At 42.7% G+C, this 144,179-nt stretch overlaps 1 protein-coding gene across 2 annotated transcripts; it reads right to left on the bottom strand.

Moving 5' to 3' along the window:
• Positions 1-34,732: 34,732 nt before the first annotated feature.
• Positions 34,733-121,517, bottom strand: slc25a14 (solute carrier family 25 member 14). Of its 2 annotated transcripts, XM_043704270.2 has the most exons (10): positions 121,198-121,517; positions 121,032-121,118; positions 108,821-108,968; positions 87,731-87,825; positions 86,031-86,116; positions 72,375-72,470; positions 70,411-70,535; positions 40,994-41,129; positions 39,235-39,315; positions 34,733-38,555 (listed from the first exon to the last, which is right to left on the bottom strand). In XM_043704270.2, the coding sequence occupies exons 2-10, from the start codon at positions 121,093-121,095 to the stop codon at positions 38,514-38,516; spliced, it is 873 nt and encodes a 290-aa protein (XP_043560205.1). In that variant the 5' UTR covers positions 121,096-121,118; positions 121,198-121,517; the 3' UTR covers positions 34,733-38,513. The 2 variants fall into 2 exon arrangements, with proteins under 2 accessions (XP_043560205.1, XP_087848418.1); XM_087992292.1 differs by lacking the exon at positions 72,375-72,470 and having other exon boundaries at positions 121,032-121,517.
• Between the last annotated feature and the right edge of the window lie 22,662 nt (positions 121,518-144,179).

Here is a 144,179-nt window from a genome sequence, read left to right as displayed (position 1 = left end):
TGTATAATTTCAGTCTCAGCCCCTGTATAATTCTTGCAGGACTGCATTACTCTTATGCATACCATTATACATAGGCACCTGCATAGCCCACAATCTAAACCAACCCCCAAGAAGCAGTCAGAAGACAATCAACCACAGCCATCCACTTCTATTACCACAACTGCAGGTGACCATGATCACCCTCTGTCCCTGCATTAACAATATTTTTTCAAAATGTAATCTGTTAAATTTACTTTTGTTTCGTTAATAAATATGATTTAAACCTTCATTCGTAAGAACATAAGAACTAGCAGCAAGAGTGGCCATCTGGCCTTTCGAGCCTACTTTGCCATTCAATAAAATCACTTATCTGCCCTCTCACTATAACCCTGAATTCCTTTACTGTTCAAAAAATGATTTATCTTAGGTTTAAAAGCATTTACTCAGGAAGCCTCAACTACTTCACTGGGCAGGGAATTCCAGAGATTCACAACCCTCTGGGTGAAGAAGTTCCTTCTAATTCAGTCCGAAATCTGCTCCTCCTAATTTTGAGGCTGTGCCCTCTTGTCCTAGTTTCACCGGCCAGTGGAAACATTGTCTCTACTTTTAGATTACTTTTTTTTAAAAGATTACTTACAGTGTGGAAACAGGCCCTTCAGCCCAACAAGTCCACACCGACCCTCCGAAGAGCAACCCACCCAGACTCATTCCCCTACATTTACCCCTACACCTAACACCACGGGCAATCTAGCATGGCCAATTCACCTAACCTGCACATTTTTGGAGTGTGGGAGGTAACCGGAGCACCCGGAGGAAACCCACACAGACATGGGGAGAATGTGCAAACTCCACACAGACAGTCACCAGAGGCGGGAATTGAACCTGGATCTCTGGCGCTGTGAGGCAGCAGTGCTAACCAGTGTGCCACCGTGCCACCCACTTCTATCTTCTCCCTTCATAATTTTATATGTTTCTATAAGATCCCCCCATTCTTTTAAATTCCAATGAATATAATCCCAGTCTACTCAGTCTCTCCTCATAAGCCAACCCCCTCAACTCCAGAATCAAACTCGTCAACCTCCTTTGCACCCCCTCCCGTTCCAGTACATCATTTCTCAAGTAAGGAGACCACAGCTGTACAAAGTACACCAGGTGTGGCCTCACCAGCACCCTACACAGTTACAACATAACCTTCCTGCTTTTAAACTCAATCCATTTAGCAATGAAGGACAAAATTCCATTTGCCTTCTTAATTACCTGTTGCACATGCAGACCAACAGTGGCATCACATTTGCTGTTTTCCAATCTGCTGGAAATGCCCCAGAGTCCAGTGAATTATGGAAAATTACCACAAGTGCTTTTGCTATTTCTGCTGCTATCTCTTTTAGTACCTTAGGATGTATTCAATAAGGGCGAGGAGACTTATCTACCTTTAGCTCCATTAGCTTACCCAACACTACCTCTTCTGTGAAAATGATTGTTTCCAGGTCCTCACCTACCTTCGTCTCTTCGTCAATTACTGGCAGGTTATTCGTGTTTTCCATTGTGAAGACCAACATGAAATACCTGCTCAATGCCTTGGCCGTTTCCTCATATCCTATTACAAAATCCTCCTTCTCATCCTCTAAAGGACTAATGTTTACTTTAGCCACTTTTTTCATTTTATATATTTATAAAAACTTTTGCTATCTGTCTTTATATTCTGAGCTAGTTCATTCTCATGATCTATCTTACTTTGCTTTATAGCTTTTTTTGTGGTTTTCTGTTGACCTTTAAAGCTTTCCCACTGATCTTGGCCACTTTGTATGTCTTCTCTTTCAATTTGATAGCTTCCCTTATTTCCTTAGACACCCATGGCAAATTACCCTTTTTCCTGCAGTCCTTCCCTGTCACTAGTATATGCTTTTGCTGAGCGCTTTGGAAAATCCCTTTTAAAATCCTCCACAGTTCGTCAACTATCCCACCATAAAGTCTTTGCTTCCAGTCTACTTTAGCCAACTGCTCCCTCATCCTATTGTCGTCTCCTTTGTTTAAGCACAGGACCCTTGCATTGGATTTTATCTTCGCACTTTCCATATGTATTCTAAATTCAACCATACTGTGATCGCTCCTTCCAAGAGGATCCCTAACTATGAGGTCATTAATTATTCCTGTCTCATTACACAGGACCAGGTCTAGGACAGCTTGCTCCCTTGTCAGTTCCATTACATACTTTTCAAGAAAACTATCACGGGTATACTCAATGAACCCCTCCTCAAGGCTACCCTCACTGATCTGGTTTGACCAATCAAAATCCATTCAGGCTGTGCTATACTTCATGTGAGGCTTTTGGGTGATTTCTGAGTGTTTGTTTTTGCTGGTCTGTCCCAACCCCATTTTTCCCATAGGCCCCATTATGTGTATTAAACATAGAACATAGAACATAGAACAATACAGCACAGAACAGGCCCTTCGGCCCACGATGTTGTGCCGAACTTCTAACCTAGATTAAGTACCCATCCATGTACCTATCCAAATGCCGCTTAAAGGTCGCCAATGATTCCGACTCTACCACTCCCACGGGCAGCGCATTCCATGCCCCCACCACTCTCTGGGTAAAGAACCCACCCCTGACATCTCCCCTATACCTTCCACCCTTCACCTTAAATTTATGTCCCCTTGTAACACTCTGTTGTACCCGGGGAAAAAGTTTCTGACTGTCTACTCTATCTATTCCTCTGATCATCATATAAACCTCTATCAAGTCACCCCTCATCCTTCGCCGTTCCAACGAGAAAAGGCCGAGAACTCTCAACCTATCCTCGTACGACTTCCTCTCCATTCCAGGCAACATCCTGGTAAATCTTCTCTGCACCCTCTCCAAAGCTTCCACATCTTTCCTAAAGTGAGGCGACCAGAACTGCACACAGTACTCCAACTGTGGCCTAACCAAAGTCCTGTACAGCTGCAACATCACTTCACGACTCTTGAATTCAATCCCTCTGCTAATGAACGATAATACTCCATAGGCCTTCTTACAAACTCTATCCACCTGAGTGGCAACCTTCAAAGATCTATGTACATAGACCCCAAGATCCCTCTGTTCCTCCACCTGACTAAGAACCCTACCATTAACCCTGTATTCCGCATTCTTATTTGTTCTTCCAAAATGGACAACCTCACACTTGGCAGGGTTGAACTCCATCTGCCACTCCTCAGCCCAGCTCTGCATCATATCGAAGTCCCTCTGCAGCCGACAACTGCCCTCCTCACTGTCCACAACTCCACCTATCTTCGTATCATCTGCAAATTTACTGACCCACCCTTCGACTCCCTCATCTAAGTCATTAATAAAAATTACAAACAGCAGAGGACCCAGAACTGATCCCTGCGGAACTCCACTTGTAACTGGGCTCCAGGCTGAATATTTACCATCTACCACCACTCTCTGCCTTCGACCGGTTAGCCAGTTTTCTATCCAATTGGCCAAATTTCCCTCTATCCCATGCCTCCTGACTTTCCGCATAAGCCTACCATGGGGAACCTTATCAAATGCCTTACTAAAATCCATGTACACTACATCCACTGCTCTTCCCTCATCCACATGCTTGGTCACCTCCTCGAAGAATTCAATAAGACTTGTAAGGCAAGACCTACCCTTCACAAATCCGTGCTGGCTGTCCCTAATCAAGCAGTGTCTTTCCAGATACTCATAAATCCTATCCCTCAGTACCCTTTCCATTACTTTGCCTACCACAGAAGTAAGACTAACAGGCCTGTAATTCCCGGGGTTATCCCTATTCCCTTTTTTGAACAGGGGCACAACATTCGCTACTCTCCAGTCCCCTGGTACCACCCCCGTTGCCAGTGAAGACGAGAAGATCATTGCCAACGGTACTGCAATTTCCTCTCTTGCTTCCCACATAATCCTAGGATATATCCCGTCAGGCCCGGGGGACTTGTCTATCCTCAAGTTGTTCAAAATGTCCAACACATCTTCCTTCCTAACAGGTATCTCTTCTAGCTTACCAGTCCATTTCACACTCTCCTCTTCTACAATACGGTCCCTCTCGTTCGTAAATACTGAAGAGAAGTACTTGTTCAAGACCTCTCCTATCTCTTCCGACTCAATACACAGTCTCCCACTACTGTCCTTGATCGGACCTACCCTCGTTCTCGTCATTCTCAGGTTTCTCACATACGCATAAAATGCCTTGGGGTTATCCTTGATCCTATCCGCCAACGATTTTTCATGCCCTCTCTTAGCTCTCCTAATCCCTTTCTTCAGGTCCCTTCTGGCTATCCTGTATCCCTCCACTGCTCTGTCTGAATCCTGTTTCCTCAACCTTATGTAAGCCTCCTTCTTCCTCTTTACCAGACATTCAACCTCTCTCGTCAACCAAGGCTCCCTCACACGACCATTTCTTTCCTGCCTGATAGGTACATACATATCATGGACACGTCGTATCTGCTCTTTGAAAAAGTTCCACATTTCCACCACATCCTTCCCTGACAGCCTATGCTCCCAACGTATGCTCCTCAAATCCTGCCTTACAGCATCGTAATTTCCCTTCCCCCAATTATAAAATCTACCTTGTTGTGCGCACCTATCTCTCTCCATAACCAAGGTGAAAGTCACAGAATTGTGGTCACCATCACCAAAATGTTCACCCACTAACAAGCCCACCACTTGTCCCGGTTCATTACCGAGTACCAAATCCAATATGGCCTCCCCTCTGGTTGGACAATCTACATACTGCGTTAGAAAAGCTTCCTGGACACACTGCACAAACACCGCCCCATCCAATCTACTTGATCTAAAGAGCTTCCATTTCTATTAAGCGAGGTTTCATGTGGCGCCACTTAAGGGCAATTGACTCGTGAAAATATAGTTGGGAATCGTGATCAAAATTGCCACTCTACATAGTAAGAAGTGAATACCCTGCATTATTCAGATGCTCCTTGTTATAAAAATTAAGGTTGAAGTGAGGCATGGTCAATTAGCTGGCAATCTCAAATATGAGTCTGCAAGCAATACCGGACAAATACAATGATCTCTTTAAAGAAATCCTGGGGGAAATGAAAGAAATCAAAATTAAATTAAATTAAATTAAGGGAAGGAGCCATATTGGACCTGGTACTGGGGAACGAGCCAGGACAGGTGGTAGAAGTTGCGGTGGGTGATTTCTTTGGGAACAGTGACCACAATTCTGTAAGTCTTAGAGTACTCGCAGATAAAGAAGAGAGTGGTCCTAAGGGAAGAGTACTAAACTAGGCCAAGGCCAATTATATCAAAATTAGGCAGGAGCTCGGAAATGTGGATTGGACACAGCTATTTGAAGGGAAGTCTATATTTGAGATGTGGCAGGCTTTCAAAGATAGGTTAAAGATAGTGCAGGATAGGCATGTCCCGTTGAAGGCAAAGGACAGGAAGGGCAAAATTCATGAACCGTGAATGACAGGAGAAATTGTACAACTAGCCAAGAGGAAAAGGGAAACATACATAAGGTCTAGGCAGCTAAGAACTGAACGGGCCCTGGAGGAATATCGGAAGAGTAGGACAAGTCTTAAATGAGGAATGAAGAGGGCTAAAAGGGGTCATGAAATAGTTTTAGTGAGCAGAATTAAGGAGAATCCCAAAGCCTTTTATTCTTATATAAGAAGCAAGCGGGTTACTAGAGAAAGGATTGGTCCACTAAAGGATAACGAAGGAAGGCTGTGTGTCAAACCTGAGAGAATGGGTGAGATTCTGAATGATTACTTTGCATCAGTGTTCAGTGAGGAGAGGAACATGATGAATATTGAGATTAGAGATAGAAGTTTGATTAGTCTGGATCACATTGACATAAGTAGGGAAGATGTGTTGGGTAGGCTGGAGGTTATTAAGGTGGACAAATCCCCAGGACCGGATAGGATCTATCCCAGGTTGCTGAGGGAGAAGAGAGAGGAAATAGCTGAGGCCCTGACAGATATCTTTGTGGCATCCTTAAACACCGGTGAGGTGTCGGAGGACCAGAGGGTTGCTCATGTTGTCCCCCTGTAGAAGAAGGGTAGTAGGGATATTCCAGGTAACTACAGACCAGTGAGCCTGATATCAGTGGTGGGAAAGTTGTGGGAGAAGGTACTGAGGGATAGGAGCTACTTATATTAGAAAAGAATGGGCTTATCAGTGATAGGAACATGGTTTTGTGCAGGAGAGATGGTGCCTTACGAACTTAATAGAGTTCTTCGAGGAAGTGACCAAGTTGATAAATGAAGGGAGGGCTGCTGATGTCATATACATAGACTTTAGTAAAGCATTTGATAAGGTTCCCCATTGTAGACTAATGGAGAAAGTCAAGTCACATGGTGTGCAGGGTGTTCTAGCTAGATGGATAAAGAACTGGTTGAGCAACAGGAGACAGAGAGTAATAGTTAAAGGGAGTTTCTCGAAATGGAGAAAGGTGACCAATGGTGTTCCACAGGGGTCAGTGTTGGGGCCACTGTTGTTTGTAATATACATAAATGATCTGGAAGAGGGCACTGCTGGTATGATCAGCAGGTTTGCACATGGGGCATGAAGATTGGTGGAGTAGCAGAAAGCAGAATATAGATAGACTGGAGAGTTGGGCGGAAAAGTGGCAGATGGTTTTCAATCTAGACAAATGTGAGGTGATGCATTTAGGCAAGACTAATTCTAGAGTGAATTATACAATGAACGGAAGAGGCTTGGGAAAAGTTGATGGGTAGAGAGATCTGGGAATGCGGGTCCATTGTACCCTGAAAGTTGCTGCACAGGTGGATAGAGTGGTCAAGAAGGCATATAGTGTGCTTGCCTTCATTGAAAGGGGTATTGAGTATAAGAGCTGGCAGGTTCTGTTAAAATTGTCCAAGACATTGGTTCAGCCGCATTTAGAATACTGTGTACAGTTCTGGTCGCCACATTACCAAAAGGATGTGGACGCTTTGGAGATGTTGCGTTGAAGATTTACGAGCATGTTGCCTGGTATGGAAGGTGCTAGCTATGAAGAAAGGTTGTGTAGGTTAGGTTTATTTTCATTAGAAAAAAGGAGATTGAGGGAGGACCTGATTGAGGTTTACAAAATCATGAAGGGTATAGACAAGGTGGATCAAGACAAGCTTTTTCCCAGGGTGAAGGATTCAATATCGAGAGGTCATTCTTTCAAGGTGAGAGGTGGAAGGTTTAAGGGGGTACAGGCTGCAAGTACTTCACACAGAGGGTGGTGGGCGTTTGGAATGCATTGCCAGCAGAGGTGATAGAGGCAGGCACGGTAGATTCATTTAAGATGCGTTTGGACAAATTCATGAGTAGGTGGGGAACAGAAGGATATAGAGGCTTAGGAATTGACTGACAGGTTTAGACAGTACATTTGGATTGGCCAGGCTTGGAGGGCTGAAAGGCCTGTTTCTGGGCTGTAAATTTTCTTTCTTTCTTTCTAAATAGCAGTAGACGCTCGAGGCTCTTCCTAGGAATTTGATGGACAGTAAGGTTTGTCCAGAGAAAAAGTGACACAACATTAAATGGAAATGGAATTGACTTAGAATAGAGGAGAATGGCTTTTATTGGAAGAGGGATTGAGTTTTGGAGCCACCAGGTCATGCTGCAGCTGTAACAAAACTCTGGTGCGGCCATGCTTGGAGTATTGCATTCAGTTCTGGTGTCCGCATTATAAGAAGAATGTGGAAACTTTGGAAAGGATTCAGAGGACATTTACTAGGATGTTGCCTGATATGGAGGGAAGGTCTTATGAGGAAAGGCTGAGGGACTTGAAGCTGTTTTAGTTAGAAGGTTGAGAGGTGACTTAATTAAGACATGAAAGATAATCAGAGGGATAGGGAGAGCCTTTTTCCTCGGATGATGATGGCTAGCATGAGGGGACATAGTGTTAAATTGAGGGGAGATAGACAAAGGACAGATGTCAGAGGTAGTTTTTTTACTCAGAGAGTAGTAGGGGCATGGAACGCACTGCCTGCAACAGTAGTAGACTCTCCAACTTTAAGGGTATTAAATGGTCATTGGTTAGACATTTGGATGACAATAGAATAGTGTAGATTAGATAAGCTTCAGATTGGTTTCACAGGTTTGCGCAACATCGAGGGCCTAAGAGGCTGTACTGTGCTATAATGTTCTATACTTATATAGAATCCCTACAGTGTGGAAACAGGCCATTTGGCCCAACACGTACATGCCGACCCTGTGGGAGGAAACCGGAGCACCCGGAGGAAACCCACGCAGATACAGGAAAAATATGTAAACTCCACACAGACAGTCGCTCGAAGCTGGAATTGAACCCGGGTCCCTGGTGCTGTGAGTGGGCCGAGAAATGGCTAATGGAGTTTAATATAAATAAGTATGAGGTCTTGTCTGTTGGAAAGTCAAATCAAGGTGAGAATTTCGTGGTGAATGGTAGAGCCTTAAGGAATGCAGTGGAACTGAGGAACCTTGGAGTTCAGGTGCACGGTTCTTTGAAAGTAGAGTCACAGGTAGACAGGACAATGAAGAAGGCATTTGGCACACTGGCCTTCACCAGTCAGGACATTGAGTAGAGAAGTTGGGAAGTTATGTTGCAGTTGTACAGGACATTGGTGAGGATACTTGCAGTATTGTGTTCAGTTTTGGTCACCTTGTTATATGAAGGATGTCATTAAACTGGAAAGTGCACAGAAGAAATTTAAGGACTCAACGGTGTAAGTTATAGGGAGAGGTTGGACAAGCTGTGACAGGCTGTGACAGTTGGACAGGCGACTGACTGTGTGGAGTTTGCACGTTCTCCCCGTGTCTGCGTGGGTTTCCTCCGGGTGCTCCGGTTTCCTCCCACAGTCCAAAGATGTGCAGGTCAGGTGAATTGGCCATGCTAAATTGCCCGTAGTGTTAGGTAAGGAGTAAATGTAGGGGTATGGGTGGGTTGCGCTTCGGCGGGACGGTGTGGACTTGTGGGGCCGAAGGGCCTGTTTCCACACTGTAAGTAATCTAATCTAATCTAATTTTTCTTTAGAATGTAGGAGACTGAGGCGGGGGGGGATCTTACAGAAGTGTATAAGATCATGAGAAGGTAGCCCTCCAAAGCATCTCATCCACATCCCGCACCTCCGCCCTCAAACCCCACCCCTCCAACCGTAACGAGGACCCTGGTCCTCACTTTCCACCCTACCAACCTTCGCATTAATCGCATCATCCACCGACATTTCCGCCACCTCCAAACGGACCCCACCACCGTTGCCCTCCCCACCCATTTCCACTTTCTGCAAGACCGTTCCCTCCGTGACTACCTGGTCAGGTCCACGCCCCCAAACAACCTACCCTCCTGTCCTGGCACCCTCCCCTGCCACCGCAGGAATTGTAAAACCTGCGCCCACACCTCCTCCTTCTCCTCCATCCAAGTCCCCAAAGGAGCCTTCCACATCCATCAAAATTTTATCTGCACATCCACCAACATCATTTATTGTATCCGTTGCTCCCGATGCGGTCTCCTCTACATTGGGGAGACTGGGTGCCTCCTAGCAGAGCACTTTAGGGAACATCTCCGGGACACCCGCACCAATCAACCCCACCTCCCCGGGGCCCAACATTTCAATTCCCCCTCCCACTCTGCCAAGGACATGGAGGTCCTGAGCCTCCTTCACCGCCGCTCCCTCACCACCCGACGCCTGGAGGAAGAATACCTCATCGTTTGCCTTGGAACACTTCAACCCCAGGGCATCAATGTGGACTTTACCAGTTTCCTCATTTCCCCTCCCCCCACCTTACCTCAGTTTCAACCTTCCAGCTCAGCACTGTCGTCATGATTTGTCCAACTTGCCAATCTTCCTTCCCACTTATCCAGTCCACCCTCCCCTCTGACCTTCATCCCCACCCCCATTCACCTATTGTACTCTTTGCTACCTTCTCCCAAGGCGCCCCCCCCCCATTTATCTCTCCACTCTGGAGGCTTCCTGCCTCTATTCCTGATGAAGGGCTTTTGCTCGAAACATTGATTTTCCTGCTCCTCGGATGCTGCCTGACCTGCTGTGCTTTTCCAGCACCACTCTGATCTAAACTCTGGTTTCCAGCATCTGCAGTCCTCACTTTTGCCTAGCAGAAGTGGTTGAGGCGGGCACATTAACAACATTTAAAAGGCATTTGGACAAATACATGGATAGGAAAGGTTTACAAGGATATGGGCCAAGTGCAGGGAAATGAGGTTGGAGTGGATGGACGCTTTGGTTGGCATGGAACAGTTTGGGCCAAAGGGCCTGTTTCTGTGCTATAGGACTCAATGACTCCATGACGCTAAGACTCATTTTGGATGTAGTTAAATGGAATATATCCAATAAAATTAAAGTGTAAATTAGAATTAGATACTTAACTGTTCTTTTCTTGGAGCTATGTGTGCCCTTGTTAAATTTTTTAAAGGAAACTGAATTGGGTGATTTCGTCACCATCCAGAACATCAGAACTAGGAGAAGGTGATATACAGGCACCCTACACTCACTTTTGTCCTTTCTAAACATTAGCTGAAAGTCAAGATTGTGTGCCTGATCTTTGGTTACCAATGTAAGCATGCAAAGTGATTGTTACATCTGAAGTAACAAACATGAGAGAATATATGCTGAAAATGCACTGAAGAACGAGTCGCAGACATATACTTACTGGACAAAATGGTTATTGTGGCCTGGAAGAGCACAAAAACAAACATAGTTTAAATTATAAGGCACTGACACACAATGCATACAGAAGCTTACTTTAAAACAATGAAAGTGGTATTAGTGAAAATGAGGTAAAACGAAATTAAAAGGGCAATTGACTTTTATGCCAAACTGTTACAGAGATGAAGGGACGTGATCTCTGGGGGCAGTTACAGTAGGCTGATTGGAAAGAACCCATCAGATGACATACAGTTACCCTATCTTCAGCAGTTGTATGGTACATGTACCCTAGTGTTCAAACCAATAGAGTCATAGAGATGTACAGCACAGAAACAGACACTTTGGTCCAACTACTCCATGCTGACTAGATATCCGAACCTAATCTAGTCCCATTTGCCTGCACTTGGCCCATATCCCTCTAAACCATGGGGCGGCATGGTGGCTCAGTGCTTAGCACTGCTGCCTCACAGTGCCAGAGTCCCAGGTTCAATTCCAGTCTTGGGCAACTGTCTGTGTAGAGTCTGCACATTCTCCCCGTGTCTGCGTGGGTTTCCTCTGGGTGCTCTGGTTTCCTCCCACATTCCAAAGATGTGCAGGTCAGGTGAATTGGCTATGCTAAATTGTCCATAGTGTTAGGTGCATTAGTCAGAGGGAAATGGTCTGGGTGGGTTACTCTTCGGAGGGTCGGTGTGGACTTGTTGGGCCGAAGGACCTGTTTCTACACTGTAGGGAATCTAATCTAATCTAAACCCTTCCTAATCATAAATCCATCCAGATGCCTTTTAAATGCTGCAATTGTACCAGCCTCCACAACTTCCTGTGGCAACTCATTCCATACATGCACAACCCTTTGCGTGAAAACGTTGCCCCTTAGGCCCCTTTTATATATTTCCCCTCTCACCCTAAACCTATGCCCTCTAGTTCTGACTACTGATGTAAAGTACTGACTTAGGACCTCGGCCACACCCTCTGCTTCCCAGTGCAAGTTCCCTGCTGTATCCTTGTTATCCTTTTTATTTTTAATGCATGTATAGTATGCATTGGGATTCCCTTTAACCCGACTTGCCCAGGTCATTTCATGGCCCCTTTTTGCTCTCCAATTTCCCTGCTTGAGTTCTTTCCTGCTCTCTTTATATTCCTCACAGGTCCTGTACAATTTTAGCTTCCTAAACCTTACATGTGCTTCCCTTTGACTAAATTTACAATATCCCTCGTTATCTGAGGGTCCCTTACCTTGCCATCCTTGTCCTTCCTCCTTACTGGAACATGCAGTCCTGAACTTTGATCAGCATGTCTTTAAACAGCTTCCACATTTCAAATGTGGACTTGCCCAGTAACAGTTCCTCTCAATTAACACTCCCTAGCTCCTGATTCAATTTGGCCTCCCCAATTTAGTGCCTTCCCACAAAGTCCTAGAGTCCTAGAAATGTACAGCACGGAAACAGATACTTCCATCCAATTCGTCCATGCCAATCAGATATCCTCAACTAATTTCATCCCATTTGCCAGCCCATATTCCTCTCAACTTTTCCTATTCATATACCCATCCAGATGCCTTTTAAATGTTGTAAGTGTACCAGTCTCCACCACTTCCTCTGGCAGTTCATTCCATACACACACAACACTCTGTGTGAAAACGTTGCCCCTTAGGTCTCTTTGATGTCTTTCCCCTCTTACCCTAAACCTATGCCCTTTAGTTCTGGACTCCCCCATCCCAGGGAAAAAGCCTTGTCTATTTACCTTATCCATGCCCCTCATGATTTTATAAACCTCTATATGGTCACCCCTCAACCTCTGATACTGCAGGGAAAACAGCCCCAGTCTATTCAGCCTCTCCCTATAGCTCAAGCTCTCCAACCCTGGCAATATCATTGTAAATCTTCTCGGAACCTTTTTAAGTTTCACAACATCCATCTGATAGCAGGGAGACCAAAATTGCATGCAATATTCCAAAAGTGGCCTAACCAATATACTGCACAGGCAAAACATGACCTCCCAACTCCTATACTCGACGCTCTGACCAATAAAGGAAAGCATACCAAACGCCTTCTTCACGATCCTATCAAGGAGCTATGAACCTACATTTCAAGGTCCCTTTGTTCAGCAATACACCCCATTACCTTTCCATTCAGTGCATAAGTCCTGCCCTGATTTGGTTTCCAAAATGCAACACCTCACATTAAACTCCATCTGCCACTCCTCGGCCCATTGGCCCATCTGGTCAAGATCCCGTTGTACTCTGAGGTAACCTTCTTTGTTGTCCACTACACTTCCAATTTTGGTGTCATCTACAAACTTTCTAAGTATACCTCCTATGTTCACATCCAAATTATTTATGTAAATGAGGAAAAGCAGTTGACCTAGCAATGATCTTTGGGTACACTCTTGGTCAGAAGGCCTCCAGTCCTAAGGGTTACCCACAACTGCGATCCTCTGTCTTCTAACTTTGAGCCAGTTCTGTATTCAACTAGCTAGTTCTCCCTGTATTCCATGTGATCTCACCTTGCTAACCAGTCTACCGTGAGGAACTTTGCCGAATGCCTTACTGAAGCCAATATAGATCACTCTGCCCTCATCAATCCTCTTTGTTATTTCTACAAAAAACAATTAACTTAGTGAGAAGTGATTTCCCACATATAAAGCCATGTTGACTATCCCTAATCAGTCTCTGCCTTTCCAAATAGATGCAAATCCTGTTCCTTCGGATTCTCCAACAATTTCTCCATCACCAATGTCTGGCTCATTCGTCTATGGTTCTCTGGCTTTTCCTTACCACCTTACTTAAATAGTGGAACCACATTAGCCAACCTCTTGTCTTTATGCACCTTACCTGTGACTATCAATGATCAGCAAGGGGCCCAGCAAACACTTCCCTAGCTTCCCACTGAGTACTAGGGCACATCTGATCAGGTCCGAGGGATTTATCCACCTTTCTGCGTTTTTAGACATTCATCACCTCCTACTCTGTAACACGGACATTTTCAAGATGTCACCATCTGTTTTCCCACTTTATATATCTTCCACGTCCTCCTCCACAGTAAACACTGATGCAAAATACTCAGGTAGTATCTCTCCCATCTCCTGTGGTTCCACACATAGGCTGCCTTGTTGATCTGTGAGGAGACCTATTCTCTCCCTCGTTACTCTTTTATCCTTCATGTATTTACAAAATCCCTTTGGGTTTGCCTGAACCCTATTTGCAAAGCTATCTCATGTCCCTTCTTAACTTATCTTTTCTCATAGCTATCTGAAAACTTCAGGAATTGTTATCACTGCCTGGCCAGCCTTATTAGCTAATACAGGGTCCAGTATGGCCCCTCCTCTAGTTGGTCTATACACATACTATATCAAGAAACTCTCTTGGATGCACTTAACAAATCTGCCCCATCTAAATCTTTTGCTCTAAGAGAGTCCAAGTCAATATTAGGGAAGTTAAAATCACCCACAATGACAACCCCGTTTTTATTGCATTCACTCGCTTTCTCGTTCTTGGGCACAATTTCTCATTCACTCACCCTCTCATTCTCGCACACAAACTCTCATTAATGCAATCTCTTGTTCACTAACTTGCACTCTCATTCTCTGTTAATCTCTCATTCATTCACTCACACTCTCATTCTCTGTTAATCCCTCATTCACTCACTCATGCTCTCATTCTCTGTTAATCTCTCATTCACTCACTCATGCTTGCATTCATTCACCACCCTCTGTTTCACCTACCTGCCCTCTCATTCACTCACTCGTTCTCTCTTTCACTTACCACCCTCTCATTCTGTCACTTGTGCTCTCATTCTTGTACATAATCTCTTATTCACTAACTCACCCTCTCTTTTACTCACTCATGCTCTCATTCTCATAAACAATCTCTCATTCAATTGCCCTCTCATTCACTCACTTGTTCTTTCAATCACTTACTCAACCACTCATTTACTCACTTGCTCTCACATTTTGACACGCAATATTTCATTCACTCACTCCCTTGCCCTCTCATTCTGATCCAGAATTTCTTATTCAATCACTCGCTCACTCATTCAGCCACTCTTTCATTCGCATACTCAATCTCTCATTCATTCACACTCTCATTCAATGACTCACCCTCGCATTTCACTCATTTGCTCTCTTATTCATTCACTTGCTCTCTCTTTCACTTAGTCATCCATCATTCACTCACTCACCCTTTCTTTCACATACCCACCCTTCTCAGTCACTTACTCTTTCTATCCTTTCATTCACTCACTCTTAGATTTCCACACATATCTCATTCACTCACTCCCTCAAGCTCTCATTCTGACACAGAATTTCTCATTCACTTACTCAGTCACACTCTCTCATTCTCATACACAATTTCTCATTCACTCACTCACTCATGCTCTTATTCAGTCACTCGCCCTCACATTCACTCACTCACCCTCTCATTCACACACACAACCCCTCATTCATTCACTGACCCTCATGTTCTCACACACAACCTTTCATTTACTCACTCATTGTAAACACACACAGTTTTTCAGTCACTCACTCATTCATTCGGCCTCTTATTCACTGCTCTCATTTATTCCATCACCATTTCATTCACACAAATTCTAAAAAGATCTATGTATATTTATAACATACGTAGGCACCTTACATAATACGTATACAGTAAAACAGTTTTCATTATACCTGCTTCTTTTGTCAACAGGTGTTACTTGTCACCCTTTCCAATTCTCTGATACCTCTCCCAGGTCCAAAGAGGATTGAAAAATCTGATAATTTGCCATTTCATCTCTCATCAACTCCATCAGGACTTCATAAATGTTTGACTTCAATATGATACAAAAACGCTTGGCTTATCAGGAGTTAACAGAGTCTGTTTGTTCAGTAAAGTATAATTAATATCAGTCAGCATCAACCTGAGGCATGTCATCTCTCTGCTCTTAATAAGTAGCTCATTTCACAATGTTAGCCAATAATCTCTGGGAAGTGTATTACATCCAACACAGATGCAAAAAACAGCCTTCAGGAGGAAGAGAGAAGTCAGCAAAATCTGAGAAAAAGCATTTTGGGTGTTAAGACAATGGGATGGAATCAGAGAGCAACAAATTGGAATTTCACCAGAACAGGAAGGAGTTTCTTCTGGGAGTTTGACTATCTTTCTGCATATTATGACAGATTATCCTTAACAGATCGGATAAAGTTGGCACTTTTGATTATTCAAAAGATTTACTATCCACTCCTTGCTTCTGTTGGTGTCCCTGGTAAGTCTTTACATAAACTGCCGAGAATTATCTGATCAACCTTACAATTTATTTCCAACTGTTCTTCTGGTCAGCCTCTGCTCCAAGGATGAATTCCACAATCCTTTGCCAACTGTATTACTGTTCTTTTATTTGTCATTTCATGTTCCAAACTATATTCCACAAAGGTATTCTTGTTTTTTTAATCTGTGGAAAATCACATTGACTAGCACTCACCCCTAACACTGATTCCGTTTACAATCCATCTCCTCCCCATCCCTCCCCCAAATGTCTGACCTTTCTTGACCAAAACTCTCCACAGTTGGAAACACCACCATCAAATTTCCTCTTCTCCTTTGGGAAAAACAACACCAATTTTCCAGTCTGCCCACATAACCTTGCCCATTAGATAGCTCGTACTCCTTCCAACGCCTTCACACTCTTCTTCAAGTTTGGAGTCCTGTATTGGACACAATACTCCAGGTGAGAATGGACTGGCATTGTGCAAAGGTGGAGGAGAGTTCTCATTTTGTGTAGCCAAGAACATATACTTCATGAACTGTTTAGTTAAACTGGCCCCATCATCTTCAAAGTTCAATGTACAAACAGTCTCTGTTTTTTTTAAGATTCCCTACAGTGTAGAAACAGGCCCTTCAGCCCAATAAGTCCACACCGACCCTCCGAAGAGCAGACCCATTCCCCTACATTTACCCCTGACTAATGTACCTAACATTACGGGCAATTTAGCACAGCCAAATCCTGGAACTCCTTCTGCAACAGCATTGCAGCTATGACTACACCCCAAAATCTGCAGTGATTCAAGAAGGCAGCTCACCATCACTTTCCCATGCTGAAAATGTGTTGCTGGAAAAGCGCAGCAGGTCAGGCAGCATCCAAGGAGCAGGAGAATCTACGTTTGATGCTGCCTGACCTGCTGCACTTTTCCAGCAACACATTTTCAGCTCTGATCTCCAGCGTCTGCAGTCCTCACTTTCTCAGTCGATCACTTTCCCATGGGCAATTAGAGATGGGCAATAAATGCTGGCTCAAATGATGGCATTCTCAGCTTATAATCTGTCTTAAAAAGTTGAAGGAAGGAAAGGAAAATTTGATAAAAGACAGATCAAAGTTGGAAGTCTTTGACACCATGATGCTTTCTTGGTTCAACTCACAGTTAAATTGTTTATTTTAAGTGAAACTAAGAAACCAATTATATGTTCTAACCAAAACCATCAGGCCAACGTTCTCGTTGATGAGACAGTTCATTTTCTGAAATGAGGACAAATACTTTTTTCAGAATTTGATGAGGACCACTGAGGTTCCAGAAACATCCTGAGCAACACGAAGAGAATGACGTAAATCCCACTAACCTTCTGACAGTAATAGATCTATTTTAAAGGAAGTCAGGCAGCATCCGAGGAGCAGGAATGTGGGAGGACTGTGGACTGTGGGAGGAAACCGGAGCACCCGAAGGAAACCCACGCAGACATGGGGAGAATGTGCATACTCCACACAGACAGTTGCCCAAGGTGGGAATTGAACTCAGGTCCCTGGTACTGTGAGGCAGCAGTGCTAACCACTGAGCCACCATGCCATTTTGCACTCTCAGTTTACTATCAAAAAATACCACTTTCTTTCCAAGTTCCATTCAATAGTTGATCTTGCCCTTAGCTTCATCAATCATTTTATTGCCCTTACTTACAGCAAACTCAATGATGACTCTGAGATCATTTTTTCCATTGATGCTTCCACTGATCTGTTTGAGTTCTTTGGTGCCTATCTCAGGAAAGAGAATCCCTCAATCAGTCCAACACTAAGTTACCTAGCATGACTTTCTCTGTTTGACAGCACGTGTGTCTTTTGATAATGATGTGAATTGTGAATTTCAGGTTAAAGTGTGATTTACAATATTCTCCATTAAGGATAGGAGAAAGTGAGGGCTGCAGATGCTGGAGATCAGAGTCAAGAGTATGGTGCTGGAAAAGCACAGCAGGTCAGGCAGCATCCGAGGAGCAGGAGAATCGATGTTTGGAGCGTTCCTGATGAAGGGCTTATGCCCAAAAGGTCAACATTCCTGCTCCTCGGATGCTGCCTGACTTCCTTTAAAATAGATCTATTACTGTCAGAAGGTTAGTGGGATTTACGTCATTCTCTTCGTGTTGCTCAGGATGTTTCTGGAACCTCAGTGGTCCTCATCAAATTCTGAAAAAAGTATTTGTCCTCATTTCAGAAAATGAACTGTCTCATCAACGAGAACGTTGGCCTGATGGTTTTGGTTAGAACATATAATTGGTTTCTTAGTTTCACTTAAAATAAACAATTTAACTGTGAGTTGAACCAAGAAAGCATCATGGTGTCAAAGACTTCCAACTTTGATCTGTCTTTTATCAAATTTTCCTTTCCTTCCTTCAACTTTTTAAGACAGATTATAAGCTGAGAATGCCATCATTTGAGCCAGCATTTATTGCCCATCTCTAATTGCCCATGGGAAAGTGATCGACTGAGAAAGTGAGGACTGCAGACGCTGGAGATCAGAGCTGAAAATGTGTTGCTGGAAAAGTGCAGCAGGTCAGGCAGCATCAAACGTAGATTCTCCTGCTCCTTGGATGCTGCCTGACCTGCTGCGCTTTTCCAGCAACACATTTTCAGCATGGGAAAGTGATGGTGAGCTGCCTTCTTGAATCACTGCAGATTTTGGGGTGTAGTCATAGCTGCAATGCTGTTGCAGAAGGAGTTCCAGGATTTTGCCCCAGTGACAGTAAAGTAACCATGATATATTTCCAAGCCAGGAAAGTGAGTGTCCGTGAGGGGAATGTGCTCTCATGCGTTTGCTGCCCTTGTCCTTCGAAAGTCATAGTTTTCTAAGGTGCTATCAAAGGAGCCCAGGTGAGTTGCAGCAGTGCATCTTGTAGATGGTAAACACTGCTGCTACTGAACACCAGTAGTGGAGGGAGAGGTTGTTGAAGGTAATTGAAGGTTTGCTAATCAAGCACACTTTTGAGAGTGTCAAGCTTCCTGATTGAAGTTGGAGCTGCACTCATCTTGGTAAGTGGGCAATATTCCTGATTTTAGATGGTGGGCAGGCTTTGAGGAAGTCAGGAGATGAGTTACTCACTTGTTGACTGCAATGCCCCTGCCAGCAATGGGTTTCTTCCTGGGAATATGAAAGGGTTTGATTCCATCTACACTTCCTTTACACCACTTAATTTTCTAAACCAGTTCCTGTTTTTTTTCTTAAGCATAGCTAGTGGTAGTATCAGGTAACATTAGCTACTTTTAAACCATATATGTTCAAACAATGGAGTCATATTTCTTCAGGTATATCAATTATAACATAATCGCCTGTATATAAGGTAAAACAGAGTAATAACTGACAACTTAAACCTACATTGCAATGAAATATTGAGCAGTGATCAGACATTATAGTTTATCAAATCCTTTTTTCAGTGTCACTGAGAATGGTCAGTAGCATGAATTTGGGCTGACCACTCCACACAAACTCAGTATTCTGGAACACAGTTTTACATTCTACAACTAAAAACTGTCCCAAGGTCTTTATTATTTGGCTCTCTTTACTACATTGAGAAATCTGATTACTTATAAATTGCTTCTTATCAGTGGATATTTCATCCTCAGTATGAATTCCTATATGAAAGTTTACTTCACTGAATTCTGTCTCCAGCAGCTAACTCTACCACAGGTACTGTAATTGGATATATCAAACATCAAATTTGAGTCGAACTAATAACTTTGCTCCTAGCACAATTTCTCATATTATTGTGTGTTTTCTTCCCTAACAGTTAACTTATTGACAATTGGAATTCTGTATCAGGGAAAGTGCGGTCTCTCCAAAAGTATTACCTACTACCTGGTGGCTATGGCTTTGGCAGATCTACTGGTCGTTATCCTTGACTTGATATTGAGGCACATTCCAATTATCTATTGGTATCAGTTTACATTCATGTATTCCATCTCGGTGTGCAATATTCATGCAGCCCTGCTTTATGCAGCCACTGACTGTTCTGTTTGGCTCACTGTTACTTTCACCTTTGATCGATTTATAGCAATTTGTTGCCAGAAGCTGAAGTCTAAATATTGCAGTGAAAAAACAGCAGCTGTGGTTCTAGGAACAGTGACAGTATTGAGTTGTTTGAAGAACATCACCTGGTATTTTACATATGCGGGTGAATATAGGCTTCTGAATTTCCCCTGGTTTTGTTATGTAGCAATCACTATTGGGCAATCACTGGGATGGGCAATAATTGAGTTGGTTCATTATCTAATAACACCAGGGATCTCATTTGTCCTGATTCTGTTGCTCAATGCTTTAACTGTCAGACACATTTTGTTGGCCAGTCGAGTCCGCAGCAGACTCAGGGTTCACAGCAGGGGAGATAAAACCAGAGATTCAGAAATTGAGAGTCGAAGGAAATCCATTATTTTACTGTTTGTTATCTCAGGAAATTTCATATCACTGTGGTCATTGTTTATGGTGAATTCTATTTGGTCACGAATGTGGGATTTGGGGTATGTATTTGTACGTCTCCCTGATTTTGTACAAGAAATTGGATTCATGTTGCAGCTCCTGAGTTGCTGTACAAACACTGTGATTTATGCTGTGACACAAACTAAGTTTCGACACCAGCTGAAGAATTTTGGACAATATCCCTTTACTGTTTTTGTAAAACTCATTAAACGATGACATCTGAACAACCAAGCACCAGAACCAAATCTAATCTCACATTCAATCCAATTTGCACTCTACCACAGGGTCAGTAACATGGCTTCATAGTAATAATTTCACTGTCACACTATGGCTCAGTGGCGATCATTTTCAGCATGGAAACAGACCTTTCAGGCCTCCTCATCCATGCCAACCAAATATCCTAAATGAATAGAGTCCTATTTGCCAATATCCCTCAAATCCCTTCCTATTCATACACCCACCTAGATGCCTTTTAAATGTTGTATTTGTACCAGTCTCCATCACTTCCTCTAGCAGTTCATTCCATACATGTACCACCCTCTGCATGAAAAAGTTGCCCTTTTGCTCACTTTTAAGTATTTCCCCTCTCAACTTAAATCTATGCCCTTAATTTTGGACCCTCTCACCCCAGGGAAACGACCTTGCCTATTTACCCTAACCATGTGCCTTGTGATTTTATAAACCTCTATCTAGGTTATCCTTCAGCTTCTGATGCTTCAAGGAAAATAGTCCCAGTGCATTTAGCCTCTCCCTATAGGTCAAATCCTCCAACCCTGCAATATCCTTGTAAATCTTTTCTGAACCCCTTCAAGTTTCACAACATTTTTCTCAGAGCAGGGAGATCAGAATTGCACACAGTATTCCAAAAGTGACCTAACCAATATCCTATACAGCTACAACATGACCTCCCAACTCCTATTCTCAATGCACTAAGAAAGGAAAGCATAAAAGCATACCAAACATCTCCTTGGCTACCCTATTTACTTATGTCTCCACTTTCAAGGAACTATGAACCTGCACTCCAAGGTCTCTTTTTTTCAGCAGAAAGTGAGGTCTGCAGATACTGGAGATCAGAGCTGAAAATGTGTTGCTGGAAAAGTGCAGCAGGTCAGGCAGCATCCAGGGAACAGGAGAATCAACGTTTCGAGCATAAGATTCCTGAAGAAGGGCTTATGCCCGAAACGTCGATTCTCCTGTTCCCTGGATGCTGCCTGACCTGCTGCGCTTTTCCAGCAACACATTTTCAGCTCTTTTTGTCAGCAACACTCCCCAGGACCCTACCATTCAGTGTCTAAGTCCGACCCTGATTTGCCTTTCCAAAATGCAGGAATTCACATTTATTTAAATTAAATTCCATCTGCCACTCCTCAGCCCATTGGTCCATCTGATCAGGATCCCATTGTACTGTGAGGTAACCTTCTTGGCTGTTCACTGCACCTCCAATTTTGGTGTCATCTGCAAACTAATTAACTATACCTCCTATGTTCACATCCAAATCATTTATGAAATTGACAAAAAGCAGTGGACTCAGCATTGATCCTTGTGTCACACCACTGGTCACAAGCCTCCAGCCTGAAAAGCAAGCCTACATTATCACCTTACGTCTTCTACCTCAGAGCTGGTTCTGTTTCCAAATGGCTGATTCTCCCTGTATTCCATGTGATCCAACTTTGCTAACGTCTACCATGAGGAATGCCTTACTGAAGTCCATATAGATCACGTCCACCACATTGCCTTCATTCATCTTCTTCATCATTTCTTCAAATTACTCTAGCGAGTGAGACACAGTTTCCCACATACAAAGCCATGTTGACTATCCCTAACAAACCTTGCCTTTCCAATACATGTAAATCCTATCCCTCAGTTCCCTGGCTTTTCCTTACCACTTTCTTAATTATTGGCATGTCATCCAACCTCCAGTGTTCCAGCACCTGACCTGTGGTCATTATGATACAAATATCTCAGCAAGGGCCCAGCTTCTCATAGCATTCCCTAGCTTCTTATAGCATTTGAGGCTACACCTGATCAGATCCTGGGGATTTATCCACCTTTATGCATTTTAAGCCATTCAGTACCTTCTCCTCTGAAATATGGACAGTTTTCAAGATGTAACTATTTATTTCTCCACGTTCTACATCTTCCGTATCCTTCTCCACGGTAAACATTGATGCAAAATACTCATTTAGCATCTCCCTCATTTCCTGCGGTTCCATACATAGGTGGCCTATTCCTCCCCTAATTACCTGTTGTCCATAATGTATTGATAAAATCCCTTTGGATTCTCCTGAACCCTATTTGCCAAAGCAATCTCATGTCCCCTTTTTGCCCTCCTGATTTCCCTCTTAAGTATACTTCTACTGTCTTTATACTCTTCTAAGGATTCATTTGATCTCTGCTGTCTTTACCTGACTTGCTTTGTTCTTTCTCTGGACCAAAACATCAATTGCTCGACTCATCCAGCATTCCCTACCAGCCTTGCCTTTCACTCAAATAGAAACATATTGTCTCTGGACTCTTGTTATCTCATGTTTGAAGGCTTCCCATTTTCCAGCCGTTCCTTTGCCTGCAAACATCTGACCCCAATCAACTTCTGACAGATCTTGCCTAATACCGTCAAAAATGGCCTTTCTCTAATTTAGAATTTTAACTTTTAGATCCGGTCTATCCTTTTCCATCACTATTTTAAAACTAATAGAATTATGGCTGCTGGCCCCAAAGTGCTCCCCCAATGGCACCTTACTCACCTGCCCTGCCTTATTTCTGAAGAGTAGGTCAAGTTTTGCACCTTCTCTAGTAGGTACATCCACATACTGAATCAGAAAATTTTCTTGTACACTTTTAACAAATTCCTCTCCATCTAAACCCTTAACAGTATGGCAGTCCCAGTCTATGTTTGGAATTATTCTTACAGGTTACTGAGATCTCCTTACAACTTTGCTTCTCAATTTCCCACTGACTATTGAGGGGTCCACAGTACAAACCCAATAAAATTAGATTAGATTAGATTACTTACAGTGTGGAAACAGGCCCTTCGGCCCAACAAGTCCACACCGACCCGCCGAAGCGCAACCCACCCAGACCCAATCCCCTACATTTACCCCTGCACCTAACACCTAGCAATTTAGCATGGCCAATTCACCTGACCTGCACATTTTTGGACTGTGGGAGGAAACCGGAGCACCCGGAGGAAACCCACACAGACACAGGGAGAATGTGCAAACTCCACACAGTCAGTCGCCCGAGGCTGGAATTGAACCCGGGTCTCTGGCGCTGTGAGGCAACAGTGTTAACCACTGTGCCACCGTGCCGCCCACAAAACGCAGGTTCGTCTGGGATCATCCCTTTCTTATTTCTGAATTCCACCCAAATAACTTCCCTGGATGCATTTCCAGGAATATCCTCCCTAAGTACAGTGTGGTATGAAGACAGTATTGCCCTGTCAGAAGTGTTTTCTTTCACATGAGATCTTGAAGAAAGCCACATCTTCCTTCCAAGTTGGATGTTGAAACTGTTTTGGTCAAAGTTAGGGTTAGGGTTAAGTTAGGTTACTATTTTGAGGAAGAGCTGGGGGATTTTCTCTAGTGTCATGGCCAAGATTTATCCCTGAGAAATGTGGGTGATTACATTGCTTTTTGTGGTCATAGAACATAGAACATAGAACAGTACAGCATAGTACAGGCCCTTTGGCACATGATTTTGTGCTGAGCATTTATCTTAATCTAAGATCAACCTAACCAACACACCCCTCAATTTACTGCCATCCATGTGCTTGTTTAGCAGTCTCTTAAATGTCCCTAATGTCTCTGACTCTATTACCACCATTGGCTGTTCATTCCATGCACCCACCACTTTCTGTGTAAAGCACCTCTCCCCTAAACCTTCTTCCAATCACCTTAAAACTATGACCCCTCATGACTGCCATTTCTGCCCTGGGGAAATGTCTCTGGCTATCTACTCTCTCTGTGCCTATCATTACCTTGTACACCTCTGTCAAGTCACCTCTCTTCCTTCGTCTCTCCAGTGTGAAAAGCTCGAGCTCACTCAACCTCTCTTCATAAGACAAGCCCTCCAATCCAGGCAACATCCTGATAAATCTCCTCTGCATCCTCTCTAAAGCATCTACATCCTTCCTATAATGAGGTGACCAGAATCACACACAATACTCCAAGTATGGTCTAAGCAGGGTTTTATAGAGTTGCAGCAAAACCTCGTGGCTCTTTAACTCAATCCCCTGATAATGAAAGCCGAAACACCATATGTCTTCTTAATAACCCTCTCAACTTGGGTGGCAACTTTGAGGGATTTAGGGATATGGACCCCAAGATCCTGCTGTTCCTCCACACTGCCAAGAATCCTATCTTTAATCCCGTATTCAGCATTCACCTTCCAAAATGAATCACTTCATAGTTATCCAGGTTGAACTTCATCTGCCACTTCTCTGCCCAGTTCTGCATCTTGTTAATGTCTTATTGTAGCCTGCAACAGCCCTCGACACTATCTACAACACCACTGACCTTTGTGTCATCAGCAAACATACTAACCCACCCTTCCACTTCTTCATGCAAGTCATTTAGAAAAAACTACAAAGAGCACAGGTCCCAGAACAGATCCCTGTGGGACACCACTGGTCACGACCTCCAAGCGGAATACTTTCCATCCACTACCACTCGCTGTCTTCTTTCGGCCAGCCAAATTTCCCTGTATCCCATACCTCCTAACTTTCTGAATGAGCCTACCATAGGGAACCTTATCAAATGCGTTATGAAATCCATATACACCACGTCCACTGCTCAACTTGTCTCATCACATCCTCAAAGAACTCAAGAAGGTTTGTGAAGCATGACCTGCCCCTCACAAAGCCATGCTGACTATCTTTAATCAAACTATGTTTTTCTAAATTGTCATAAATCCTATCTCTCAGAATCCTTTCCAGTACCTTGCTTACCACAGACGTAAGACTGGCTGGCTTGTAATTCCCAGGGATTTCCCTATTCCCCTTTTTGATCAGAGGAACAACACTCACCTCCGTGAAGATGCAAAGATCATTACCAGAGGTGAAGCAATCTCATTCCTCACTTCCCCTAGTAACCTTTGATATATCTGAGTACTTACCTATCTTCATTCTTCCCAGAATTTCCAGCCCATTCACCTTCTTAATATCAATCTGTTCAAGCCTATTAGCCTGGTCCACAGTGTTCTCACTATCAACAATGTCCCTCTCTCTGGTGAATACTGAAGCAACAAAACTCGTTTAGGACCTCCCCTACCTCTTCTGACTCCAGGCACGAGTTCCCTCCACTATCCCTGATTGGTCCGACTTTCTCTCAGATCATTCTCTTCTTCCTCACGTATGTGTAGAACACCTTTGGGTTTTAGATTAGATTCCTTACAGTGTGGAATCAAGTCCTTTGGCCCCACAAGTCCACACCAACCCTCTAAAGAGTAACCCACCCAGACCCATTTCCCTCGACTAATGCACCTAACATTATGGGCAATTTAGCATGGCCAATTTACCTAACCTGTACATCTTTGGATTGTGGGAGGAAACCAAAGCACCTGGAGGGAACCCACAAAGAAACGGGGGGAAGGCGCAAACTCTGCACGGACAGCCGCCCGAGGCTGGAATCAAACCCGGTCCCTGCCGCTGTGAGGCAGTAGTGCTAACCACTGAGCCACCATGCCACCCCAAATCCCTATCCTTCCCATCAATGCTTTATAGTGCCCCCTCCTCGCTCTCCTCAGTCCATTTTTGAGTTCTTTCCTAGCTACCCTGTAATCGTCTAAAGCTTTGCCAGATCCTTGTTTCCTCAACCTTCTTCCTTTCAATGAGAAGCTCCTCTCCTCTTGTCATCCAAGGCTCCTTCACATTACCATTCCTTGCCTCTCTCAGTGGGACAAAGCTATCTAACATTTGCACAAGTGCTCCTTAAACGGCCTCCACGTTTCTGTTGTGCATTTCCCGTAGAACAACTGTTCCCAATTTATACTCCACAGCTCCTGTCTAATAGCGGTATTATTTCCCCTCCCCCAATTAAATACCTTCCCATGCCATCTGCACCTATCCTTCTCCATGGCTATGGGAAAGCTGAGGCAGTTGTGGTCTCTGTCACCAAAATGCTCTCCCACTGAGAAATCTGACACCTGACCTGGTCATTGTGCATGTTTCCTGCATTACAATTACAAATGCACATCAAAAGCACTGCACTGGGACACCAAGAGGTGGGCAAGTTCATAAGACCATAGCATGATTATAACACAGATGGAGGTCATGGTGTTTGTCACATGTTTGACTCTAAAACAGCAAATCAGTCAATTCTATTCATTGCCTGTTCCCCACTTTGTAATGCTTCTCCTTTCAGATGTTTATTCAATTCCCCCTCAATTGAACCTGCTTCCATCACACTCTCAGGTAATGCATTCCATACTCTAACTACTTTAAAGTGGTGTTATCCAGCGCTGAAACCCTCTGCCAATGTGAACTATTCACTCTTTAGAGACCCTTCATAGTTTTGAACACTTTAATTAAAACTCTTCTCAATCTTCTCCTCCAATTAAAATACTCGTAAATTCTCCAATCTAATGCATATGGCTATTAGCGTATCATCTCTCCCACTGGTCAGATCCAGTCTTGTTCTACTAAAGTTGGCTCTCCCCCAGTTAATTTTTCTCACTCTGGATTGTCCATTATCCATTTTCACCATGATTCCAAACCTTACAGTACAATGATCACTTGATGTATTTGGCCTAACTCATTCCCATCAATCAAGTCTAGCAGTGACTTATTTCCCATTGGATTGAAAACATGCTGTAGAAATTTCTCCTGAACACACTTATTATCAATGGGCATCAATGTGGATTTCAACAGTTTCCTCATTTCCCCTTCCCCCACCTCATCCTAGCTTCTAACCTCCAGCAACTCGATCCCCTGACCTGTCCGGACTTGTCCGACCTGCCCAGCTCCTTTTCCACCTATCCACTCCACCCTCTCCTCCCTGACCTATCACCTTCATCTCCTTCCCCACTGACCTATTGTACTCTATGCCACTCTCTCCCCACCCCCACCCTCCTCTAGCTTATCTCTCCACGCTTCAGGCTCTCTGCCTTTATTCCTGATTAAGGGCTTTTGCCCGAAACGTCGATTTTGCCTGTCCTCGGATGCTGCCTGAATTGCTGTGCTCTTCCAGCACCACTGATCCAGAATCTGGTTTCCAGCATCTGCAGTCATTGTTTTTACCACACTTATTATTGCCCACCGTCGGAGAAATTAGCCCAATAAAGCAGAGATCACAAAACGCAGATCAAAGTGAAATTAACAATCGGTTTATTAACACAGCGATAGCGTGGAAGAGAAATTGACCAAGTTGAAACAGCACAGTCTGCCCAAGTAGCTGAAACTCTCTTCCCCAAGACGAGTATCAAGACAGTTTTTATAGGAATACAGTACAACGATGCTAATTAAAAATAGTGAAAATACAATGGTCTTGATAATCAAGTAATTACGTTGCGATGGTGATAATTGCAAAATAGTTATCAGAAGAATGTCCTGAACGTAGATACAATGCAGTGTCTGGCAGCATTAATCAGTGTTGATTAGGAGGGATCAGGAGACTCCAGCTCTCTTTGAGGGTAGGTGAGAGTATCCCTTTTCTTGGCAGCAGTAAGGTGTTTCCATTGTTGCTCTCCTGTGAGCAAGGTATTCTGATGCCTCTCTGTCTGACCTGTCCTTTGTGTGGCTTTGGTATCACTGGGGTACGAGATTGCCCTTAGGGCTTTGGGACAGCTATGTTTTTCGGGTCCAGGAAGCTTATTTTCAGGGGTTGCCTTGGGAAGTGTATTCCCTGGTCTGCAAGTGACGGTGATCATGTCTAGTTTCCCTTGTCAGCCTGTTTGGTCAATGCTGAGGCATTCTGGGTGTTTCTTGTATGGTTTGGACAGGCTTGATTTTCTGTGTTCTGTATTATGCTATGGGTAGGCAGGGTGGCAGATCTTTTCCCAGATCCACCTCTGTCCTTTACATCATTACTACCCATGTCTACATTTGGCTCTGCTCTAGGTCATTGTGGATGGGAGTGGTACCTGTCTATGTATGAGACATCTTGTATAACTAGCCCCATCTCAACTCATACACCTAATAGAACCATAGACTGACACAGCATAAAAGGTCACCATTGTGCCTGGGCCAGCCCTTTGTAAGAATTATCCCATGAGTCCCACTTCCTTGCACTTTTCCCTTTGCTAAGTCAAATGTTTCTGTGACAGCTACCCATTGAATCTGCGTATACCACCCTCTCCAGCAAATCAAAACACCTCATTGTGATTTTTGAGAAGGTCTGCAGCTCAGGTTGAGGTTCAAGCTGTAGGCTTGTGCGGTAGGTGTGTTCTCATACGTTTCATCACCATGATAGGTAACATCATCGCTGAGCCTCCAGTGAAGCACTGGAGTTCTGTCCTGCTTTCTATTTGTGTCTTGGTCTGTTACCTCAATGTGTGAAGAGTGCTCTTGTACTGTCACCAAGCACAGTGGTGCATGCATTGATCTTGGGGAGCTGTTAATCAAAGGTTGTGGGTTCATGTTCCGCCAGTGTCAAGTGTGGGGGTATGGTGGTTGTGGTTAGCACTACTACCTCACAGCATCAGGTTCGATTCAACTCTTGGACATCCGTATGTGTAGAGTTTGCATATTCTCTCTGTGTCTGTGTGGGTTTCCTCTGGGTGCTCTGGTTTCCTCCCATAGTCCAAAGATGTGCAGGTTAGGTGGATTGGCCATGAGAAATGCTGGATTACAAGGATAGGGTGGACTTAATGGCCCAAATGGCCCCCATTCCTGATGAAGGGCTTTTGCCCAAAACATCGATGTTCTTGCTCCTCGGATGCTGCCTGACCTGCTGTGTTTTTCCAGCTCCACTCAAATTTGATTCTAATCTCCAGCATCTGCAGTCCTCACATCTGCCTTAATGGCTTGAATGGCCTGCTTTCACACCATAAGGATTCTATGATTTGTTTTTTTTTTCTAATAGTTATGACTGTCTTGACCAACCTGCCACAAAATATTAGAATTAGAATCATTTAGTGTGGAAATAGGCCCTTTGGCTCAACAAGTTCACACTGATCCTGTGAAGAGTAACCCACCGAGACCCATTCCCCTACACTATATTTGTCCCTGACTAATGCACCTAACCAACACATCCCTGAACACTATGGACAATTTAGCATGGCCAATTCACCTAACCTGCACATCTTTGAATTGTGGGAGGAAACCAGAGCCCCCAGACGAAACCCACACAGACAGAGAAAGAATGCGTAAAGTCGTCACCCGAGGCTGCAATCGAACCTAGGTCCCTGGCACTGTGGGGCAGCAGTGCTAACTACTGAGCAACCATGCCACCCGATATAATTTATTTACCTCACCATAACTACTGCATTTTTGCATGGATCTCAGAAAGATAGTATAATTTGAAGACAGGTAGGTGATGACATGTAATGTCCCTGTATAGAGATCCTCATTGCATCTTCAACATTTTATCTGCCTCTTTCTGCCTCCCAGCACAATGGATGCAGTGTAGCTTGCAGTCAGCCAGGCAGAGTACTGCTGTCACTTAAGGTAGCTGTCAGAAACACAGAACTCAGACTATGTAGATATCTGAGATCTTCTAACAGTGTAAATAGTTAGTGTTAATAAACCTTAAGACATCTGTCTCACCAAGAACCCAGTCTCATTAGTATACAAAGGTTAACATTATAGGAACAGAACTCAGATCAAACCAGACTGGCAATAGCATAATCCAAACAAAAAAATCCTTTTGCTATTCTGAATATCTTAATAAAAGTTCTGCTCAATTTTCTCTACTCCAATAAGAACAATCCCAGGTACTCCTTCCATCGAATAGAAATCCCTCCTCTTCCATTATGCAATGTTGGTAAATTTTGTCTGTACCCACTCGAGAGGGTTCTGATATCTTTCCCAAACAGAGGTGCCTGGAATTCTCCAGTCAACCCTGAACTCATACTTCAGGTGAGTTCATTATGAACTTCCTTGCTTTTGGTCTCTGCTTCTATTTTTAAAACTTACATGCCCCACATGCCAGTGTAACAGTTCACTAGTTTATCACATTACATGTCACAATTTCTGTACCTGAATTCTGGTTTCTTTGATCCTGTACCACTTCTAAAATTCAACTGATCAGAGATAGACATGATGTAAATCTTTCTTCCCAAACTCCTCCATCCGGCCAAGTCCCTTTCGAAGCTCATCCAGGTTGAATATATTCCTGGTGCCCTCGAATTGCTCCTCTCTCATTCTGAACAACTTGAAGTGATGGCCGAGTGGCATTATCACTAGACTGTTAATCCAGAGACCCAGATGATGTTCTGGGGACCAGGGCTCAAAGCCCGCCATGGCAGATGGTGGAATTTGAATTCAATTTTAAAAAGCCTGGAATTTAAGAGTCTAATGATGACCATGACTCCATTGTTGATTGTTGGAAAATACCCAACTGGTTCACTAATGTCCTTTGGGGAAGGAAACTGCCATCCTTACCTGGTCTGGCCTACATGTGACTCCAGACCCACAGCAATGTGGTTGACTCTTAACTACTTTCTGGGCAATTAGGGATGGGCAATAAATGCTGCCGAGCCAGTGATGCCCTCACCCTGTGAATGAGTAATTTAAAAAAAAATTGTCTCGAGCAAAGGCGTCAGATTCATATTGTTATGCCACCACCTCGAAGTTTAGGATCACGCTGAGCTTATGCTCTTCTGTCACCTTTGTTGCCTCACTCTTATCTTCAGCCAAGAACCTTCCTCTCTTCTCTCACAGAGCAAATAAATTTCCAATTCCTAGTATTCTGCCTCCACCCGAGCCCCCTACTCTAGTCTCTTGTCCTCATGGAGTCATTGGCTATTAGTGTGGAAACCCATTGTGTCCATGATAGTCAGAATAACTATTAGTCTAACTAGTCTAATTAGACTAACTAGTCCAACACCATTTCTCAACTTTCCATTGTTCTTTTCATTGAAAGCTGCCTCAGAACGTTGGCTGCCCCAAAGACTACATCCTTTATATTCACTCACACACTCTGACTTCCTCCGCATGTTACAGACTCAGAATGATTACAGCATAGACGAAGGCAATTCAGCCCACTGAGTTTGCACGTACCATCCATAGTAGTTTTCATTGTGGTTGTCAAGGGCATCAATTGCCCATCCCTCATTGGCCTTCAACTAATCGACACTCCAGATTATTTCAGAGAGAACCACATTGCTGTGGCTACGGAATCACATATAGACCAGATTTCCCTAAAAGGGAATTAGGATTTTACGACAATCGACAATGGTTTCATCGTCATCATTAGACACTTCAGATTTTTTTTTAAAAAAGTTCAAATTCCACCATCTGCCATGGAAGCATTCAAACTCAAGACCACAGCACATTACACGGCTCTCTGAATTAACAGTCCAACAATATCGCTATGCCATTGCCTCTCGCCATTTGAGAAGATTGCAACTGATAAAAGAAGCAGTGACACATTGCAGTTCTAAGCAGCAGATTACAAAGTAAGTACAGGAAGTATGTTCCCAATAACCAGGGAGGCTAGAACCAGGGTCATATAAGGTGGGCCATGTTGGACTGAGTTAAGGAAAATGTTCTTCCCTTAGAAAGTGGTGAGCCTGTGGATTTTACCACATGATCTAGTTTTTAGGGGCTGAAAGTATTAAGGAGTATGGGGAGAAAGAAGGGACAGGGTACTGCAGTGGGAGACCAGCCACAATCATATTGTGGTCACTGAAAACTGAGGAAAAGTCTGAGTGAAATTTAAGAAATAAAATGTGAAACAAGGTGAGGGAATGTACAAAGATAAACTTAACAAAATGGTGAGAAATTTGGAAGATGAAAAAATATTGAGTGAAAAATGCAAGAAACACAAAGTGTTGGGTGAGGAAAAAAGTAAATGTCATACTGATGAGATAAAAGCTAAGTGAAAATATGGAAAACAAGAAATGCTGAGAAATGTGAAACAAAGGAGTGAAGAGTGAAAGATGTGAGAAACTACAGTGCATTCAGGAAAGTTAAGTAGTAGAGGGTCCCTCACCGAAAGGGACAAACTCAACCTACTCTTGGGAAATTGGGCAAGTCAGACGATGGAGGTCTTTGTGGGGGAGCACTTTGGGACCAGTGACCATAGTCCTATTAATTTCAAAATAATTATGGATAGTGACAACACTGGTCAACAGGTTCGAGTTCTAAATTGGGGCAAAGTGATTTTTGATGGAATTACTAAGGAGCCTGCAGGGGTTTATTGGAGTAGTATGTTTGCAGGCAAAGGTGATTCTGGCAATTGGGAGGTCTTTAAAAGTGAGATAGCTTGAATTCAAAGGTCTATATATTCCTGTGAGGGCGACAGCAAAAGTTGACAGGATTAGGGAACCCTGGATGACAAGACGTATTGAGGCTTTAACCACAAAAAAAAAGGTGTGGCTCAGGAACAGGGAGCTGGGATCAAGGGAATCCCTGGAGGTATACAGGGAATACAGGAATTTACTAAAGGAGGAAACCAGGAGGGCAAAAGAGGATACGAGATAGCCTTGGCTGAAAAGATTAGGGTGAATTCAAAGAGGTTAAGTACACTAAAGGAAAAAAAACTAGGGACAGAATAGGGCCCCCCAAGGACCAAGGTGGACATGTATGTGGAGAACGACAGGACAGAGGCGAGATTCTCAATGAATATTTCTCCGCTGTGGAGAAAGACATGAATACTAGGGAACTTGGGGAAGTTTGTGGTGATAGCTTGGTGGCAGTCCATATCATAGTAGATGAGGTGTTGGATATATTAGAATACATGAAGGTGGATAAATCTCCTGATCCTTACCAGATATAGCCAAGAACATTGCAAGAGGCCAATATTTTTTCAACATCGTTAGCCATTAGTGAGGTCCCTGAAGACAAGGTGGTAGCGAATATTGTGCCATTATTCAAGAAGAGTTGCAAAGAAAAGCCTGGGAATTACAGACCAGGAAGCTTAAAATCTGTGGTGTTTTAAGTTACTTGAGAAGATTCTGAGATAAGATATACATCCATTTGGAAAGACAGGGTTTGACTTGGAGTAGTCAGCATGGCTTTGAGAGTGGGAGGTCATGCCTCACAAATTTGTTAAGAGTTCTTTGATGAATTGACCAGGAAGGTTGACGAGGGCAGGGCAGATGTGTCTATACAGATTTCAGTAAGGCCTTTGATAAGGTTCCACATGATAGGCTGCTCTGAAAGGTTAGATCACATGGAATTCAGGGGTACCTCACAAAGTGGATACCCAATTGGCTTGATGGTAGGAATCAGAGGGTAATAGTGGTTGAGGCAGGTATATTAACAACAGTTAGAATAAAACATTTGGATAAATACATGGATAGGAAAGGTTTAGAAGGATATGGACCAAGTGCAGGGAAATGTGGTTAGCATGGATGGGACAATTTTGGTTGGCACGGACCAGTTTGGGCCAAAGGGCCTCTCTCCATGCTGCAGGACTCTTTGACTACAATAATTCAGCTAATGATATTTGAAAAATCAGCAGGAATTTTTAATCAACCCCTTCAGAGACGTTATGACAGACTTCTGGAACACATAGGTCTTGAACCCAAGCCTTCCGTGAGGGGGTAGGGACATTACCACTATGCCACAAGAATTCTAAACCTATTACACCTGGTATTACCGGCGGTCTCCCATCCAAGTACTATCCAGGTCTGAATCTGCTTAGCTTAGGAGTTTGGGTATTTCAAAGTAGTACAGCCATATAAAAATGATGAGAGAGAGAGTCAGCGTCTTCAGTGAGAACAGAAAGAGACAGAACCTTCACGGAAGAGACAGGCAGCACCTTCAGGAGAGACAGAGTGAGTCAGCACCCTCAGGGGGCAGTCCGTATTGTTAGTAAATCCTGTTAGATTAGCTGTCTCACAAGAAAGACTGGAAGAAATCTCATGACTCATCTCTTAATGAGTGGGGAAAGTGATAAGGTATCTGTCCCTCAACAAAGGAATGACATCGCAGGTGTGGAGCCGATTATAGGACACGTCCGATCTGATTATCTCTTCCCTGTCATTGGACAACTGAATGAATATAATTAAGGACATGATTGACATGACTATCTATCAGCCCCTTAAATGGACACTTAAAACAGGAGGGTTTGAAGGCAGAGGACAGCTCTCAAGTCAATCCATGCTCAGAGGGTGGAAGACATCATTGCTGAAGGCTAACAAAGATCAGACTTCTCTGCCATGTCATCTAAGCCAGGCCCTGTAAACTGCTCTCATCTGTTACATGTTGTGCATCCATGATGTCTTTCCTGGCTGACTTACAACTATCACTTCTCAACAACCACTTGTGAATTCTTAACCATTGTTAGCAATCTATAACCCTTGATCAAATATTACAGTAAATAAGAGAGGAAGCTAAGAAAAATCATTGCACAGCGTATATTTTATTTTCCATTTGAATGGTTTTGTGCAATAATCCAGAGGGGAACTGTGCAATGAACAGCTGAAAACATCTGAGAGTCCAGTGATATCCAATACGCATTGCTGATGAAATATTGAGATAAAGCAATAAGACTCAGCGCCAAAGTGATTGATGAACAATATCCCAGACCAATGTGCTGCTAATGTCTTAATCATAATTACTCGTGAAGAAACAAGAAATATTCTTTTCTGGTGTGTTCATGGCTCCCAGTCCCTTCAATTGTGTTCCCTCCCAGTTGGGGAACACTTCAGCGGTGCGGCACATTTGACCTCAGACCTTCGGGTGACAGTCCTCCAAGGCAGACTTCAGGACAGGCAACAACACAAAGTGGCCGAGCAGAGGCTGATAGCCAAGTTCGATACCCATAGGGAGGGCCTCAACCAGAACCTTGGGTTCATGTCATATTACAGGTGAGACCATTGCACTATACACACATACAGACATGGACTCTCCTACACACACACACACACCCGTACAGACCCATACACTCACACAGACCCTCTCTCATACACTCCCACACTCACTCTCTCACACAGACTTATACACCTTTACACTGATACGCACACATACACACTTTCTCACAGACACTCATAACCCCCGTCCCTACCCCCCCCCCCCCACATGCACAAGTTTGAGGTGTGAATTTGTACTTGCAGAATTACATTTGACTTTGCTTAAACATTGCATTAATCCATTTTTACATTAGAATCAGTCTGCACATTGTGGCACAGACAGCCTCACACAGGGCACCTCACACCTTCAATGCATTATCTGGGCCGACATGACACCAATTGTTGAAGTTCGCTTGAGAATGTAACTTTTAAAGAAGTTTTGCGATTTAGGTATGAAAGAACTGAAACCAACATGGTCGTTCTAAAAGATGAGAGACTTAACAAACAATCCAGGTCTTTTTCAACACAATTTCAGTTACATCACACTGTAAACTTTTGCTATAAATTCTGTGTCTTATGATCTTATACTCCAGAACCACCTGTGGAAGGAGCAGTGTGCCAAAAGCTAGAGCTTCCAAATAAACCTGTTGTACTATAACCTGGTGTTGTGTGATTTTTAACTTAGCCATATTTGAAGATCACTTAACCATTTTTTTCCACGCAAAGACTTTGGAAGAACTACAAATATATCATAAAGCATAGCTCTCAAATTAAAACTGAGATGTAAGAAAATAATTAAGATGTTGATGTAACAATCAGTTGCTCTGTCAGTGTTGGTTGTGAAGGAACATTATGTACCAGCTGCATGAGAAAGCCCTGGATTCATTATTTAATAACAAGAGGCAGAGACATAAGCAGGACAGCAAGGCGCTGATGTGTGAGAAGTCAGACTTTGAGAACAGGGCAATAGCATCCAACAATTCTGTATTGATATGATATTTAGGATGTTCAAAATTAAATGAAGTTGATCCACCAATGTACATAATTATAACATTCATTATTGTTATATTATTACATAAATACAAATCACACAGGGAGAGGTTTGCAAATCCCATTCTGTGTTCAAGCCCAAGCCCCAAAAAGCCTTGACAAACTCCAAGTATATACATACCAAAACTGATTAATTAAACAGGCATCCACACGGGACAACTCTCTCATCAGAGATTGTTCAACATTCTGTGTTACTTTGAAAAATTTGACAAGAGCTCAACCTGTTCAGCACCCAATGACTGGTCAGCACTAGCTTTCAGGCTCACATAAGGTAGAGAAACATTCGTGCTTTGTATTTCAAAATTAAATCTGACAATTCAATATATACTAGGTTATCTCACGAGGATTTCCCTACCCCTATGTTGAGTGTAATCTGAATAGGATCAAGGGACCACATTACACACATCTGCACCGCAGTAATACCTGATCTCGAAGTCACTAGCTCCCTCGAGACTTTAGTACTATCACCAACCTAAATGGGGAACATGGTCAAGACAGGCCACAGTGCCCATAGACAGGTATGAACAATGTCACTAACATGCAGTGTTAATAAAATCCATCCCTAAGGACAGCTTTGCTGCTTCCAATGGCATGTCATATTGGCCCAAAAATAAACCAGTAACCACAAATGTTTGCAGATTGTCTCAGATTTAGTTATTAACAGCTTAAAAATACTTTAACTTGAGTATCTCTTTTTTAAAATGATTTTTCCAAATTAAATTTAATACTGAAAGGATGCTGACATCTGATATGGAGGCAGTCATCAAATGATAAGTATTTGTTTTTCTCCAACAGGCAGTCCTAAAGGTTGACTATCAGAAGCTGTACATAATTCCTCTCTATGATCACATTGCAAGACAAAGGGAGACTATGTAATTTAAGCTCCTGTGATTTAGAGACAGCCCCTCAAAGCACTGGTGCATAACCAGCAAAACACCTCAAGCATGTAGAGAGGGTAAAAATAAAGATCTTTGTGGAGGAAAGCATTTGCAGACCATGCTGCAGGCTCATTTCCTAGTCCCAGGCTGCTCTGCATGAGAGTGAGAAGTGCCTGCCAACTGGAGTGACACTGTCAAAATCATCAGCATTTTGAACGGAGTGAGAAAGCAAGGTGGTTAAATTAATACATCACACTTTCAGCTAAAAAGCAGAATTAACTAGCTCAGCAAGCAAATTTATACCTTCAGGAATATGCAAAAGAAAATCAGACTGAAAATCTATTGCAAATTTGATTGACTCTTCTTCAGGAATCATTGTTTTTGAAAGTTGAGAACTTTCTGATGAGTGTTGTATGGTGACTGTATCTAACTGAAACTCAGTCCTGACATAACAATATCCAATGTACTTCAAATGCTCTTCCTCCAAACCAGTCAACTTTGTAAAATTTCTAGTTACAACTGGCATAAATACAGTTTCTGAGTTACTAATTGATTTGGCATTTCAACATTGTGTGAAATGTGGCCAAGGGTCCCAACATTCTGAAAACTACCCTCGACATTGTGCGCATTTGCTGAAGAACCTGAGCCACAGAATCTCACTTTTTATGTTGTGCGTAATGCATTCAAAGGTCTGCGCCCAAGATATCCCTACTTCTGCATTGTGCAAGACGAGGGGCCCAAGATCCAATAAATCATCTTTGAGTCTGCATCACTCTGCTCAGTTGACAACCAATGTGTTCTGAGCTGCCGGAATCACTGTTTTTGTATCACTGGTAGATAAATCCCGATTTAGGATCTTAATGAGCACACTCATTAATGAGAACATAAGCTGATATGTGGATCAGGGGCCACAGGCAAACATTTGAAGTCCAGAACATTCAAGTACAGGCAGCTTAAAGACAAGTTTGGCTTCAAGTGCAAAAGACCTCTTTATGAGTAACCCCCATATTCATGCACACTTTTCCACTGACAGATTCCCAGTTATGTGTTGAGCATGCATGTCCTCACAAATTCACATGCATTGTATGTGCAGCCTGACATTGGCAGTTGGGTTCCCCCCCCCCCACCCAACCCTGTTTCTATGAAGAGGTTTCCTATTTGACAGTATCACCATCATCAACTGGGACTGTAACTCATTGAATCTTCTCAATTGTTACCAGAAAATTAAAGTCATTGGTCTCTGTACGCGAGGCATCTGAATTCAAGTGCAGTAACATTCATGCAGCACCCTACAAGGGTGGAAGAAAAGGCAACGGGGTGAATGAAGGCTTCCCTCCTGTCAACAAACAAATGCCAGGCAGCAGTGCAAGCATGAAGAACAGTCCTGCAGAGACTAACAAGACATCATACAGGGATCTTTCTGAGCTGTTCATATGTAATGAAGAACTGAAAGGTACAGTTAAGGATACACAATATATTTGAGTTAATTATTGGTCAGCAAGCACAGTACAGAAATATGAAAATCTCTTATACACTTCTCAGTTGAATAACATTCATAATTTGTATCACTTTAACACTCAGCTCAGCCTCAACCAGCACTACCCCATCCAAGTTGTATTAGGAAGATTCTTTTATCGGATAGCTTCACTGGCAAATGCCCAACGTTGTATTGAGCTGCACAAGTCTGAAGGGCCCAGTTTGTGACCTGGATTCATATTACATTGGCTTACTGAGGATGGAACGAGCATGATTGGGGTACAGTGCAGTGTCCTTCCCACCTTGCTAATACTAAGGGAGGATGACTACTCTGCGAAGTTACTTCATTAATTGTTCCACATGTAAAGTCAAACCTTCCTTTCGCATACTGCAGATATTATCCTGACTTTCACACATTGCTTCTTCAAAAGTATTGACAAAATAATGCAGTATACGATGAGGATACTGACTGCATGACAATCATGACTTATCCTGATGTGGAAAGAAGTGGTGATGAAGATAACGAAGGGGCTTGTGCCTGGAGATACAATCTGCGATGACCTTGGCAGGATCCTGTGTTACATAAGAAAAATCCCAGCACACTGTTTAAAACAAAGTGAATGACAATCAAGTGAAGCAGAAAGGATACAATGATATTCCAAGGCCCCAGACGTAACCAATTGGGCCAGAATCCTTTGTACAGAGCCAAGAAACCTTCAGTCCTCCATGTCTGACAACACAAAGAGAAAATGTTACAACAGACATCCACACACCTCATTCTAACACTGCTCCAGTCTCTCACCTGTAGGAATTGCAGCAAGGTTCTGGGACATGTGAATGAGTTAGGCACTTCTCAAACCTATACTCATCTCCAGCAGTGTGAGGAGAAAAACTTCAAATTGGAGCAGCAATTGTGCATCAATGTCTGGTAGATTTTTAAATTGTTCTAAATGGGAATCTGTTAATGTTGGAATGCAAAATATTTTCAGTGAATGCAGCAATCTGGTCCAAACAAGCAGGGTGCATACTGCTGATCACATCCAGTCATCCTGCACAATACTGCATATGAAAGGACGATGAAAAGAAGTTCAGAGAATTTTCATACCGTTCCAATAGAATAGTCTGTCAACATTAAACAGAGATTCATACAGCTAAGAAAACACCCTGCGGCACAGTGAGTCTGCACTGACATAACTACCACTAAAGGTCCGCTCATCCCAATTCCCCACACCTGTCCCATATCCTTGAATGTTATGATATTTCAAGCACTCATCCAAATATTTTTTTCAAGATCGTAAGGCAGTGTATTCCAGATTCCCACCACTGAGTGAAAATGTTTTTTTCTCAAAACTCCTCTAATCACCTGCCCCTTACCCTGAAACTATGCCCTCTCGTGACTGACCTGTCAACCAAAGGAAATAGCTGCTCTTTATTCACCCTGTTCATACCAGTCGTATTCTGATACAACTCAATTACGTCCTCCTTCAGCCTTCTCTGCTCTAAAGATAACAATTCAAACCTATCCAGTCTCTCGTTATTGTTCAATTGTTCCATCCCAGGCAATATCCGGATGAACCTCCCCTAGTGCTATTCCATCCTGTCTGTAGTGAGGTGATCAGAACTGTACACCCTTTGTGGCCTGTTTATAAGCCAGTTTCTGATTCGTCTCACCCAGTTTCCTTGAATTCCATGTGCTTTTACTTTCTCAATCATTCTCTCACGTGGTACCTTGTCAAGAGCTTTACTAAAATCCATATAAACTACATAAACTGAACTGTCATCATGGGCAAAAAAAACGCATAAAACACACCAAATATGTACATGTGTGCATGTGCTAGCATCAGTACAAGAGCAAGTCTGTGTGCATGCATATGGGTCTGTTTGTGAGAGAGTGAGAGAGAGAGACACACACACACACACACACACACACACACACACACACACACACACACACACACACACAAAACAGCAAGAAAAGAGAGATAAGAGAGAACAAAGAGGAGATATAGTAAAGGAAAGAGAGTAAAAGGAGGGAGAGTAGAGAGAGGACAAGACAGTCGAGTGGTGAGAGGAAGAAAATATTGAGTGTAACTAGATATTAAACATTCAGGAACATGCTGTTTGTCAGTACACGGGTTACAAAGTCTCCCAGCAACTTCTTCCAAAGTGAGACAGGAATTACTAGAAAGATAACTAATCTATCCAATCATATGCTTGACTCTACTCAAGTCTCAGTCCACGAGTTGATATTCTTGGCTGTCATATAGCTCTGATGGACACGAATGAATCTTCCACTTCCATTTCCTGCCTACACTAATCTGTAAATCTATGAACAGTTCCTTACAATTGTTCAGCAGTTAATGAATCAATGTGCTCCCATTAGTGATACAACCCTAGTTTAGACTTACTTGTAGAAGACCATCCAGGGTCCCCTTGTAAATGACGTGAGTCCCTGAAAGCACTTTCTGGTTCATCATGCGAGTCCGCACTACATCAACGGGATTGGAGGCCAAGGCACCAGCTAAGCCGCAGGTAAAGCTTGATCTGCGTCAACAACAAATTTCAACATGACAAACTATTCCAGCAACCAAAGATAGCCAAGACATTTATTGAACACCTGAGAATCAGATTAATGTTGCAAGAGACAGACATAAAAATACAGTTGGGCAATTTAAAGAAACCTTTTTGCACAGGCCTCAGTAACAGAGACATCTGTGCCTCTGACTAAAGAGAGTCTCCATCAATCACTTGGAACCTGATACACACCTCAATACAGTAGAGCCAGTCACGGTAGCAGTAACTTGGTTGTCAGTGCTACATTCTCCTGACAGTCCACTGCCACCTACATTTTCCAAAACAGCATACTTGTTTGATATGGGGATAGCCACAGGAGACTTCTGCACTACCTGCCTATCTCTCCTAACCTTTCTAGAGGTGGCTCATTTACCTGACTGTATCTGGGGTTTTCCTACCTTCTTGAAACTGCCATCCTTCACACCTCAATAACTTTTCCTTTAACTCCTCCAAATCAAGGGGGTGGCCATGGACACCCACATGGGTGCCAGCTATAAGACCATAAGACATAGGAGCTGAAGTAAGGCCATTCGGCCCATCGAGTCCACTCCGCCATTCAATCATGGCTGATGGGCATTTCAACTCCACTTACCCGCATTCTCCCCGTAGCCCTTAATTCCTTGTGACAGCAAGAATTGATCAATTTCTGCCTTGAAGACATTTAGCGTCCCAGCCTCCACTGCACTCTGTGGCAATGAATTCCACAGGCCCACCACTCTCTGGCTGAAGAAATGTCTCCGCATTTCTGTTCTGAATTTACCCCCTCTAATTCTAAGGCTGTGTCCACGGGTCCTAGTCTCCTCGCCTAACGGAAACAATTTCCTAGCATCCACCCTCTCCAAGCCACGTATTATCTTGTAAGTTTCTATTAGATCTCCCCTTAATCTTCTAAACTCCAATGAATACAATCCCAGGATCCTCAGCCGTTCCTCATATGTTAGACCTACCATTCCAGGGATCATCCGTGTGAATCTCCGCTGGAAACGCTCCAGTGCCAGTATGTCCTTCCTGAGGTGCGGGGACCAAATCAGGACACAGTACTCCAAATGGGGCCTAACCAGAGCTTTATAAAGTCTCAGTAGCACAACAGTGCTTTTATATTCCAACCCTCAGATAATTGACAACATTGCATTCGCTTTCTTAATCATGGACTCAACCTGCATGTTTACCTTTAGAGAATCCTCAACTAGCACTCCCAGATCCCTCTGTACTTTGGCTTTACGAATTTTCTCACCGTTTAGAAAGTAGTCCATGCTTGTATTCTTTTTTCCAAAGTGCAAGACCTCGCATTTGCTCACATTGAATTCCATCAGCCATTTCCTGGACCACTCTTCCAAACTGCCTAGATCCTTCTGCAGCCTCCCCACTTCCTCAGTACTACCTGCCTGTCTACCTAACTTTGTATCATCGGCAAACTTCGCTAGGATGCCCCCAGTCCCTTCATCCAGATCATTAATATATAATGTGAACAGCTGTGGCCCAACACTGAACCCTGCGGGACACCGCTTGTCACCAGCTGCCATTCCGAAAAAGAACCTTTTATCTCAACTCTCTGCCTTCTGTCAGACAGCCAATCCTCAATCCATACCAGTAGCTCACCTCGAACACCATGGGCCCTCACCTCACTTTGCTCAGCAGCCTCCCGTGTGGCATCTTATCAAAGGCCTTTTGGAAGTCTAGATAGATAACATCCAATGGGTTTCCCTGGTCTAACCTACTTGTCACCTCTTCAAAGAACTCCAACAGGTTTGTCAGGCACAACCTCCCCTTACTAAATCCATGTTGACTTGTTCTAATCCGACCCTGCTCTTCCAAGAACTTAGAAACCTCATCCTTAATGATGGATTCTAGAATTTAGTGGGCGGCATGGTGGCACAGTGGTTAGCACTGCTGCCTCACAGCGCCAGAGACCCGGGTTCAATTCCCGACTCAGGCAACTGACTGTGTGGAGTTTGCACGTTCTCCCCGTGTCTGCGTGGGTTTCCTCCGGGTGCTCCGGTTTCCTCCCACAGTCCAAAGATGTGCAGGTTAGATGAATTGGCCATGCTAAATTGCCCTTAGTGTTAGGTAATAAGGGGTAAATGTAGGGGTATGGGTGGGTTGCCCTTTGGCGGGTCGGTGTGGACTTGTTGGGCCGAAGGGCCTGTTTCCACACTGTAAGTAATCTAATCTAATCAAATTTTACCAACAACCGAGGTTAGGCTAATTGGCCTATAATTTTCCATCTTTTGCCTTGATCCTTTCTTGAACAAGGGGTTACAACAGCGATCTTCCAAACATTCAGGACTTTCCCTGACTCGTGACTTTTGAAAGATCTCAACCAACGCCTCCGCTATTTCCTCAGCCACCTCCCTCAGAACTCTAAGATGTAGCCCATCGGGGCCAGGAGATTTATCAATTTTAAGACCTTTTAGCTTTTCTAGCACTTTCTCTTTTGTAATGGCAACCATACTCAACTCAGCCCCCTGACTCCCTTTAATTGTTGGGATATTACTCATGTCTTCCACTGTGAAGACTGATGCAAAGTAATTATTAAGTTCTCCTGCTATTTCCTTATCTCCCATCACTAGGCTTCCAGCATCAGTTTGAAGTGACCCAATGTCTACTCTTGCCTGTCGTTTGTTTCTTATGTATTGAAAGAAACTTTTACTATCATTTCTAATATTACTGGCTAGCCTACCTTCATATTTGATCCTCTTCTTCCTTATTTCTCTCTTTGTTATCCTCTGTTTGTTTTTGTAGCCTTCCCAATCTTCTGATTTCCCAGTGCTCTTGGCCACTTTATAGGATCTCTCTTTTTCTTTGATACATTTCCTGACTTCCTTTGTCAGCCATGGCTGTCTCATCTCTCCCCGGATAATCTTTCTCTTCTTGGGGACGAACCTCTGTACTGTGTCCTCAATTTTACCCACAAACTCCTGCCATTTTTGCTCAACTGTCTTCCCTGCTAGGCTCTGCTTCCAGTCTATTTTCGTCAGTTCCTCTCTCATGCCCTCATAATTACCTTTATTTAACTGTAACACCATTACATCCGATTTTGCCTTCTCTCTTTCAAACTGCAGACTGAACTCTACCATATTATGATCGCTGCTTCCTAAGTGTTCCCTTACTTTAAGATCTTTTATAAAGTCTGGTTCATTACATAGCACTAGGTCCAGAATAGCCTGCTCCCTTGTGGGCTCCATGACAAGCTGTTCCAAAAAGCCATCCTGTAAGCATTCCATGAATTCCCTTTCTTTGGATCCACTGGCAACATTATTTACCCAGTCCACCTGCATATTGAAGTCTCCCATGATCACCGTGATCTTGCCTTTCTGACGTGCCTTCTCTATTTCCCGGTACATGTTGCGCCTCTGGTCCTGACCACTGTTAGGAGGTCTGTACATAACTCCCACTATGGTTTTTTGCCTTTGTGGTTCCTCAATCCCACCCACACAGACTCCACATCATCCGACGCGATGTCATTCAGTGCCATAGATTTAATTTACTTCTTAACTAACAAGGCAACCCCGCCCCCTCTGCCCACCTCCCTGTCTTTTCAATAAGTTGTAAACCCTTGGATGTTTAACTGCCAGTCCTGACCCCCCTGTAACCATGTCTCTGTGATGCCTACCACATCATAATCATTCATGATGATCTGTGCCATTAGTTCGTCTGCTTTGTTACGAATGCTACGAGTATTCAGGTAAAGTGCCTTAATGTTAACTTTCTTATCATTAGAGATATTGGAAGTCATAAGATGTACTTTTTGCTGTATTCCCAGTCTGTCTCAAGTTTAAATCTGCCTGCACATATGCTATCCTGCCGCTTATCTTTCCATTTAACTCCATACTCCCTGTCGCTTTCACTTTCCCTTCCCCCCAACTACACCTGCCTCTTTGTTGACTATATCAAACAGTCCCCCCTTAGTGCCTACACAGGCACTGTGCCCCAACTCTTTAGCCGTTACATCGATGACTGCATCAGTGCAGTGTCCTGCACCCATGCTGAACTGGAGCAGTTCATTGACTTTGCCCACAACTTCCACCCCACCCTCAAATTCACTTGGCCCATCTTGGACACTTACCTCCCCTTTCTTGATCTCAATTTCCATCTCCAGTGACAGTCTCCAGATGGATGTCTACAACAAACTTGCAGACTCCCATAACTACCTGGACTATATTTCCTCCCATGCAGTTTCCTGCAAGAACTCTAATGCATCCTCCCAATTCCTCTGCCTCCACCGCATCTGCTGGGAGGGGGAGACATTCCATTCACAAGCATTCCAGATGTCCACCTATTTTGAACAACATGCTTTTCCTCCCTCTGTCATCCAGACAGCCCTCTGCCACACCATCTCTATTCCCCGTTCCACTGGTCTGAACACCCCCTGCCAATGCAATAAAGACAGATCTCCCAGCCTCACCTACCACCCCACCAGTCTCCGCATCCAATGCATCATCCTTAAACACTTCTGCCAACTCTGAGGCCCCACCGCCAGGACTCAATATTGAGTTCTCCAATTTCAAATAACTTCCCTGTCCTTCCCAGACTCCCTTCCCATCCTTTCGATTGCTTCCTACCACTGACCGGATACATTCCTTCCAAAGTTTGGGAGAAGATTTGTAGTTCGGATGCTCGTTGTTGTGGTTCTGTTCGCCAAGCTGGGAATTTGTGTTGCAGATGTTTCGTCCCCTGTCTAGGTGACATCTTCAGTGCTTGGGAGCCTCCTGTGAAGCACTTCTGTGATGTTTCCTCCGGCATTTATAGTGATTTCTATCTGCCGCTTCCGGTTGTCAGTTCCAGCTGTCCGCTGCAGTGGCCGGTATATTGGGTCCAGGTCGATGTGCTTGTTGATTGAATCAGTGGATGAGTGCCATGCCTCTAGGAATTCCCTGGCTGTTCTCTATTTGGCTTGCCCTATAATAGTAGTGTTTTCCCAGTCAAACTCATGTTGCTTGTCATCCGCGTGTGTGGCTACTAAGGATAGCTGGTCGTGTCGTTTCGTGGCTAGTTGCTGTTCATGGATGCGGATTGTTAGCTGTCTTCCTGTTTATCCTATGTAGCGGTTTGTGCAGTCCTTGCATGGGATTTTGTACACTACATTGGTTTTGCTCATGTTGGGTATCGGGTCCTTCGTCCTCGTGAGTTGTTGTCTGAGAGTGGCTGTTGGTTTGTGTGCCATTATGAATCCTAGTGGTCGCAGTAGTCTGGCTGTCAGTTCAGAAATGTTTTTGATGTATGGTAGTGTGGCTAGTCCTTTGGGTTGTGGCATGTCCTCATTCCGTTGTCTTTCCCTTAGGCATCTGTTGATGAAATTGCGCGGGTATCCGTTTTTGGCGAATACATTGGAGAAGTGTTCTTCTTCCTCTTTTTGCAGTTCTGGTGTGCTGCAATGTGTTGTGGCCCTTTTGAACAGTGTCTTGATGCAACTTCTTTTGTGTGTGTTGGGGTGGTTGCTTTCGTAGTTTAGAACTTGGTCTGTGTGTGTGGCTTTCCTGTATACCTTTGTGGTGAATTCTCCGTTCGGTGTTTTCTGTACCATCACGTCTAGGAATGGGAGTTAGTTGTCCTTTTCTTCCTCTCTAGTGAATCGGATTCCTGTGAGCATGGCGTTGATGATCCTGTATGTGTTTTCTATTTCTGTGTTTTTAATGATTTCAAAGGTATCATCTACATATCTGACCCAGAGTTTGGGTTGAATTTGCGGTAAGACTGTTTGTTCTAATCTTTGCATTAACGCTTCTGCTAGGAGTCCAGAGATGGGTGAGCCCATGGGTGTGCCGTTGATTTGTTCACATATTTGGTTGTTGAATGTGAAGTGTGTTGTGAGGCACAGGTCCAGTAGTTTGACTATGCAGTCTTCGTTGATAGGTTCCCCGTCTTGTTGTCTGTTCTGTATGTCCAGCAGGTTGGCTATTGTTTCTCTGGCTAGGGTTTTCTCGGGTTCAATTCCTACCTCAGGCGACTGACTGTGTGGAGTTTGCACGTTCTCCCAGTGTCTGCGTAGGTTTCCTCCGGGTGTTCCGGTTTCCTCCCACAGTCACAAAGATGTGCAGGTCAGGTGAATTGGCCATGCTAAATTGCCCATAGTGTTAGGTAAGGAGTAAAGGTAGGGGTATGGGTGGGTTGTGCTTCGGCGGGTCGGTGTGGACTTGTTGGGCCGAAGGGCCTGTTTCCTCACTGTAATCTAATCTAATCTAATCTAAACACCTCTCCAATGTATTCGCCAAAAACGGATACCCCCGCAATTTCATCAACAGATGCCTAAGGGAAAGACAACGGAATGAGGACATGCCACAACCCAAAGGACTAGCCACACTACCATACATCAAAAACATTTCTGAACTGACAGCCAGACTACTGCGACCACTAGGACTCATAACAGCACACAAACCAACAGCCACTCTCAGGCAACAACTCACGAGGACGAAGGACCCAATACCCAACATGAGCAAAACCAATGTAGTGTACAAAATCCCGTGCAAGGACTGCACAAAACACTACATAGGACAAACATGAAGACAGCTAACGATCCGCATCCATGAACACCAACTAGCCACGAAACGACATGACCAGCTATCCTTAGTAGCCACACACTCAGATGACAAGCAACATGAGTTTGACTGGGAAAACACTACTATTATAGGAGAAGCCAAACAGAGAACAGCCAGGGAATTCCTAGAGGTATGGCACTCATCCACTAATTCAATCAACAAGCACATCGACCTGGACCCAATATACCGGCCACTGCAGCGGACAGCTGGAACTGACAACCGGAAGCGGCAAATACAAATCACTATAAATGCCGGAGGAAACATCACAGAAGTGCTTCACAGGATGTCACCTAGATAGGGGACGAAACGGCTGCAACACAAATTCCCAGCTCAGCGAACAGAACCACAGCATACATTACTCCCATTGACCAACCAGGTCATACCCTTTACCCGTCTTCACCGATCCCCACTTCATGACCTTGCCCCAGGCACCCCCTTTATGTGCAGCTCCCAGTCCTGAAGAAGGTTTTCACCCGAAACATCGACTTCTCTACCTCCTGATGCTGCCTGGCTTGCTGTGTTTTTTCAGCCTCCTGCCTGTCTATTATCTTTCACACCCCTGGCTCCTGTAAAATTCCTCCTTCCCTTGAACTGTGGCTTCAATCGATCCATGTGATCCAATAGGATTTGCAATGAAACACACTTCCTGCCAACATGTGGCCAGACAGGCCACCCAAAATAACAGATAAAATGATCATAAATTAAAGCATGCTGGGAAATGCAAACCAGCCAACTAAAGTGTGCCAATCACATGCTACAGAATCCAGATATGATGTCGTCCACAGTTTTGCAAAAAAATTTCATAGCTGCAGACGCTGCAATACACACTTGAAATTGGATTTGAATGGGACAATGCAAATTGTCCCTTTGGGACAATCGAATCATTCCATAGACACGGAGGCACCTAGCACCCTTATTTGGAGGAGGCTATGTGCACCCAGCATGTACTATAATGGATACTTAAGGGCCACCCTACCATCAACATGCCAACCGAGGTAGAGTCTGATCAATTAGGATAATCGAACCCGATCAATCCATTGGCAGATCCAAAGACCCTCCCAAAAGGGCACAAAGACTTTGAAGGATAAGAATTGCTGCAAAACCCTGCTCAGAGCGGTAACTCAAGAATAAGCACCGAAAGAGAAGACACCCAAGACCCTCAGGAGAAGACCAGATGACATCACGACATGGTGCCCGGCCAAGTTCTAGTGTGGAGGTGCCTGCTTATATAGCGTTAAGTTAAAGCCTAAAGTTGTTTGAAGTGTTTAGTTTATAGTACATTTAATTGTTCTCACATTAATTATGTCAAATAAACGAGTATTATTATGTATCCTTATTAAGAGCCGACTCTCAATTCTTTTGCTGAATATAAGAATTTAAACATGCTGTGTGGCTGGCTCAACAGACATAATTGTCAGAAATAATGAAATTCTCCCAAATCGACTGCAACCAAAACAAAGGGCATGTCACCATGATAATGGCCACCTCTGCACCCTAATCGACAGACTTAGAAAATAGCACCAGTCTTACTGCTCTAAAAACACTGCTCTAGAATAACTTAATATCTGTGTTTTATATTAAAAAAAAGTCAAGACAGATCTCAGCAAATCATTAAAAAAAAAACTACCCTCACCCTACTCACTATTACAGATTTACAAAAATAATTATGATTTATGAGTTTCCTAAGCCTTCAAAACAAACACGTAGCTGCTGACACTCCTATTTGTGAGTCATTCTGATAATTAGGTCTCTCAAAGATCAGCTGTGAACGTTACTGGTTTGTCTTCTTAGACGGAACTCTGATTTCCAAAGACGCTTGCACTTTCACAGTCAGTCAGCTGCGAAGTTTCACTTCTTGGTTTTTTGATGAACTCTGGAGCCATTCTCTAACTCCCATGTGGTTTCTCCCGAACCTCTGGCTCTCTCTCTGTCTCTTTCCTCTCATTTGAAGTATTGTTGTTTTTGATTTTTCTTAAAATGTCCCAAAAACAAAGCAAAAACTTAGAAAACCAGTAATTACTGCTCCAAGAAACTAAGGAAATCAGCTGCAGCATTGAAAAACCCTCAAAAACAAAGCTCTTACAGCACAATTCTCTCCCGATGTAGCAGTCACATAGGCCAGGCAGCTAAATGCTTGAGCGGCTGAATTCTATTAGATTAGATTACCTACAGTGTGGAAACAGGCCCTTCGACCCAACAAGTCCACACCGACCCACCAAAGACCAACCTACCCAGACCCATTCCCCTACATTTACCCCTGACTAATGCACCTAACACTATTGGCAATTCACCTAGCCTGCACATCCTTGGACTGTGGGAGGAAACCGGAGCACCCAGAGGAAACCCACGCAGACACGGGGAGAATGTGCAAACTCCATACAGACAGTTGCCCGAGGCGGGAATTGAACTTGTGTCCCTGGCGCTGTGGGGCAGCAGTGCTAACCACTGTGCCAGAGTCTTCAGTAGTTAGAATACCTAGTAACCTCAGTACCACTCAGAGTTGAGGAGACATAGCTGGCCTCACAGGCTACAAGATTAATCAAAATAACACCAAGCAGGCTCCAGAGAAGAGTTTAAGACAGTGTCTGGGAGATAGGGATGGTAGATTAAATCAGAGATACCAGATATCCTGCCTCTAAGAAATCTGTATTTTGATTAATGTAAACAGACCATAATGGAATTCAAGTAACATACTATTTAAGCGCTTTTCAATGTATGAATACCTGATGATTTCTTGGTTGGGCAGAGTCCTGATTCAGAATCTGAGGTAGAGCTCTCCCAATCCATTGGAAAAGAATAAATTATTATAACGTGCACCTGAGTTACTCCATAGACTAATTTAATGTAACATAGCAAAAAACATAAGAATTGACTGTAAAAATTTCTACAAATTACATAATGTGAAATCTTTGTGGATCCATTAAAAGTAGAATCAGGAATATTTATGTCATGGAATAGAGAAATGGTAGATATGCTATATGTGTCTGTTTTCCCTGAGGATCTCCCAGAATTAGAGAGTGAGGAAATGAAGAAAATCAGTATTAACAAGGAAGTTCTACATTAGAAATTAATGGGGGAGAAAGTTGGTAAGTCCCTACAAGTTGATAGTTTAAAACCCAGAGTACTGAAGAGGGCAGCAATAGAGATACTTGATGCATTGGTAATTGTTCCTACAGATTGGAAACTTGCAAATGCCATCCTACTGCTTAAGAAAGGAGCAAGGGAGATATGGACTCATCAACGTTATATCTGTTGTGGGGAAAATGTTTGAATTTATCATAAAGAGCATAAGACAGAGGAGCAGAACTAAGCCATTCAGCCAACTGAGTCTGCTCTGCTATTTGGTATGGCTGATATGTTTCCCAATCAGCATCAACTCGTGAATGGAAAGTCAGGTTTGTCAAACTTGTTGGAATTCTTTTGAAGATGTTGCTAACAAAATTGATAAACAGGAGTCAATTAATATAGCACAAGTTTTTGAAAAGGACCCTGCAGGAACAAATGTAATATCTCTAAATTTGTAGGTGATATAAAGGCAAGCAGGAGTGTCTGCTATGAGGAAAATGTAAAACATTTTCTGGAGGATTTTGACAGGTTTGGCGATGGGACAAGAATATGGCACATGGAATTAAAAGGTAGAAAATTCACTCTGGTAGGAAGAACCGATGTACAGATTATTTCTTAAATAGTGAGAAGTTGGAAAATATAGAAAATAAAGGAGCTTGGATGTCCATGTCAATAAGTTACTGAAGATGAATATGCAGGTGCAGTAAACTATTAAAGGTGAATGGAACGTTAATCTTTGTCACAAGAGGATTGGAGTACAGGAATAGTGAAACATTGGATGCATTTGTCCAGAAGGCATTCAAAAAAGTGCTGCACCAAAGACTGTTGCGTAAGATAACGATACACAGCATTAAGGATAATGTATTAGCATTGGTTTACTACCAGAAAGCAGACTGGGGGTAAATGGGTGTTTTTCTGGCTTGCGATCAGTGGCCAATGGTGTGCCTCATGGATTAGTGTTAGGACTGTTTACAATTTACACAGATGATTTGGACTTGGAACCATTGGAATATTGTCCTTCATTGCTGAAGGGATGGAGATTAAAAAGTAGGAGGTTATTCTGCAGCTATGGGGTGCTAGTGATGCATTTGAATACTGCATACTGTTTTGATCTCCTTACTTGAGAAAGGATGTACTGTGCTGGAGGGGGTGCAGCAGCACAGAACTGTACAGCGTTGGAACAGGCCCTTCGGCCTACGATGTTCTGCTGAACATGATGCCAAATGAAACAAATCCCTTCTGACTGCCCTTGGTCCATATCCCTCTAAGATTCACTAAGTTAATTCTGGAGTAGAGAGGGTTGGCTTATGAGAAGAGATCGATTAGACTGGGATTATACTCATTGGAATTTAGAAGAATGAGACAGGAATCTTATAAAAACATACAATTATGAAGGGAATAAATAAAATAGCAGGGAAGGCTGTTTCCACTGTCGAGTGAAATGTAAAGCTTCAAAATAAGGGAGAGCAGATTTATGACTGAATTGAGGAGGAATGTCTTCACTCAAACGGTCACAAATCTGCGGAATTCTCGGCACAGTGAAGCAGTTGAGGCTACATTATTGAATGTTTTTAAGACAAAGATAGATTTTTGAACAATAAAAAATATTCAGATTTATGGCAAACACCCGAATTAGAGGAGCCGAGTCCACAAGAAGGTTCTTATTGAATGGCAGAGCAGACTCAAGGGGCTAAATGGCCTACCTCTCTTTCTTATGTTCTTATCATTGGTAAGTTTGTGAATGTCATAACATTTGGTGGTATAGTAGACATGAAGAAGGCTATCAAAGTGTGAAAAGGGGTCTTATTCAACTGGGCCGGGGAGTGGCAAATGGGAGTTTAATATAGAAAAACGTGAAGTGTTGCATTTTGGTAAGATGATCAAGGGCAGGACGTACACGATGTTTGGTAGGGCCTTGGGTAGTATTGTCAGAGAGACCTAGGATTTCGGGTACATAGTTCCCTGAAATTTGTGTCACTGGTAGACAGGATGTTGAAGGCATGCTTGTGGTAGGATGTTGGTGAGGCCACTTTGGACTATGTACAATCCTGGTTGCCCTGCAAAAGGAAGGATATTATTAAATTGGAAAGTGTGTAAAAAAGATTTACAAGGATGTTAACAGAACTGGAAGGTTTGAATTATAAGGCAAGCTGGATAGACCTTTTTCACTTGAGTATATTATTATAAAATCATGAGTGGCATACATAAGGTGTACAGCACAGTACAGGCCCTTCGGCCCTCGATGTTGTGCCAACCTTTTATCCTACTCTAAAATCAGACTAACCTACGTACCCTTCATTTACTATCTTCCATGTGCCTACCCAAGAGTCACTTAAACCCGTCTCTAAACGTATCCAGCTCTGCTATCACTGCCGACAGTGCATTCCACACACCCACCACTCTCTGTGTAAAGAACCAACATCTGACATCCCCCCTAAACCTTCCTCCAATCACCTGAAAATTAGGCCCACTCATGACAGTCATTTCCACCCAGGGGAAAAGTCTCCGTCTATCCTCTCTATCTGTGCCTCACAACATCTTGTACATCTCTATCAGGTCACCTCTCATTCTTTTTCACTCCAATGAGAAGGGCCCTAGCTCCCTCAACCTTTCTTCATAAGACATGCCCTCCAGTCCAGGCAGAATCCTGGTAAATCTCCTCCGCACCCTCTCGAAAGCTTCAACATCCTTCCTATATTGAGGTGATTAGAACTAAACACAATATTCCAAGTGTGGTCTAACCAGGGCTCGACAGAGCTGCAGAATAACTTCAGGGCTCTCAAACTCAATCTCCCTACCACACTACCACGAAGCCTGCCTTTAACCCTGTATTCTGCATTCAAATTCGACCTTCCAAAGTGAATCACTTCACACTTTTCCAGGTTGAACTCCCATCTGCCACTTATCAGCCCATTTCTGCATTCTGTCAATGTCCCATTCTAACCTAAATAGCCTCCATACTATCCACAGCTCCACCATCCTTCATGTCGTGGGCAAACTTACTAACCCACCCTCCACTTCCTCATAAAGTCATTTATAAAAAACACAAAGAGCAGAGGTCTCAGAACCAATTCCTGCGGAATACCACTGGTCACAGAGGTCCAGGCTGAATACTTTCCATCTATCACCACATGATCTTCTATGGTCCAGCCAATTTAGTATCCTGACAGCCAGGTTTCCCTGTATCCCAGGCCTCCTTACTTTCTGAATGAGCCTACCATAGGGAACCTTATTGCTAAAATCCATGTACATCACATCCATGCTCTATCTTTATCAACATGGTTTGTCACATCCTCAAAGAATTCAATAAAGGTTTGAGACATGACCTGCCCCTCATAAAGGTCTCAAAGAAAAGGTCTCTTTCCTAGAGTAGGGGAGTTCAAAAACTAGAAGGCATAATTTTAAGTGAGAGGAGAAGAATTTAAAAGGGATTTGAGGGGCAACTTTTTCACACAAAAGTGAATAGTGTGAATATGTGGAATGAACTACCAGAGGAGGTGGTGGATGTAGGTACAGTTAGAACATTTAAAAAGATATTTGGATAGGCAAGATTTAGAGGGACACGGTCCAAACACAGGCAAATTGGACTAGTTTAGTTTGGGAAATCCGGTTGGCATGGACAAATTCGACCAAAGGGTCTTTTCCCCGTGCTGAATGACTGTCCCAACTGCATAGGAGCTTGGTTAGACGGCACCTAGAATTCTGCATACAGTCTTGGTCTCCTTATTTCAGAAAAGATATTCCCATTAAAAGAGTGCAGCAAAAGTTCACCAGACTTGCTCCCACAATAGATGGACTGTCCTCTGATGTAAGGTTCGCCAAAGATTGGGGAAGTGATGGTCTTGTGATGGTATCACGAGACTGTTAATCCAGAGACCCAGATTAACGTTCTGAGAATCTGGGTTCAAATCTCACCATAACAGATGGTGTAATTTGAATTCAATTTCAAAAAGGAAAAAAAAAAAAATCAGGAATTGGAAATCTACTGATGACCATGAAACCACTGCCAATTGCTGGAAAAATAACATCTGGTTCACTAAGGTCCTTCAGGAAAGGAAACCTTGCCCTTAATTGCTCTGACCTACATGTGACTCCAGACCCACAGAAATGCAATCACATCTTAACTGCCTTCTAGTTCATTAGCCAATGACATTCACAGCCCATGAATGAATGCACCTCAAGAAAACTTGGCCTGTGTCAGAGTTATCCAGTCACAGAGGTCTTCAGTACAGCCTACACTGAACAAAAACCACCACCTAACTAAGCTCATGTGATTTTTGAAGAGTGCCTGAGTAGCACAAGTGCTCATCAAAATACTTGTTAAATTTTATGAGCATTTCTGCTTCCTGTGCACGGTGGTACAGTGGTTAGCACTGCTGTCTCACAGCATCAGGGACCCGGGTTCAATTCTAGCCTTGGGCAACTATCTTTGTGGAGTTTACACATTCTTACAGTGTCTGCATGTGTTACCTCTAGGTGCTCCAGTTTCCCCCCACCAGTCCAAAGATGTGCAGGTTAGGTGAATTGGCCATGCTAAATTGCCCATAGTGTTCAGGGATGTGTAGGTTAGGTGCATTAGTCACGGGGTAAATATAAAGTAATGAACAATGGGTTTGGGTGGGAGACTCCTCGAAGGGTCAGTGTGAACTTGTTTGGCTGAAGGACCTGTTTTCACACTAAATTCTAAAACACCCTTACAGGGACTGAGTTCCATATTCCCACTACCCTCTTGTGGGATATAGGTGAATTAATGTTATTTCTGCAATTATAAGTTCTGATACAGAGTAAATGAATTCACATTAGTTTGGGATTGTTTCGGCCGAGAGCTGAATTAGCAAGAATGAGGAAATATATAATCCGTTAAAAATGATATGTCAGCATGAAACGTGATTACAAAACAATGGTAGAAATACAGGCACTAGATAAAATGCTGTGAAGAGAGGCCTGTATAAACAGTAGGTTTCCCACTTGTACAGAGACACAGGAACAAACCCCAATTAAAAGGGCTTAGTGATAAGATGCTGTGAAGGGCAGCGCGGATGGAGGGAGTAGATAATGGTAAGCAAAGGATGGGATGATGTCAAACAACCTTATGGGGGCCAGAGATAGGCATTTGTCACGGACAAGGCTGGATAAACAGAAGTTGTGGGATCAGTTTTAAGGAAATGAGTGACGTAAGCGGAGGAGGGGGCAAACAATGAAATAAGAAAAAAATATGGGGATTCAAATTGTATAAATTTCGAGAGTTTGTTGGATTTGATGTGTATTTGTCATTGCCTTACCTGGCATTAGACATTGCACCCACTTGCAAGTGTACAAATAAACGACACTACTGTTTCAGATTTTTGTCTCGGACTGAAATTATTGAAGTGAGTGAGCTTTGATTCTCACACTCTGGATAAAAAAATGTCCTCACTTCCCTCTAAACCCCATGACCCTTTTCTTAAATCTATATTCCCTGGTTGTTGATCCCTCTACCAAGGAGAAGAGTTCCTTCCTGTTTATCGTTATTATTAAACTCAATTACAGCCTCCCCTTGAAGGAAAACAACCCGTCTATCCAATCTCTCTTCGGAACTACAACTCTCAATCCGGGAAACATCAGAGTAATGTCTAGTGCAATTACATCCCTTCTATAATGTGCATTTTAGAACTGTACACAATACCTTAACTGCAGCCTAACCAACACTCCCAGCATAACCTCCCTGATATTAGACTGCATGTCTTGGCTCATAAAAGCATGCATTCCACATGCCTTTGTAAATAACTTTACCCAAGTTACCTGATAACTTAAGAAATCAGTGCACATGCACACCAAGATCCCTCTGATCCTCGTTACTTCCCAGGATCCTACAATTCAGTATGTATTCTGTTGCCTTGTTTGTCCCACCCAAGCACATCATTTGTCTGAATAGAATTCCATTTGCTACTGATTAGCTCACCGTGGGTGGCACGGTGGTTAGCATTGCTGCCTCACAGCGCCTGAGACCCAGCTTCAATTCACGACTCAGGTGACTAACTGTTTGCACATTCTCCCTGTGTCTGCGTGGGTTTCCTCCGGGTGCTCTGGTTTCCTCCCACAATCCAAAGATGTGCAGGTCAGGTGAATTGGCCATGCTAAATTGCCCGTAGTGTTAGGTAATGGGTAAATGTAGGGGTATGGGTGGGTTGCGCTTCGGCGGGTCGGTGTGGACTTGTTGGGCCGAAGGGCCTGTTTCCACACTGTAATGTAATCTAATTTAATCTAATCTAATCATGTAATCTAATCTAATCTAATCTAATCTAATCTGTATCCTATTATAATTTAAGGCTATCCTACTCACTATTTTCCACCCCTACTGACCCTCTTACATTTAAATGCACATCATTATGCATCCTGCAAACAGCAAGGGTTCTATCATTGATCCTTGCAGAACCTCACTAGACACAGGCTTCCAGTCACAAAACACCTATTGAGCGTCACACTCTACTTCTTGCCACTCAGCCAATTTTGGATCCAATTTGCTAAATTTCCTGGATCCCTGGGCTCTTACCTTTGCCAACAGTCTCCCACGCAAGACCTTATGAAAAGCCTTGCTGAAGTCCAAGTAAACTACATCAAATGCATTACATACCTGATCACCGCTTCAAAAAAGTTGGTTATGCATGATTTCCCTTTAACAAAACTATACTTGTTAATTCCTGACTCTTCAAGTGGAGATTCATCTATCCACCAGAATTGTTTCCAATAGTTTCCTCACCACTGATATTGGACTAGCTTGTCTGTCGTTTCCTGGTTTTAACCTTGCTCCCTTCTTGAATAACAGTACCACACTAGTTGTCCTCCAATCGTCTGGCACCTGTTCTGTGGCTGAAGAGGTATTGAAAATATTTGCAAGCATCTCTGCTTTTTCTCACCTTGCCTCACTCAACAAACTGAGAGCATTCAGCAGTGGTTTTTAATGAGAAGTGGCTGCACTGGATTTGAGAAGTCAGCTCAGTAACCACATCTATGAAGGGGGTCAAGGAGGGCTTGGTGCTCAAGCAAGAGCAAGAACATGAACATCCAACAGTGGGTACTAGTGAGAAGTGACTGCACTGCATTCTGGGAGAAATCAGCTCACTCACCATATCTGTGAAAGGGATTGAGGAAGGCTTAGAGAACAGCCAGCTGTCATGGTGCATATAGGAACTGATGATAATACATTTAAAAAAAGGATGAGGTCCTACAAGCTGAATTGTTACCAATACCACGTTTTAGTCTGAGTAAGAATGACAGAATAGCTACAGTTTAATAACAACTTGTGGAATCAGCAGCTTCCATTTTTGCAGCAGGAGCAGGAGAGGTAAGAGCAAGGACCAGGGGCTGCAGTTAGTCATTTTAACAACTCATCTCGTGAATAGGCAGAGCACATGCTGAGCAGGAGCAGACACGAGACCGTAAGTGAGGTAGTATACTTGGGCGGTTGCTTCACCTGAAACACTACTTATGTAGTGTCTCCCACCCATCCTCCTTCTCTAACCAAAAAAAGGTTCAGTGTGCTGATTTGGTAAGGTTACTTTGGGAATTCAGAACAGTATGTTAGGGCAGTTGCATGCTCCTCCTGTAGGATGTGGGAGGTAAGCGTCACCACTAGTGTCCCCACTGACTTCATGTGGGGAAAGTGCACCCAACTCCAGCTCCTCGGAAACAGAGTTAGGGAGCTGGATGAACTTTGGATCATTTGAGAGGTGGAGGGGGTAATAAAGAGGAGTTACAGAGAGGTAGTCTCACCTCAGATACAGGAAAAAGGTAGATGGGTTACAGAAGATGGAAAGGGAACAGGCAGAGAGTGCAGGGATTCCCCTGTGGCCATTCCCTTCAATAATAAGTATATCATTTTGGACACTGCTGAGGGGGATGGTTGGGGGGGGGTGGGAGGAGCAACGTACCAGGGGAAAGCCATAGTGGCCAAGTCTCTGGCACTGAGCCTGGCTCTGTGGCTCACAATAGAAAAGCACTGGTGGTAGGAGACTCAATAGTTAGAGGAATGGACTGGAGTTCTGTGGTCACTAACAGGACTCCAAGATATGCTGCCTCCCAGGTACCAGAGTTTGGGATATTTCTGAGCGAGTCTGCAAGATTCTGAAAGGGGACGGTGAGCAGCCAGAAGTCACGGTGCACATCGGCACCAATGACATAGCCAGGAAAAGTGATGAGGATCTAAAAAGTGATTTCAGTTAGTTAGGTTGGAAGCTAAAAAGCAGGACAAGCAGAGTAGTAATCTCAGGATTACTACCAGTGCTACGTGCTAGTGAGGCGAGGAATAGGGAGTGAGTGCAACTAAACATGTAGTGACAGGGCTGGAGCAGGAGGGAGGGCTTCAGTATGTAGATCTTTGGGGTACCTTCTGGGGAAGGTGGGACCTGTACATGAAGGACGCATTGCACTTCAACTGGAGGGGCACCAAAGTCCTGGGTGGGAGATTTGCTTGAGCATTTCAAGAGGGTTTAAACTCGTTTGGCAGGGGGATGGGAACCAGAGCTACAGATCAGAGGAGAGGGCAGTTGTTGAGCGGGCAGAAATAGAACGCAGAGAGTCTGTCAGGAAACATACACAGCTGATGGGGCAAAGGGATGAGTTAAAGCGTGTCTGTTTCAATGCAAGGGGTGTCAGGAATAAGACTGATGAAGTTAAGAGCATGGATCAGTACTTGGAACTATGAGGTGACCATAATGGAGACATGGATTTCACAAGGACAGGAATGGTTGCTGGATGTCCCAGAGTTTAGATCTTTTAAAAAAAATAGGGATTGAGTAAAAGAGCAGGGGGAGTAGCACTGTTAATTAGAGAGGTAAAAATGAGGACTGCAGATGCTGGAAACCAGAGTCAGGATTAGAGTGGTGCTGGAAAAGCAAAGCAGGTCAGGCAGCATCCAAGGAGCAGGAAACTCGATGTTTCGGGCAAAAGCCCTTCATCAGGAATTATCTAATTGTTAATTAGAGAGTGCATCACAGCTGCAGAAAAGGAGGTCGCTGAGGAGGGTTTGTCTACTGAGTGAGTATGGGTGGAAAGGAGCAATCACTTTATTGGGTGTTTTCTATCGACTCCCAATAGCAGCAGAGAGACGGAAGAACAGATTGGACAGCAGAGCTTGGAAAGGTGCAAATGTAACAGAGTTATTATTATGGGTGACTTCAACTTCCCAATATTGATTGGAAACTCCTTAGTGCAGATAGTCTGGATGGAGCTAATTATGTCTGGTGTGTCCAGGAAGGGTTCTTGACTCAATATGTAGATAGGCCGATTGGGGGGAGGCCATATTGTATTTGGTGCTAGGCAATGAGCGAGGCCAGGTGTCAGATCTTTCAGTGGGAGAACATTTCAGTGAAGTGACCACAACTGCCTTACCTTTACCATAGTCATTGAGAGGGATAGGAGAAGACAGTATGGGAAGGTATTTAATCGGGGGAGGGGAAATTATACTGTTATTAAACAGGAGCTGAGGAATATAAATTGGGAACAATTGTTCGACAGGAAATGCATAACAGAAATGTGAAGGCTGTTTAATGGGGACTTATTGCGAGTGTTGGATAATTTTGTCCCACTGAGACAGGCAAGGAGTGGTAAGGTGAAGGAGCCTTAAGAGGAGGTCCTCGTCAAGATGAAGAAGGAACCCAAGGTCTGGCACAGGTTTGACGATTACAGGGTAGCTAAGAAACTCAAAAACGGACTGAGGGGGGCTAGGAGAGAGCACAAAAAAGCCTTGGCAGGAAGGATCAGGGAAACCCCAAAGGCATTCTACACATACGTGAGGAATAAGAGAATGATCCGAGAGAGGGTAGGGTCGATCAGGGATAGTAGAGGAAATTTCTGTCTGGAGTCTGAAGAAACAAGCCTGAAAGCTCTGACTCAACACAAGGAGCCTTGCAATAAGGTGGACTGTGTGACTACACAGACAATTATTACTGCACACGATGCAAATGGGATCATATCCACAGAGTGACGAAGGATGGGACCAGTGTTAAGTGAAAAGGAGTTTGTAAGCGAAAGGGAGTTTGGGTAGCTTTGCTGGTTAAGGAGGAAATTAACACAATAATAACAAAGGACATTAGCCTTGACAATGTGGAATCTGTATGGGTGGAAGTGCGGAACACCAAAGAGTAAATTATCACAGTGGGATTTGTGTACAGACTACCAAACAGTAGCTCTGATTTGGGATGGCATCAAACAGGAAATCAGAGATGCATGCAGTAAGGATACAGCAGTTATTGTGAGTGACGTCACCCAGGGTTCTGAACTTAAAGAAAGCTAACATTGATGGAATGAGATATGCATCGGAAAGAATAACCTGGCAAAGACACTTAACGGGTTGACATTGGACAGCCAGCGGCAGACATTCAAAGAACACATGGATGAACTTTGACAATTGTGAGTCCCTGTCTGGCATAAGAGGAAAACCGAGAAGGTGGCTAACAAGGGAAATCAGGGATAGTGTTAAAGCCAAAGAAGAGGCAGATAAATTAGCCAGAAAAAGCAGCAAACCGGAGGACTGGGAAAAATTTACAATTTAGAAGATGACAAAGGGTTTAATTAGGAAGGGGAAAATAGAATACAGAGAGTAAAAGCTGTGGAAAACATAAAAGCTGACTGCAAAAGCTTCTAAAGATGTATGAAGAGAATAAAACTGAAGATGACATGAGAAAGCTTGTAGCCTTACATGTGACACATCTGCTACACACACCAGAACTATACAGGACATGCAGGAAAGTGCTTGACCACCGGGGGTGGGGACTTAAGGTTATCTGTTCTTCGTGTCAGTGGATTGGTGTAAATAAGGTGATAACATATGTTCACTTGAGGAATGTATGGCAACACTTCCTTTTGACCCTGGGGACTGGAAGCTGCGCATATTTTATAGCTGGATGTTGGATAACTGAATTTCTGATTTATATTGAAGACTTAACAACACACATACATACACACACATCTGTTCTTCATGTCAGGTCGAGTCAAATAGGGATTCCTTTAGCCATCTCAAATAGGTACTTTAACGGACAAATGTACATCCCTTAAAAGGTAGAATCAGGTGAAAGAGATGACAGACCAGCTGAACAAATACTTTGGATCTGTGTTCACTAAAGAGGACACAAATACCTTCTGGAAATGCCAGAGGACAGGAGGGTCAAGCTCAAAGGAGGGATTGAAGGAAATCCTTATTAATCAAGAAATGGTATTTGGGGAAATTGATGGGATTTAAACCCAATAAGTCCCCATGGCCTGATGCTGTGCATCCCAGAGTACTTAGTGAAATAGCTCTTGAAATAGTGGTGATCATTTTCCAACATTCTATAGACTTTGGAAAAGCTCCAAAGGGCTGGAGGGTAGCTAACATAACACCACTTGTTAAAAACGTAGAGAGCAACGGGTAATTATAGGCCATTTATCCTGACATCAGTGGTGGGGAAAATACTGGAGTGAGTTATTAAAGATATGATAACTGAGCATTTAGAAAGCAGTGAAAGGATTGATCCAAGTCAGCATGTATTCACTCAAGGGAAAGCTTGACAAATCTTCTGGGAATCTTTTTTGAGGACATGACCAGTAGAGTGGGCAAAGGTGAATCAATGGATATTGTGTACCTGGACTTTCAAAGGTTTTTGACAAGATCCCATAAAAGAGATTAGTTAGGAGAATTAAAGGTTATGGTTTCAGAGGTATTACATTGACGTGGATGGAGAACTCGCTGGCAGACAGGAAGCAAAGAGTTGTAATAAACAGGTCCTTTTCAGAGTGGTAGGCAGTGATGAGTGGGGTACTGCAGGATTCAGTACAGGGATGCCAGCTGTTCACAATATATATTAATGATTTGGACAAAGGAATTGGATGTAATATCTCCAAGTGTGCAGATGACACCAGGCTGGGTGGCGGTGTGTGTTGTGAGAAGGATGCTAAGAGGGTGTAGGGTTATTTGGATAGATTGGTGGAGTGAGCAAACACTTCTCAAATGCATTATTAATGTGGATAAATGTGAAGTTATCCACTTGCGGCAAAACAGGAAGGCAGATTATCTGAATGGTGGCAGTTTAGGAAAAAGTGAGGTGCAGCAAGACTGGAGTGTCATTGGTGCAACAGAAGCTGATGGTTGGCATGCAGGTGCAGCAGGCGATGAGGAAAGCTAATGGCACATTGGCCTTCATGAGAGTGTCCAAGTACAGGAGTAGGAAGGTCTTGCTGCAGTTATACAGGGCCTTGGTGAGGCCACACCCTGAGTATTGTGTTCAGTTTTGGTCTCCTAGTTTGAGGAAGAATATTCTTGCTATTGAGGGAATCCAACAAATGTTCACTAGACTGATACTCAGGATGGCAGGACGGATATATGAAGGAACATTGGATCGAAGGATTCAGGTACATAATTCTTTGAAGTTTGCGTCACATATTGACTGGGTGGTTAAAAAGGCGTTTAACATGCTTGCCTTCATTGCTCAGTCCTTAGAATTGAAATGTCATGTTGAGGTTGTAAATGACATTGGTGAGGGCTATTCTGGAGCACTGTGTCCAGTTCTGGTTGCCTAGTGATAGGAAGGATATTGTTAACTTGGAGAGGGTTCAGAAGAGATCTACCAGGATATAGCTGGATATTGAAGATTTGAGCCATAAAGAAAAGCTGGACAGGTGAGGATTTCTTTCCACTGGAGGTTGAGCGGTGACCTTGTAGAAGTTTATAAGATTATGAGGGGTATATATAAGGTTCATAGTACACAGAACAGCACATGAACTGGCCCTTTGGCCCATGATGTTGCATCGAACATGACACTAAATTAACCTAATCCCTTCTGCCTGCCCTTGGTCCACAGTCCTCCATCCCCTGCATATTCATGTGCTTATCTAAAAATCTCTTAAACGCTTCAACATGTTTTCAACTCCTAACACACACTGTTTAAAAATATTTGCCGCTCACATTTCCTTTGAACTTAGCCCTCTCCCCCTAGTACTAGACATTTTAACTCTAGGAAAAATATTCTGATCGTCAACCCTATCTATGCATCTCATAATTTTGTAGATTTCTATCAAATCTCCCCTCAGTCTCCGCCGTTCCAGGGAAAACAGCCCCAATTATTCTAGCGTATCCTTCTATCTCATACTCTCTAATCCAGGCAGCATCTGGGACTCCTCTTCTGCAACCTTTCCAAAGTTGGCCCATTCCTTCCTGTAATGCAGACAGCAGAATTGAAAGCCTGAGTTTTATAAAGATGCAACATAATATCCTGACTCTTGTACTCAGTTCCCCAACCAATAAAGCGAAGCATGCCATATGCCTTCTTTACTACCTTTTTGCTAGGGAGCTATGGATTTGAAATCCAAGATCATGCAGTATATCAATACTATTCAGGGTCCTGCCATTATCTGTACACTTTTCCTTAACATCGAACAGGTGTTAAACTGGAGCAGGGCCAATTTTGGGGCCATTTGGCAAGATGTAAGAGAAGTCAGTTGGGTGTGTCTGTTTGAAGGAAAAGGAACGACTGGCAAATGGGAGGCTTTGAAAAGTGTGATATCAAGAGTCCATGGACAGTATGTCCCTGTTAGGGAGAAAGGAAAAGCTGACAGATTCAGGGATCCCTGGCTGACGAGAGATATTAAGGCTCCGGTCAGGAAAAAGAAGGTATACATTGGGTTTAAGCTATCGAGCTCAAGTGAATCCCTAAAATACTATAAAAAGTGTAGGAGTACACTTAAAAGGGAAATCAGAAGAGCAAAAAGACGGTATGACATGGATCTGGCAGGAAAGGTTAAAAGATAATCCCAAGATGATATATAGCTATAATAAAAGGGTGGCTAGGAGAGAATAGGTCTCCTTAAAGACCAGCGTAGCCATCTGTGTGGAGCCACACATAATGGGGTAGATGATTAATGAATATTTCGCCTCAGTGCTTAATGAGGAAACAATCATGGATGCTAAGGAATTAAGGGAAACAGGTGGGGATGTTTTGGACCACATACATATTACCAGAGAGGAGGTGTTTGCAGCCTTAAGGCACATTAAAATGGATAAATCTCTTGGGCCTGATTGTGTGCACCCTTGGACACTGTGGAAGGCTAGGGAAGAAATTGCAGAGGCCCTTGCAGAGATTTTTGCTCTATCTTTAGCCACTGCTGAAGTTCCGAAAGACTGGAGGGTGGCTAATGTTGTTCCATTGTTTAAGTCGAAGGGTGTGGTGCTGTAAAAGCACAGCCAATCAGGTAGCATCCGAGGAGAGGAGTGCACGTTTCGGGCATATGCCCTTCTTCAGGAATGAGGATTGTGGGCCAAGGAGCTTGGAGATAAATGGGAGTCGGGCAGGGCTAGTGGAAGGTAGCTGGGAATGCGATGGGTAGATGGAGGTGGGAGTGAAAGTGATAGGTCCAAAAGGAGGGCGGAGTAGATAGGTGGGAAGGAAGATGGACAGGTAGGACTGTTCAAGATGGCGGTGCCAAGTTGAAAGGTTGAGGCTGGGATAAGGTGGGGAGAGGAGAAATGGGGAACTTGGTGAAATCCACATTGATCCTGTGTGGTTGGAGGGTCCTGGGCATAATTTAAACTAATTGGCTAAAGTCAAATTGTTGTCAAAACAACAATCAAAACTCAGGTATCCATTTAACAGTTAACTGTTACATGTACCTGTTTTGGAACAGCCCATCTCCCAGCCCTTCTATTTGGGCAGCTGAGCCTGCACTTTAAATTTACTTCAATATTCAGAAAACACTTTCCATTTTAAAGTGAACGTACTTTTGACTTTGTAACACACTCATGTAGGGCCTTCTTTGTACAGGCTGAAATAGAAATACATTCTGTATATTCTCTATACGTATACTCAAAGTTTCAAAGAATGAGAAGTGATTTCATTGAATAATGCAGAATACTTAAAGGGAAAGACAGGGGAGATGGAGGTAGGATGTTTCCCCAGTTGGGGAGTCTTGAATCAGGGGCACAATTTGAAAAAAGGGATGCCATTTAAGACAGAGATGAGAAGCAATGTTTTTACTTTGAGGATTATGAATCTTCAGAATTCATAAACTTAGGGGGCTGTGGAAACTCAGACTTGGGAGTATTTTTATGAGCTGGATTAATTTTTGATTATCAACGGTGTAAACCGTCATGGGAATAGTTAGGGTAAAAGGCATTGAAGTGTTTTATCAGCCTCCTTCTGTTCCTATGCAACAACAGACCGATATCTTTTGAAAGTTTTATGTTATCTGTATTTACTCTCTATCTTCATAATTGCATTTTCTCTAATAACTATATCATGTATAACTGTGTAACATCCAGGAATAATATACTGACTTTTGACCTTGTCTAAAAGAAGAGCTTTGATGTTGACTATTTTTCAAACTGGAACACTGAAAAGTCAAAGAAATCTGCTACATAATTTCACAGTTCATGGGTCACACTAAAAACACATCCAGTGTGGTTGTGATAGATTCCATTTTGAAGAATAATGATAAATGTGTTTCCACTACCCTACTGGGAACACAATTTTAAATTCAGGATATTTACAAAAAAAAAAATTTCCCCCCCATAGGTCACCTCTTGTAATTTTGCTGTATTTCTTGCCCAATTAAGTATGGGGAAACGTGTAAAGTGTAACGTTCTTTTTCTTATTAAGTTAACTAAACTTATATCATGAATAAAATCTAGATAAAACAAGCCAGAAAAATATACCATGCAGACTTTAGATAATATGGAGCCAAGAATGCATTCACTCACATGCTCATCAGTCTCTAACAGAACACAATTGTACAGCACAGGAACAGGCCCTTTGGCCCACGATGTTGTGCCAAACATGACACCAAATTAAACTAGTCCCTTCTGCCTGCCCTTGGTCCATATCGTGCCATTCTTTATGTATCCGTGTGTTTATCGAAAAGTCTCTTAAATGCCCTTTTTGGACCAGCCTCCACCACGACCCCAGCAGTGCGTTTCAGACTCCTACCACTCTGTGTAAAAGAGCTTGCCCCTCAAATGCCCAGGTTGAAAATATCAAATATGAGAGAGTATAAGCTTAAGGTGAGAGGGGAGAAATTACAAGGAAATGTGCAAGTTATTTTTAAACAGAGGATGGTAGATTCTGCAGCCAGGGGAGGTGGTTGAAGCAGATAAGTTAACAGAGTTTAAGAAATATTTAGGCAGGGATTAGCGGGATTCAAACCACATGCAGGCAGATGAAATCACAGATGACATAGATATGGTGGGCTGAAGGGTCTGCTCCTATGCTATATGTTCTATATTTACTGAAATTAGTAACTTTGCTTCTTTGGTTCAGGAGAGGGTACAAATTGTAGAAGTTGAGACAACAACAGGAAGTAGCTAACTTCTTGCTCAGCAAAAGCTGAGATAAATAGAATAGTCGAATGGCTCAGCACAGAAGTGGCCTATCGTGTCTGTGCTAGCTTTGCTGGAGAAGCGCGATAAGTCTCAGTTTCCCACGGTTTCCCCACAGCCCTGCAAATAGTTTTTCTTTAAATAATTCAACATGGCTTTGAAAGCTGTGATTATATTTGCCTCAACCACACCTAGGCAATGTATTCCAGGTCCTAACCATTCTATGTGAAAAGCCATCCCAATTGTTAAATTAAGGGCTATTTGTGGGGAAATATGAGGTCATGGACTTTGGCAGAAAGGATAAGAAGCTGAATATTATTTAAATGGAGAAAGACTGCTGAACATTGCAGTAGAGGAGGATTTGTGACCTCTTATACATAATAAGAACAGCTAGCATACAAGCTCAGCGGGTAATCAGGAAGGCACATGGAATGTTGGCCTGCATTTTAATTGGAACAAAATATAAAAATAGCAAGGTCTAGCTAAAATTAGAAACTAGTGAAACCGCTGAGGATTTTGAACATCTCAATCAAATCTCCTCTCAACCTTCTCTTCTCCAAGGGACATCATCTCCATTCAATTCTCATAAATGAAGTTCTTCATCCCTCTTTTTGCATCCTTCAGTGGTCTTCATGAACTGCATAGAGTATGGTGCTCGACACTGGTCACAACACTCCAATCAAAGCCCAAAATAGTTTTCTTTTTAAATCAAAGACCCAATATAACTTCCTTGCTCTTATACTCTTTCACTGTATTTAGGATCTTATTTCCTTTATGAACCCACTTTCTCAAACTGTCTGACAACTATCCATGATTTGTGAACCTGTACCCCAGTTCCCCATATCCCACCAACCCCTTTAGAATTCTACCCTTTATTTTATATTGCCTTTCCTCACACTTCCTCCCAAAATGCATCATTCAATACTTCTCTGCAATTAACGTTTATCTGTTATGTTTTCCTATTCCACTGCCTGTCTGTGTCTAAAGTTTCTCATTGTCCTCACCAGATCAGGAACTGTAGATCAAAAAAAACAATGATTCAAGTACAGGTCCCCTTAAAAAAAAGAACACTCACCAATATGCAATGTTTCCTAAGACTTATCCAACTAAATATGTTGGAAAACTCACTGAAGGTAACTTAGGCAACCCATAAGTGCAAGACAGCGGCAGTGTTCACATTAATTTATATGAACACATGACAGTAGATGGACTGGTCTAAGTGAATAAGTCCTTTCAGAAATACTGTCTTATTCTTAATTGGAGGAGTTCACAATTGTCAGCATGCCTCTACTCCTTCCTCTGTCAATCCTGAGGAAGAGTGCATAAGTCCATTTCAGCTCACAGGGGTTACTATTTTGCACAAGAGGATACTGGGCAACTTATTTTAAAACAATCATAGCTACTTAAAGGAGTGACAGACATCTTCCAATCAGAAAACAGAATTTCTAACAGCCCTTAATCTGGACCTTACTCATCATCACGATGACAGGTTTTTGTCGAGGTTTGTCACGAGCAGCTCCGTAAACCAGGACTGTGTTCCATGGGCTGTTCCCCGGGATGCACACTGAGACAAACACTGACTGTGTCTGAAAGATACTCTGGTCTGCCCAAACATTGATTACATTACATTACATTACAGTGTGGAAACAGGCCCTTCGGCCCAACAAGTCCACACCGACCTGCCGAAGCGCAACCCACCCATACCCCTACATTTACCCCCTACCTAACACTACGGGCAATTTAGCATGGCCAATTCACCTGACCTGCACATCTTTGTGACTGTGGGAGGAAACCGGAGCACCCGGAGGTAACCCACGCAGACACGGGGAGAACGTGCAAACTCCACACAGTCAGTCGCCTGAGGCGGGAATTGAAACCGGGTCTCTGGTGCTGTGAGGCAGCAGTGCTAACCACTGTGCCACCGTGCTGCCCACTGGTCTTCCAGAGCAAGGAGTTGGCCTTGACAGATTGTGGCATATAGGCACTGGAATATGTCAATTTAAACACTTTTCATAAGTGACAACAATTACTATTCCATTCTATTCTATTCCAAGGTCCAAGACTATGTGCTGATGGACGCACTAAAGCTTTGGGTAGTTGCTGCCAAGGGACAGTGAGGACAGATCACCATGTAAGGTCTTTCTGCTGAAGCCTTTTTTTAAATGAGGAAAGTATATCTTTGAAAAAAAACAATAGATTCAAAGCTCATATCTTCACTTAATTTTGTGGTTTCAGTCAACTCAACGTTTCGATGTGAAGTTCTTCACCCTCAATCTCACCTCATCTCTCCATTCTTTAGTGGTATATATTCACTTGAGGTCCACAGCTGCTGGTAGTTGGTCATTTCTGATTGGTGTAATAGCTTGTGTAATAGCACAACAGCCAATCAAGAAGAGCAGGCACCCAGTTCAGTTATCTTTATCTGAAGGTTACAGATGAATAATACATCAGGAGGCTTTGGATACCCTCCCCTAAGGTTTGACTTTTCTACCCTGCCAAAGCAATACCAACAACAGTGACAACTCTACTTAGTGTTTGCCCCACTGGAGTGTTTTTTTGAATAAAGCTAGAAGTCTACTTGCATACAACTTGTAAGAAGATCAACTACACTAAAGGTGTCTTTGCATGAAAGAGAAGAACTTCTGGAGTTTATTATTTACCTGGACATATTGCCTGGATTTCTCACCTGCCTCTTAGACATCAAATCCAAGATGTAGAAACAGGATTCATTACAAATTCATTGCTGAATTTAACGGCCTTAATGAACACAAGGTTTTCTGGCCTGTTTGAATTTGGCAGAAACTAAATTACTGACAGGATGTTTTTTGAGACAGCAATTCAAGTAACCAAGTCAATTGAATTCCCATAATTATTGAAGGTACAAATTTCCAATGGGAGACATTTTTAGGCAATTTCAATTATTTATAAAGGAACTTTTAATCAGATATAAATGGCATTTGTTTAAACTTTACTACTCAAAAAATTACTGATTAACTGAAATAATCAGCTTGCTTTCTATTCTGAAATGCAAACATAAAGAGTTGTTCTGAAAGAACTGCCCTGAAGAGTCAGAATGGGCTCAAAAGGTTAACTGTTTCTCTCTCCTCAGTTGCTGACTGACCTGCAAAGTCTTTCCAGCACTTTGTTTTTATCTCAGCCATCCGGTATTTATAATACTTTACTTTTGTTTTGCTTTCTACTGTTACCCAAATGCTTCTTTTTTAACTTGGGGTCAATTTTCCAGCACACACACAAAAGTGCTCTGGCATATTTATTCCATGTGAAGGATACAATATCAATGTAATCGATTGGTGATGTAGAAGCTTACAGAAAGTGTGTGTAGACTGTGTCTCCCATGAGGCCAGACAGGATGATGTGCTTTTTGGTGATATCGTAGACTGGCAACTCCACGCCAACCACAATGGCTGCTCGCTGAGCAGTGAGGCTCACTCCCTGTCAATCACAAAGAGAACGATATCTGAATAGGATATCCAGCACAGCTCGAAGCAAACAAACATATCACATTCATTTCAGCACCACTAAAGAAAATCATGGGTCTCTTATAAAGTTGTTATCCATCACAGACATCATCATTAAAAATTTTTAACTCATCTTTTCTGTAATGCTCTGGTGTTACAATGTACAGATGAGAAGTGTTAATCTGCAGGAGAATCTTTGGTTCTTCAGGAATAATAAATGTATGAGCACAAGTTAACATTTTAACTCCTCAAAAATTTAATTAAAATCCTGGTTAATGACCTATCTCAACACCATTTTCACACAGCATTCCAGGGAATAAAGCTCCAGGCTACACAATCTCTCTTCAAAACACATCTAGATCTCATTTTTGAAAATGTTTCTCAGCGATTCATTTCAGAAATGGGGCACTTGTGCTTCTATTTCCATAATGGCAAAGTCATTTCTTCAAATTCATAGAAATATTCTTACCTGCGATCAGAATATTATGTTACATTTATAAAAATCACTATTCATTCTCACTTTTGGCTTTCCCTGATTCAACATTCCAGGTTTATGTTTAAAAGAGATTAGTCTGGGCTGATTAGTGCTTTTATGTACCATCCGGTCTGGATTGCATAGCCAAATTTCAAGGATTAAACCCTCAGTGTTGCTGAAAAAGACACATTGTGGAAACAAAAACAGAATTTGCTGGAAAAGCTCAGCAAGTCTGGCAGTTTCTGAGGAGGGAAATTAGAGTTAACATTTCAGATTGAGTGATCCTTCCTTAGAACTCTTCAATATTTTGTCAAAGTTTTGTTTTACCTTGTATGCAACAGGATAATTTAAAAGAATACTTATATAAAGGGGAACAACATTCTATACTGTATGAGAGGGAACTACCGATTAATTGGAAGAGGCATTGCCACGGAAAATGCATCACTTAACTGCCAAGCTTTGTTCAAAATTAAACTAGGTGAACTGAATCATTTTGGTTAAGCCCTTGTCCTGAAGAATGAATCAGAGATTCACGTTTACCTATTTTGTTGAGCTAACCAAGCGCAGTGCCTGTACATTTTTTTTGTCTGAAAGAACAGGATATTGTACATCAATAAATATAGTTACAGTGCACCACTATTAGCTTGACTGATCACCTTAAATCGGCCATCAACATACTTTGTTGTATACTCAGAATTATTTTATAAAGATTATCCAATCATGGAATTGGACATAATACTGGACATTATGTTTTGAGTTTTGCAAGCATCAATTAGTTGGGTACAGTCAGTTCCCTGCTTCTTGCAAACAGCTGAAGTTGCAAATTTTTGATATGGTTCACCAATCTTGCAGCTACGTAAATCAATAAAAAAGAACTGAAATTAAATAACGTCTGTAAATAATTGCTGCCTATGTCACAGTAGCCCAATAGAAGTCACACCTAGAATCCCTACAGTGTGGAAACAGGCCCTTCGGCCCAACAAGTCCACACCGACCCGCCAAAGAATAACCTACCCATACCCATTCCCCTACACTATTACTCTACATTTACCCCCACTAATGCACATAACCTACATATCCCTAACATATCACCTAACCGGCACATCTTTGGATTGAGGGAGGAAACCCACACAGACATGGGGAGAATATGCAAACTCCACACAGATAGTTGCCTGAGGCTGGAATTGAACCCAGGTCGCTGGTGCTGTGAGGCAGCTGTGCTAACCACTGAACTACCATGCTGTTCTCAAGCATTTGGAGAGGATGACAGAAAAACTGGACTGAAAACAGTTTACCCTGATTTCAATACTGTTACCACACGAGATATTCAATACATACCCTCCATAATCCTCTGGTGCCCTCTTGCTGATAGATATTAATAAAATTCCCGATCATACTCCCCTGACACAGACCACTTTGAGCCTGCATCCGAATCTGAAAAGACAACAAAGTGAAGAATGAAGAATTCCACACTGTACCGACTGTTGGCCAAGAGAAGGAATGGAATTGAGGATTGTTCTTTTGTTCTTTCATGATTTCTTTTAGTGAGAATGCATAATTCATCCATAACAATAGAATAATCCCTCCTTGTGTGAAGTTCAACAGATTTGCAATGACATAGTGATTTATTGGAGCTGTTACTGTGCCTATACGTCAACTCTGTGTTCTTCCAGGGTTTTGGAGCTCAGCTCTAGGAGCTGCTCTTATGATCTGAGTTGTTGCTGTGGCTGAAGTTTACCTCTTGAAGATGTTACTGCACCTGTAGCTCAGGACTCCATTTTTGAGCAAATTAGCCTGCAGTTCAGCACTCAAAGCTCGGTGATAATGCACTGTATTTATTTTATTATAGTTTTCAAAGTTGAAAACAAACAGTTCAGCATTAAGCTGAGTGAATTTCTGGTATGAACAGCTTCCATTGTAATATCCATGAAAAACTTCAAAACACCTTAAGGACCAAAAAAAAAACTAGAATCTGTCAGAAGAAAATTCAAGTTTTACAGTATCTTTCATGTCCTCAGCATCTCCCAAAGCATTTTCGCTTGAAGTGTAGTTACAGTGATAACATAGTTAATCTGACAGCAATTTTGAGCACAAATACCAGTGAGAGAATTCACCCAATAAAACCAGTGTGATGAATGGTTGCCATGTGAAGTATTGGCTAGGATAGGGAGAATTCTCCTGCTCTTCAGCAGAAACTGGAGATTGTTACATTCACCCAAGAAAGCAGACTGACTCTCAGATTAACTGCTGAGTTAACCAACATCATGCTTGGCTGTGCTTCAATACTACAATCTGGATTATAGGTGAAGTCTGAGTGGGGTTCAAACCCACAACTTTCAACTCAAATGCAGCACTGAGCTCTGACAGGCAATTAAATCATCTGGGTCCAGTAATATATAAAATGTGGCGAGATGAGGAAGGAGGGGCAGGCAGTGCAGTGGATTACAGCATGAACAGAACATGAAGGAAGAAATGGGAACTTGTCAGAAAGGTACAACATTAATCATGGGGACCTTCCAAAATGAATCTCTTCACACTTTTCCAGGATGAACTCCACCTACCACTTCTCAGCCCAGCTCTGCATCCTGTCAATGTCCAGATGCAATCTACAACAGCCCTCCACACTGGGGCGGCACAGTGGCTAGAACTACTGCCTCACAGCGTCAGGACCTGGGTTCAATTCCTGCCTCGGGTGATTGTGTGGAGTTTGCACGTTCTCCCAGTGTCTGCGTGAGTTTCCTCCAGGTGTTCCGGTTTCCTTCCAAAGATGTGTTGGTTAGGTGAAATGGCCAAGCTAAATTGCCCATTCAGGGATGTGTAGGTTAGGTGCATTAGTCAGAGTAAATGTAGAGTAATAGGGTAGGGGAATGGGTCTGGGTGGGTTACTCTTCAGAGGGTCAGTGTGGACTGGTTGGGCAAAGGGCCTGCATCCACACTGTAGGGATTCTCTGATTCTATCCACAACTCCACCAACCTTGACATCAGCAAACTTACTAACCTACCCTTTCACTTCCTTATCCAAGTCATTTATAAAAATCACAAAGAGCAGAGGTTCCAGAATCCTCTCTAATAATTTGCCCACCATCAATGCAAGACTGACTGGTAGGTAATTCCCAGGATTATCTCTATTCCCTTTCTTGAACCTGGAAATAAGATTTGCCACCCTCCAGTCACCTGGTACAATTCCAGTGGACAGTGTGGACGTAAAGATCATAGCCCAAGGGGTAGCAATCCCTTCCCTCGGTTCCCATAGTAACTTTGGGTATATCCCATTTGGCCCAAGGGACGTAGCAATCCTTGTTTTAAATAATTTCCAGCACATCATCCTTCTTAACATCAACCAGCTCAAGTGTATCATTCTGATTCACACTGTAATCACAAATGACAAGTCCCTCTCAGTAGTGAATACTAAAGCAAAGTATTCATTAAGGACCTCCCCTAATACCTCCGATTCCAGGCGCATGTTCCCTCGACTTTCCCTGATCAGCCCTATCCTCACTCTGGCCATCCTCTTGTTCCTCACATAAGCATAGTATGCCTTTGGGTCTTCCTTAATTCTACTTGCTAAAGTTTTCTCATGCCCCCTTCTAGCTCTTCTTAGTCCATCCTTTAGTTCCTTCCCGGCTACCTTGTAACCCTCTAGAGTCCTGTCTGATCTTTGCTTCCTCAACCTTACCTGGCAAAGACGAGTTAACTTGCCTTCACCCAATTTGTCTTTTTCAGAGTGTGACGAGTAAACTCGTCCAAATCATATAATTTCAAAAACAGCCACAGACGAGTTTATACGTCAATTTTCGGCATTTCTGGGCCCTTCTCAGCTAGAAACGAGTATACTCGGTGACTCATACGTCTGGTAGCTGTGTCTCTTCCGCCTCAGGCATTGCAAGAAGCGTCAACGCACCACTTTTGGGCACACACTGTCATTCGGTTTTTTGTTTTTTTTAACAAATTACGCCCAGATGTCGAGCTCAGAAGATGACAATGAGTATGAAGGCTTCTATTAGAAGCTTGGATACATCAGATGAGAGTGCAAGCATTAAAAATACTCCTTAATAAAAAAAGCAATTAAAAAATTCATCTGAAAATGAAACGTTTTCTCCAAATAAAAAGTCACCAGGGAAGGGGTTAAGTAAGCTTCCTTCTTCCTCTTGACTAGATGTTCACATCTCGTGTCATCCAAGGTTCCTTCACCCTACCATCCCTTTCTTGTCTTAGTGGGACAAACCTATTCAGCACTTGCAACAAACTCTGCACTTCCGAGAATATCTGTTCCCAATTTATGCTCCACAGTTCCTGCTTAATTGCATTATAATTCCCCCTCCCCAATTAAATACTGCCCTATGCCGTCTGCTCCTATCCCTCTCCATGACTACAGTCGAGGTAAGGGAATTGTGATCACTATCACCGAAATGCTTTCCTATCTGACACTTGATCTGGTTCGCACCAAATCCAAAATGGCCTCCTCTCTAGTCGATCTATCTACATATTGAGTCAGGAATCCTTTCTGGACACACGTGACAAAGTCTGCTCCATCCAAATTATTTGCACTAAGGATATTCTAATCAATATTAGGGAAGTTGAACTCACCCATGACAACAACCCTGTTACTTCTGCACCTTTCCAAAATCTGCCTTCCAATCTGCTCCTCCTCTGTTGCTACTGGGGGTCTCCAGAAAACTCTCAATAAAGTGACTGCTCCTTTCTGGTTTCTGACTTCCACCCAAAAGGACTCAGTAGACAAACCCTCAACGACCTCCCTTTCTGCAGTTTTTATGCCATCTCTGATTAGCAATGCCACTCTCCCACCTCTTTTACCTCCGTTCCTATTCCTTTTGAAACATCTAAACCCTGGAACATTACGTTAGAATAGATTCTCTACAGTGCGGAAACAGGCCCTTCGGCCCAACAAGTCCACACCACCCCTCCAAAGAGAAATCCACCCAAACCCATTCCCCTACCCTATATTTACCCCTGACTAACACACCTAACACTGTGGGTAATTTAGCATGGCCAGTTCACCTGATCTGCACATCTTTTGGATTGTGAGAGAAAACTGGAGCAACCGGAGGAAACCCACGCAGACACGGAGAATGTGCAAACTCCACACAGACAGGCAGGAATCGAATCCAGGACTCTGGTGCTGTGAGGCAGCAGTGCTAACCACTGAGCCACCGCGCCATCCAACAACCATTCCTGCCCCTTCGTTGTTCAAGTCTCCATAATAGCCATAACATCAGGGTGGCACGCTGGCAAAGTGATTAGCACTGCCACCTCTCAGCGCCAAGGCCCTAGGTTTGATTCCAGTCTCGGGTTACTGTCTGTGTGTCAGTTCATCAGGAAGTTAACAGCTTGCTTCTCTGTCATTAGTAACTACCTGTACCATTTCTGTCTCACTCCTTTCCTATGGAAAACATTCTGCTTGCTCCCCATGATGTCCTTTATCCTGATACCATGCAGAACTCATGAAACGGTCACAAATTTCTCCTTATCCATGAATTTCCTGTAATATCTATATTACTATGCATTGTCATTCTCTCCTAAATTGCCTGTTAACCTTTGGTGCTGTGGTCTGGACTGTAATTGCCAAGGCCTGTAGATTTAACATATAAACACATAGGCCATTCAGCCCTTCACGTCCACTCTGCCATTCAACTAGATCATGGCTGAATATCTAACGTAATGTAATTTCCTGTGCTATCGTCATATCCCTCACTGTTATCAGTAACTGGAAATCTACGGATTTTAGTCTCGAACATATTTGATGCTTGAGCATCCACAGCTGGCTGAGGTTGAGAATTCCAGAGTGAACAGAATCCTTCCCATTGTTATAAAATGGTTTATCATTTATTCTGAGACAGTGTCCCTTGGTTTGAAATCTCTGATCCAGTAAAAGCATCAACATGTGTTGAGAGTGGCACACACCCAAAAGGATCCTGCCCAGTCACCAATGAACAGTCACCTCTTACTGCCTGGGATGGGAGTAGAACAGAAATCATCTCCAGGAGTTTACAATCCAGGAAATTCTCAACTTCACGGATGCTAGGTGACTTCAACAGCCCCTCAACTGCAGAAGTCCTGAGATTGAGCTCAAGCATCAGGAAACACATTGTTTCTTAGACTCATTGTTCAATCCCTCTCACGCCCTCGTTCTACTTCCTCTCAGATTCTCTTCAGTTCTCTCTCGACTTTCACTCAGCTTCCTCTAGACACTCACTTATCCTCTCACTATTTTTGCAAAGCAGGACGAACAGAGTAGTGTTCTCTAGTTTACTACCGGCGCCACGAGATAGCGAGGCGTGGAACAGGGAGAGGGCACAGATTAATACGTGGCTGTGCAGCTGGTGTAGGAGGGAGGGCTTCAGATATGTAGATAATTGGGATGCCTTCTGGGGAAGGTGGGATCTGTACAAGAAGGACGGGTTGCATCTGAATTGGAAGGGGACCAATGTCCTGGGTGGAAGGTTTGCACGAGTAGTTCGAGAGGGTTTAAACTAGTATGGCAGGGGGGTGGGAACCTGAGCTGTATACCGGAGATAAGAATTGATGCAGATGAGGCAGTAGCAAGAGGTAGACCTGCTAGTGGGAAGGATTTTCCTGGCAAGGAACCAAGGTATCAGTTAAAGTGTGTTTGCTTTAACGCAAGGAGTATCAGGAATAAAAGTGACAAACTTAGAGCATGGATCAGTACCTGGTGCTATGATGTTGTAGCCATAACAGAGACATGGGTTTCTCAGGGGCAGGAATGGTTGCTGGATGTTCCAGGGTTTAGAGCATTTAAAAAGAATAGGGAGGGGGGAAAAAAGAGGAGGGGGTGCAGCACTACTAATCAGAGAGGGTATCACAGCTACAGAAGCTTCCATTGTCGAGGAAGATCTGCCTACCGAGTCAGTATGGGTGGAAATTAGGAACAGCAAGGGAGCAGTCACCTCTTTAGGGGTTTACTACAGGCCCCCCAATAGCAGCAGGGAGATGGAAGAAAGCATAGCTCGGCAGATTTTGGAAAAGTGTGGACGTAGTAGGGTTGTTGTAATGGGTGACTTTAACTTTCCCAATATTGATTGGAACCTCCTTCGAGCAGAAGATTTGAATGGAGCTGTTTTTGTAAGGTGTGTTCAGGAGGGTTTCCTAACTCAGTACGTTGACAGGCCAACGAGGGGAGAGCTGAAAACGTGTTGCTGGAAAAGCGCAGCAGGTCAGGCAGCATCCAGGGAACAGGAGAATCGACGTTTCGGGCATAAGCCCTTCTTCCTGAACCGATCCAGCAACACATTTTCAGCTCTGATCTCCAGCATCTGCAGACCTCAATTTCTCCTCAATGAGGGGAGAGGCCATTCTAGACTTGTGCTCGGCAATGAGCCGGGGCAGGTATCAGATCTTGTGGTGGGAGAGCATTTTGGTGATAGTGACCACAACTGCCTCACATTCTACATAGCTATGGAGAAGGAGAGGATTAGGCAAAATGGGAGGATATTTAATTGGGGAAGAGGAAACTATGCTGCGATTAGACATGAGTTAGGAAGCATGGATTGGGAGCAATTGTTCCATGGAAAAGGCACTATAGACATGTAAGAAACAGTTGTTGCAAGTGATGAATAAATCTGTCCCTCTGAGACAGGCAAGAAGTGGTAAGATAAAGGAACCTTGGATGACGAGAGCGGTAGAGCTTCTTGTCAAAAGGAAAAAGGTAGCTTACGTAAGGTGGAGGAAACTAGGGTCAAGCTCAGCTCTACAGGATTACAGGCAGGCAAGGAAGGAGCTTAAAAATGGTCTGAGGAGAGCCAGGAGGGGGCACGAGAAAGGCTTGGCAGAATGGATTAGGGAGAACACAAAGGCACTTTACACTTATGTGAGGAATAAGAGAATGGTCAAAGAAAGAGTAGGCCCGATCAGGGATAGCATAGGGAATTTGCGTGTGGAGTCTGAGGAGGTAGGGGAAGCCCTAAATGAGTTTTTTTGCTTCTGTCTTTACGAAAGAAACGAACTTTGTAGTGAATGAAACCTTTGAAGAGCAGGTGTGCATGCTGAAATGGATAGAGATACAGGAAGCTGATGTGCTGAAAATTTTGTCAAACATTAAGATTGACAAGTCGCCAGGCCCGAACCAGATTTGTCCTCGGCTGCTTTGAGAAACGAGAAATGCAATTGCTTCGCCACTTGCGAAGATCTTTTCATCCTCGCTCTCCACTGGAGTCGTACCTGAGGCAAATGTAATTCCTCTCTTCAAGAAAGAAAATAAGGAAATCCCCGGCAATTACAGACCAGTAAGTCTCACGTCTGTCGTCTGCAAGGTGTTAGAAAGGATTCCGAGGGATAGGATTTATGACCATCTGGAAGAGCATGGCTTGATTAAATGCAGTCAACACGGCTTTGTGAGGGGCAGGTCATGCCTCACAAACCTTATCGAGTTCTTTGAGGATGTGACTAGAAAGGTTGATGAGGGTCGAGCTGTGGATGTGGTGTATATGGACTTTTGCAAGGCATTTGATAAGGTTCCCCATGGTAGGCACATTCAGAAGGTCAGGAGGAATGGGATTCAGGGGAACATAGCTGTCTGGATACAGAATTGTCTGGCCAACAGAAGATAGCGAGTGGTAGTAGAAGGAAAATATTCTGCCTGGAAGTCTGTGGTGAGTGGTGTTCCACAGGGCTCTGTCCTTGGGCCTCTATTGTTTGTAATTTTTATTAATGACTTGGATGAGGGGATTGAAGGATGGGTCATCAAGTTTGCAGATGACACAAAGGTTGGAGGTGTCGTTGACAGGAGAGAGGGCTGTTGTAGGCTGCAGCAGGACATTGACAGGATGCAGAGATGGGCTGAGAGGTGGCAGATGGAGTTCAACCTGGATAAATGCGAGGTGATGCATTTTGGAAGGTCGAATTTGAAAGCTGAGTACAGGATTAAGGATAGGATTCTTGGTAGTGTGGAGGAACAGAGGGATCTTGGGGTGCAGGTACATAGATCCCTTAAAATGGCCACCCAAGTGGATAGGGTTGTTAATAAAGCATATGGTGTTTTGGCTTTCATTAACAGGGGTATTGAGTTTAAGAGTCGTGAGATCTTGTTGCAGCTCTATAAAACTTTGGTTAGACCGCACTTGGAATACTGCGTCCAGTTCTGGTCGCCCTATTATAAGAAAGATGTGGATGCTTTGGAGCGGGTTCAGAGGAGGTTTACCAGGATGCTGCCTGGACTGGAGGGCTTATCTTATGAAGAGAGGTTGACTGAGCTCGGACTTTTTTCATTGGAGAAAAGGAGGAGAAGAGGGGACCTAATTGAGGTATACAAGGTAATGAGATTAAAAATCACACAACACCAGGTTATAGTCCAACAGGTTTAATTGGAAGCACACTAGCTTTCGGAGCGACGCTCCTTCATCAGGTGATTGTGTCGCTCCGAAAGCTAGTGTGCTTCCAATTAAACCTGTTGGACTATAACCTGGTGTTGTGAGGTTTTTAACTTTGTACACCCCAGTCCAACACCGGCATCTCCGAATCAAGGTAATGAGAGGCATAGATAGAGTCGACAGCCAGAGACTATTTCCCAGGGCAGAAATGACTAACACGAGGGGTCATAGTTTTAAGCTGGTTGGAGGAAAGTATAGAAGGGATGTCAGAGGCGGGTTCTTTACACAGAGAGTTGTGAGAGCATGAAGTGCGTTGCCAGCAGCAGTTGTGGAGGCAGGGTCATTGGCGACATTTAAGAGACTCCTCAACATACATATGGTCACAGAAATTTGAGGGTGCATACAGGAAGATCAGTGATCGGCACAACATCGTGGGCTGAAGGGCCTGTTCTGTGCTGTACTGTTCTATGTTCTATTCCCAATCCTCAGCTTTATTACTTTTTGTTTTGAGAACTGTATAAGCTTTACTTGTTGATCCAGTACAGTATTAGCCTTGATTGGATTACCTTTTCTAGTGGGTTCAAGCCTCAAAACATTTGCTGCAAACAGAGTGTTAAGAAAACATTAGGCATTACTTAGCATCAGACCTTCTAATGTAGCTTCCCAAACCACCACAGCCAAATTACCCATTATGGTATTCTTTGTTTCGTTTTGACTCCAATTCCAGATTGCGCTACATCAGTTTCAAACCTAGTAGAAACCTTTCATTCATTGTCAAAGTCTTTTTCATGGGGTGCAAATATCAAATACTAAGGTGCATAGGTTTAAGATAAGAAGAGGATTTCTTTTTAAAAAAAGATATGTGACAGAAGTTTCTTTTTTACACAGTCTCAGAATAAAAGATAAACCATTTATGGCAGTAGGCAGGATTTTTTTCACTCTGGGATTCTCAACCGCAGCACTGCCAGGTGAGGTGTTCAAAGTAGATATATTAGCAAGATATTAGTAGATATACTTAAGCAGCATTTAGACATATACAGGGTATAGGCAGGGAATAGAGGGATATGGACCATATACAAGCAGATGAGATTAGTTTGGAATGGCATCATAATCGGCACAGGAATGAAGTGTCAAAGGGCTTGTTCCTGTGCTGTACTGTTCTATATTCTAACATAAAATTCTAACATTATGGTTATTCTTCCCTAAAGGCTCTCTGCAACAAGGGTATTTATGATCCTTTCTTCATTGCACTGAACTGGATCGAAAATAGCTTGTTCTCAGTTGGTTCAACATACTTATCCAGAAAATCAGTTTGTATACATTCTAGAGATTTTCACAATATAGTACTGATTAGGTTTTCCCAGTCTATGTGCAGATTGAAGTCCCTCATGATTAACTTTGTTATTATTGTTACATGCACCTCTTGTATGTACTGCACCCTATGTAACATATACTGCTTGGTGGTTGACAAATAATGCTCATAAATGTTTGCTGCTCCTTACAGTTTATTAGCTCCATCCAAACAGAGTCTACATCTTGATCCTCCCATCTAAAATTCCCTTTCACTAATGTATTGATCATGTCCTTTGTCAACAGCGCTACGTCATTACATGTTCTTGCCCATTCCTCCCAAGTTGCAAGTATCCTTAACTATCCCTGGTCATTCTGGAGCCATGTCTCTGCAATAGCAACTGGATGATGCCTATTTACTTCTATCTATACCATCAATTTACCAACCTTGCATTGAAAGCAATGGGCTTTCTGTTCGTGCTTTTGATTTTGCCTTTTTAATATTTTTCTGTTTTTCAAACCATGGGCTCAGTGGTTGGCACTACTGCCTCAGAGCACCAGGGACCTAGGTTTGATCCCAGCCTCAGCAACTGTCTGTGTGGAGTTTGCACATTCTCCTAGTGTCTGTGTGGGTTTCCTCCAGGTGCTCCTGTTTCCTTCCACAATCCAAAGATATGCAGTTTAGGTGAATTGGCCATGCTAAATTGCCCATAGTGTTCTAGGATATGTGGATTAGATGCATTAGTCAGGAGTAAATGTAGAGTAATACAGTCAGGGAATGGGTCAGGATGGTTTACTCTTTGGAGGATCTGTGTGGACATGTTGGGCCAAATGGCCTGTTTCCACGCTATACGGGTTCTATGATATGCAATGCCATCTCACTACGAAAGTAATTTAAATGCTCCCCAACAGCATTAACAAATCTCAGATATTGATCCTGATCCTGTTAAGATGTAACCTGTCTCCATTATACTGGTTCCACCTGAATGGCTCCGACCTTCTGCACCATCTCTCTAGCCATGCATTCAATTTGCCCTCTCTCTATTCTTATGCTCGCTAACATGAGCTACTAGGTAATCCTATCCTGAGATTACAGTTCAAGTCCCTTTACCAAACCTAAACAGTACTATCAGTACGTCAACTCTCTTTCCACCCACATACTTGAGAATAACAGACTACAACCTCTGGCTGATCATCCTTCCCCATAAAAAAAATAAGGAGACAGTCAGAGTCATAGAGAATGATGTTGCAGGGACAGTAGTGGGAACAAGGAAATGGCTGAGGAACTGAATAATTACTTCATTTCAGTCTTTACAGTGGAAGACACAAGTAATACCCCAAAAATTCAAGACAGTGAGGAGGCAGAGCTAAGTATGGTGACTATCAGCAAAGAGGAAGTGCGAGAAAGACTGAGTGGCCCAAAGGTGGATAAATTAGCTGGACAAGATGGACTACACCCAAGAGTTCAAAGGGAGATAGATAGATGAAGAGATAGTGGAGATGTTAGTAGTGATCTTTCAGGAATCTCTAGAATCAGGGAGGACTGCACAGGACTGGAAAATTGCTAATGTGACACCGTTTAAAAAAGGAGCAAGGCGAAAGATGGAAAATTTCAGACTGATTAGCCTAACCTCGATCGTGGATAAGATCCTGGAATCCATTGTGAAGGATGAGATTTCTGAATACTTGGAAGTGTATGGTAAAAGAAGGCAAAGTCATCATGGTTTCATCAAGGGGGCATCATCCCTGACAAATCTGCTAGATTTCTTTGAGGGAGTAACGAGCAGATTAGACTAAGGACAGCCAATGGATGTTATTCGCCTGGACTTTCAAGAAGACTTTTGACAAGGTGCCACACAGGAGGCTACCGAGTAAAAAAAAGAGCCCATGGTGCTAGAGGCAAGATGCTAACATGGAGAGAAGCTTGGCTGTCTGGCAGAAAGCAGAGAGCGGGGATTAAAGGTTCTTTCTCAGGATGGCAGCCTGTGGTGTTTGGCAAGGCTCAGTGTTGGGACCAAAATGTTTCACTTTATAAATTAATGATCTAGATGAAGGAGCTGAGGGCATTCTGGCTAAGTTTGCAGCATTGAGGAGGCAGGGAGGCTGCAAAGGATTTGAACAGGTTAGGAGAGTTGGCAAACAAGTAGCAAATGGAGTCAATGTGGGAAAAGGTGAAGTCACGCAGTTTGGTAGGAAGAATAGAAGCATGGACGTTTTTTGTAAATGGGGAGAAAATTCTGAAGTCTGAAGTGCAAAGAGACTTGAGAGTTCTCATCAAGGATTCTCTCAAGGTAAACTTGCATACTGAGTCAGTAGTTAAGAAGGCAAATGCAATGATGGCATTTATTTTGAGGGGAATTGAATATAAAACCAGCTCTAAAAGGCTCTGGTCAGACCACATTTGGAGTATTGTGTGCAGTTTTGGGTCCCACATCTCATGAAGGATGTACTAACCTTGGAGTGTAATCAGAGGAGGTTCACGAGAATGCTCCCAGGAATGAAAAGCTTAACATATGAGAAACATTTGAGGACCCTAGGTTTACACTTCATGTGAGTTTAGAAGCACGTGGCCAAGGGGGGGGGGGGGGTGTAGTTGGATCTAACTGAAGCATACAGAATACTCAATGGCCTGGACAGTGTAGATGTTGGGAAGATGTTTCCATTAGGACCTGAAGGCATAGACTTCGAATGAAGGGAAGACCTTTTAGAATGGAGATAAGGACAAACCTCTTCAGCCAGAGAGTGGTGAATCTATGGAATTCAATGCCACAGAAGGCTGTGGAGGCCAGGTCATTGAGTATATTTAAGACTGAGATGGATAGGTTCTTAAGTATCAAAAGGATCAACGGTCATGGGGAGAAAGCAGGAGAATGTGGTTGAAAAACTGATCAGCCATGATTGAACGGCAGAGCAGACCTGATGGGCTGAATGGCCTAACTTCTGCTCCTCAGTCTTACGGTCTTATTCTTTCCAAAGTCTGGAACTCTCATTTGTACATCAGGGCTACATTTCATGTACATGTGGTCGTCCAGCCCAAGGGAAACATTCTTGACATCCCACATGTCACAGGTGTGTTTTCTATGCAGCAGAACTGTCCTGCCATGGCTTAACTTTATTTAACGTTTGATTTATTATAAACTGGAGACTGGAAAATCGAATTTGCCTGGTTCCCTTATTTTTCTATCCAGAGAATTAATTGCTGTGGCTTCTGTTTCCACTCCCACACTGTTCCTTCTGATAGCTCCTTGGCAACCACATCAGCAACATTATTCAGAAACCCATCAGGTTGTCCTCTGATGACTTCCAGCTCCAGGTAACCACCACCACCTCTCAAACCCTCCACTGCCTCTGATATGCCATGCTGATGGATAAGCATAAATCACCTCCAAATAAGTAATGAAAAACTAAAGCTAACAACCTTAGCTGCTGCCACCAATTGTACCCTTCTCCCTGGGTATTGCCTGAAACAGAGATTTTTTAAAATAAACTTATTGTCCTTTTTTCACACTTATCTCCAACCTCCAATCCCCATATCATCCCAATCTCCAAAATGCATAGTTCCACATCTGCACCATCATCCACCTTCACCCACCTCAGATGAAGTACCACCACTGCTGAAATCCCATTCCGGCAACTCTGATATCTCAAAACACAACTATTTCCATTTTCTTCTGGTTACCCTCCCATCTAACCTCCACCCCACTAAGTGTGAATTCACCAAAAACGCAGCTTCCTGAAAGTTAGATATGACCAAGTTACAAAGTCACCTCTCTTTGCAGAGCTATGTCGGACCCCCACCTTGGGTGAAATTAGTCATTTTTAAAATTCTCAGTTGTCTATTTTAATCCATTCCTATATGACCCCATCACTTTCTCTGAAATACCCTCTAGTTTTACAAGCCTCAGACTGTGGTCTCTTGCACATTCCCTTTTTTAAAATCACCCTAACATTAGCAGTCTGTCTAATTTCTAAACTTGGGAATTGCCTCCCCAACCTTTCCATCTCTCCAAACTTACTCTCTTTTTGAGATACAGCTTTTGAAACTCTCTCTCTCTCCAGCCAAGCTTTCAGTCACTTGTTTGAATTTGAACCTTGCTTAATTTTATTTTCAAACCATATCTAAGAAACAATCCTGTGAAATGTCTTGGGATATTTAATCACATAAAAAGCATCAAAAAAATGCAGGTTGTTATTTTTGGGAGCATGTATGGGCCTGATGCAGAAACTGATACTGTGTCATGTGATGGATGGGCTTTTGCTCCCACCAACACACACCTCATCAAGCCATGGAATGGACTTGGCTTCCTACAGGTATGTATTAAAAGGAGCATACCATAATTCTGGAAATTATTCCACATACCTTTAATACATCTGTAGGGTTGGCAATAGACGACGAAACCACACCAGCAAGAATCCCACACAGAACATTTACAAGGAGCGTTTCATCTGTAAATTGAAAATAATGCACATTGGTGCAAAGCCAAATTAAGAATATATCACACATATCAAAAGGCACGAGAGATTTTACATTCCCAGGACCACCACACTGAAAAATCTTTTGCTTTTATTTACTCTCAGGATGTGGACATCACTGGCTAGGCCAGTTCTAATTGCCCAGAGGGCAGTTAAAAGTCAACCACATTGCTGTGGCTCTGGAGTCACATGTAGGCCAGACCCGAAAAGGATGAAAGATTTCTTTCCCTGAAGGATATTAATGAAACAGATGGGTTTTTCCAATAATCAATAATGGTCTCATTATCATCATTAGACACTCAATTCCAGGTTCTTTATTGAATTCAAATTCCACCACCTGCCATAGTGGGATCTGAAATGAGTCACCAGAACATTAGCTGCCTTTCTGGATTAATAGTCTGGAGATATACCACTAAGCCATTGCCTCCCCCTTTCCAACCAGCCTCTTTCTGAAGTATACTTGAAGTACTTTCAATTGGCACTTCCAACAGGCCTTATAGTAAATAACAAAACAGTTTCTTTAATCTTCATCCTCACCCTTCCTCATGAAATTCTCCCACACTGGAGATCAATCAGTAATGAAAATAAAAACAATGCCTTCCCATTCACAATCATGGGCAAGTATATCAGGCAGTATGATTCTAAAACTAATGGGCATAGTCTCAGAATTTGGGCCAGAACATTCAGGAGTGATGTTAGGGAGAACTTCTACACACAGGGAGTGGTACATGTTTGGAACTCTCTTCCACAAATGCTAATGGATGCAAGATCAGTCATTAATTTTAAATCCAAGATAGATAAATTAGTGTTAAGCAAAGGTATTGATAGAGAGTTATGAAACAAAAGCAGGTAAATGGAGTTAGGCCACAGATCAGCCATGATCTCACTCAACAATGGAACAGGTTTGAGGGGCTGAATGGCCTATTCATGTACCTATGTTCCTCTGTAACACAACAAAACACATGGCACCCAATCCCTTCATCATTTTAAAAGGCAGTGCCAAGACCAGAGTCACATTCCTGGTTTAAGTTTAAATAAGCTCAGCAGTTAACTGCCAGCCATCATCCAACTGGTACATTCTCCATGGCAACTCCACTATCAATCAGGGCTCTTCCTTATAGTTTAAAATGCTGCTGCCCTTTACAGTGGCATTCTTATGAATTTTCCTGATGAGTGTAAGATGAAAAAAATTGACAAATATGTATTTTTCAGCAATTCTCAAGGTCGATGCAACTGAACAATTATTAATATTGTTCTCTGATAAGGCACCAGCAATTCTCTTCTTTGATAAATAATTGATATCTTTAATGCGAACAATAATTTCTTGATCTGAATCAAACTAAAACTGATCATTTCAAACTGTTGCTTGTATCATCCTCAGATCACTGGACTGTACAGAATCAACAAGAGATTCACCCAAGCTAAGCAAGCAGCAGCAGAAAGTGCCATCTGGCTTGTTCACGTGGTAGAGTGCTCTTGGATTGTGATAAGCACAGTGCAATTAAATTGGAGAATCACACCAAATGTTTTAGTGTAAATTAGGTTTGGAAAAATAATCACCAAATATTTATTTGAAATGAAACAAACCTTGTGGACAGCTTACAAAAAGGCGCTTCAAACTTTGATAAGTTCCAATCTTGATGGTGCCATAGGATGCCTGACGCAGCAGAGCTGGACTGATGCTGTATCAGGAAATAAAGACATTACAATTGATCAGACCATATAACAAAACATCACTCCCCAGTGCAATGTTTAACATTCCAAGAATCATGTCATTTTCACCTTCATATGTAAGAATAACATGTTTCAGATTTATAGGATACTGGCAAGACCACAATTCGAATATGGTCTACAAAACTAATCAACTCACTTAAGGAAGAATACAAATACATTGGAGGCTGGTCAGGGGAGAATTATTGAATTGTTATCGAGAACTAGAGTTGCCTTGAGTATAGGTTAGACAGACCTATACTTGGTTCCAATGGAGTTTAAAAGAGTGAGGGGTGCCCCTTGAAAGAAATAACATCCTGAATGGTCTTGACAAGGCGGGCATGGAATGGATACTTCCTCTTTAGGGCGAGTTCAGAATTAGAGGACACTGTTTTCAAATGTAACGTTTTCCTTTCAAGAGAGGGATGAGGGGACTTTTCTTCTCCCCCCCCCCCCCCTCTCTCCAAGGATTTTGCAATTTTGAAACTGTCTGTCCAAAAAGGCAGTTGGGGCATGTGTGTGAACACTGTTAAGTAGACAGTCTTGTCAGCCAAGGGAATCAAATCTTATCAGGGTAGATGAGAATATGAAATTCTGAAGACGACTGATTAGCATGGTCTTAATCAACAGCAAGACAGGCTCAAATGGCTGACTGGAGCCATTCTGCTCCAATATTTTATGTCTGTGTGAGAAGCTCTTGTTTACAATCAATATTTAGCCCAATTCTTCTGCACTGTCAGGTCAGAGTCACTAAAACACATTAGAAAGTCACTCTGTCCATCAGCTCTAGATTGGATTGCCCTACACAATCAATCCATACAATAAAATTATACTTAAGAAGGAATCCAACCTGATGCAAGAACTTTTCCAATTCTTTTCAACTTTCCCATTTCCCAATCACTCACCTGCACATGTTCCATTGGACCTTGACATTTTTTCTGCTGCTCAATCTGCTTTTGGAGACTTGTAATCTCCAGTAAAGACTTAAATCCAACCAAATCAACCACTTACATTCAGCTATCATAGCTAGAAGACTAGAATCCCCAGAGTGTGGAAACAGTCCATTTGGCCCAATAAATCCACACCAATGTCTAAAGAGCATCCCACTCAGACTCACTCCTCTATCCTATCCCTGCAACTCTGCAGCTCCCATGGATAACCTACACATCCCTGGACACCATGGGCCATTTAGCATGGCCAATCTACCTTGGCAGGAAATCTTAGCACCAAGAGGAAACCCTCGCAGAAACAGGGAGCATGTGCAAAGTCCACACAGACAGCTGTCCAAGGCTGGAATCGAACGCAGGTCCCTGGCGCTGTGAGGCAGCAGTGCTGAGAAAACTGTCCATTGAGATAATGATCACAAATAGAGCTGAAGAAAGAAATGGGATGACTTAAACTTGGTCAAAGGGTAAAGAAAGATTTTAGATGGCACAGCAATTTACAAAGAGAAAGCCTTGGTGGATTTTCTTTTCAAAAAACAGTTGGTGGAGGCACTAATTTTGTAAAATGGAGGGACTAATGGGCCGAAGAGAACGATTTAGTACAGGAGCCATATGGCAGCCAGAACAGAAGGTTGGATAGTCAACAATTTAGTGGGAAAGGGTTAAGGGGTCAAGAGGAGGGCCTCACAGACACAATGAAATTGCAGAGGTTATAACAACACAGGGTGGAGAAAGTTCAACTTAGAGTGCAGGTGGGCAAATTTTCTATTACCAGATATAGAGCACCTTTTACAACCACCAGCCAACTCCAAAAATATTGTTGCTATTTGTGGTAGCTCATAGACAGTAGCTCCCACCAACTGCAATGTGGTAATCACCAAATAGTTGGTTTTCTTTTGGGATGCTGATTGAGGGACAAGTACTGGCTGAGACTCTGGGGAGAACTTGACTGCTTTGCATTAACTTTTACCATAGGATCTCGAATGCTCACTGGAGAGGACAGAAAGAACTTTGAGAAATAATACTGTTGGATAGTACTGGCATGCAGTTTCAGTCTGGATTTTTGTGAAGTTCTAGAATCAGACTGGAACCTTGTAACCCTGAACTCAAACATGAATGTTGAGTCACTATGGACAACATAATAATGGTTTCAGCCCTTGTGATGAGAGGAACTCATTGGCCTCTTCATTTGTTGGCTTTGAGAGCATCGGAATTGGAAAGACAGATTTCAGAAGGGAAACAGGAGGTTGTTTCTGGTATCCCTGAAAAGTTCTATCTGAATATACCAGGGCTCAATAATGTTTGATGTGTTGCAGTCAGATCCAGAACTGGATGATTTAAACAGTTATTTGCCAGATACATTCAAGATAGCGTTGGTTGGACTTCATGTCTCAAGATATTGGGATACCACCAGATGAAGAGTCAGGTAAAAGAACAATGGCTGCAACAAGGGGCAATGTCATCAAAGGTGAAAGTGACGAGAATGTAATAAAAAGCAGTAATGTTATATTGAGTGGAGACTTTTACAGGTGCAGTTGTGACTTGAGAACAATTTCACCAGTAATGAGGTGGCATAGGGAACAGGAAGGATAAAGTGATCGGGGAAGATTCAAGAATTCGTCAGAAATGGATAAAATTTTATCCATTTTAAGACCATGAGAGGAGAATGGCAGTATAAGGAGGAGAGATCAAGAATGTTTACACCTGTATGGCTTTGCCTGAATTTTAAAGTCCCTTGCTCTGAACTCCCACCAGTAGAAATAACTTTTCCAAATCGATCCTATTGCATCCATTAATCATTGCAAACAATTTAATCACCTCCAAACTCAAAGAGATAAAAAAAATCTTATGCAAATTCTAACTGCTAAATCCTATAAACCGCAACATCACTGACAATTCCATGTCACACCCTGTCCAAAGCAGAAATCACCAGGACACTGAACAGATTGAGCTGGAAGAACCATTCCCATTGAGGAGAACGGAGGATATCAGTTTAAGGTGTTTTGTCAAGCAAGCAGCAACAACAGGACGAAAAACGCTGACACACAGCGAGTGGTTAGGCCTATGGTACAAGCAAATCAAGGTTTTTAAAGAGACTTTGATCATTATGAAAAGAGAAAAATAGATTGGCCATTGGCAAATGTATGTGGGACTAGAATGTACTTGAAAAGACAAGATGGGCTGAACGGCTTCCTCCTGAGCTATAACCATCCCATTGTACATCATCTTTGTAGAGGTACAGTATCCAGAGCTGAACACAGCATTCCAGGAGGAAAATTTGAGATTTTGGTGAGAATTTGGTGCAGAAGGTGAAGAAAATAGATTTTTTTTAAACCTCCAATACATCTTGTGGAAGCTTCCAAAGTTTAACCATTTAAAATGTATGTTTGTTACTTTGTACAAGTTATATTAAAAAAAGGAGACAATTTGCAACAAATTAAAACCTATATAATTAATTCAGATTAAGATTTGATAGTTTATTTGATTAGTCAACAGTATGTTGCTGCGTGTAGACTACAAGAGCTTCCAAGTGAACAATATCCACGGGAGGTGTCCCCATCTTCAATTGCTCCTGCTCAAAATCATCTAGCTGAAGACAGTGGATAGGGTGCAATATCAGAACAGTTTCTTTCAGACTTCATGCACACCTTGCAGATAAGTGCCTGATTTAAGGAAGGATTTAATGCATTGGAAGCCGTCAGAGGAAGTTTACTATATTGCTACCTGGAATGAGGAGTCTGACTTATGAGGAGAGACTGGACATGCTGTGCTTGTATCCACCAGGGTTTAGAAGAATGAAGAGTGATTGAAGTGAATAAGATAGTTAGGTGGATATATTGTTAAGAACGTAGCACACTTACATGAGGGACCACATCTTTTTCACTGACAGGATTGCAACTTTTATTACAATACCTGGGAGAACGGGAAATTAAGAGGATACATCAGATTAAACAAAAAAAGCAGCAATTTAAGTGATTTGGGGATGAAGGCAACTCAATGCTGAAATTAAAAACTTACACGAACATACATCTGGAGGTTCTACAAGTACATTAAGGGCAAAAGAGTAACTAGGCAGAGAATAGGACCCCTTCAAGCTCAATGCGTTTGTCTATGCGTGGTACCGCAGGAGATAGGGAGATCCTAAATGAATATTTCTAATCAAGATTTACCATGGAAACAGACATGGAAGCCAGGAAACTCGGGCAGATAAGATGTGGTGTCTTGAAGAAGAGTTGACTTAAACAGGATGTGCCTTGTGGAGTAATGACTCTTTGGGTCACTAAGAGTTTTGTGGGGATGAAAGAAGTGACTTTGGGAGTTTTACAATAAGTGAGCAAGACAAAGCGTTCATAATCGGCAAACAAGCTGGAATTGGGGTTGCTTATGTTTACAGGAAAGGGGAGATTGTTGTGGCATTTGCACTGCATTGTAAACTTGCTGGAAATGCCATCAGAATCTTTGTAAAAGGCTGAAATTCAAATGCAAACTAAGCAGTTTGAATTAGAGGCAAAAGAAAAGAATAAACCTGGCAAAACAAAAAGAAAAATGAAGCAGTTTGCGTTATGACTAAAAGCCGGGGGGAAAAGAAGAGAGGAAGGCCCCAGCAGAAGAAAGACTGAAAAAGAGAAGAAAAGCAAAAAAAAGAGAGAATTTGAACTTCAGAAGTTGGCAATTAGAGAGGGAAGTCAACTTAAAAGGGCAGAGGTGAAGGTGGCCTCAGTGAGGAGGATTGTGGTAATGATCAAACCAATCGGAGCAAAGGCCTGATTTTCAGACATGGTCAGATCACCCCACAGATGTGAAAGCAAAGATTATTGGGGAGTTTCCCATACCATTGATGCAGAGGGCAGTACTATGAATGGGTTGTATTGGAAGTTCATACCGAATTTTAGCAGTGTGGTTGTTCCACTGACTAACTTACTCAAGAGGTGCAGAAAATTTCAGTGACATCAGACTGTCAGAAGGTATCTGACAGCCTAAAAACTGTGTTGACCACTGCTCAAGTGTTAGCCACACGTAATTATGCAAAGCCATTCAAGTTAGCTATCAACGTGAGTGATGTGGGTATTGGTACTATACTCTTATAAGACGACAAGAAAATATAAAGCCCTATTTGGTATTTTTCCAGAAAACCGTGTGATCATGAACCAAAATATCCCACAACTGAGAAGGAAACCTTGAGCCTGGCAATACAACATTTCACTGGCTCAAAACCAATTACATTTCTATTTTCCCTCAGTCCAGAAGGAGAGATATGGACTTAAAATGTCAATTATATTTCTCTTTTCTTTTGAGCTGCCTGACCTGCTGAGCGTTTCTAACACTTTTTATTTCAGGTCTCCGGCATCTACATTACCTTGTTTCAAGGTCTACAGGGAAGTATAGGAAAATTATGGAAGGGGAGGAATGTGCCTAAATGATTAAGGATGAAATCACCAGTGATAACTCAGGGAATAATGAGAACAGGGCAGTGGAAGTTTATGGGAACAAGTGAAAAAATATTTAAGATTGTAATAGTTGTCCATCAGGTTTCCTCACAAATGATGCAGTGGTGATCACAAAAAGCAGAAACAAAGTACTTGACAAACCAGTGGAGCAAAAAGCTGATAGATCTCCAGACCTGATGGGATGTATCCGAGAAGTAGCTCCAGAGATAGCAATTGCACTGGTAGTAATCTTCCAAGGATTCCTAAGATAATGTCCCAGAGGATTGGAAACTGCCGCTGACATATCACCGTGATTCAAAAGGGGAGAGAAAAGCAGGTTACTGCAGGCCAGTTAGCTTGACATTATTGGAAAAATGTTAAACAGTGCATTATAAAGGATTTAATAGCAGAGTTTAGAAAAAATATGGTATTTGGCTTCATGAAAGGGAAACCATACCTGACAAATGCTATCAGAGATCTTTAAAAGATAACAAGCAGGATAATAAAGGGGAACCAGCAGATTTAATATCTTTGGATTTCATTTGATAAGGTACTGCACCTCAAAAGCATTTGAAAAGATACATGTCTATGATAATGGTGGTAATATATGATCGTGAATAGAGGATTGGCTAACCAGCAGTAGGCAAAGAGTTAAGATAAGGAGGCATTTTCTGAATGACAACCTGTAACTAATGAATTGTTATCGGGATTAGTGCTTGGCTGCAATTATTTATTATACACCGTGACAATACTATGGCTTTATGAGGTGTATTTTGTCCTTTTCTTTCCAAGTTAAGGCTGAGACAGAGGTAGAAAGTGGTCTGCTAAAAGCCAATAAAGTAAACAGCTTGTGTGGCCTTGGGTTTTCTTTCACCCCAATTTGTTATGGACCAGACCAAACCCCCTCAAAAAATATGAAGAAGATAGCCTACATCCTAACTTTTTCTTATTTTAAAGATTACTGCAAGACATCCAGGTGAAATTCGCTTGGTCAAACTACTTGAGTTTAAGCAAAACACACTTCAATTTTAACACTGCAGTTAAAATACAACTAACTAACTGTTCCAATATAGTAACGTCTCAAATGGCAAATTCAATAAAACAGGTTGTCTTACATGCAATTCTAGTAGCAGCAGGAGAACCCCAACTTTTAGCTGTAACAGAGAGAGGAAGAAGAGGTACCACATCCAGCTTCAAGACCCCAGCAACTGCAGGTTTTGTGGGAGCTGGACACTGCCCATTTATTGTTCCAACTTCTATTGTTCCAACATTAGTTAAAATACAAGGCCTCACAAGCTATTTTCTTTATTGGCTTTGAGCAGACCACTTACCACCTCTGTCTCAACCTTTCTTCATTTAAAAAAACACCAAAATACACCTCGTAATGCCACTGCATCATCACAATATTTAAAAGGCAAGTTAGTGAAGTTGACAGATTCTCCAAAAGGATAGACAGGTTAATTGAGTAAGCAAAAGAGTAGAATAAGTAACAACAATGACTGCAGATGCTGGAAACCAGATTTTGGATTGGTGGTGCTGGAAGACCACAGCAGTTCAGGCAGCATCTGAGGAGCAGCAAAATCGACGTTTCGGGCAAAAGCCCTTCATCAGGAATAAAGGCAGAGAGCCTGAAGCGTGGAGAGATAAGCTAGAGGAGAGTGGGGGTGAGGAGAAAGTAGCATGGAGTACAATAGGTGAGTGGGGGAGGGGATGAAGGTGATAGGTCAGGGAGGAGGGTGGAGTGGATAGGTGGAAAAGAAGATAGGCAGGTAGAACAAGTCATGGGGACAGTGCTGAGCTGGAAGTTTGGAACTAGGTGAGGTGGGGGAAGGGGAAATGAGGAAACTGTTGAAGTCCACATTGATGCCCTGGGGTTGAAGTGTTTCGAGGCAGAAGACGGAGCGTTCTTCCTCCAGGCATCTGGTGGTGAGGGAGCGACGGTGAAGGAGGCCCAGGACCTCCATATCCTCGGCAGAGTGGGAGGGGGAGTTGAAATGTTGGGCCACAGGGCGGTGTGGTTGATTGTTGCGGGTGTCCCGGAGATGTTCCCTAAAGCGCTCTGCTAGGAGGCGTCCAGTCTCCCCAACGTAGAGGAGACTGCATCGGGAGCAACAGATGCAATAAATGATATTAGTGGATGTGCAGGTAAAACTTTGATGGATGTGGAAGGCTCCTTTTAGGGCCTTGGATGGCGGTGAGGGAGGAGGTGTGGGCGCAGGAATAGAATAGAATACTTACAGTGTGGGAACAGACCACTTAGCCCAACAAGTCCACACCGACTCTCCAAAGAGCATCCCACCCAAACTCAGCCCTTTATTCTAGCCCTATAACACTGCATTTCCCATGGATAATCCACCTATCCTGCACATCCCTGAAGACTATGGCAATTTAGTATGACCAATCCACGTAACCTGCACATATTTGGTCTGAGAGTGGTAACTGGAGTGCCCAGAGGTAACCCATGCAGACACAGGAAGAACGTGCAAACTCCACACAGACAGGCCAGAGGCTGGAATTGAACCCGGGTCCCTGGAGCAGTGAGTCAGCAGGGCTAACCACTGAACAACCAATACTATCCAAAAGCTGGCAAATGAAAAATGAGGTTATGTATGCAAACATTTTATTAACTGCCACTTGTGGGACCAGGAGTTTACCAGTTGATCAAAAAGTCCAGTTGATCAAGAGGTGCACATAAGCAATGTAAAAACACACAGTGTGTAATCAGTGTTATACTTTATTTACAGAATAACTCACTTAAATAATAATGGAACTTTGCCTGGAGTAAAACTTAGCGGCATAGAGTTTTCTCACTTCTCAACCAACCACTCCAACATCGCAGAAATTGCGATAATACAGTATTTCAGTATATAATTTGTTAGTTTATTGAGAATGCCAGTTAAAACAAAGTTTGTGTACTTTGACTGGATGAAAACAGGAGCTGAATATTATTTAAATGAGAAAAGATCATATAAACCTGTAACACAGAGGAATTCTTTGTCAATCATTCATTAAATGTACGCTTTGTGAGATGGACCAGCATTTATCGCCTATCCCTAATCATCCAAGGGCAATTAAAAATCAACCAAATTGCTATGGAGTCACACATAGACCAAATCAGATAAGGACAGCTTTCCCAGAAGGACATTAGTGAATTAGATGGTGTTTTTTTTTTACAAAAATCAGCATTGGCTACATGGTCGCCAATACGCTCATCTTTTAATTCCAGACTTTCTGTGAATTCAAATTTCATCATTTGCCATGGGTGATTCAAACCTATGTCCCCAAAACATTAACATATGGTATACAATTACTAGACCAGTAACATTCTAGGTAAACCACTGCAGAGGAATTGGGGGTCCTTGAAAATTAATCAAAAAAGTTCGCAAACAAACTGAGTGAGTAATCGGGAAGGCAAATGAACTGTTGACCTTTTTGCAAAGGAATGGAATTATTTATTTTGTTTGTTCATGAAACAGAGGAGTCACTGGCTGGCTAGCATTTATTGCCTATCCCTAATTGCCCATGAAAAGGTGGTGGTGAGCTGCCTTCTTGTACAGTTGCAGTCCACATGCTGTGGTTTGATCAACAATTCCTTTATAAGGAGGGAATTCCAGGATGTCGACCCTATATATAAACAACATAATTTGACACAATATAAAAATGTTTAAAACTATTGCTATGAAGTTGAATGAATGTTGCCATCTGAAACACTCTCTATCAAAGGTATGAAACATATTTGCAGTAAAAGAGGGACAGTGACCCAGGGAGATTTTCAGCCGGAAGGAGTAGGACATCTGCTGTATGGTTTTGAAATTAAGTTGATGTAATTTTAATATGGTTTTTATTGGAACAGTATATTAGATTAGATTAGATTACTTACAGTGTGGAAACAGGCCCTTCGGGCCAACAAGGTCCACACCGACCCGCCGAAGCGCAACCCACCCATTCCCCTACATTTACCCCTTTACCTAACACTACGGGCATTTAGCATGGCCAATTTAGCATGGCCAATTCATCTGACCTGCACATCTTTGGACTGTGGGAGGAAACCGGAGCACCCGGAGGAAACCCACGCAGACACAGGGAGAATGTGCAAACTCCACACAGTCAGTCGCCTGAGTCGGGAATTGAACCCGGGTCTCTGGCGCTGTGAGGCAGCAGTGCTAACCACTGTGCCACCGTGCCGCCCACAAATATTATTATATGGTTGGAGGCAGATAATAAGCAGTTAAGAGAAAGGGGGCATAGAGTTGGGAATAATTGTTGTTTAATGTTCACATTGAGAGTTAAAGAATAAATTGAAACTACTTTCTTTAAATAGTGGAATTTGGGAGTTCTCTGTCATTCATATTTTAACAGATTACGAGGCGAGGTGAGCTGTTCTGGGTGCTTGATTTAATTAACAGAGGGGTCCACAGCCATGGCGCAATAGTTTGGGGCTTCAGGTCTGTGATTTGGACAGGTATAGACAGATCCAGTCTGCGATTTGGACAGATTTGGGGCACAAAAGATCCCAACAAATTTAAACACTTGCCAATCTTTAAATAAAACATAGGTGAGACAATTTGTTTAATTTCTTGTGGTTACTTGATTTAAAAGTGAGAGAATTGGTTCTTAAGACTGCCAAAACAGTTCTGGGTTTGAAGATGATTGCCAAATTTCCCAAGATAGTTTAGAAAGACAGAGAAAGGGCATACTTGTGGAATTAACAAATAGATTAGAATTGGGTCTAACCAGGGAAAAAGGAAAGCGAGTTAGTCAAGCACTTAGGTGTGTCAGAGGAACAGACAAGTGTAGTAGCGTTAGAAAAACTTAAAAAACAATTGAGGCCAATGGAGTTAGAAGGTAAAGAAAGGGAAGGAAGAGCCATGAGAGTTCAGACTAAGCTGGGAGGTAGAGCTAGTGAGGTATTTGCTGTGCTGTCAGATGAAGGCTCAAGAGATTATGCAGACATCAAACAGACAACCTGAGTGCTTAAGAATTGGTACCAGAAGCATATAAACAGTGGTTCAGAAACATAAAGCAGGAAGCAAGTTAGACTTCTGTTGAGTTCGAAAGATTTGAACAAAGTAATTTTGAGAGATAGTGCGAGCCTTAAAAATAGATAAGACCTATGAGGCTCTAAGAGAGATTATTCTGCTGGAGGACTTTAAAAACTCTCTTCCAGAGATGATAAGGATTCATGAGAATAAACAGAAAGTTCAAGAAGTGAGAAGAGCAGCAGAGACGGAAGATGAAAATGCATTAGTGCATAAGGCAAAATTTAGCTTCCGGCAAGAATTTCATCCCACAAGGGATAAAAATTGGGAGAAGGGGAGATCCTGCCCTACAAAACAAAGATTTAGAGTACACTGGTAATAGTTTACCACAGGTGGAAAAAGAAGCCCAAGAGGGTGGAAAGGAGGCGAAAGGTGTTTTCATTGCAATGGAGTGGGACACAGAAAATTACAATGCTGGTGGTTTAAGATAGACAGTGGGAAAAGGTGTTTTCACTGCCAGAAGGTGGGACATGTTAAGTCATTGTGCTGGTCATTGAGGAAAGACACTGTGGAAAATATGTGGTTAAAGAGGCTAAGCCAATGGTATTAGTGAAAGTAGTAAAGGAAATCCCAAGAAAAGTCAAAGAGCTGCAGGACAGTACACAGTGTAGGCAGGAGCTGGGTATGGAATTAGTGCCTGATCTCTATAAAGACTTCAGCTCTGTGGGTAAAGTTTATTCAGAAAGAACAAGGGGAGAAGGGAAAGAAATTTTACTTTTAAAGAGATACAGGATCTAATCAGTAAGACATGAACGTATTTACACTCTTTCTGACCTGTTACCTGAGAGTGTGGTAATTTGTGGCATTGATGGACAGAAATCTAGCTTGATCCTATGTAAGATCAGGTTAGAGTGCCAACTCAAGACTGGGGAAGTAACAGTGGGAGTGATTGACAGAACATCAGTTCCAGAAATACAGTTTGATCTTGGGAACGATTTAGCAGGATCCAAGGTAGTAGTGACAGCCCATGTTGTGGAGAAACCAAAGGAAAACCAGGGAACTGAGGAGTTAAAAAGAAAAATACCCTGGAATTTTTCCAGACTGTGCAGCAACAAGATCCCACTGTCATAATTCATAGCACGAAGCAAAAACAAAAGAGAAAGACGAAGGAGTTGAGGTTCAATTAGCGGACACCCTGTTTGATGTAACGGTGCAGGAAAAACCTGAACAGGCAGAGGGTCAGACAGAAGTGTTTAGTCCTGAAAGGCTAATGGACTTATAACAGTAAGACGAGACAATAAAAGATATATATTTTGATGCATACTCAGTAAAGGAGTCAGAATATATTCCTGAGGGTTATTATCTTAAAAATAGAATCCTAAGACGAAAATGGAGGCAGTTTAGTGCAGAGCAGAAATGGGCAGAAATGCACCAGATTGTATTGCCGGTAGTATACAGACAGAAATTGTTACAGGTAGCACATGAACTACCAGTAGGTGGTCACCGAGGTGTATGGAAGACTCAGGCTAAGGTACAAATGCATTTCTATTGGCCTGGACTACAAAAGGATATGGTTAAATTTTGCCGTACGTGTCACACATGCCAAATGGTAGGAAAGCCACAGGCAGTAATAAAACCAGCACCTTTGTTGTTAATTCCAGCATTCAAAGTACGTTTCACATGGACTATGATCAATTGTGTAGGTCCCCTTCCTAAAACTAAAAGTGGGAACCGGTACTTGCTCACCATAATGGATCTATCTACCAGATTTCCAGAGGCAATTCCATTTGGGAGTATTAAGGCAAAAAAAAAAGGGTGTTGGAGGAGTTAGTAGCTTTCTTCACGCGATGTGGGCAACCCAGAGAGATTCAGTGAGACCAAGGGCCTAATTTTGCTGCTAGGTTGCTTAAGAAAGTCATGGATAACTTAGTTAAAAATCACAACACCAGGTTATAGTCCAACAGGTTTAACTGGAAGCACACTAGTTTTCAAAGCACCGCTCCTTCATCAGGTGACCTGATGAAGGAGTGACGCTCTGAAAGCTAGTGTGCTTATAATTAAACCTGTTGGACTATAACCTGGTGTTGTGCGATTTTTAACTTTATACACCCCAGTCCAACACCGGCATCTCTAAATCATGGATAACTTAGGCATACAGCACTTCAATTCAAGTGCGTACCATTCTGAATCCCAGGGAGTTTTGGAAAGGTGGCATCAGACCCTGAAGACCATGTTAACAGCACACTGTTAGACTACCTGAATGATTCGGATAAAGGTATCCCTATGTATCGATAGACATTAGAGACGTCCCAAACAAATCAGTTTATTCCCTTTGAGTTAATATTCGGACAGGAAGTGAGAGGACCTTTGAAATTAAAGAGAAATTGACAGGAGCGAAGTCGAAGTTAGAGATCTCACACTTGGATTATGTATCTGAGGTGAGGGAGAGATTAAATTGGGTGGGTGAGTTAGCTAAACAGCATCTGAAGAGGGTACAGCATAGAATGAAGCAGGTGGCAGATAAAAATTCTGAAATTCGGACGTTTACCCATGGGGATAACGCATTAGTATTGTTACCAATGGTTGAAGGTCCCTTCAAAGCTAGGTTTAATGGACTCTATCAAATTGAAAAAAAATTAAGCAAGGTTAGCAAGGTAAAGATGCCAGATAGGAAAAAACTGTATCAGTTATGTCATTGAATATGACAGCGAGGACCAGAGGCCTGAGGGAAAGGTAAATTTAAAATATAAAAACTTACCTCATGTATAGGTGATGCGCACGCTGGCAGGAGCGGACACGGGACTACAGGGTAAGTGGGTGGTTGCTTGACACGAAACACTACACGGGCAGTGTGTTGAGGGAGAAGAACCCCGAAGTTGTGGTTCACATCGGCACCAATGACATAGGTAGGATGAGAGATGGGGATTTAAGGAAGAAATTCAGGGAGCTAGGGTGGAAGCTTAAAGCAAGAACAAACAGTTGTTATCGCAGGTTTGTTGCCCAGCCCATGCCACGTGCTAGCAAGGTGAGGAAAATGGAGAGAGAGGAGTTGAACACATGGCTACAGGAATGGTGCAGGAGGGAGGGTTTTGGATTCCTGGTTAATTGGGAATCTTTCTGGGGTAGGTGAGACCTCTACAAACAGGATGGTCTTTACCTGAAACACAAAAGGTACAAAGATCCTGGGGGAGAAATTTGCTAATGCTCTTCAGGAGGGTTTAAAACTAATTCAGCAGGGGGATGGGAACCTAAGTTGTAGTTCCAGTATACAGGAGGTTGAGAGTAGTGAGGTCAGAAATAAGGTTTCAAGGTCGCAAGAGTTCACTGGCAAGCAAGACGTTAGTTTGAAGCGTGCCTACCCCAACACCAGGAGCATTCGGAATAAGGTGGGTGAACTTGCAGCATGGGTTGGTACCTGCTTTTTCAATGTTGTGGTCATTTCGGAGACATGGGTAGAGCAGGGACAAATATAGTTATTGCGGATTCCAGGATTTAGATGTTTCTATAAGTACACAGAAGATAGTGGTTGGGTGGGGTGGGGGGAGGTGGGAGAGCAGAGGAGAAGAGTATTGTGGCGTTGTTAATCAAGGACAGTTTTACAGTGGCAGCATTGAGAAGTCATTTACTGATGGAGTATAGGCTGAGGTTAGAAACAGGAAGAGAGAGGTCACCCTGCTGGGAGTTTTCTATAGGCCTCCAAATAGTTCCAGAGAGGTAGAGGAAAGGATAGGAAAGATGATTCTCGATAGGACTGAGTGTGACAGGGTAGCTGTTATGGGGGACTTTAACTTGACTGGGAATACCATAGTTTAAGTACTTTAGATGAGTCAGTTTCTGTCCAATGTATGCAGGAGAGTTTTCTGACAGTATGTAGACAGGCCAACAAGGCGAGATGCCATATTGGATTTGATACTGGGTAATGAACCTGGCCATGTGTTAGAATTGGAGGTAGGTGAGCACTTTGGCAATAGTGATCACAATTTGATGATGTTTACTTTAGCGATAGAAAGGGATAGGTGTACACTGCAGGGTTACTTGGCAGGGGAAAGGCAATTATGATACAATTAGGCAAGATTCAGGATGGGGAAGGAAACTGCAGGGTCTGGGCACAATTGAAATGTGGAGCTTATTCAAGGAACAGCTACTGCGTGTCCTTGCTAAGTATATACATGTCAGGCAGAGAGGAAGTTGTTCAGTGAGGGAGGCATGATTTACTAAAGAAGTTGAAGCTCTTTTCAAGAGGAAGAAAGCAGCTGACTTTAGAATGAAAGATGAAAGCTCAGTTAGGGCACTCAAGAGTTATAAGTTAGCCAGGAAAGACCTAAAGGAAGAGCTATGAAGAGACAGGCAGAAGTCGTTGACGGATAGGATTAAGGAAAACCAGTGAGCCTTCTAATGTTATATCAGAATGACTAGAGTAAGATTAGGGCTAATCAAGGATTGTAGTGGGAAGTTGTGTGTGGAGTCAGAGGAGATAGTGGTAGAGCTAAATGAATATTTTTCGTCAATATCCACACTGGAAAAAGATAATGTTCTCGGAGAGAATACTGAGATACAGGCTACTGGACTAGATGGGATTGAGGTTCACAAGGAGGAGGTATTAGCAATTCTGCAAAGTGTGAAAATAGATAAGTCCTCTGAGCCGGATGGGATTTATCCTAGGATTCTCTGGGCAGCCAGGGAGGAGATTGCAGAGCCTTTGGCTTTGATCTTTATGTCATCATTGTCCACAGGAATAGTTCCAGAAGATTAGATTAGATTAGATTAGATTAGATTAGATTATTTACAGTGTGGAAACAGGCCCTTCGGCCCAACAAGTCCACACCGCCCCACCGAAGCGCAACCCACCCATTCCCCTACATTTACCCCTTACCTAACACTACGGGCAATTTAGCATGGCCAATTCACCTTACCTGCACATCTTTGGACTGTGGGAGGAAACCGGAGCACCCGGAGGAAACTCACACAGACACGGGGAGAACGTGCAAACTCCACACAGTCAGTCGCCTGAGGCGGGAATTGAACCCGGGTCTCTGGCGCTGTGAGGCAGCAGTGCTAACCACTGTGCCACCCAGAAGACTGGAGGATAGCAAAGTTATCCCCTTGTTCAAGAAGGGGAGTAGAGACATCCCTGGTAATTATAGACCAGTGAGCCTTACTTCGATTGTGGGTAAAGTGTTGGAAAAGGTTATAAGAGATAGGATTTATAATCATCTAGAAAGGAATAAGTTGATTAGGGATAGTCAACATGGTCTTGTGAAGGGTAGGTCATGTCTCACAAATCTTACTGAGTTACTTGAGAAGGTGACCAAACAGGTGGATGAGGGTAAAGCTGTTGATGTGGTGTATATGGATTTCAGTAAGGCATTTGATAAGGTTCCCCACAGTAGGCACTGCACAAAGTACGGAGGCATGGGATTGACTTTGAAGGTGATTTAGTAGTTTGGCTAGCTGAAAGAAGACAAAGGGTGGTGGTTGATGGGAACTGTTCATCGTGGAGTTCAGTTGCTCATGGTGTACAGCAAGGATCTGTTTTGGGGCCACTGCTGCAGGTCAGTTTTATAAATGACCAGGATGAGGGCGTGGAAGGATGGGATAGTAAATTTGCGGATGACACGAAGGTCGGTGGAGTGCCGAAGGATGTTGTAGGTTAGAGGGACACAGATAAGCTACAGAACTGTCTGAGAGGTGGCAAACGGAGTTTAATACAGAAAAGTGTGAAGTGTTTCACTTTGGAAGGAGCACCACAAATAAAGAGTATTGGACTAATGGTAAGATTCTTGGTAGTGTCAATGAACAGCGAGATCTTGAGTCCATGTACATAGATCCCTGAAAGTTGCCACCCAGGTTGATCGGGTTGCTCAGAAGGCTTACAATGTGTTACCTTTTATTGGTAGGTGACGACATTTCGAAGCCATGAGGTCATGCTGCAGCTGTGCAAAACTCTGGTGCGGTCGCGCTTGGAGAACTATGTACAGTTCTGGTCACTGCATTTATATGAAAGATGTGAAAGCTTTGGAAAGTGTTCAAAGGAGATTTATCAGATGTTGCCTGGTATAGATAGAAGGTCTAACGAGGAAAGGCTGAGGGTCTTAACTCTGTTTTCGTTAGAGAGAAGGTTGAGAGGTGGCTTAATTGAGACATTTAAGATAATCAGAGGGTTAGATAGGGTGGACATTGAGAGCCTTTTTCCGTGGATGGTGATGGCTAGCACGAGGGGACATAGCTTTAAATTGAGGGGTGATAGATACAGGACAGATATCAAAGGTAGTTCCTTTACTCAGAGTAGAAGGGGTGTGGAACACACTGCCTGCAACAGTAGTAGACTCACCAACTTTAAGGGAATTTAAATGGTCAATGGATAGACATATAGATGAAAAGGGAATACTTTAGGTTAGATGGGCTTCAGATTGTTGCACTGTCCTGTCAAACCATCGAGGGCCGAAGGTGAAAGTGAGCACTGCAGATGCTGGAAATCAGAGTCAAGATTAGAATTGTGCCAGAAAAGCACAGCAGGTCAGGCAGCATCCAAGGAACAGGAAAATCCATGTTTTGGGCAAAAGCCCGAAATGTCGATTTTCCTCCTCCTTGGCTGCTGTTTGACTCGCTGTTCTTTTCCAGCACCACTCTAATCAAGGGCCGAAGGGCCTGTATTGCACTGTAATTTTCTACATTCTACGTTGCAACCTTATTATAATAGACAGGGAACTGGAGAAACAGGTGTTAGTTACTGCCCCCGCAGAATGAGCAATCAAATCCAGATGCTGTGGAGTTTCATATGCCTCAAAATACGTTAAACAATGAGGTCCTTGAGGAGTGGGATAGGTTACTGAACTGTCTATGTCAGGAGCAAATAACTCAGTTGAATGGTTTGTTGAAGCAGTATAAGGACCTATGGAGGGATAAGATGGGGAGGACTAATACTATTGTGCATGAGGTGGGGATAGGGAATGCTGTTCTGATAAAATGATACACCTACAGGCTTGATCCTTCCAAAGCCACACAAGTCCAGAAGGAAGTGGATGCAATGCTCAACGAAGATATCATTGAATTCAGTCAGAGTGAGTGGAGTTCGCCGATCGTGTTAGTTCCCAAACCTGACGGTACTCAACGATTTTATGTGGACAATCAGAAGGTCAACACCGCAACAAAACTCATACCTAATACCAAGATTGGAGGACTGTATAGAGAAAGTTGGACATGCCAGTTAAATCACAAAGTTGGATTACTGCGTAAATATTGGCAGGTACCCTTATCAAAGAAAGCAAAAGAAGTTTCTGCGTTTGTAATCCCAAAATGGGCTATATCAATTCAAAGTGATGCCCTTTGGAATAAAAAACGTACTACCTATATTGCAAAGACTTATAAACAGAGTTGTGGCAGGGTTAACAAAGTGTGCAGTTTATTTGGATGATGTAGTGCTCTTTAGCAAGTTATGGAAAAATCACATGGTACAGTTGGCAGAGCTCTTTGAACAATTGCAAGAAGCAAAACTGGTAATAAACTTAAGGAAACAGAATTCACCAAGGTCGAGGTGACATTCCTGGGACACAACATTGATCACGGAAGGTTGACCCCAAGGAACACCAAGGCGATGGCCATTGAGGAATTTCCATGGCCAAACTCAAAGAAAGAGGTAATTCGATTTTTTGGGACTTCTACCAGAAGTGTGGTGTTGGAAAAGCATAGCAGGTCAGGCAGCAGCATCCAAGGAGCAGGAAAATCATGTTTCAGGCCAAAGCCCTTCATCTGGAATTCTACCGGAAGTTTATTCCAAACTTCAGCAGCGTGGTGGTAACGCTAACAGATTTATTGAAGAAAAACAAAATTTTGGTGGACAGAACAATGCCAGGAGGCATTTGAGAATTTAAAAGCAGTATTAACCACAGCACCCATTTTTTTTTTTTTAATTTGGAGGTGCTGGTGTTGGACTGGGGTGGACAAAGTTAAAAACCACACAACACCAGGTTAGAGTCCAACAGCCACTTGAAGATGCAGCGCTTTGAAAGTTCGTGCTTCCAAATAAACCTGTTGGACTGTAACCTGGTGTTGTGTGATTTTTAGTTTTGAAGGGTTTAAAAAAATTTCGTCAAAGTTGTGATCAATACTAGTGATATAGGAGTTGGAGCTGTACTGCTACAGGAAGATGCTGATGGAATTAAACGGCCAATTGGCTACTTTTCAAAGAAACTCAACACCAACCAGAGAAAATATTCTACCATCGAAAAGGAATTATTGAGTTTGGTGCTGACCTTACAACATTTTCATGTTTGTGTGATGAGCGATATGTCAGAGACTGTTGTGTGCACGGATCCTCTTACATTCTTGGAACAATTTAAGAACAAAAATATGAGCCTATTTCGTTGCAGTCTTATAATTTACAAAATGTACATGTTGTGGGTCGTAAAAATGTGATAGCAGATGCGCTATCACGGATTTAAAGGATAAAGTATACATAAGATTGAACAGACTCCAATGGTTTTATATATAATATAAATATGAACACATACACACATGCGTGCAGAAATTAATATGAATTTTAGATTAATGGCCTATATATTTCATTGTAATGAGATTAAGAATTAGAAATAAAAATGAAGCCACCTTTTCATTATGATGGTTCTTTTTTTTCTTAAGGGGGGAGATGTTATGACGTTGAAGGTGCGTACTGTATCTTTAAGAGAGAGTGAATGCTGTTTTACGGTGAGAGCTTACAAGCACCTGTCATATGACTAACCAGCAGTCTCAGAGTGTACTTGAAAATTGGCAATATGTCACATTTGGTTGTGAAATAGATACCAGAGTTGGTTGCTGTTTTGACAATTTGAATTTAACCAGTTTAAATTATGACCCAGGATACTAAAACCCAATCAAGTTTGAATTTATTACTTTTGCCAACATCAAACCAATGAGACGATGGTATAAAAAAGGCAGGCAGTTTGAAAGTCAGAGCAACTGCCATTTGAAACACTCTCTATCAAAGGTACCTTTTCATATGAAACATATTCGCTGTTAAAGATCTTTAGCTGGGAGAAGAAAGACACCACAGACAACACCTACTGTATGGTTTTGAAATTAAGTTGATGTAATTTTATTAAGTATTTAATTGGTACAGTATATTATTATACAGTTGGAGGCTGGTAATAAGCAGTTAAGAAAAAGGGGGCTTAGATTTGTGAATAGTTGTTGTTTAATATTCACTTCTTAAAAATAAATTGACATTATTTTCTTTAAATAGTGGAATTTGGAAGTTCTCTGTAGCTCATGTTTTAACAGATTACTAAGCGAGGTGAGCTTTTCTGGGTGTTTAATTAACAGAGGAGTTCATCGACGTGTTGTAACACTATACAAGATAGCAGTCAGACCACTGTAAATACTTTTGGTTCCCATATCTAAGGACATATATACTTTCACTGGAGTCCAGAAAAAGGTTCAACAGGTTGATTCCAGCCAAGGATGGATATTCTTATGAAGAAAGGTTGAGCAGGTTAGGCTGATACTCATGGGAAGTTAAAAAAATGTGAGGCAACCTTATTGGAACATACTTGATTCTGAGGGGGCTGAGAGGTTCTTTTCCCCTTGTGGGAGAGTCTAGATCGAGAGTATATGATGTCAGAATAGAGGTCCATTTAGAATAGAGATGAGGAAGAATTTCTTCACTTAGATAGTAGTCAATTATCGATGCCTCTAGAGTCTTCGTCATTCAGTATATTCAAAGCTCGGATGGAAATTTTATGGGCAGCAAGAGGATCAAGGATTAAGGGATATGGTAGGAAAGTGGAGTTGAGGTTTGTCAGATCAGCCATAATCTCATCGACTGGCAGAACAGAAGCTGCTCTGTGTACTGAATGCTCCTACATGTTATGGTAATGTTCATGTAGACCAAGATTATTTTAAACATAGCACAACTGGTGAATTTTGAGTGTAAACAAAGGATAATTTTCTACAAGGTATGCTTGATTCAACTAGGGGAGACCACGTTTGGTTTAATAATTACGGTAAGGCCAACAATGTAGGACTTCAAAAGGACTAAGATGGGTTGGTGGAATGGAGAGACAAGTGGCAGGGAAATTTAATGCAGCAAAGTGAGTGATTCATCTTTGATAAAACGCAGACGACAAAATAAACGGTAAAATTCTGAAGTGATACAAAGGCAGGGGAATAAGGGTGTACGTGTGTATAAATCATTGAAGGCGACATGATATCTTGTTTTACCAGACACAAGTTTCAGCAGCAGATATGTCAAGATGGGGCATGGTCAAGCAATGTGATAAGGTGAAAATAGATGGCTTGGCGATGGGACAGGTTTATGCATCAATATGTGAATGGAAAACCACCTCCAAGTCAGATTGTGAACATTCTGATTCAGCCTCATAGTTAGTATAGAGAATTAAGGCAACTAATTTTTAAATGAATACTGTGTTTTCCTGGATGGTGGAAGAGAGAACATTTCCATTCTTAACTCACATCCATGTTCACGGTTCTCCACATACTACAGTATAAACACATCCCTAGCTGGATCAGTCTCTCCAGGCATGACAGATCAAATGGTTACAGCATAGAAAATCTGTCCACATCTGATGAATCCCATTAATACAACAAGTGCAATTCACCTACCCGGAATAAAGAGCCCTCAATCCTTCCTCCTTACATATCTTGAGTAAGGCATGCAACATTCCTCTGTACTTAATCTCCTTGTAACGAGAGTCAATAAGCTGACCCTGAACCTGCAGCCGAGTTTTTGTCAGGTCAATTGGAAATGTCCCTAAGGGAAAGAGAAAGCAGCTTTTTACAACTCAAAAAAAGCACTACTTCTGCCGAGAAACAGCTCAAAATCCATAACATTTACCTGTGCTACTGTGGAAAGACATAGTAATGTTGTCTCTGCACTAGCAATCCAGAGACTCAGGTAGTTACCTGGAAGATGGGCTTAAATCCCACCATAACAGGTGGTGAAATTTGAATTCAATAAAAACCTGGAATTAAAAACGCAATGAAGACTGTCAATTCCTGTTTAAAAATAAACCTATCTACTTTAGAAATGTCCTTTAGGAAAGGAAAACGGTCTTACCTAAATAAAAACTCAAAAGTACTGCAGATGCTGTAAATGAGAAACAAACACAGAAGGTGCTGGACAAGTTCTGAACAGTTCTGAGGGAGGGTTGCCAGATCCGAAACGTTAACTCTGATTTCTCTTCACAGATGCTGCCAGACCTACTGAGTTGTTCCAACAACTTCTATTTTTGTTTTCTGCATTCTTACCTGTTCTGGTCTACATACAACCAACATTCACCCTAATGTGTCATTCCACGGAGTCGTCTTCTGAAATCAATGCATCGTATGCTGATTACCATGCATAATAATTCCGAGTGAGTGCACAGACATCCAATTTAAAGGAACACTGCGTATGATCCTGGACCTTAAACAATGTAACTTACTTTTAACTGTCTTCTGAAATGGTCTAGCAAGTCAAGCAGTGGCAGGCCACTAGGGATAAGCAACAAGTGCTGGCCCAGCTAGTGATACACATATTGCATGAATGAATAAACTATAAATTCATATCGAAGCACTCCATCTTACCAGTTACAAACTGAAGTATATTGGGCGAGGCATCCTGCAATTTCACACACAGGAGAATGAACACTAACCCAGAACAAAAACACTGCCTTGAATGCAAGCACTTCCAGAACCAATTCTTGTGGAAATCAACATCTTTTAGTGTCATTGATTTCTTTTTAATTGATATGAAGGAGTACACAACCTGAAGCTGAACTGATGATTTAATGTGATAGGTTCTCCCACAATCAAAATCTTTGACATGACTACACCTTTCAGTTTAGAGCAATGGTGGGTTATGCGTATGTTTCAGCATTTGCTGGAGGTAGCGACATCTTTACTGGAGCATTGGTTACATCCAATGAGCACAGATGACCCCACTGATCAAATAACACAATTATCATAGCAACAAAGGAACATGTCAGTTGTGAGTATCTTGTTAAAAGCATCCAGTCATTAACACCGAAGTTGAAAGAGGGACAGTGATTCTTTGTAGACTCTCTTTCAGCTTCTGGATAAAAATAGTTCATCCACAATATTATTGGAACAGAGCAGAGGTGACCTCTTGCCACATAAACATCAGCCATTTCAAGCATATTTCTTTTTAATGAATAGTATCAGTCACACAAGTTGCATATTTTTAATATGAGGAATGAACTTCAAAACATAGAACACACATTACAGCGCAGTACAGGCCCTTCAGCCCTCAATGTTGCGCCAACCTGTGAAACCTCTCCCAATTCCTTGGTCTCCATGCACAATTTCCCATTACTGTCCTTGACTGGCCCTGATCTTACTCGAGTAATTCTTTTATTCCTGACATATCTAGAGAAAAACTTTAGGGTTTACCTTGATCCTATCTGCAAACAACTTGTCATGTCCTCTCCTTGCTCTTCTTAGCTCTCTCTTTCGGCCCTTCCTGGTTAACTTGTAACTCTCAAGTACCATAACTGAGCCTTCACATCTCATCTATATACAAGCCTCTTTCTTCCTCTTTAGGAAGCCATGGTTCCCTCGCTCAACCCTGTCTTATCAAGGACACACAGTAGCAGTTCCTTCAACAAGCTCCACATTTCAGTTGTGCCCATCCCCTGTAGTTTCATTCCCCATCCTGCGCATCCTAAATCTTGCCTAATCGTATCATAATTGCCTTTCTCCCAGCTATACCTCTTGTCCTGTGGTATACACCTTTCCATCGCTGAAATAAACATAGCCGAATTGTGGTCACTATCACCAAAGTGCTAACTTACGTTCAAATCTAACATCTGGCCTGGTTCATTACCCAATACCAAATCCAATGTGGCCTTGCCTCATGTTAGCCTATCTACGTCTTGCACTCACTGGACAAAAACTGACTCATCTAAAGTACTCAAAATTTCCCATCAATATTTGTAAAGTTAAACTCCCCCATAACAACTAACCTGTTACTTTCGCTCCTATCCAGCATCATCTTTGCAACCCTTTCCACTACATCTCTGGAACAATTCGGAGGCCTATAGAAAACTCCCAACAGGGAGACCTCTCCTTTCCGGTTTCTAACCTCAGCCCATACTATCTCAGTAGACAAATCGACATCAATCGTCCTTTGTGCCACCATAACATTGTCTTTGACTAAGAATGTCACACCTCCCCTCTTTTATCACCTTCTCTGTTCTTAGTGAAACAAGCTAAACCCTGGAACCTGCAACAACCATTCCTGTCCCTGCTCCATCCATGTCTCCGAAACGGCCACAACTTCAAAGTCCCAGATACCAACCCATGGTGATAGGTCACCCACCTTTTTCTGGATGCTCCTGGCATTTAAGTAGACACACTTCAAACCATCTTCCTGCCTGCCGGTACACTCTTGCGACCATGAAACCTTATTTCTGACCTGACTACACTCAACCTCCTGTACACTGGAGCTACAATTCAGGTTCCCATCCCCCTACTGAGTTAAAAATATATCTTGGCTTTATATTGGAAGATAATTCATTCTATGCATTCAGGAAAATAATTCTGTGTTGATTCACAATTAGAATAGTCTTATAAGAATCATTTCAGTCTATCATTTGATATTTAAGTTGGATGCAGGCAGTAAAAGGTGGAATTGTTCATGGAGAAAATTCAAAATAATGTGAAGTATGAGGAACTTCAGTCACGTGGATGGACTGGAGAGGTTGGGACATTCACCTTCGTGAAGGGAGAGTGGAGAGGAGATTGACCAAGATGTTCAAAATCATGTGGGGTCTGGACAGAGCAGATAGACAGAAATTGTTCCCAGATCAGAAGCAGAGGAGACAGATTTAAGGTGATTGGCAAAAGTAACAATGGAGACATGAGGAGAACATTTTCATGTATTGAGTGGTTAAGATCTGATATGAAGTACCTAAGAATCATAGAATTTTACAGGAGGCCATTTGGCTCATTGTCTCTTTACTGGCTTCTGAAAGATCAACCCAGCTAGTCCCCATTCTCTAGACCTATCTCCATAGCCCTCCAAATTCATCACTTTCAAATATATACCCATGAGAGACTCAGCAAACAACCAAGGTATTTTTCAATGTATAATTTCAGTTACATCACACTAAAATTTTGCTATAAATTCTGTGTCTTACAATTGTGTACTCCACAACCACCTGATGAAGGAGCGGCGCTCCGAAAGCTTGTGCTTCCAATTAAACCCGTTGGACTATAACCTGCTGTTGTGTGATTCTTAACTTAAATATATACCCAGCTCTCATTTGCAACCTCTGACAGAATTCACTTCCACTCATGACCCCTAATGACTGACAATACCAACTAGTGGAAGCACAATGTCTTTCTTCACCCTGTTAAACTTATTTGTAAGAATGATGTGGAGGCTAATTCAATCAAATGTTTTAAAAGACAGCTGGGTAATTCTCTGAACAGGAATAATGCATAGGGTTATGGGAAGCATGTGCAATAATTGAACAAGGTGAATTGCACCCTCAGGCAGCCAGTCCAGATATGACGGGGTAATTGGCATCATTCCCTGTTGTAACATTACTGCGATTCTGGGATATTATAATTGTGGTCCCAAGTGTAAAACAATGTATTTTGCAGCTTCTGTTCATTGAGCATGACGATTTTCGAGTCCCTCTCAGGGACGCTGCCTGTCTTTTAACACTACCTGATCAATGCCTGGATCATAATTGACCCATACCGGGGCTTTCTGCTGTCAGGCGTAGCGGCTATCATCAGAGAATCACCGCTCAAGAATCCAGACCTCCACCATTGCAGGTTCAAGTGGCTGGAGGAGGAGAGAGCTGTGGCTGCGGGGGTGACCAGAGACAGGGACGTGCTGGGTGGCATAGGCCTGAGCTGAATGTTGCTGCAGGGATTCACAAACAGGTAAACATCCAGCTCGCAGTCAATGCCATCTGTCACCTGTGGTGTTCAGACCTGACGGCATGCACCAGTTGGAAGATGCTCAGGTATGTGGTGGATTCCTGTCTGCATGTACCCTTGCTCCAACAGAATTTCACATTGGCCCCAGGACACAGCAATTCCTTAAAATTGCAAATTGCGAAGATTCACAGACTCAAAGCCCAACTATTTACTGTACAGTGCTGTGGAGTCCATGGAATATATATATTGGTTGCGGGCAATTGTATCCCTTTTCAATCATTTGCAAAATGTTTGTTGTGCTTATGGTTGCACTTCAGAACTATGTTCCCATTCTTTGGGCTTCTGGTGCAGACAGATTGGGCAAGTCTGAGAACATCTTCATGGGTCCTCTCCTGGGTTTGAGCTTTAGGGAGAGGCTGAATAGGCTGGGGTTTTCTTCCCTGCAGCGGAGGCTGAGGGGTGACCTTACAGAGATCTATAAAGTCATCATGGGTATGGATAGGGTTACTAACGAAGGCCTTTTTCCCAGGAAAGGGGAGTCCAAAACTAGAGGGCATAGGTTTAAGGTAAGAGGGGCAAGATTTCACACAGTGTGTGGTATCTGTATGGAACGAACTGTCAGAGGAGGCGTAGGAGGCAGGTACAATAACAACATTTAAAAGGCATCTGAATGGGTACTTGAATAGGAAGGGTTGAGAGGGATATGGGCCAAATGCTGGCAAATGGGATTTGATCAGTTTAGGATATCTGGTCTGCACGGATGAGTTGGACTGAAGGTTCTGTTTCTGTGCTGTACGACTCTATGAGAGTTTAGCTGGACGGACTAACATTAATTGTTCATTCCTTATTGTTCTTGAAAGAGTAGGGAGCTGCCTGCTTCAACTACTACAGCCCATGGGTTTAGGTTAGGGAAAGAATTTGACTCAGCAACACTGAAGAAATGTCGGATGATGGTGATAATGTTACTGCATTAGTAATCCAGAAATTCTGGTTAATATTTTGGGCATGAGGGTTCAAATCAGATGTTGTAATTTGCATAAGCAAATCTGGAATGAAATGCTAACCTAATGGCAACCATGTCACCATCATACATTGTTGGAAAAACACTCCTGGTTCACTAATATCCATCAGGGGAGGAAATCTGCCATCATTATCTGGTCTGACCTTAGTGACTCTTGACCCACAGCAATGTGGTTGAAAAGTGTATTTTTGTATTTGAAAGAAGTGACGAAGACAGAACCACCAGAAATAAGTGAAAGTCAGGGCCAAAATAATAACATAATATACAAAGTCAAAATAGGATCAGGGAAAAAGTAAAAAGTAAAACAAACATAAGGAAAGTAAGTTTAAGACCAGAACTGGCAGGGGACCTCAGTCCACTCAAAACCTTCAGTACAAAGTTAAAAATTACACAACACCAGATTATAGTCCAACCGGTTTATTTGGAAGCAGTGGCTTTCGGAGTATTCCTTCATCGATGCTCCTGAGAAGGAGCAGCGCTACAAATGCCAGTGCTTCTAATTAAACCTGTTGGACTATAACCTGGTGTTGTGATTTTTAAATTTGTAATGTGATCACCATACACCTAAGGAATTGCAGTCAGAAGAAAGGTGATAGTCAGCAAGGTCTCAGAGCCCAAGACACTAAAGAACCGATTTCTGTGATGGAAAATATTGAGAAGGGTAATTCTTCTGGGAACATAGCCAGAGCCTAGCTGTAGAAGGTGGGAGGAGAAAGACAGGAGAACTATAGTGGCAGGAGACTCAAGACTCAATAGTGAGGGTTACAGGCTGGTGTTTCTGTAGCTGCAGACATGACTCCAGGATAATATGTTGCTTCCCTAGGACCAGGGTCTAAAATATCAATTAACAGCTACAGGGCATTCTGAAGGGAGAGGGCAAATGCACAGATACTGCAGTTCACATTGGGAACAATGACACACAGAAAGAGAAATGATGTCCTGTGAAAATAATATAGGAAGACTAATAGAAGATTGAAAAGCAAGACCTCAAAGGTTGCACTCCCAGTGCTAATGAGTACAAGAGAAGATGGATTGAACAAAGAGCAGAGAACATTACAGCCCAGTACACGCCCTTCAGCCCTCGATGTTGCGCCAACCTGTGGAACCAATCTGAAGTCCATCTAACATATACTATACTATTTTCATCCAATAACCATTTAAATGCCCCGAAAGTTGGCGAGTCTACAACTGTTGCAGGCAGTGTTTTCCATGCCCTACGACTCTCCAAGTAAAGGAAATACTACTGACATCTATCCTATATCTACGACCGCTCAATTTAAAGCTACAACCCCTCGCGCTAGCTGTCACCATCCAAAGGGAACTGTACACCCCATCTAACCCTCTGATTATTTTACATGTCTCAATTAAGTCACCTCTCAATCTTCTTCTCTCTAACAAAAACAGCCTCAAGTCCCTCAACCTTTCCTCATAAGACCTGCCCTCCATAACAGGCAACATCGTAGTAAGTCTCCTCAGAACCCTTTCCACATCCTTCCGATAATGCAATGAACCAGAACTGTACGCAATACTCCAAGTGCGGCTGCACCAGAGTTCTGTACAGTTGCAGCATGACCGCACGGCTCCAAAACTCAATCCCTCTACCAATAAAAGCTAACACACTGTATGCCTTTGTAACAAACCTATCAACCTGGGTGGCAACTTCCAGGGATCTATATACATGAACACAGAAATCTCTCTGCTCATCTACACTACCAAGAATCTTACTATTAGCCCAGCACTCTTCATTCCTGTTGCTCCTTCCAAAGTGAATCACCTCACACTTTTCTGCATTAAACTCCACTTGCCACCTCTCAGCCCAGCTCTGCAGCTTATCTATGTCGCTCTCTAACCTGCAATATCATTCAGCACTATCCACAAGTCCATTGACCTTAGTGTCATCTGCAAATTTACTAACCCATCCTTCTACACCCTCAGCTAGGTCATTTGTAAAAATGACAAACAGCTTTCCCCAAAACAGATCCTTGCAGTACGCCACGAGTAACTGAACTCCAGGATGAACATTTCCCATCAACCACCATCCTCAGTCTTCTTTCAGTGAGCAAACTTCTGATCTAAACCACTAAATCATCCTCAATCCCATGCCTCCATATTTTGTGCAATAGCCTACAGTGGGGAACCTTATCAAACGCCTTACTGAAACCCATATACACATCAACCTCTTTACCCTCATCAACCTGTTTGGTCACTTTCTCAAAAAACTCAAGGTTTGAGAGGCACAACCTACCCTTCACAAAACGGTGTTCAATATCCCTAATCAACTTATTCCTCTCTAGATGATTATAAGTCCTATCTCTTATAACCTTTTCTAACATTTTACCCATGACTGAAGTAAGGCTAATTGGGCTATAATTACCAGGGTTGTCTCTACTCCCCTTCTTGAAGAAGGAGACAACATTTTCTATCCTCCAGACTTCTGGTACAACATGAATATCAAAGCCAAAGACTCTGCAATCTCCTCCCTGGCTTCCCAGAGAATGCTAGGATAAATCCCATCCAGCCCAGGGGACTTATGGTAAAAGAGTTTGAGCAGGAGGAAGGGCTATGGATTCTTGGATCACTGTGTTTATTTCTGGGGATGGTGGGAGCTTTACAAGTCTGATTGACAATATCTGTGATGGAACAAAATCAATATCTTTCCTGCGGCAGAGGGGTTTTGCAAATGCAATTGGTGGGAGTTTAAGTTAATTTGGCAGGGGACTGGCATACAGAATGGAAATAGGCACAAAGTATAGAACAGCAATATCAGTTTAGGAAGTAATGCAAATATAATCAAGTTAAAGGCACAAAGAAGAGGATGGCATTTATTTTAATGCAAGGAGTCTGGAGAATAGGGCAAATAAGTTGAGAGTATTGACATGGAGACATGATTGAGGGAGGAGCATGACTAGCAGCTCAATATTCCATGGTACAGAATCTTTTAAACAGATGGGGGCAAGGTGTAAAAGAGGACGTGACAGTGCAATGTTGATCAGAGTCAATTAGTAAGGATGGACGTTATCTTAGAAGGTTGATCAAATGAGGCCAAAGGGTAGAACTTAAAAAGGGGATGAGTGCTTTGCTGGGGGTGTACTACAGGCCTTCAAGAAGTCAACAAGAAATAAAAAGATATGTGTAGGTCATTCTTAAAGATGTGTAAAAATATTAGGGGATTTCAACTTCCCTAGTAGTAACCGGGATAGACAAAATGTGAAAGACTTCGAAGGGGCGGATTTCTTAAAATGCATCCAGGAGAACTTTTTAAGCCAGCACATAGAAAGTCCAATAAGAAAGGGGGTTGTCCTGCACTTAATTTTAGATAACAAAGCGTGGTAACTGGTAGAAGTGTCATGAGGGAGTAGTTTGGTAACAGCGACCACATTTCTGTGATATTTAAGGTAATTATGGATAAGGAGTAAGATGGACTGGAAATAAAGCCTCGGACTTGGGTCAAGGCCAATTTTAACATAAGACAGGATCTGGCCAAAAGTAGACAGGCAGCAGGATTTTCAGGAAAGTCCACATCAGAAAAGTCATTATTCAGAAAGATAATAGTGAGAAAGCAGGCCAACATGTTCCCATAGAGGTGAAGTATGTGACCAACAAGTCCAGGGAATGGTGGGTGTTGAAAGACGTGCAGGATTGGACAAGGGAAAAAGGTTATGGCAGATACCAAGGGCTCAAAACAACAAGTGCCCTAGGGTAGCATAGAAAGTATGGTAATTACTTAGAGAAATCAGGAGATCAAAGATAGGACACGAAAAAACACTGGGGAATAATAGTAATAAAAAACTAGAAGTATTTTATAAGTACATTAAGTACAAGAAGTTAACCAGGGAAATGGCAGTACCCACTGGGGATCAAAAGGGACAATCTATGTGTGGAGCCAGAAGACAAAATTTACAAAGGAGAGCTGACAGACATAGTACTCAGATTTTGAGAAAGTCCCCGTACAGGAAGCTGGTTAGAAAATTGTCAGACATAAGATAGAAGGTAAAGTACTGGCATGAATTACTGATTGGTTAACAAAGTGAACAGAGAAAAGAAATAAATGGGTCTTTCTTGTGGTGGTAGGTTATGATTGTACCTGATTATATCACAATATATGCCAATGATTTGGAGTTAGTAACCAAATGTAATATGTGTATTTACAAATTTGCAGATGATACAAAGCTAAGTGCGATTAGGATGATGTAAAATGTATTCAGGTGAAATGGATGGGCTGTGAATGGGCAAGAATATAGCAGATGGTATTTAAAGCGATAGAATTTAGGAAGGCAATGGCCTAGTGGGACTGTCATTGGACTGTGAATCCAGAGACCCAGGTAAGGATTTGGGGACCCGGATTCGAATCCTGCCATAGCAGATTGGTGGAATTTGAGTTCAATGAAAACATAATCTGGGATTAATAGCCTAATGATAACCACAAATCCATTATCAATTGTTGGAAAAAAACACTTGGTTCACTAATTTCCATTAAGAAGGAAATTTGTCATCCTTACCTGAGCCAGCCTATATGATAACTCCAGACACACAGCAGTTTTAGATTAGATTAGATTAGATTACTTACAGTATGGAAACAAGCCCACACCAACCCTCCGAAGAGCAACCCACCCAGACCCATTCCCCTACGTTTATCCTTTCACTTAACACTACAGGCAATTTAGCATGGCCAATTCACCTAACCTGCACATTTTTGGACTGTGGGAGGAAACCGGAGCACCCGGAGGAAACCCACGCAGACACAGGGAGAATGTGCAAACCCCACACAGACAGTTGCCTGAGGCAGGAATTGAACCCGGGTCTCTGGCGCTGTGAGGCAGCAGTGTTAACCACTGTGCCACCATGCCGCCCATATAGTTAAGTCCAATGCCAGCCTAGTCTGCGCTGCCCTCGTACGTGAATGAATAAAAAAGGAAAACGCAGGTAAGATGTTTCCCTTGGTTGAGGATTCTAGAATCAGGGCAAATTTAAAAATAAGAGAGTGAAGTCCCCATCACTTAGATCCAAGATGAAGGGAAATGTTTTTACTCAGAAGCCTTTGGAATCCTTGACCACTGCTAATTGTAAATCTATACCTTAAGCATACTCAAACAGTGGGTCTCGACAGTGGTTCCTCCCACTATAGACTCAGTATGTTTAAGGTGTAGATTTTTGATCACTAGTGGCCTACAGAGCTAAGGGCTTGGATGGATAAAAGGTATTGAAGTATTCAATTAAACATCATTGTATTAAGAGATAAGTCCCCAGGGCATGAGGGAAACTACCCCAGGTTACCGAGAGAGGCGAGAGAGGAGATTGCTGGGCATTGACCAAGATCACTGTAGAGGTCCTAGAGAGCTAACGTGTAGCTAATCTTATTTCTCTGTTCAAGAAGGCAAATAGGGACAATCCAGGAAACTATAGACCAGTGAATCTCACATCAGTGGTTGAGAAGCTGTTGGAGAGAATTCTGCAGATTTACGCTCATTTGGAAAAACATACCTAATTAGGGACAGTCAGCATGGCTTTGTGCAGTGCAGTGCAGGTCATGTCTTACTAACTTGACTGAATTTTTAGATAAGGTGACAAAGATGATCAATGAGGGTAGAGTAGTGGATGCTGTCTACATGGATTTTATCTATGCGTTCAACAAAGATCACTCATGGTAGTCTCATCCAGAAGATTAAGATGCATAGGATCCACAGTAACTTGGCTGCATTGGTACAGAATTGACTTACTCACAGGAGGCAGAGGGTAGCAGTGGAAGCCTGTTTTTCTGGCTGGAGGTCTGTGACTAATTATGTTCTGCAGAGATTCATATTGATATCTCTGTTGTCTGTATATATATATAAATAACTTGGATGAAAATGTAGATGGGCGGGTTAGTAAATTGGTAGACGATACAAAGATTGGTGGAGCTGTGGATAGTGCAGGTTATCAAAGGATACAGCAGGATATAAATCAGTTGCAGATATAAGCAGTGAAATGGCAGATGGAGTTTAATCTGGGCAAGTGTGAGGTGCTGCACTTTGGGAGATCAAATGTTAAGGAAAAGTATGCAATTAATAGCAGGACCCTGAACAATGTTGACATATAGCACGATCTTGGGGTTCAAGTCAATAGTTCCTTGAAAGTGGCCACACAAGTAGAGAGTGGTAAAGACGGAGTATTGCATGCTTGCCTTTATTAGTTGGGGGACTGAGTACAAGAGACAAGATGTCATGTTGCAGCTCTGTAAGACTTCAGTTAGACCACATTTACGAGTATTGCACTCCTTTTTGCCACATTACAAGAACAACGTGGAGGTTTTGGAGAGGGTGCAAAAGAAGTTTAACACCATGGCAAAGGCTAAGGGGCAACTTGATAGAAGTCTATAAAATTACAAAATGCAATAGATAGGATGACGGTCAGAATCTTTTTCCCAGAGATGAAACGTCTCATACTAGATGGCAACCCCATTTGAGGTAAGTGGGCAAAAGTTACAAGGAGATGTGAGGGGCAAGGTTTTTTCCACAGAGTGGTAGGAATCTGGAACACGCAGCCAGGTGATAGAGAAGGCAGATGTGATAGGGGCATTTAATGGACATTTAGGCAAGCACATGAATGTGAAAGAATTGGAGGGTATGGACTAAGGGCAGGCAGAAGGGAATAGTTTAATTTGGCATCATGTTCAGCACAACCGTATTATTCTACATCCATTTATTGAATGGCAGACTAGAATAAATAGGCTTTTAGGCTTTTTCCTTGTGGTCCATACAAAATGAAGATGCCATCTTACATGTATTTCAGTAAGCAAGTGTCCCACCTGTGACCATGCCTGCATCTAATATCTCACTGTGACAGGCTGACTGGTTAGCAACTACGAACATAGAAGGCAGCTGAAGAATTGACTGTGAAAAGACTGTGAAAGTACACACTTACCAAACTCAGCAGTGACAGAAGCCAGGCCCCCATAGACAAAAGGTTTCCAGTTTAGGTTGGACATCTCCCGACCGTCGCCAGTTCTAACTGTGAAAGGAGCAAACGCCAATGAAATAATCAGAGAGCTCGCCAGCTGGGCAACGACAGGTTTGGGTGCAGTGTTTACCTGGCAGGCGCAACTCAGTGACCAGTCTCCTCAGGGCATTTTGCACTCAAGTCAGTTTTCGCAATGGGAATCCCAGAGATGCACTGGCTGCCACCCTGTGAGTGATGCAAATCTGAAACAGAAGTGCAACTTGAGAGGGGCCTTCCAGGACCGAGCTCTTTAACCTTCCCGCCGCCGGCCTTTTCTTTTTGTCTATTAGTCTCCGAGCGGAGGGTTTCCCTCAGGGGTGTGTGTTTGCGTGTTAGTGTCCGTCTGCGAAAGATCAATCTTTCCCTATCGGCACCTCCTGGGAAAGGAAGGGGACAATATGACCGTTCTCCGACGCATCTTACTCCACCGTCACTTCCGCATGACCCGGAAGCTGCCGTTACCGGGGCGACCAGGGCATCCGGACCGTCGAGCTCGTAGTTGTCGTTGGGAGCGACAGTAAATAGAGACTCCGAATAAATAGAGAGAGAGAGAGACACCCAGTTTAAGCTGAGAAAACCAGGGATATTACAGTAAACACACAGACCCAGAAATGACCACATTCAATTGAGAGACTCAGACATAGAGTCATACAGCATGGAAACAGACCCTTCGGCCCAACCCGTCCATGCTGACCCAGATATCCCAACCCAATCTAGTCCCACCTGCCAGCACCCGGCCCATATCCCTCCAAACCCTTCCTATTCATATACCCATCCAAATGCCAAATGTTGTAATTGTACCAGCCTCCACCACTTCCTCTGGTAGCTCATTCAATACACGCACCACCCTCTGTGTGAAAAGATTGCCCCATAGGTCTCTTTTCATAATGCACAATAATTAAACAGGCCCAGACAAAATGGAGACTAAGAGATGTCCGCATGAAATAGACCCGGAGAAGCCCACGGTAAACATACCCAGGGATACTTATAGTAAACAGAGAGATCCAGAGATACCTACAGTAAGTGAAGAGACTCGGCGAGACCCATGGCAAATCAGAGTCCAGAGAAACCCGGAGTAAATAACGAGACTTGTCAGGAACCAGAGAGACCCTCAGGTAGTTAGTGATAATCATATGTAAATAGAGTGGATCAGCGATAAGGGTATACAGAGTAAACCATGGCTGGAGATAGCCAGAGAAATGCAGGGAATCAGAACCTGAATTAATGAAAGGTAATCAGAGATAATCACCTGCAACTAGAGATAATATCAATAAAGATAACTGCAGATAACTAGAAATAACCATGAATAACCAGATACAACTAGAGGTAAGCACAGTAACTAGGGATAATCAGAATTAACTGCGGATAGCTTGAGCTGTTTGGTAACCAGGGATAAATAAAGGTAACCAGTTTTATCGCATAGTTGACAATAGAGTGCTTGGGTAGCTCTGAAGATTAGGCAGCCTATGTAGAAGGAGAGAGAGATAGATGTAAACCTTCACCATCAACCCCTCTCATCCATTCCCAAAGAAGACTAATAGTCCAGCACATCACAGGAACAGACCCTTCAGACCACCTGTCTGTGATACCGTGATGCCATTTTAAACTAATCCCACCTGCCAGTACATGGTCTGTTTCCTTACATTGCCTGCCTTTTCATGTGTTTGTCTCCATACCTCTTAGATATTGCTATCGTATCTGCTTCTCTCACCTCCCCAGGCATTATGTTTCAGGTACTTACCACCCTCCATTAAAAAAAAGCTTGCCTTGCATATTTCTTTTAAACATCACCTACTGTGACCCCTAGTATTTGACATTTCCACCCTTGGTAAAAGACTCCACTGTCCACCCTATCCATGCCTTTTATAATATTATACATTTCTATCTGGTCACCCCTCAGCCTCCAATGCTCCAGCAAAACCAAACCAAGTTTGCCCAACATCTCCTTGCAGCTAATACATTTCAATCGACACAACATCCTCATATGCATCATCTCCAAAGCCTCCACATCCTTCCTACAGTGTGGCCAGCAGAACTGCAAACAGTACTCCAAATGTAGCCATAACTAAAGTTTGTTCAGCTGGAACATGACTTGCCAACTTTATGCTCAGTGGCTGACTGATGAAGGCAAGCATGTTTGAAATGGCAATACCTTCGTTACCACTTTATTCAATTATATAGCTACTTTCAAGGATTTATGAACTTCTGTCCCAAGATTCCTCTGTATAAGGGTCCTGCAATTTACTGTGTACATTCCTCTAGTGTTTGACCTCCCAAAATGCGTCAGCTCACACTTGTTTAACATCCATGTGCCATTTCTTTGACCAACTTTCCAACTGACTGATATCCTGCTGTATCCTTTGACAACCTCTCTCAATATCCAGAACTCCACCAACTTTTGTGTTGTCTGCTAACTAATTAACTAGGAGAAAGTGAGGACTGCAGATGCTGGAGAGCAGAGCTGAAAAATGTGTTGCTGAAAAGCCTAAGGAAGAGCTTATGCCAGGGACGTCGATTCTCCTGCTCCTTTGATGCTGCCTGGCCTGCTGTGCTTTTCCAGCAACACATTTTTCAGCTGCTAACTAATTAATCAGACCACCTACATTTTCACCCATATCATTTACATAAATTACAAACAACAGAGGTGCCAGCATTGATCCTTGCAGAACACCACTGATCATAGACGTTCAGTTAGAAAAAGTCCTCTCCACCTCTTATATGGGCAAGCCAATTACCACCTCATGGACTACATGTGACTAAGTTCTGGACCAGTCTACCATGAGGGAACTGGTCATATGCTTTAATCAAATCCATGTAGACAATATTCACTGCCCTGCCCTCATAAGTTACCTTTGTCACTTCCTCAAAAACCTCAATCACATTTGTGAGGCAAGACCTGCCCTGTACAAAGCTATTTTCTGGATCAGTGGTGCTGGAAGAGCACAGCAATTCAGGCAGCATCCGAGGACAGGCAAAATCGACGTTTCGGGCAAAAGCCCTTAATCAGGAATAAAGGCAGAGAGCCTGAAGCGTGGAGAGATAAGCTAGAGGAGGGTGGGGGTGGGGAGAGAGTGGCATAGAGTACAATAGGTCAGTGGGGAAGGAGATGAAGGTGATAGGTCAGGGAGGAGAGGGTGGAGTGGATAGGTGGAAAAGGAGCTGGGCAGGTCGGACAAGTCCGGACAGGTCAGGGGATCGAGTTGCTGGAGGTTAGAAGCTAGGATGAGGTGGGGGAAGGGGAAATGAGGAAACTGTTGAAATCCACATTGATGCCCTGGGGTTGAAGTGTTCCGAGGCGGAAGATGAGGCGTTCTTCCTCCAGGCGTCTGGTGGTGAGGGAGCGGCGGTGGAGGAGGCCCAGCACCTCCATATCCTCGGCAGAGTGGGAGGGGGAGTTGAAATGTTGAGCCACTGGGCGATTTGGTTGATTGGTGCGGGTGTCTCGGAGATGTTCCCTAAAGCGCTCTGCTAGGAGGCGCCCAGTCTCCCCAATGTAGAGGAGACCGCATCGGGAGCAACGGATACAATAGATGATATTAGTGGATGTGCAGGTAAAACTTTGATGGATGTGGAAAGCTCCTTTGGGGCCTTGGATAGAGGTGAGGGAGGAGGTGTGGGCGCAGGTTTTACAGTTCCTGCGGTGGCAGGGGAAAGTGCCAGGATGGGAGGGTGGGTCGTAGGGGGGCGTGGACCTGACCAGGTAGTCACGGAGGGAACGGTCTTTGCGGAAGGCGGAGAGGGGTGGGGAGGGAAATATATCCCTGGTGGTGGGGTCTGTTTGGAGGTGGCGGAAATGTCGGCGGATGATTTGGTTTATGCGAAGGTTGGTAGGGTGGAAGGTGAGCACCAGGGGCGTTCTGTCCTTGTTGCGGTTGGAGGGGTTGGGTCTGAGGGCGGAGGTGCGGGATGTGGACGAGATGCGTTGGAGGGCATCTTTAACCACGTGGGAAGGGAAATTGCGGTCTCTAAAGAAGGAGGCCATCTGGTGTGTTCTATGGTGGAACCGCTCCTCCTGGGAGCAGATATGGCGGAGGCGGAGGAATTGGGAATACGGGATAGCATTTCTGCAAGAGGTAGGGTGGGAAGAGGTGTAATCCAGGTAGCTGTGGGAGTTGGTGGGTTTGTAGAAGATGTCAGTGTCAAGTCGGTCGTCACTGATGGAGATGGAGAGGTCCAGGAAGGGGAGGGAGGTGTCAGAGATGGTCCAGGTAAATTTAAGGTCAGGGTGGAATGTGTTGGTGAAGTTGATGAATTGCTCAACCTCCTCGCGGGAGCACGAGGTGGCGCCAATGCAGTCATCAATGTAGCGGAGGAAGAGGTGGGGAGTGGTGCCAGTGTAATTACGGAAGATCAACTGCTCTACGTAGCCAACAAAGAGACAGGCATAGCTGGGGCCCATAAGTGTGCCCATGGCTACCCCTTTGGTCTGGAGGAAGTGGGAGGATTCAAAGGAGAAATTGTTAAGGGTGAGGACCAGTTCAGCCAAACGAATGAGAGTGTCGGTGGAGGGGTACTGTTGGGGACGTCTGGAGAGGAAAAAACGGAGGGCTTGGAGGCCCTGGTCATGGCGGATGGAGGTGTAGAGGGATTGGATATCCATGGTGAAGATGAGGCGTTGGGGGCCGGGGAAACGGAAGTCTTGGAGGAGGTGGAGGGCGTGGGTGGTGTCCCAAACGTATGTGGGGAGTTCCTGGACTAGGGGGGATAGGACAGTGTCGAGGTAGGTAGAGATGAGTTCAGTGGGGCAGGAGCATGCTGAGACAATGGGTCGGCCAGGGTGGTCAGGCTTGTGGATCTTGGGAAGGAGGTAGAACCGGGCAGTGCGAGGTTCCTGGACTATGAGGTTGGAAGCTGTGGGTGGGAGATCTCCTGAGGTGATGAGGTTCTGTATGGTCTGGGAGATGATTGTTTGGTGATGGGGGGTGGGGTCATGGTCAAGGGGGCGGTAGGAAGAGGTGTCCTCGAGTTGGCGTTTGGCTTCAGCGATGTAGAGGTCAGTGCGCCAGACTACCACTGCGTCCCCTTTGTCCGCTGGCTTGATGGTGAGGTCAGGATTGGAGCAGAGGGATTGGAGGGCTGCGCGTTGTGAGGGTGAGAGGTTGGAGTGGGGGAGGGGGGTCGACAGGTTGAGGCGGTTAATGTCCCGGCGGCAGTTGGAAATGAAGAGGTCGAGGGCAGGTAATAGGCCAGCGCGGGGTGTCCAGGTGGATGCAGTGTGTTGGAGGTGGGCGAAGGGGTCCTCGGAAGGTGGGTGAGAGTCCTGATTATGAAAGTAAGCTCGGAGGCGGAGGCGACGGAAGAATTGTTCGATGTCACGGCGTGTATTAAATTCATTGATGCATGGACGGAGGGGGACGAAGGTGAGTCCTTTGCTGAGGACTGATCGTTCGTCCTCAGTGAGGGGGAGGTCTGGGGGGATGGTGAAAACTCGGCAGGGCTGGGAGCTGGGAGCTGGTGTGGGTGTAGAGCTGGGAGTGGGGTCGGAGCCAGTACCTGGAGTGGGTGTGATGGTGGGGGGAAAGGGGGTAGAGTCATGAGCAGGGGTAGTGTTCCCCTCGGGGTTCTGGGGGGGGGTGGGGATAGTGACAGTGGGGTCTGTGGGGGGCATGTCAGCAGAATGCAGGTGAGTGGCGCTGGTGGGGTCGGAAGTGGTGGCAGACACGGCAGTAGGGGTGGTGGAAGTCACTGAGCGTGTGGCATCAGCGATGATGTGAGGGCCGGAAGTGGCTGCAGTCATTGTTTTTACCTGTACAAAGCTATGCTGACTGTCCCCAATAATTCTACTCTTTTCCCAATACGAGTAAATCCTGTCCCTAAGAGTCTTCTCCAGTAATTTCCCTACTATGAATGTAAAGCTTAGTGGCCCATAGTTTCCTGGTTTATCCTTGTTGCCCTTCTTAAACAAGGGAAGAACATTGACTATTTTCCAATCTTCTGGAACCTCGCCTGTGGCAAAAGCGAATACAAAGATCTTTGCCAAGACCCAGCAATCTCCTTCCTTACCTTCATCGATATCCTGAGATAGATTCCATCAGGCTCTGGGGCCTATCTACCTTAATCTTTTCCAAGATACCGATCACCACCAACTACTTAATATCGATAAGCAAAGAATATCAATAAACCTCTCCCTAAAACTAACATCGTTCATGTCCTTCTCCTTGGTCAATACTGATGCAAAGTACTCATTGAGGACCTCACCCAATTCTCTGGCTCCATGCATAAATTGCCTCCTTTGTGCTTGTGTAGACCTGCTCTTTCCCCAGCTAACCCTTTGCTAATAATATCTGTACAAATGCTTTCGGATTCTCCTTAATCCAAGTTGCCGAGGACATTTCATGTTGCCTTTTAGCCCTCCTAATTCCTTGTTTAAGCTCTTGCCTGCTTTCTTTATACTCCTCAAGTGCCTTGCCCAATGCTTCCTTCTTTTTGACTAAACTTTCAATATCTCTTCTCATCCAGGATTCCATAATCTTGCCATCCTTATCTTTCTTCCTCGCAGGAACATGCTGGTCCTGAGCACTGATCAACTGGTCTTTGAAAGAATCCTACGTGTCAGATGTGAACTTCACCTCAAACATCTATTTGAGGTGAAGTCTATTTTCTCCAGTTCACATATTGTACTGGAAACGGTAATTCTCTTTCTTTCTCTACAGATGCTACAACCTAAATTTTCAACCAAATTGTAGAATCCCTACAGTGTGAGAACGGACCATTTGGCCCAACATGTCCACACCAACCTTCCAAAGAGTATCCAACCCAGACCCATTCCCTTATCCTATTTCTCTAACCTACACATCCCTGAACACTATGGGCAATTTAGCATCACCACTTCATCTAGCCTGCACATCTTTGGACTGTGGGAGGAAACCGGAGCACTTGGAGGAATCCCACACAGACACAGGGAGAATGTGCAAACTCCACACAGACAGTCGCCGAGGTTGGAATTGAACCTGGGTCCCTGGCACTGTGAGGCAGCAGTGCTAACCACTGAGCCACCATGCCACCCCAGCCCATCTTTATGAATCAAATCATTTAAATATGTTACAAACAATGCAGATCCACCATTGATTCTTGTGGAACACTACTGGTCACAGACCTTCAGTCAGAAAAGCTCCCTCCACCTCTGTCTTATATGACCAAGCCAATTACCACCTCGCCATAGGTCACATGTGAGTAAGTCTTCTGGACCAGTATACCATGATGGACTTGATCAAATGCTTCAGTCAAGTCCATGTAGACAATGTTCACTGCCTTACCCTTATAAACCACCTTTGTCATTTACTCAAAAATCTCAATCAAGACCTGCTGGGTTTCTCTAGTATTTTGCATATTTATTACTGATCTCCAGCTTATTTTGTCCAGATAGCTAGCAATGGATGGGAGTTGGCAGTAGGCATGGGCTGTATGAACCCTCCAGACAGATCCACCCATTAACAGTGGCCCCTCAACACTCAGCCTTGGAGAAATCCATAACTGGACAGCATCTGTTCAATGAGGCCAAGAATTCAAAATATTCAAAACCATTGAACAAAGACATTTCCCTTTGTCTCAGTCTGAAATGGCTGAACCTTTATGACGATTTTTAGCTTGTCCAGGAGTGACTATTTGGAGAGAGTTAGGGTGTGGGTGACTATGAAAGGGGTTGGTGTGATGTGGGTGATTGTGAGCTGTGGTGGGATTGCTATTAGGGAGGGAGCTCCAGGATTTTGACCCAATGGCACTGAAGAAACCTCTCTCCATGTCTCATGATGTGGAATTTGAGGAGAAACCTCTTTTCCATTATTGAAGATGCACTTCTTCAAGAAAGTAGGAGATAGTCTGTCACACTCCTGATTTATTCCTTGTAGATTGTGGACAGACTATGGGGAGTTTGGAGGTGAGTTACCTGTCACAGTACTCCAAGCCTCTGACCTGCTCTTGTAGCCAATAGTATTTATTTATATGGTTAGTCTAGTTTGTTTTTTGGTCTTTGGTGACCTCAGGGTTTTGATAATGGGGGATATGAACATCAAAATATGCTAACATTCTTGCTTGTTGAGTTGAGTCATTTTCTGGTACTTGTAAAATTGCCAGATACATACAGTATGTACCATGATACATACTGAAATAGCTGGCATAGGATCTGGCTAGTTCAGAGCACAAGTCTGCTAAACTGTTTTCAGAATTTTGTCAAGGCCATTAACCTTTACAGTATTCAATGCCTACAGCCATTTCTTAATACTATGTGGAGTAAATAAAATTGATTGAAGACCAATATCTGTGATTTTGGGAACCTCCAAAGGAATCATACAGTGACATTTGCAAAAAATCACATTTGTTACGACACAGCTGTGAACCGTTCTGTTAATTAAACCAAACATGCAGAAAAGCTTGCCTCGCCTCATAATCTGTTAAACTATGAGTGACAGAGAACTCCCAAATTCTACTACTTAAATACAGCACAGAAACAAACCCTTCGTTCCAACTAGTCCATGCTAACCGAGTTTTCCAAACTAGACTAGTCCCCAGTTGCCTGTGTTTGGCCCAAATGCCTATTTCCTTTTCATGTTCCTATCCAAATGTCTTTTAAATGTTTAAACTGTACCTGCCTCTACTACTTCCTCTGGCAGTCTGTTCCAAATATGATGTGTGAAAATGTTGCCCCATAGATCCCTGTTAGATCTTTCTCCTCTCACCTTAAAAATATGCGCCCTAGTTTTGAACTCAACCACCATATGGAAAAGACCTTTGCTGTTCACAATACCTGTGCCCCTCATGACTTTATAAACCTCTATAAGGTCACCCCTCAACCTCCTATGCTCCAATTAAAAAAACCCTAGACTCTCCATCCTATCTTGAGACCTTCCAATCCCGGCAATCCTCTCCAGTTTAATAATGTCCTTTCTCTAGCAGGGTGACCAGAACTATACACAGTACTCCAAAGGATCACCTAATCATCAATTCTGATTGAAATTGAATGCAAGACCTTCAGCTGCGTCTTTTGCATTGATGTCCTGGGCTCACAAATTGTTGTTCCAGTAATACCCCTTCCATACGTCTTTTTAAAATTAAAACAAGAACTGCCCCTTCGCTTATTTATTTACCACAGACTGCTTAAGTTCACCTGAATGTATTTAAAGAATTAGCACCCTCTATTACTTAATACTGATATTATCCCAGGTAACATCAAGATAATTGGCATCTCCAAGTCTTAGCTGAAAATGTGTTGCTGGAAAAGCGCAGCAGGTCAGCCAGCATCCAAGGAACAGGAGAATTGACGTTTCGGGCATAAGCCTTCTCCCTTCTTCCTTCTTCTCCAAGTCTTACTCAACAATTTGCCTGTGTTTTTGTTGTTCAATCTCCCTCTGACATTTCTGGGCCTGTGGTAGTTTTCCAACAATATGATTATCCCCCTTTTTTATGCCTCAGTTTAATTGCTATGGCTTAATTTGATGACCTGTCTGGCAGCTTATCTCTCCTCATGTTGTGATTGCTTCATTAACCACTAATGCAACATTACCCTCTTTTCTCATGACAATTTATCCCATGTTCGTCCAGTCTGAAAACACTTGTGCTGATGCTGTCATTTTAAAGAGATTATTTTGTCCTGAGTTCATTTGAAGAGAGGTTATAAAAGCAGAGGTATCAAAGAGTGTAGGGAGCTTTTTTTTTAACAGTTTAACAATGGAAGGGATGTGGCCAGTTCTCCCAGTTCCAGTTTTCTAGTTATTTTAGCTCCAGTGTTATGGCATGGGATAAACTCTTTTGCTAATTTAAACCAAACACACAGAAAAGTTCATCTTGCCTCATAATCTGTTAAATTATGAGTGACAGAACTATCCAAATTCCACTATTTCAAGAAAAAAATTAGCAATTTATTATTTAACTCCAAAAGAGAACATTAAACAACGACCATCTACAACTATAAGCCTCCTTTCTCTTAAAAATTGTTATCTACCTCCCACTCTATAACAATATACTGATCCGATAAAGCACCTATAAAATTTACAGCAAATCACTTTTCAAAACCAGTTGTCATCTTCAGGTGTTGAACGTCCTCTGTCTGTAGATTTCCCCTGGGTTGTCTCCAGTCTTCTGCTGCAAAGATGTTTCATATGAAAAAGGTACCTTTTAGAGGGAGGGTCTGCTGGCAGCCTATTGATGGCAGTAGGTGTTCTTTGTCTCTGGCTAACTGTCTAAAATGCCTGCTTTTAATACCCCAAAACATCGGATCGTCTCATTAGTTTGACATTGTCAAAACAGTAAAATTCAAATTCAATCAGGTTTTAGTATCTTGGTGCATAATTTAAACTGATTGGTTGAATTTGAATGGTTGTGAAGACAATTTATTTTCTGAGTTACAGCTCAAATGTTACATCTTCAAATTGTCCAGTACACTTTGAGTCTGCAGTCAGTCACATGACAGGCGTTTGCCAGCTTTTCAACTTGCACTCTCTCTTAAAAGTACAATACACGCCTTCAACTCCACAAGAGTAGCAGTCACAAGTTGTTGGAGTCCAGAAAGGTTGCAATCTTCAGTAAATGATTCCTAACTGGCTTTCTCTGAAATCTCTCTCTCTGGATGTTGTTCTATCCTGCCTTTAAGTTCCTGTGTTTGAATTTAGCTTTTTACCAAGGGGTGTGTTTATGGGATGTTACTATATTGGAACAGTTAATTAGTTAAGTTGCTGTATTGGGTCAGTTAAGTTTTCCAATAATTAAGTTATTTGAAATTCTACTTATTTTTGTTCATATTTCAACTATAGTGTTTAAATAAATTCTGTTTTGCTTAAAGCCAAGAGGTTTGACCAATTGCATCACACCTGGAACATCCACTTCACAATTACCTTTGAAATAAGAAAGAGTTAGGGTATAGGCTACCTTCTTGAAATATTTTGAGGGGGTCTAGCCTGGGCATAACACACTAACCAGAAATACTGAGCTATCACTCCTGCTCTGTTCTTGCCAGAATTCCATAGGCTCACCACTCACTGAGTGAAGAAATTTCTCCTCTTCTCAGTCAGTATTTGAAATGCTGCATACAGTTCTAGTTGGCACATTATCAAAAGGTTGCAGATGCTTTGGAGATGGTACAGAGGAGGTTCATCAGGGTGTAGGCTGGTATGCAGGGTGCTAGCTATGAATAGAGGTTGAGTAGATTAGAATTATTTTCATAAGAAAGATGGAGGTTGAGGAGGGACCTGATTGAGGTCTACAAAACCATGAGAGGTATAGACAGGATGGATAGCAAGAAGCTTTTTCCCACAGGTTATTCCTGTGCTGTAATTTTCTTTGTTCTTTGTACCTCAATTTCATTCTTCTTCAAGTAGCTGTCTGTGCTCTAAGCTCCTCCCATGTGTTCACCACACTGATTTAGATTTAGATTACATTACAGTGTGGAAACAGGCCCTTCAGCCCAACAAGTCCACACCGACCCGCCGAAGTGCAACCCACCCATACCCCTACATTTACCCCTTACCTAACACTACGGGCAATTTAGCATGGCCAATTCACCTGACCTGCACATCTTTGGACTGTGGGAGGAAACCGGAGCACCCGGAGGAAACCCACGCAGACACGGGGAGAATGTGCAAACTCCACACAGAGAGTCGCCTGAGGTGGGAACTGAACCCGGGTCTCTGGCACTGTGAGACAACTGTGCTCACCACTGTGCCACCGTGCCACCCACTGCTGAGATTGCCATACAAGTCACTTGTCAATGAGTGACTCCTTTACTGTCCAATTTCCAGCCTACTTTGTCTTTGCCTTCCATACTCATTCATTTACTTTCTGCCTTCAATTTGCAACTTTGCTTCTTTCTCTCTCTCTCTCTCTCTCTCTACCCCCCCTCCCCCTCCCCGCCCCACTCCCCTGAATCTGTACTTTGCCACATATTCAGCATGGCTGTACGATTTTGGGATTCACTCACATATGAAACTTGGAGTAATCCAGAGATGACTACGTTTGAGCTCCTACCTTTTATTTTATTTCTTAATTCCATTCTTCCTTGCAGGACCTCGTCCTTCTTTCTACCTAAGCCATTGGTGCAGATATGGAAGACAACCTTTGGTTCATCTTTCTCCCTGCTCAGGATGCTCTGTAGCTGCTCAGTGACATCTTTGACCCCAGTCAGGTAGCAACATACCAATAAGGATTCATATGTGCAGCTGCAGATATAACTGAATGTTCTTAATATTAAATCTGCTATTGTTTCCCCCTGATATTCTTTCCCATGCTCAACTTTTACACCTAAACTCCAGAGGATCAGTAACATGCATTCTTGGAACTTGGAATATCAATACTGGGCATTTCTGACCACAGGAGTGGTAGCATCAGAACTTCCCTCATTGTCAGAAAATTAATCGTCTGTGCTCTCTGAAACTTGACCATGTTAACATAGTGTTTTCTCAAATCAGGAGTGTTATTGCTGCACATTCTCTGAGAATGTTGCAATGTTCATTCATTGAAGCTGAGAGGGTTAGCACTGTGGACTCTCTGAATTTTGTAACATTAGTGTCATGCATTTGTCTGTATTCGATAGGATTTAGCACTGTTATGTCATGAACCCAGGATTGTTAGCTCTGTATGTTCTCTGAACATGAGCCTCAGCACAGACTAAACAGGATGGTGACAGCACTGCAATTCCTCTGAATACGATGGTGCCAAGAGCTGTATATTCTGTGAACACTGAAGTGTGAATTCTATGCATTCGGACATGATTTAAGATATATAAAATTATGAGGGTCATAGATACAGTAAGCAGGAACAAACCTTTCCCAATAATAGAGAATCAAGATCAAGCAGGGGGAATAAGATTTAGAGGACATGTAAGAAAAAGACCTTTTCACCCAGTGAGTGGTGGAAATCTGGAACTGTAAGGGTGGGAGAGGCAGAAACCTTCATAAAATATAAGAAATATTCTGATGTGCTCTTTTAATGCCAAAGTAAATAAGACTGTTACCAAGGGTTAGAAAATAGCATTAGGATAGAGCATAGAACAGTACAGTGCAGAACAGGCCCTTCAGCCCACAATTTTGCACCGTGAACTATTCTCAGCTCGTCCCCCTACACATCCTATCATCATCCATGTGCTTATCCAAGGATTGTTTAAACCTCCCTAATGTGGCTGAGTTAACTACATTGGCAGGTCGGGTATTCCATGCCCTTACCACTCTCTGAGTAAAGAACCTGCCTCTGACATCTGTCTTAAATCTATCACCCCTCAATTTGTAGTTATGTCCCCTAGTATAAGCTGATGTCATCATCCTAGGAAAAAGACTTTCACTATCTACCCTATCTAATCCTCTGATCATCTTGTATGTCTCTATTAAATCCCCTCTTAGCCTTCTTCTTTCCAATGATAAGAGACCCAAGTCTCTCAGTCTTCCCTCATAAGACCTTCACTCCAGACCAGTCAACATCCTGGTAAATCTCCTCTGCAGCTTTTCCAATGCTTCCACATCCTTCCCAAAATATGGCAACCAGAACTGTACACAATATTCCAAGTGTGGCTGCACTAGCATTTTGTATAGTTGCAGCATGATATTGCGGCTCTGGAACTCAATGAAGCCTAACACACCGTATGCCTTCTTAACAGCACTATCAATCTGGGTAGCAACTTTCAGGGATTTATGTACATGGACTGCAAGATTCCTCTGCACATCCACACTATCAAGAATCTCTCCATTGACCCAGTACTCTGCCTTCCTGTTATTCTTCCCAAAGTGCATCACCTCACGTTTAGAATAATGGTGGTTTTTGATGTGTTCAGACATGATGGGCTGAAGGGCCTTTTTCTATGCTATAGATGTCTATGATTAAAGTACTGGAGCTGTGCATCCTCTGACATGGGAAGGTTAATGCCATGTACTCTCTGAACACAGAAGTGTTAATGCTGTGCATTCTCTGAACACAGAAGTGTTAATGCTGTGCATTCTCTTAATGCGATGTGGAGGTGTCTGTGTTGGATTGGGTTGGACAAGATCAAAACTCACATGACACCAGGTTATAGTCTAAGCATTTATTTGAAAACACTAGCTTTCAGAGCACTACTCCTTTTTCAGGTGCTAGTGATGTTAATGTTGTGCATTCTTTATACCCGGGAGTGTTAATGCTGTGCATTCTCTGAACACAGGAATGTTTCAGCTTTGCATTCACTGAACATGGGAATGTTAGAGCTGTGCAAACTCTGATCATGGGAGTCTTGGTGCTATGCTTTCTCTGTACACAGGGTTGTTTTCTGCCTGGTGTGATATTTACTGGAATATTAACTAAGTTGAGTTTTTATGATACAGAAAAAGATGGACGAGAGGCAGATTCAGTTCAGAAGAAAAGGACTGTATGTGTAATTGTGCTGTTTAGTAGCCTTAAGTATTTGAGGAACCTATAACTGGAAAAAACCCAGGACGTTTTTCCTTAGCGTTCAGAGGAAATATCTTGAGAGTTAGCCTGAGTCTGTGTCTCCGCGAGATGGAGAGAATCACATCTAGTTAATGTGCAGGAAATCACTGAAAGGAAATCCTTACAACCTTGTCTGTTGTCTGAAGTCATTATTTCTGTGAATTATGATGGGAATAGTTCTTTTTGTTGTTTATGATCTTTCAAAATGTTCTTATATGTAGCTTTTGTTTCTTTTGTGTTACAAACCTTTAGTTCTGATCTTAAAAGTACATTGGCAGCCTTGTGAGAGGAGAAAAAGTAAAAAAAAAAATGGAAGAGTTGAGAATGGCGAGAAAAAAGCAATGGAAAGGTTAGGGGAAAGGAAAGGGGATACAGGGAGAGTGCGGGTAAGAGGTGTTGAAATGCCCATCAGCCATGACTCAGTGGTGGAGTGGACTTGATGGGCCGAATGGCCTTCCACTCCTTTGTCATATGGTCTGATGGAACTGAAAATTTGAATTGGAAAATGAGGAGGAACAAAAAGAAAGGAAATTGAAATTGAATTAAAATGTACTTTAATTCTAAAGAGAGTGACAATATGACCTAGAAGAAAGGAAGAATGAAAAGGTATGAGCTCCAGAATTATTGTTCCAATGAGGGATTTGACTTGAGTAGAAACTGCTTTTAGTGCTGAAATTTACAGAGGATGGTATTGAAAGATATTTCACTTCATTTCAAGATTACTGGAAAGTTAAATGCCAAAAACCATAATATTACAACGTGTTGATAGGTACAGCTATGAAAGTGGGCACAGGTTTATTAGAAAAATAATCTACAGACTGGTAAACGAACAATACCCAATCCTTACAAACTTCTACCTGACGTTTGTCAACTAAAACATTGGACTCTAAGAAAGAAACATAATCAGACATTTGTAGAACTAACAAGAGAAAAAAGATATGTTTGGGATCACAAATATTTAAAGCAATGATGAAAAGTTTGCAAATAAAATAAATTATATTCTCGGTTTAGCATTCATATCCTCAAGGAGCATTGGAAAGATGGCATCGAAAATACTGAGATTAGAGCTTATTATCAAAAATATCTTAATGATTTATATAAAAGGTGCCCTTACTACTATTTGCCATTTGGAATGCCCTTAATGAGTCAACAATGTTCAGACCTTATGACCTGATACATGGACATGAGGTGAGAGGCTGAATTGAATTAATTAAGGAAAAAATTGGAAACCAAAGTTCAGAAACAACATTTCTGACCTATGTGTTATGTTTCCAAGAAGTAAAAAACTAACCAAAGCTTGCATGTTGGGCAAAACATATTTGAAAAGTGTTCAGCAAACAAAGCTAGACCAGATAAAAGTCCAATTTTATTGCTGAAGACAAGGCATTAGTGTTGTTACCTGTCTTTGGGGAACTGTTAAAAGTAAAAAACTGAATATCGTCAAATCAAAAACTCAATAAAGTGACTTAAATAGTTAATACTCCAGACAGCAGGAAAAGTCAACAAACTAGTAAGGAAGATATAGAGGAATAAATTATTGGGAAATTATTGAGATGCAAAAACACTGTAGGATGGTGGAAATTTAACTTTACTGACCCAGTCTACATTTATTTGTTTCAGTATAGAGTAAAGGCAGAAGGCTGAGTGGATGGGGGAGTTTTGGAAAAATTTCTGATTTTTATCAGTAAAATAGTCTTGAACCAGATTATTGAGGAAAGATCTTTTGCTGAATCTGGTTCTAGGGAATGAAATGAGTGAAGTGTCAGTCATGATCATTTATGGAATATTGATCATAATTTTCAGGGACAGTGTCGAGAGAGAATTTGAGTATAGCAATGAAACTGCCTTGCTGTAGTTGCTGAGGAGACCAAGTCTGTATTTTCTGGAATTTAGAAAACTGAGAAGTGATCTGATCGAAACCTAAAAATTCTTAGAGGGTGTGACAGGGTGGATGCAGAAAGGATGTTTTCCCTGACTAGTGAGTCTAAAAGCAGGGGAAATGGTCTCAGAATAAAAGGCAAGCCATGTAGGAATGAAATGAAGAGAGAGTTCTTCACTCAAAGGTTAGTGAATCTTTGGAATTTTCTACTTCATAGAACTGTAGCGACTTATTGAACAGATTCATGACACAGATCGATAGATTTCAATACAGTAGTGACATCAAGGGATATGGGGATAGCATGAGAATGTGGTGTTGAGGTAGATGATCATGCATGATCTATAATGATGCGGGGTGCAGGATTGAGGAGCTGAATGGTCTACACCTGCTCCCATTTCTTAGAAGTTGTTCTTATTGGTGGAAAGATTGAGAATTAGGGCTTACCCAATATAAGGTGAGTGATGAAAGAACTAATGGTGATGTGAGGAAGGACATTTTATACAGAGAGAGGTTAGGCTCTGTAATACATCAGTTGAATAGCTTCTGGAGGCAGATTTAATCATTGCTTTCAAATGTAATGGACCGGAAGAGAGATCATTTTCAGGGAAAGGGCAAGAATGGATCTAATTGATCTGTTCATAGTATTTATAAGGTTAAAATGAACTAAGGAAAAGGACAAGGGACAATCTAGAATAAAATTTTTTAATTCAATAAGGCCAATTTCAGTGAGTTGAGAACAGATATGGCCACAGTAAATTAGAATCAAAACTGCATCTGGACAATGGGCTGCCTTTAAAGAAGACGTCAGTCAAGGTAAAATCCTACAAATCAAAACAAAAGTGCAAAGACAACCTCTCACCTTCTCCCAGTTCTGGCAATGGTGCCAGAGGACTACAGAATTGAAAATGCTACACTCTTGTTCAGCAACGATTATGAGAATAAATCCATTAACTACAGGCCAGTCTGCAGTGGGATTATGGGAATGCTTTGAAAATTTATCTTCTAAAACAGAAGTTCATAAACAATCACTTTGACAAGTGTGGTTTCATTAAGGAAAGGCTGTAGTGTTTAGCAAACTTGGTTGAGGTTTTTAATGAGGTAACTAATGATGTTGATGTGTTATACATGGAGTTCCAAAAGATGTTCGACAGAGTACCACATGACAGGCCTACTGCAGACCTAAAGCTTGTGGAATAAGAGGAGCAATGGCAACACAGAAATGGGGCTGATAATGACACAAACAGAGAGGGGTGGTGAACAGTTATTTTCCACATTGGAAGATGGCATAAAGTAGAGATTCCTGAGGTCAGTAAGAGGGTAACTTCTTTTCAAGATGGATATTAATCAAACCAGATTTGGGTGTACAGGGCACAATTTCAGATGACACAAAACTTAAAACTGTTGTGGATTGGAAAGGGAAGAGTGACAAACTTCAGGAGGACATGGACAGAAGGGTGAAAACTTTCAAGGCAGCAGACCAGGTTGAGAAAGTGTGGAAAGATGCAATGAAATCTTCGGCTGGGTGAAATCTAATGCAGGAAAATTTAACATGGTGCCTGTTAATAAGATGATCAAGGATAGAAAAGGATATATTTCCAAAATCTGTAGAAGAGAGAGGTACCTGGGATAGAGGTGAAGATTGGTGTATAATAGGGGTGATGGTGGTGTAGCAGTAATATCACTGGACTAGTGAACTAATACCATGAGGCCATAGGTTTGTAATGCCATCTCAGTAGCTGGTGGAATTTAAATTCAATGAATAAAATTGGAAACTAAAGTTAGGCACAGTGATGGGTCAAGGTGTATGATTGTGTTTAAAAAACATCTAGATCACTGATGTCATTTTGGAAAATAAATCTGCCACCCACATGGGCACAGTCCACAGGTCTAATGTGGAAGATGTAAATTATGTAAGAAAATATTGCGAAAAACTACTGAAACGCAAAGACTGTAAAGTAAACATTGGGAACTTACACTGTCCCAATCTATGTTAGCTTAATGATAGAGTACGGGCAGAGAGGGAGGAGAATTTCTGAATTTTCTTTTAAGGAGAATGTTATTGATCAGTGCAGGAGAGAGAGAGAACCTGCACAGTTACCGCCTTTGCTGTTTGAATTCGTGTATTGCTGGACATCGGAGTGCATCTGGGAAAATTAACAAACAGTGAAATTCACAACTAATCTTGGAGGAACTGTTGGGCGAAGTTCACAGCACAGAATCAGATAAGTTAATTGTTGTTTTAAGTCTGTCCAAGAATGTTATTGATCAGTATCTTTCCAGCCCACTGAGAAAAGAGCCTTCGCTGAATCCGGTTCGAGAGAATGAAACGGGCGAAGTGTCAGTCATGACCATTTTTGGAATATTGATCAGAATGATCAGGGACAAAGTAGAGAGAATTTGAGTACAGCAATGAAACTGTCTTGCTGAAGTTTTAAACAACATTGTTGAAAGCACAGCTGGAGTATTCTAAATAGCTTTGTTCCTCTTAACTAAGAAACAATACACTGGGTAATCCAAGATGGAGGACAGGAAAAATTTCTGGCTGTAAGAGCTGCTCCTTTTTTTGAGGTATTTTAGGTGTTGAAGGTGATTTCCTCGAATTCCAGGAGCAGCAATTACTGTTTTATATGCTGGAACTTGGGAGAAAAAAAAAGTCAAAACAACAGCAGTTTTAAAAGGGAGAAGAGCAGACAAAGGAAGCACATGGTGAGGACAGTGCAGGAGAGAGAGAGAGAACCTGCACAGTTACCGCCTTTGCTGTTTGAATTCGTGTATCGCTGGACATCGGAGTGCATCTGGGAAAATTAACTAACAGTGAAATTCACAACTAATCTTGGAGGAACTGTTGGGTGAAGTTCACAGCACAGAATCAGATAAGTTAATTGTTGTTTTAAGTCTGTCCAAGAGAAAGGCTGCAGTAGTGAGTATAGTGGATTCTTTCTTGATTATATGTTTTTGGAGATAAGTCTCTTGATTAAACTTAAAATATAAGCCATACCTATTAATTTAACCTGGGGCAGTGCTTGTAGAGGAATAAGACAGTGTTATTTTCTGGGTCTGTAGATTGTGAAGGAGCAAAAATGGCCTTTGCAGTGATATGTACTTCTTGTCAGATGTGGGAGTTTAAAGAGAGTTTAAGGGTTACTGCGGATTATATCTGCCATAAATGTTGTTGGATGCAAATCTTATCAGATTGAGTGGATCGGTTGGAGAGACAGATAGAAGCGATGAGGAATTTGCAACAGCAACAGTGTGTGATGGATGGCAGTTATAGGAAGGGGGAAAGTCTCAGATACAGTCACATAGATGGGTTAACTCCAGAAAGGGTAAGAGAGGTAGGCACCTAGGGCAGGAGTCTTTTGTGGATATACCCATTTCAAACAGGTATGCTGTTTTGGAAAATGTAGGGGATGATGGATTCTCAGGGGAACGTAGCATGAACAGCCAAGTTTCTGGTATTGAGACTGGCTCTAATGCAACGAGGGGTACGTCGGCTTCCAAGAGATCAATTGTGTTAGGGGATTCTGTAGCCTGAGGTATAGACAGACGTTTCTGTGGCCAGCAGAGAAAAAGCAGAATGGTGTGTTGTTTCCCATGTGCCAGGATCAAAGATGTCTCAGAGGGGGTGCAGAATGTTCTCACAGAGGAGAGCGGCCAGGTCCACATTGGAACCAACGACATAGGAAGGGAAAAGACTGAGATTCTGAAAGAAGATTACAAATAGTTAGGCAGAAATTTAAAAAGGAGGTCCTCAAGGGTAGTACTATCTGGATTACTCCCAGTGCTACGAGCTAGTGAAGGCAGGAATAGGAGGATAGAGCAGATGAATGCAGGCTGAGGAGCTGGTGTATGGGAGAAGGATTCACATTTTTGGATCATTGGAATCTCTTTTGGGGTAGAAGTGACCTGAACAAGAAGGACAGATTGCAGCTAAATTGGAAGGGGACTAATATACTGGCAGGGAAATTTGCTAGAACTGCCTGGGAGGATTTAAACAAGTAAGTGGGGGGGTGGGACCCAGGGAGATAGTGAGGAAAGAGATCGATCTGAGATGGGTACAGCTGAGAACAGAAGTGAGTCAAACAGTCAGGGAAGGCAGGGACAAGGTAGGACTAATAAATTAAACTGCATTTATTTCAATGCAAGGGGCCTAACAGGGAAGGCAGATGAACTCAGAGCATGGTTAGGTACATGGGACTGGGATATCATAGCAATTACAGAAACATGGCTCAGGGATGGGCAGGACTGGCAGCTTAATGTTTCAGGATACAAATGCGACAGGAAGGATAGAAAGGGAGGCAAGAGAGGAGGGGGAGTGTCATTTTTGATAAGGGATACATTGCAGCTGTGCTAAGGGAGGATATTCCCGGAAATACATCCAGGGAAGTTATTTGGGTGGAACTGAGTAATAAGAAAGGAATGATCAATTTATTGGGATTGTACTATAGACCCCCCCAATAGTCAGAGGGAAATTGAGAAACAAACTCGTAAGGAGATCTCAGCTATCTGTAAGAATAATAGGTTAGTTATGGTAGGGGATTTTAACTTTCCAAACATCGACTGGGTCTGCCATAGTGTTAAAGGTTTAGATGGAGAGGAATTTCTTAAGTGTGTACAAGACAATTTTCTGATTCAGTATGTGGATGTACCTACTAGGGAAGGTGCAAAGCTTGACCTCCTTTTGGGAAATAAGGCAGGGCAGGTGACTGAGGTGTCAGTGGAGGAGCACTCTGGGGCCAGCGACCATAATTCTATTCATTTTAAAATAGTGATGGAAAAGGATAGACCAGATCTAAAAGTTGAAGTTCTAAATTGGAGAAAGGCCAAGAACTTTCGAAAGCTGATTGGAGGCAGATGTTCGCAGGTAAAAGGACGGCTGGAAAATGGGAAGCCTTCAGAAATGAGATAACAAGAATCCAGAGAAAGTATATTTCTGTCAGGGTGAAAGGGAAGGCTGGTAGGTATATGGAATGCTGGATGACTAAAGAAATTGAGGGTTTGGTTAAGAAAAAGAAGGAAGCATATGTCAGGTATAGACAGGATAGATCGAGTGAATCCTTAGAAGAGTATAAAGGAAGTAGGAGTATACTTCAGAAGGAAATCAGGAGGGCAAAACGGGGACATGAGATAGTTTTGGAAAATAGAATTAAGGAGATTCCAAAGAGTTTTTACAAATATATTAAGGACAAAAGGGTAACTAGGGAGAGAATAGGGCCCCTCAAAGAACAGTAAGGCAGCCTTTGTGTGGAGCCACAGAAAATGGGGAAGATACTAAATGAATATTTTGCATCAGTATTTACTGTGGAAAAGGAGATGGAAGATATACACTGCAGGGAAATAGATGGTGACATCGTGCAAAATGTCCAGATTACAGAGGAGAAAGTTCAAATTTTGTGAGAAGATTTGTAGCTCGGGTGCTCGTTGTTATGGTTCTGTTCGCTGAGCTGGGAATTTGTGTTGCAGATGTTTCATCCCCTGTCTAGGTGACATCCTCAGTGCTTGGGAGCCTCCTGTGAAGCGCTTCTGTGCTGTTTCCTCCGGCATTTATAGTGGTTTGTCTCTGCCGCTTCCGGTTGTCAGTTCCAGCTGTCCGCTGCAGTGGCCGGTATATTGGGTCCAGGTCGATGTGTTTGTTGATAGAATTTGTGGATGAGTGCTATGCCTCTAGAAATTCTCTGGCTGTTTTCTGTTTGGCTTGTCCTGTAATAGTAGTGTTGTCCCAGTCGAACTCATGTTGCTTGTCATCCGCGTGTGTGGCTACTAAGGATAGCTGGTCGTGTTGTTTTGTGGCTAGTTGGTGTTCATGGATACGGATCATTAGCTGTCTTCCTGTTTGTCCAATGTAGTGTTTTGTGCAGTCCTTGCTTGGAATTTTGTACACTACATTGGTTTTGCTCATGCTGGGTGTTGGGTCCTTCGTTCAGGTGAGTTTTTGTCTGAGAGTGGCCGTTGGTTTGTGTGCTGTTATGAGTCCTAGTGATCGCAGTAGTCTGGCTGTCAGTTCAGAAATGTTCTTGATGTATGGTAACGTGGCTAGTCCTTTGGGTTGTGGCATGTCCTCATTCCGTTGTCTTTCCCTTAGGCATCTGTTGATGAAATTGTGCGGTTATCCGTTTTTGCCGAATACATTGGAGTGGTGTTCTTCTTCCTCTTTTTGCAGTTCTGGTGTACTGCAGTGTGTTGTGGCCCTTTTGAACAGTGTCTTGATGCAACTTCTTTTGTGTGTGTTAGGGTGGTTGCTTTCATAGTTCAGGGCTTGGTCTGTGTGTGTAGCTTTCCTGTATACCTTTGTGGTGAATTCTCCGTTCAGTGTTCTCTGTACCATCATGTCTAGGAAATGGAGTTGGTTGTCCTTTTCTTCCTCTCTAGTGAATCGGATTCCTGTGAGTGTGGCGTTGATGATCTGGTGTGTGTTTTCTATTTCTGTGTTTTTAATGATTACAAAGGTGTCATCTACATATCCGACCCAGAGTTTGGGTTGAATTTGCAGTAAGGCTGTTTGTTCTAATCTTTGCATTACAGCTTCTACTATGAGTCTAGAGATGGGTGAGCCCATGGGTGTGCCGTTGATTTGTTCATATGTTTGGCTGTTGAATGTGAAGTGTGTTGTAAGGCACAGGTCCAGAGTTTGAGTATGCAGTCTTCGTTGATAGGTTCCCCGTCTTGTTGTCTGTTCTGTATGTCCAGCAGGTTAGCTATTGTTTCTCTGGCTAGGGTTTCCTCGATAGAGGTGAACAGTGCCGTTACATCGAATGAGACCATAGTTTCTTCCTTGTCTATATGTATATTTCTGGTGATGTCCAAGAATTCCCGTG

The sequence above is a fragment of the Chiloscyllium plagiosum genome, unplaced genomic scaffold, assembly GCF_037043375.1.
Source record: "Chiloscyllium plagiosum isolate Xiang-an unplaced genomic scaffold, Cpla_swu_hap1 HiC_scaffold_11, whole genome shotgun sequence".
Classification (NCBI taxonomy): domain Eukaryota; kingdom Metazoa; phylum Chordata; class Chondrichthyes; order Orectolobiformes; family Hemiscylliidae; genus Chiloscyllium; species Chiloscyllium plagiosum.
This window is presented reverse-complemented; position numbering and strand designations above follow the sequence as displayed.

Excerpts from the sequence above, each read along its gene's own strand:
- slc25a14 (XM_043704270.2), bottom strand. The coding sequence starts at position 121,095 with ATGTCCAACCTAAACTGGAAACCTTTTGTCTATGGGGGCCTGGCTTCT. Across the intron at positions 86,117-87,730 it reads TTTTGTAAGCTGTCCACAAG|ATGAAACGCTCCTTGTAAAT; the intron begins GTTTGTTTCATT and ends TTCAATTTACAG. Across the intron at positions 38,556-39,234 it reads TGGGGCCTTGGAATATCATT|TTCTTCATTACATATGAACA; the intron begins GTATCCTTTCTG and ends TGTACCTTTCAG.